Source organism: Pyrus communis, chromosome 9, assembly GCF_041283825.1.
Source record: "Pyrus communis isolate YQ-2024b chromosome 9, ASM4128382v1, whole genome shotgun sequence".
Lineage (NCBI taxonomy): Eukaryota > Viridiplantae > Streptophyta > Magnoliopsida > Rosales > Rosaceae > Pyrus > Pyrus communis.
In genome coordinates this window covers 21,905,069-22,049,247 of record NC_142573.1, presented here as the reverse complement: position 1 = coordinate 22,049,247, position 144,179 = coordinate 21,905,069, and the positions used below count along the sequence as shown (strand labels likewise).

The 144,179-nt window shown below is 36.9% G+C and overlaps 6 protein-coding genes, 1 long non-coding RNA gene and 2 pseudogenes across 27 annotated transcripts; 5 read left to right on the top strand and 4 right to left on the bottom strand.

Moving 5' to 3' along the window:
- The first annotated feature begins 24,364 nt into the window (after positions 1-24,364).
- On the top strand, positions 24,365-30,658 carry LOC137738656 (shikimate O-hydroxycinnamoyltransferase-like). Its single transcript, XM_068478132.2, has 2 exons — positions 24,365-24,805; positions 29,571-30,658. Exons 1-2 carry the CDS (start codon positions 24,377-24,379, stop codon positions 30,465-30,467), a joined length of 1,326 nt encoding a protein of 441 aa, XP_068334233.2. The 5' UTR covers positions 24,365-24,376; the 3' UTR covers positions 30,468-30,658.
- A 21,238-nt stretch (positions 30,659-51,896) lies between these two features.
- On the bottom strand, positions 51,897-53,840 carry LOC137739368 (uncharacterized). Its single transcript, XR_011069092.2, has 5 exons — positions 53,020-53,840; positions 52,643-52,687; positions 52,447-52,528; positions 52,287-52,355; positions 51,897-52,208 (listed from the first exon to the last, which is right to left on the bottom strand). It is a non-coding gene; the product is annotated as an uncharacterized LOC137739368 (long non-coding RNA).
- Positions 53,841-81,123: 27,283 nt separating this feature from the next.
- Positions 81,124-87,911, top strand: LOC137739539 (ubiquitin receptor RAD23b). Its single transcript, XM_068479143.2, has 12 exons — positions 81,124-81,327; positions 81,749-81,910; positions 84,628-84,666; positions 84,761-84,837; positions 84,926-84,964; positions 85,752-85,929; positions 86,000-86,134; positions 86,205-86,270; positions 86,871-86,918; positions 87,007-87,116; positions 87,406-87,493; positions 87,573-87,911. The coding sequence occupies exons 1-12, from the start codon at positions 81,262-81,264 to the stop codon at positions 87,687-87,689; spliced, it is 1,125 nt and encodes a 374-aa protein (XP_068335244.2). The 5' UTR covers positions 81,124-81,261; the 3' UTR covers positions 87,690-87,911.
- Positions 87,912-88,995: 1,084 nt separating this feature from the next.
- LOC148694408 (putative disease resistance protein RGA3) lies at positions 88,996-91,777 on the bottom strand (annotated as a pseudogene).
- A 913-nt stretch (positions 91,778-92,690) lies between these two features.
- Positions 92,691-97,137, bottom strand: LOC137739131 (uncharacterized). Of its 4 annotated transcripts, none has more exons than XM_068478627.2 (7): positions 96,845-97,137; positions 96,189-96,418; positions 95,633-95,872; positions 94,642-94,753; positions 94,374-94,548; positions 93,538-93,778; positions 92,691-93,187 (listed from the first exon to the last, which is right to left on the bottom strand). In XM_068478627.2, the coding sequence occupies exons 2-7, from the start codon at positions 96,370-96,372 to the stop codon at positions 92,898-92,900; spliced, it is 1,242 nt and encodes a 413-aa protein (XP_068334728.2). In that variant the 5' UTR covers positions 96,373-96,418; positions 96,845-97,137; the 3' UTR covers positions 92,691-92,897. The 4 variants fall into 4 exon arrangements, with proteins under 4 accessions (XP_068334728.2, XP_068334731.2, XP_068334729.2 ...); XM_068478630.2 differs by having other exon boundaries at positions 96,189-96,406; positions 96,845-97,033; XM_068478628.2 differs by having other exon boundaries at positions 96,797-97,012.
- Positions 97,138-103,909: 6,772 nt separating this feature from the next.
- LOC137740010 (uncharacterized) lies at positions 103,910-106,361 on the top strand. Of its 4 annotated transcripts, none has more exons than XR_015966149.1 (2): positions 103,910-104,175; positions 105,175-105,313. XR_015966149.1 is itself a non-coding variant. In XM_068479793.2 (2 exons), exon 2 carries the CDS (start codon positions 105,866-105,868, stop codon positions 106,148-106,150), a length of 285 nt encoding a protein of 94 aa, XP_068335894.1. In that variant the 5' UTR covers positions 103,962-104,175; positions 105,834-105,865; the 3' UTR covers positions 106,151-106,361. The 4 variants fall into 4 exon arrangements, 3 of the variants coding, with proteins under 3 accessions (XP_068335894.1, XP_088555508.1, XP_088555509.1); XM_068479793.2 differs by lacking the exon at positions 105,175-105,313 and adding an exon at positions 105,834-106,361 and having other exon boundaries at positions 103,962-104,175; XM_088699382.1 differs by lacking the exons at positions 103,910-104,175; positions 105,175-105,313 and adding exons at positions 104,215-104,701; positions 105,834-106,361.
- Positions 106,362-115,640: 9,279 nt separating this feature from the next.
- Positions 115,641-116,459, top strand: LOC137740678 (putative CCR4-associated factor 1 homolog 11 pseudogene; annotated as a pseudogene).
- Positions 116,460-124,610: 8,151 nt separating this feature from the next.
- Positions 124,611-137,879, top strand: LOC137740243 (nudix hydrolase 3). Of its 14 annotated transcripts, none has more exons than XR_015966140.1 (24): positions 124,614-124,960; positions 125,328-125,507; positions 125,921-125,998; positions 126,609-126,705; positions 127,015-127,148; positions 127,557-127,638; positions 128,412-128,498; positions 128,914-129,020; positions 129,497-129,668; positions 129,747-130,000; positions 130,551-130,632; positions 131,408-131,473; positions 131,738-131,815; positions 131,927-132,022; positions 132,392-132,498; positions 132,590-132,758; positions 132,993-133,058; positions 133,153-133,195; positions 133,340-133,423; positions 133,723-133,817; positions 133,931-134,021; positions 134,114-134,260; positions 134,625-134,691; positions 137,361-137,879. XR_015966140.1 is itself a non-coding variant. In XM_088699359.1 (22 exons), exons 1-21 carry the CDS (start codon positions 124,863-124,865, stop codon positions 134,685-134,687), a joined length of 2,367 nt encoding a protein of 788 aa, XP_088555485.1. In that variant the 5' UTR covers positions 124,611-124,862; the 3' UTR covers positions 134,688-134,691; positions 137,361-137,879. The 14 variants fall into 14 exon arrangements, 10 of the variants coding, with proteins under 10 accessions (XP_088555485.1, XP_088555484.1, XP_088555488.1 ...); XR_015966138.1 differs by lacking the exon at positions 137,361-137,879 and adding an exon at positions 134,857-135,342; XR_015966139.1 differs by lacking the exon at positions 133,153-133,195.
- Positions 137,880-140,505: 2,626 nt separating this feature from the next.
- On the bottom strand, positions 140,506-143,945 carry LOC137739761 (uncharacterized). Of its 2 annotated transcripts, XM_088700779.1 has the most exons (6): positions 143,460-143,926; positions 142,259-142,476; positions 142,035-142,163; positions 141,042-141,173; positions 140,822-140,936; positions 140,543-140,752 (listed from the first exon to the last, which is right to left on the bottom strand). In XM_088700779.1, the coding sequence occupies exons 1-5, from the start codon at positions 143,791-143,793 to the stop codon at positions 140,823-140,825; spliced, it is 927 nt and encodes a 308-aa protein (XP_088556905.1). In that variant the 5' UTR covers positions 143,794-143,926; the 3' UTR covers positions 140,543-140,752; position 140,822. The 2 variants fall into 2 exon arrangements, with proteins under 2 accessions (XP_068335566.2, XP_088556905.1); XM_068479465.2 differs by having other exon boundaries at positions 140,506-140,936; positions 143,460-143,945.
- Between the last annotated feature and the right edge of the window lie 234 nt (positions 143,946-144,179).

Sequence of the window (144,179 nt, the reverse complement as noted above, 5' to 3'; positions counted from 1 at the left end):
AGCAAGCAGCATACTTGCTGGTTTGGGCTAGAGGTGCAAGGGTAGGGCCTAGTATGCGGCTACAGGCCATGCTGGAGGTGGGCTCGGCTACAAGCTTAACTGAAAAACCTACCCAAGCCAGAAACCTGGTCAGTCTCACACGCACCAGGCCAAAAAGGCTGCTGCCTTGGTCCGGACGTCACACAACGTCGTCTTGGTGGATGCTCAACACGGCTGGGCTTCAGGCTACCCACGGCTCAGCTTAGGGTCGCGGCTCATGCCACAAAAAAAAAATCCCAATTTTTAACTTTTTTTTTCAACACTAGGGTTTGAAAACCCTAATTGCTTCTAATTTATTTCGATTCTTTGACTCACAAATTCCACATAGTAAAAATTGCATAATGCATGAAACGTGTGTGTGTGTGTATATATATTGACAAATATATGAAACATATACAATATATATATATATATATATATATATATAGGAAGGTAAATATAAATGTAGGGGGTTCATGCTTCATGGTCATTTCAAATATCTTCTTTTATTTTAAGTGTAACTGATTGGCAGAAAACGACAAAAACCTTTGATTTTGTAGAAGATCCTTCTCGGAAAGCCGGAATTGCATCTCCAATGAGTTGTATCACGTTCAACATAGAAAAATTAAATTGAATCAATAGCATCTAGATCAATTAAATAAAATAATAAATTAATCATAAAAAAATGATTAAAACATAATACTCCCCAGATTGAAGATCAAACTCTCTTTAGCGTAGCATCAAGAGCGTGCTGATAACATGTTGTAGGCATAATTTACTGAACAATTATGGAGGCCATAGAGACAGAGGGTGCAACACATAGATAGAGAAGAGAGAGATGTGTAATTGTGAGGTGTGTTCTATTCCACCTCTTTGTGCCTTTATTTATAGTAGTAAGGAAGGTTAATTCCTTACCCTTTTAGAATTACAATTCTAATAGGATATTAACTACTAAAGGGAATATTCAAAGATATCCCTAGATACACTAGGATTTACACAATCACATTCCTAATCTAATAGCATTGTAACAAAAAAAAAAATAGTTCTTGTACAATTAAATTAATTTATTTTTTACCAAAAAAATTAAATACAATTAAAAACTGCTAAATTAAAAAAAATTAAATTTATACAATTAAATTAGGAAGAAATAAGCCTTACCCGACGAAATTTTTCTTTGGGGTAAACGATTAATTTAAAAAAAATTAAAGTAATACAATTCAATTAAAGTATAGAATAAACTCTTAACCGTTTGAAATACCTATTATTTTGATGGGATACGCAATCTACTAAACTAATTTTAACGATCCAACCGTTAAATTTGTTTGAATATAGTATGAGATTGCATACACAAAAAATCACCAAAAACAAATATTTTGGGGATTAGGTAATGAGATGAAATCTTTCCACTATTAGAAACATATCATCACGATTTAACAGTCATTTTAGCTTGGATTTGGACATCTTTTTTTTTTTTTTAACAAATACACTCCTCAACCCTAAAGGAATACAATGAATGGACCTAATCATTAGTTTAAAATCAACACACTGTTGATTACCACAAAATCTTACGTTCTACTTAATAGAAGTATAAAATAAACCCTAATTGTTTGATGAATCTATTGTTTTGATGGGATACGCAGTCTACGAAACTAAATTCAACGATCCAACCGTTAAACTTGTTTAAATATAGTAAGAGATCGCATAGCAAAAATCACCATAAACAAACTTTTGGGGATTAGGTAACGCGACAAAATGATTCGACGGTTAGAAACGTATCATCACAATTTAATGGCTATTTTAGTTCCGATTTGGATGATTTTTTTTATTACAGATACACTCCTCAGCCGTAAAAGAATACCATGAATGGATCCGATCATTTGTTTAAAATCAACACACTAGTAATTACCACAAAATCTTACGTTCTACTTAATAGAAGTATAAAATAAATTGTAAGCGTTTGATGAATCTATTGTTTTGACGGAATCCGTAATCTAGGGAACTAATTTCAATGAGCCAACCATTAAGCTTGTTTAAATATAGTCCGAGATTGAATATGCCAAAAATCACAAAAAAAATACAAACTTTCGGGGTTTAGCTAGTGGAACAAAATCTTTCGACAGTTAGAAATTTATCATTACGATTTAACGGCTATATGAGCTTCGATTTGGTTGATTTTTTACAAGTATACTAATTGAAGATAAAACTATACATTGATATTACAAGATGATCAAACTTGATGATCTTTTAACCGTTTGAAAATAAATAAAAATATGAGGAAATTTTTTAATATTTGGTGTTTGCCCATGTTTGCCCTACGAAATGGTTCGTTGGGCAAACATATTACACTCCCACCAATTTTTTTTCGCCAAATTTGAACTGTGCGGCATTTTAATGCAACCTTTGCCCGACGAACCAACTTAGTTTGCCCGATGAAATGGTTCGTCAGGCAAAGGTATAACATTCCCACCAATTTTTTTGCCAAAAATTTGATTTGTGTGGCATTTCCATGTAAGCTTTACCCGACAAATTGTTCGTCAAGTAAAGTTTCTGACATTTTATAAGTACTGAGTTCCTTTCTTTTTTTCTCCTCGCTCTGCAACTCTCCTCTTTGTCTCAAAGGTACACAACTCTCATCTCTCTCTCTCTCTCAAGGTTCTGATATTTTATAAGTATCGAGTCCCTTTCTTTTTCCTCGTCGCACTGCAACTCCCCTCTCTCTATGACTCTATCTCAGTCAAGATACACAACTCTCATCTCTTATGTGAATAATAAGGGATCTGTTTTCTTTTCCCCATCCATTACTTTATATTCTTAATGTGGAAAAAGAGAAGTTGATTTTTGTTTGAGAGAACATTTTTACTGTTCTGCTTTATTTATGGGCTTTTGTTTATATTTGTAGCTAAAAGATTCTGAAGAAAAGGTTGCGACCTTGAGGAAAGAAAAAGAACAATTGACTAGGCAGAGAGATCCTACCCTCCAAGAGGCACACATATGGCGTTCTGAGCATGCGAAAGCTAGAGAGCGTGTTGTGATATTAGAAGCAGCTGTTGTGAGAGCAGAGGAGAAGGTCAGGGTTGCCGAGGCAGATGCTTAAGCTCGAATAAAGGAGGCTACAAAGAATCAGGCGCTCAATTATTATTCTTATTTTTTTTTTTTAAATTGATTAAATAAAAAAATTATTTTTTTTAAAAACAAAATTTAACATTTGCCAGACTAACCTTTTCGTTAGGCACAATATTTTTTAAAATTAAATAAAAAATAAAATTACAATTTTTTTTTTTAAAATTAAATGTTTGCCAGACGAACAGTTTCGTCAAGCAAAATATTAATTTCAATTGAGACCACGCTTTCTCAACAACACAATTTCGTTGTGCAAACATATTTTGCCCGACGAAAATTATAAGTTCGTTGCACGAATAGCTTTACACGACAATTTTCGCGTGATGAAATTCCATCGGGTAAAAGCTTAAGCAATGAAAATTTACTTTGGCCTATGAAATAATTTTGTCTGGAAATGATGTTTTTCTTGTAGTGTTTGTCCTCACCAATTTTCCAGCTCATCATTTTCTTGGTCATTATTTCTTAATATTTCCCTTCTCTACAAAAGAAATGTATTGGGAATATTCAATCACGTGAAATGACTAGAAAATTGTAAAATAAATGTAACTTCACCTGAAAAAGGTAAACAATTTTTCAGTAGTTATAAAGTTTTGACTGCCCTCTATAGTTACAAATTTTAAAAGGTGCTCAAGCAACAAACCTGACTATGGAAAGTGATTGCTCAATTGAGACTAGAGGAGCAGAGGGCCCTCATACGAGAAGAGCTGAGAGCCCAACTGTCAATATTCTACACTTCTAAAGCTCTTCTCAATGCGGAAACTAGATATCCGAAGATTGAGAAATTAATTTTGGCACTAGTTGTTGAGGCTTGAAAGCTTAGACCATATTTTCAAGCTCATACATTCATCATCATGACTCAGTGTCCTATACGATCAATCTTATATGGTCCAGATGCTTTTTAACAAGTAATGAAATGGGCATTGAAACTTGGCCAATATGGCTTAGTTTCTCGACCCCACATGATGATAAAGGCTCAAGCCTTAGTGGACTTCATAGCAGAATTCACACCTAGCCTAAGTGAAGCAACAAAGTGACCCAACTACGCCCCGGAGGCAACCGAGCATGCCCTAGCCACACCTGCTTCACTCGCTGGAGACTTCTAGAATTTGCATGTTGACGGCACATCCAACTACAAAGGCTCGAGAGCAAGCATGGTCCTTGTTACCCCAGAAAGTTTGATGCTCGAGCAAGCAATCACTCTAGGCTTCAAAGTATCCAATAACTAAGCAAAGTACGAAGCCCTACTAGCAGGCCTCCAAATGGCAAAAGACTTGGCGATAAAAAAACTTGCAATTCATTATGATTCCCAACTAATCACCAACTAGATTACTGGGGAGTACACGGCAAAACATCCAAAGATGATGCAATATCTAGAAAAGGTACGAAAGTAACTTAAGGCGTTTCAGACTTACACCCTCACTCAAGTTCCGCGGGCAAACAACGCCTACACGGACGCGCTAGCTGACCTAGGCTCCACCCTCAACCATCAACTCAAACATTTTATTCTGTTAGAATATCTAGATAAGCCAAGCATAGAAGCGGGGCCAGTAGCCAAGGTGTCATAGGTTAGTACAACTCCAAACTGGCAAGATTCCCTTATAAACTACATGGTCAATGGCACACTCCCATGGAAAGATTGGAGTCTAGAAAGCTCTAAACAAAGTCAGCACATTATTACATGTGGAACGGCAATCTCGTCCGAAGATCTTACACCGGACCACATCTCCGATGCCCAGCACCTCCCGATGACCTAAACGTTATAAGTTCAATCCACAAAGGCGTTTGTGGAAATCACTCTAGAAGCTGATCCTTAGCACAGAAGGCTCTTAACACAGGTTACTACTAACCTACTTTGCATCAAGACACTAAGAAGTTAGTACAAAAGTACGACTGCTGCTAACGTTACAAGCCGGTACCAACACTTCCTGCCAACGAACTACACTCGTAGACGAGTTTTTGGCCGTTCATGTAGTGGGCAATTGATTTGGTAGGCCAATGCCGCCCACTACTAGGGGACAGAGGCATGATGATCGTGGCAACTGACTACTTCACAAAGTGGATGAAAGCAGAGCTCATAACAACCATAACTCAAACGGACATAGAACGCTTTATATGGAGGAACACCATTTGCCGATTTGTCACCCTTCAATCCATCATCATAGATAATAGTTGCAATTTGTAGGCAAAGATCTGGTGAAGTTCTACCAAAAATATGGCATTAAGTAGCCTATGTCCACCCCAAGGCAATGAGCAGGCCGAAGCATCCAACAAGATGATTCTTGATCGCCTCAAGAAATCCCTCTCCTATAAGAAGGGAAAATGGCTAAACGAACTTCCCGAATGTCTATGGGCATATCACACAACTAAAAGATGAGCAACGATAAGACTCTTTTCTCTTTGGCATTTGGTTAAGAGCCAATCATTCCTCCCAATGTCATCATGCCAAGTATTAAAACTCTACTGCCAAGCATAGAGCATAACAAAAAGGAGATGGCCATAAACTTAGATCTGGTAGAGAAGAAACGCGAGAAGGTGTTCATCCGCATTGCAACCTATCAGCAACATCTCCTTTCTAGCTACAACAAAAAGACCAAGATCTGGCAGTTCAATCCTGGAGAACTAGTCTTAACAAAAAACTTCATCTCCAAAAAGATGGATCCCATCTGGGAAGGTCCGCACAAGATCAGTAGAGTAGGCAGTAATGGTAGTTACACCCTAGCCATCATAAACGACAAAGAGATTGAAAAGTAGTAGAAGACCTACAATTTGAGGAAGTACTATGCATGACCTCCCGCTACATCAAAGTCCGAAGACTCAAGTAACTCGATAGGCACCACCTCACAAACCAAGGACTATTTAGTTGTTATGCAATTCTTACCTTCAGCTAGGTTTTCATTTACAACTTGGCTCGGCTGCATGCTTACAACAACTTATCACTCATGTACTTCAAAAAAAGATCGCACCATTCTTAGGGACTTATCACAGGAATTGCACTTCATAGGGACCAACCATGCTCTTTAGTGTGAGAGGCTAAACCAATTCCCCGACATCCACATGGATTTGCTCTTCGATACGGGAGGATAAACTATACATTACAATTATCTAGACATGGATGAGTCAGGCTGCCTTGGTATAACTATGTGCACGATGGCTTACGTCAAGATTCCTAGAAATAGCCATAATGGTCTCGTGGCCCAATGCACCAGGAGGCCCAGCATGCCAGGTAGCCCAGCGCACCAGGCATTGCCATTCCCTTGGCCTAAAGGCCTCGCAGCCCAATCCAAAATGAGGGGGTTGGCGCCCCCGCATCTCCCTCTCTCTATCACATCTCTTTCACAGGCCTAAGTTCAGCAGCCCAAAGATCAACGCCTCAGTACCTCACAGTCTCGACCCAAGCAGATAAGTTCTTGACTCGAGCCAAACCTTAGCTCGCCTTTGCAGCCCACGCCGAGTCACTGCTGCACCAAGCCATCCATGGCAACAATGTCGTGGCCCCTCCAAGCCACTTTTTGGCGCAACTTCGACCCCCGTCGAGCCAAATTTCAAGCCTTGAGGCTCCAAAAATTTAAGAAGACAAGGAAAATTAAATTTTCTTACCTTGGTGCGGCGTGAAGACGAAGAAAGCAAGGAAAGACAATCCTGTACATAGGCAAGTGTAGAAGATTGGTAAGGGAGAGGGAACAAATATCCTCTAGCTCTCTCTTTTGTAGGTAGAATAAATTACTCTCTGAAGTTTATTTAATCATCTACTTAAGGTAGACTTAAATATACTTTGCGAGTAATTTATTTCCCTTTCCTAGAAGGATCTAATTTCCAATCAATGTGGGAATCTACCTCAAAATAGGAAACAATCTTATGTTTACTAAAGCAAAGGAAGATCTGTACACCTGTTGCCCTTTTCTGCGAGCTTCCCAACAAGTGTGGGGGCATTTGTGGAGCCAAAAATAATCAAGAAAATTATGGAGGTGATACGTGGACTTTTGGGTGAAAAGGACAAAATTATCCTTGAGGCACACCGGGATTCCTATACGCAAGCAACGGACAATAACAGCTCAATCAAGGAATAGTCGAAGGTGATCATTATGGTATTTATTCAAATCTCTCTCATCACTCCTCGTCAAATACTTATTCAAAATGTATCTCCCAATTTTCCTATTCAATTTAGGTCTAATTGCCAAGTTAATTGCAAGATATTATTTCACATAATATCTTGCAATTATACTCAGAATTTGATCATATATGGCCGACCCCTATTCTCCAAATAGGGTCGGCCCCTCTCCTATAGATAGCTTTATTCTCCCACTAAAAAGCTACGCCATTTGCTACCCACATCCTCCTAAACACATTCTTCTCATAATTCTAACTTTGGCATCGGAGATTTTTTGGCCAAAGCCCCATCCCCTCATTCATCGTGAGCACGTGAGGTTTTTGGCTTTAATCTTAGGTGTTTTTATTTTGCAGGTGCATTTTCATCAAAGGAGAAGACGACAGAAATTTGCATCCATAGATAATACCTTCAAAAGTTTAATCTAAGTGTTGTTGGGAAAAGTCGAGTGTGATTCTGATTTCGTTTGTTCTTTCATCTTTTGCCCCATTCTAGGCCAGATGATTTGTATAGTCCCAACTTGTCACCAAGAAAGGGTTTTATTCTCAATCCAAATTGCGTGTCCGTCCCTAGTGAATCTTAGATAAAAGGTTGTTGCATGCGGATCAGAAACACCTTTAGAATCCTTTCATCAAACCATATACATTAAATTTGTGCTTTTTTTATCAAGCTACACTTAGTTGGCTTGGCTAAGGAACTTCCGTGTATCATAGCTCTTTTAGAATAAAATTCCTATTCAGAATTACTTAGTTTGGATGGCTTATTCGGACCTACTTAGACAAATGGTATTACAGAACGTACTTGATTTAGTATGCTGGACCAGGATGGAAATAATCATCCTCAGGGTTAAAGTTTAAACCACCTCTCGGATGATTTTCGGATCACCCTTTCGATTATTTCCTCAAATGGCTTAGCCCAAGTTTGAATGGTATAACCCACAACTCTTAGGTTGCGTAATATTTCCGGAGGCCGAATGGTGACTTATGGGTTTGAGGGAAATGTCATGTCTCGTAGCCCACTTACCATAACCGCTCTTAATAAGGCTTGAGCCTCCTAAGCTACTAACTAAACATTACAAAGTTTGCTAAATGAGACTCCTCTAACACTATCACTTTGAATTTTTAGACTTGCAATTCAATGAAGTTTCAAAGCTGTGTTATTTTGAAATTTAGGGTATTCCGACCATAAACCATAGTGAATGATGTAAAAAAAAACAAACAAAGGCGCTCAAGGATTTGAAATGATCCTTCCTAACTTTGGGTCTTCTGTCCTATATATGCATGTTATCATTTAGACAATTAAATAATCAAAAGTCCTTATTTCTTGAAGTGCTACCTTGGTTTGAGCCAAGGTTGCTCACCTGTCGGATGGGCCCTTCGAGTTGTCTTCTTTTTAATTTTTTATGAGTCTTTTGAGAATCCCAAAGGATATCTAGAAGTAGATATTGCGTCATCTTAGGAGTTAGATTACTTGCGACCTATTTCAATCCCTAGATTGCAAGGACTCCAAGAATATAAGAAACCTGACTGATTCCATATCAAATCAGGTTTCCGTATCTTGATGAACAAGCATGGTCAATCTCAACCATGATGGTGGCATCACTGATCTATTTGTGCAACTCCGAGTGGGAGGCTATTTAGTCCATGACTGGACTATGAAGGACTCCGATAATTTCAGAGTAAACTGGAGTAATATGCCATTTGGACTTATTCATGTATGTGAATCTGGATCCACAACCACCATGTGGTGAAGGAGTTGTTTGGATTCATGAAATTTTCTTTTTACTTCATATGGTATGCCCCATGTCTTTTTCCATTACAAGCCGGTAGTTGTGGAAGTTAAGTGTCGAGTTGTCATGCAATGCTTGCGGGTGACTTTTGCTTGTTAGCTCGTCGGAGCGAACTTGCATTAGTTGGAACCTTTAGGTTAATTGTTAACTTGATCATGACTGTGTGTATGTTGAACTCATAAGTTGTTGCAACACATTGTACGTTGTCTGATATGAAAGAAATTGAGAAATTCTGGTGAGAATTTCAGCCTGTGTTATGAGTGATAAAACAATTCTAACATTTTCTACGTAGGTCAAAATTGCGTTCCACAAAATTTTGCAAAAAGTTGAAATCCGCATCTTTGTGATGGTGTATGGCATGAAATTCAATTTGTTCCAAATAGGTAAAGTTTAATCTGTCAAGTTGATAGTGCTACTATGAGGTACTAGTTGGTCTGGCTCGTTATTTAGCTGCTTTGCGTACCAAATTTGAGATTGTTCTGTCTTCTGAAAAATTTTTGAAAAATAAGAACATTGATAGTTCTACTTCTTAGATTTCTAGGCTATATGGCATGTTAGTGGAAAAAATCGGGAACGCTTCGAAATCTTTGTTTTCCTACAACTGTACAGTTCTAACAGGGATGCAGCTGTAATTGTCTTTGTTCAAAAAAATGGAAAGATTGCCTATGTATAAAATTCTGAAAACTTGATACAATCATATTCAACTTCTTAGCCTTCATCTTCAACTGGCCTTGTATTGAAATTCATCTGGGAAGTAGGCTTTCCATTAAAAATCATTCAAGTGCGTAAACTGGGTTTCAAGCATGATTACATTGCCCCAAAAGCTTTGTGAGCACTTGCCCTAGTCAAATTGTTCGAATGACTTGGGTTGGATTGCATAAAAAGTTGATTGTAGACTTCAGACGAGAGGTCTATAGTTGAACTTGCAGCAAGGTGTTGGTTCACATGAAGCTAAACTGCCTTCACTTCCTAGCTTGGAAGCTCTTTATGAATTAGGCTCATGTCTTTTGCTGTGAAAATTACGAAGAAGGATAACTTTAGGGAGACATTTATTTGAACCATATTTTATATATTATATGATGTAGTTGTTGATGGTTGGTGATGAGACGGTATTATACTATATATTTTACCATATTCTAAGTATTAATTTATTGGCTATTGTGTGTGAACTTTGATACTTTGTTATGTATTTTCAATGTAGGACATTCAATTTCCTCTGGAACAAAACGTGATCACACGAACAAATTTTAGAGTAATTCAAATTGGAGGATGTTCATGTGTCTCTCAAATTATTTGTATCAAAGTTTCATAATTTTCTGCCGAGCTGTTTATTTATGACGATGAAATAAAGAAGCAACGCGCAGTGCTGTCAAAGTGACATTTTAGGTTTATTTGGGCTTTTTGATGTCCAAGATGATGTGTTTTAGGTTCAAGACCTTCTCAAGTTATGTTTGAGACATTTCAAGCTTTAATTCAAGTCATTTTGGGCTTGTTTTGGAGCCTTAGAAGTCCAAAAACGTGGCTGATTTGTGTCTGGGCAGATTTCCCAAAGCTAGAAAGGAAATGTATTTTCTAGTTATCTCTATTATGTTTCCTAGTTTTTAGAAGACATTTTCTAGTAAGGATTTTAATTATGTAGTAGTATAAATAAGGCTTTTTAGCCATTAGGATTTTTAGGAAAAGTGGGGAGAAAGAGGAGAAGAAAGCATAATATTTTGGAGAACTTTGATAGGCTTTTACAATTTAATTTTCAAAAACCATTTTCTTTGAGATTATTTTATTTTGTCACTTTATTTAATTATTTCCTATTAAATTCTTTTTTATTATTTTAAAACACAATATCACTTTTTCCAAAACTTTGTTTTAAGTAATTAATTAAGATTTGGTTTGATATAAATTATTCATTCAATCCATGTGGAGAACGATATTGCTATCATCTATACTACAATTACCTTGTACTCTTGCAAGTATTTAAAGTGTTTTTATCCCCACTTTTACAGATGGTAAAAATCCCTATCAATTGGATTATTACTTTAGTATTAATTAACGTGTTTATTTATTAGGCTTAAATGTGAAAATGGTCCTTGTCACAACCTGGCCCGGCCCCCCACCACATCCCGGGCTCGACTCCACCGTAGCACGATATTGTTCGCTTTGGGCCCCGACCACACCCTCAAGGTTTTGTTTTTGGGAGCTCACACGAGAACTTCCCAATGGGTCACCTATCCTGGGATTGCTCTCGCACGTTACTCACTTAACTTTAGAGTTCATACGGAACCCGAAGCCAGTAAGCTCCCAAAAGGCCTCGTGCTAGGTAGAGATGAGAATATACATATAAGGCTTACAGGATCCACTTGATAGGAGCATATTTAGGCGACTTACTTAGCCTGTTTTCGTGCATTTATATTGTTAATTCATAGTTGTTTTAGTAGTTTAAGCCATTTTCGTGTGTTTTTAGGTTCATATGGCTAAGGAAGCAAAAATGTGCATTTTGGAGCATTTTGGAGCAAAATTGGACTTGGAATGGATAGCTTATGTTTGGAGCAAAAGGAATGGACGAAATTGAAGACCTAATTGAGTTAGGATTCCTAATCACAAGAGGATTCCTAATCACAAGAGGATTCCTAATCAAATGAGGAATCCTAGTCAAAGAAGGTTTCCTACTTGAAGTAGGAAAGTTAAGCCAAGGTTTCCTATTTTGGTTTAATCTTTCCTAATCCTTAAGGACTCCATATTTCAGCAATATCAAAGGCTCCTACCTATTCTAGGTCACAAAACAATGTCCCTTGCAACCTAAAGTCATTGCCGTGTGTCCCTTTTGTGTTTCCCTTCCTTGCCGTGCAAGGAAGGGCATTGTTTCCTGTTTTAAACCATTTAAACACATTCCTTTTTCATACCAAGCTCAGCCATAACTCACATACCCTTTTCTATTCCAAAATTCTTGCCTAATTTCAGAAATACAGAGCATTCCCTTTCTTACAAACCCTTGCCGCAAATCACTTCCCCTTTCTTTCAATTTCTGAGTTTGTGTTCCCTATTCTTGAAGGATTTAGAGTTAATTTCTTTCCTAAACTAAGTAATAAAGACTTAGGATTTTTTCTCCCTTATATAAACCCCTATGCCGCACCTTTAGAGAGGTTAATCCCTCTTCCATACAACCTGCCTTCATTCAAAAACACATCCATCCTTTGTCGCAGCTTCCCATCCAAATTTCCACCATTCCCCTACTTCCAAACCTTCATCCCAACCTCCATACACCCCCATCAACCCTTGCCACACCACCATACCTTCCTAAATCTATCCAAAACCCAGAAAATCATCCATAAAACCACCTTAGACATTGTGCCGTGACTTAGCAAGGAGAAGGAGAAGGAAGACGAAGCCTTGGACGTTTATGCATTCAAGTTGGAGTGTTGGAACGTTTTAGGTGTAATCTATCTTTTGTTTTCAATGTTTAATTCTAATTTCCTTTGTTTTGTTATGAACATGAGAGGCTAAACTCGTTTTAGCCTAGGGATGCTTTAAAGCCATGATTACGTTTATAATATGAGTTGATAAATTCCAGTTGTGATTTCATAAATTGTGAATGCAATTTACTTAACCGTTTGATGGATAACTTATTCTTGTATGTTGATTAGGGAGGCCTACTTAATTTGCATGCTTAAATTTGGTGCTAGAATATAAGGGTGTTTCACATAATCGTTACAAACTTATATTCACAAGTAGTTACGGTTGTTTTCACAATCATGTTAAGTAAATTCCTAGCATGAGTATCATGATGTCATAGTTACAAGTGCTTTGTCAATACTTATGATTTCCATTGAACGTAATGATCTTTGATTGTATCTCTATTATGATGTCATGTAGGGGACTTTTGAAGAATGCTTTGGGTTGTCATATGATGTCATCCAATCCAATAACTTAAGGGAAATCTGAGGGTTAATTAGTGATGTCATGGTTAATCTGGGGTATTGAGGTTCATGGTTTATCGGAAAAGCAACTGGAAATCAACTTATGTTTGAATGTATCATGTGTGGAGAAGTATCCCTTGGCTAGTCCATCATCCATTGGTTTTACTTAAATTTGTCCAAAAATCTGTTTTAAGTCTTAAGTTACTTGTTTTCTTTTAAATTCGTCCAAAAACAAATCCCCTTTTCTTACTTGTTCCAAATCTGTCCAAAAGTGTGTTTTAGAGTCTTTTGAGTAAAAACTAATTGTATTTTCGTCCAAATTGAGTCCTAAGGTCTAAATTGAGTCTTTTTGGTTGTTTTGAGTTGTTTTGAGTCTTTAAAATCTGTTTGAGTCATATAAGTTAGTTAAGAGTCTTTTGAGTTTATTTTAAGTGGTTTAAAAGCTTATTTTCGCATCTTTGAATCGATTTTCATTAGGTTAGCAATCCCTCCTAATCCCCGGCCTAGAACGATCCCTACTTATATCTATACTACAATTGTCAAAAAGAGGGTTTAATTTGAGTGCTATCTTTTATCACATCACCACTCCCCTGGGCGATGTGGGATATTACAGTCCTTGTGTTTTACTCTATCGACTAATTTAGTACTTGTGTTTTCAAGTTGGCCAAATTGGCCTCTGTGTTTACATCTATTAGTCAATTCAAGACAAACCGTTAAACGACCGTTAAAATTGATATGTGCAAGGCATGTGAGAGGAAAAAAATGTAATTTTATATAAACTTACTGAATAGATACAATGCAGATCTTTAGAAATTGATGCTTCGTTCAATTCACTTGAGTACTATGCAATTTAGGACATGTCAATTTCAACTGTCTTTTAACGAATTGTCTTGAATTGGCTAACGGATGTAAACATAGAGACCAATTTGGTCAAATTGAAGACACATGGACTATTGGTCGACAGAGTAAAACACAAAGACCATTTTGACATTTAAGCATATTCTTATAACACATCACACGATTTGCAAATGTAGTCCAAAAAGTTTGTCCACTTAGCTTTATTTTCTGAATCAATTACGCAATCGACTTAGGGATAAATGAATGAACGATTGCTTGATTGGATATATTGAGAGAGAGAGAGAGAGAGAGAGAGAGAGAGAGAGAGAGAGAGACTTGTTAGCATTGATATTGATGTTTTTATGTAGCACTTTCAAAAGATGAAGAGTTGTAAAGGAAACATGTAATTATGTTTAGCCTATGGGTAATGCTAGAGAGACTAAATTTGCAAACGAAATGATTTGTCACCAATAGGATTAAGCACGTTTATCAACGTTTAAATAATAAATCAATCATCAACTTTCATGTCCCTTAGTTTCTAAAACTTTGTCTACAAATTTAGTCTCCCTAGCATTATCCTTAGCCTATTAAACCCACCTCTAGAAGAGTGTGCTGACAAAATGACCTACCTAGCAGGGTTAGTCCTGAGTTTTTTTAGCCCCTGGACGACACGAAAAATATGCCCTAACATAACTTCACATAAAATAATTATTTATCTTAGTATTCGTATGTTGTACATCGAATATTAAAGAAAAGTAGACCTTTTTCACATTATGACTTTTTTGACAAATGATAGGATAATATACACTAAACTCATCAGAAATATGGTGAGGGAATTCGAAAACAAGTCCTTGAGTGACAAGCTAAACACTTTTAACTAACTGATCTACAAGCTACTTGCACATTATGAAACCTTTGAAAATAATTTTTCATATTTAAGATCTCTAATTTCTATATGTGAGCAACAAATGAAAACAACAAATTGCTACTACCAAAGGGCACATAGTAATTCAACTATGTTTTTGTTTTTCCAGTGCTCATGAAAAGTTGCGGTTCATTACAAATAATAAGGGAAAAATTATACAAAGAAATGTAAGATGATATTTTTTGATTATCAATAACAATACTTCGTTTAATAAAAAGATAATGACAACAATTTATTACTTATCCATGAAAAAATTATCAATAGATACAAAAAAAAAAAACCCAAATTTATATCTAGACAAACTTGAAAATGATTTTGCGAGTAAATTCAAACTGAAAACAAAAAACCACTACTGAAAATGCCACATTTAATAACCTAATTAATGTTTGTTTGTTATTTAAAGTAGACATGAAAAAATAAAAATAAAAGAAACTGCCCCTTTATGTTGAGAGGGGGAATTGAAGCTGTGTGGGCACAGATACATAAACCAAATAAAACCACCCTGCCATCTAAAACATATTGCTATTTAATACGAGCGTTTATATATGAAGAATAAAACAAAACCTTATACATATATGAACCAACTTAATTTTTTTTGGTGCCCCTCATTTTTTTAGGCCTTGAGCAGTCGCCCTGCTACCTAGCCACCATGGCAAGTTTTTTTGGGACATTTTTGCTCACTATCATAAACTATGGTTTTATTCATCATACACCTAATCAGTTGACACGTGTCATTTCACTTAATTTAAAATTTTTTTTTCAAAATTGAAAATGTAACATTTAATGTGAAAGTTAACTAGACATCGTTTTGCAAGGCGAGGAAAACGTGGTGTTGGGCAAGTTGAAGTGTATTTATTGAAGCCACAATGACAATCGTTTGCGCTGCGTTTTCATTTGTATTATAAAATAAACAAGACTAAAATGTTAGGAAACATAACGTATCATGTGATGTAATAAAAAAATGTATCTATTTTTTTTTTACTGAATAATAATTTAATTATGTTCAAAAAATCAAAGAATACTAATTTACTTGCTAAGACTATCTTCAAATGAGATGTTAAATTTTAAACTTAAAATTTAAACTTCACAGTCTATGTGGTATTTTGACATCTTTTAACGTTTTTCTCTCCACTCGATATGTCAATTTTTAAACATAAAATAAAAATCCATATATTATTTCCTTTGCATTGGTAATGAAGGAAAATGAACTAAAAAGTATAAAAATATTTAAATATTACATTGGTAATGAAAGGAATGAAAGGGGTGTGATATCCACACACCCTTTTTTACTTCTCCCACACCTTTTAAGTTTCCAGTCGTTAGATTAGATGAATTGAAGAAGATCAATGGACATAAATTAATAAGGGTGTGTGAGAAGGGGTGTGTGGATAGCACATCCCGAAATGAAAAGGCAATGCTTTAAACGAATAAGAAATTAATAAAGCATTTAATTAAAAATTATTTGAAGCTATTGTCAAATTTGACAGCAACAATCTTTGCTATTATTCCACGTCATGCCACATATGAATTGACATTTTTGTTGGAAATTAAAACACTAGTGTTGTCATTTTTTACTGTTATTGCTTATGTGAACTTCTGACATCTCATTTGGAGATGCTTTAATAGTTTTAGAGAAAAAGAGGGATTTAAATGAGATTTATGACTTGATTGGACGGAAAAAAAAAATCATCATTATTGTTATAAATAGGTAAAAGTGAGAGAGAAATAACCTATGCTAGAGATCAAAGTGGAACGGGTGCAATGTATCACACTGTTTATTTTCATAATTGTATCATACAAAGAATGCAGGTAAAGAGAGGGAAGGGAGATTTGTATTCACTTTCTACCTTTTTTATCTGTTTGTTGTTCTGAGGATATAAACATACCTCTATATATAGAGGTTTAGTAATCCGGGGTTACACCATGTAAAATTTCAGTGTAGGATTAGTAATCAGGAGTTACACCAACAAAGAAATAAAAAATATAAGTAACATTAAATTGAGGACTAGGAGAAGGCATGGTGGTAGCAGTTCTTCATTGCGGTTGTGAGGGATCACAAAGTAGGTGAGAGTCATGCTGATAACTTATTATAAATAGGCAAAAATGAGAGAGATAACCTTTGCTAGAGATCGAAGTGGAACAGGAACAATGTATCACATTGTTTAATTTCATAACTATATTTCACAAAGAATGCAGGCAAAGAAAGGGAAGGGAGATTGGTATTCACTTTCTGCCTTTTTGATCTTGTATGTTGTTTTGAGTATATAAACATACCTCTACATATAGAGAGTTTGATCGGACAACACTTTACATTCATGAAGAAAACTTTTCACCTCCCTAAGACTTTTTCACCTAAAACTTTTAGTTGTTGACACCAAAGTCCATTTTGGTTGACTCCTCATACATTCATAGGCAAAGGTTCTAAAGAACGTTGGGCGAGTAGTCGGGCGGTGGGTTAGGGCCTTTTATTTTCATTAATAAAATGCAAGATTGGGCCTTGTATTCCTTGTTTTTAATTTTGAATAAGATCCTAACCAAAAAACTCCAAGGCTGTCTAACCCATAATCCATTTATCCTATTAGAATATAAATTTCAAGACACTTGTATTTATGGGTCAAATGGCCATCCCAGTCACCGTCTCACCTTTAGGGGAAAAAAAAAAAAAAAAAAAAAAACGCCTAACTAAAGCTGCTCGCTGATAGGAGCATATTTATGCTACTTAATTGTGTTGTTTCCTTGCATTTAGTTAGTTAACTACTACTTATTATAGTCTTTTAGCTATTTTCGTATGTTTTTAGGTCCTAATGGCAAAAGGAGCAAGAAAGTGCATTTTGAAGCTATTTGGAGCAGTTTTGGGCTTGGAATGGATTGCACATGCATGAAGCAAGGTGGATGGACGAATTTGAAGATCAAAAGAGGCTAGGAATGTGATTAACATCTGGAAGAATTAAATTGAAGACTTGGAAGATAAGGAATCAGCTACAAAGAAGGAATATTATCCAAATTTTCTTATCTTATCCAAATCTTATCTAACCTTATCTTATCTTATCCTATCCTAATATTTTCCTACCTTAATTCCAACTTCAAAGAGGACTCATTTTCACATTAAATCACCTAAATATCATGTTCTAGAAGCCCTATTTTTGTGCCCTAAGTTTATGCTAGAAGTTCTAGAATCTGCCACAAGGACCATTCCTTGTCCTCCATGGAATCTGATTGAAAGTGTCCTTGTTCTTTGGTGATTTAGAGTCATAATTGCTCTCCTTTTCAGCCCAAATTTCGTGCCTTCCCTTCACCCTATAAATACATGATGCCACAACACTCATAAACCACCACCCTCTACCACAATTTCACACCACACCATCCACCACACCTCAAGAGCCTAAATTCACACAAATTCCCATTGTGCGCAGCAAGGAAGGAAGGAGGAGCCACCTGGAGTGTTTCTAGGTGTATTCTATCTTTGTTTTTAATGTTTAAGTTTAATTATCTTTGTTTTGCGAACATGAGGAGCTAAACTTGTTTTAGCTAGATGAGACTTTGAAACCATGATTATATGTTTTACATGAATTGATTACTTTCAGATGTGATTTCATAAATCGTGAAAATAATTTACTTAACTGTTTGATTAAGAACTTATTCTTATGTGTTGATTAAGAGGGTCCGCTTAGTTTGCATGCATGAATTTGATGCTAAAATATAAGGGAGTTTCACTTAATTGTTACGAACTTATATTTATAAGTAGTGGAGGTTGCTAGTCACAATCGTGTTAAGTAAATTCCTGGCAGGAGTATCATGCTATTCATAGTTACGAATGTCTTATCAATGCTTATGATTTTCACAAAGCTTAATGATCTTTGATTGTATCTTTATTATGTTGTTCATGTAAGGAACTATTGAAGAATAATTTGGTTGTTGATGCGTATTCCATCTAATTCAATGACTTAAGGAAAATCTGAGGGTTAATTAGTACTGTTCACGGTTACTCTGGGGTGTTGAGGTTCATGGTTTATTGGAAAAGCAACTGGAAATCAATTTGTATGCAAGTGTGTCATGTGTGGAGAAAGACCCTCTAGCTAGCTTATCACCCATAATTTTCCCTAATTTCGTCCAAAGTTGTTTAAGTCTTTAAATTTGTTTGTTTTTACTTTAATTTCGTCCAAATCAATCTCCCCTTTAAGTAAGTGTGTTAGATTAGTTAGAAACGTGTTAAAATCTGTCCAATTTAGTGTTTTGAGTCTTAATAGTCTAAAATTCATCCAAATCACCCTTTAGAGTCTTATTTGAGTCTATTTGATTGTTTTGTGCTGTTTTGAGTCTTTTTAGTTTGTTTTGAGTCATATAAGTCTAGTTAAGTATTTTTAAGTTTTGTTTTGTGTTTTTAAGTCAGTTTAGAGTAGATTAGTATCCCTTCTAATCCCCGGCCTAAAACGATCCCTACTTTCATATACTACAATCATAAGGTTTTAATTTGAGTGTTAGAATATTTCACATCACTCGTATCTAAAACCATTGCCGCCGTCAGCATATCTGCTATTGCAAATGCACTCTCTCTCTCTCTCTCTCTCTCTCTCTCTCTCTCTCTTTCTCTTTCTCTCTTTCTCTCTCTCTCTTACATCTCGTGTACTATCGTCACACTAAGACTCAGTTAGACAAGACGGCGAGACACAGAGCGCCTAGATTGCCCAACGTTCGACTACTTTTGGGTAGGAATTCGTATTTTTCTAGGCTGCCCAGACCGTCCAGCTTCCATCTCGCCCATTTAGCATCCGTCTTCCCGCCTAGGCATCTGCCTTACGCGGCCGCCTAGAGCATTTTTTAAAATACTGTTCATAGGTGTGAAATTCACACTATATTTCACAATTATTAAAATGTTATTTGAATGCTAGTACTACGGTCTAGTGATATTCCTCTTCATTAGTATGTGAGAGGTCTGGTCTTAGGTTCGATTTTCGCCAAAGGCGAAATTGAACCACATTATTGCTAATTCATTGTGTGTCAGAAAGGGCTATCATTTGACCTATGGCCTACCTGGTTGGAGATAATCTTGGGGGGGGGGGGGGGGGGGGTGTAGTCAAATGAGGATTTTAAAGGATTTTAAAAGACTTTAGAATCATGGTGTAGTCAACTAGGATTTTAAAAGATTTTAAAAGAATCCATTCAAATACAGGGGTAGTCAATTAAAGGATTTTAAACTACTTTAGAATTCTAATGTAGTCAATTGAGATTTTAAAGGATTTTTATAGAGTCCATGCATATCTATAGGTATTAAAAAATTCATAGATTTTGAAGGATTTCTTTCAATAAGAGATTTTGTAGGATTTGAAAAGGGATTATAAGCATAACAAAATCCTACCTCCACCCCTAGGATTTCTTTTCAACCCCCTCCCTCTCTCTCTCTCTCTCTCTCCCCATTCTGCAACTCGATCTTTCTTTCTCACTCTCCATTTTCTTTTAGACATAGAACCTACCAACCTGATTTCCTTTCGCGTTCATCTGTAACCATCCCAGTTGCAAACTTGAATTTTTTGAATTGTACAATATTTTTTGAATTTTTTATTTCCTTTATTTTGAATTGTGTAATAGTATTTCTTGTAATGTTTTGATGGGAACTGTTAATAGCTACTAGCAGTTTTTGTAATGATTATGCGTTCTATCTAAATGTGTTAATTTTTACCATGTTAATTGAACTCTTGGAAATTACTACTAAGAATCTTATTGCCAATTCAAGCTTTCTATTCTTTTTCGTGTAATCATGTTTGTGTAAAGGTGCAAGCATATTCCATTTATGTTGGTAACTATACTTAGACTAAATAACACATTATGAACTAATCAATTGTTGAGGAAAAATGGTTAATTTTGAGACATTTGATTTAAGAAGCACTACTTGTTTTGATTAGTTAAAATTATTTTTAGTAAAGAAATCACAATTCAAATGAGAAGGGAAAAGAAAAGACATATTTGATTGGTTTATATTTCCATATCAATATACATAAGCTTATGTTTTTTTCAGATTGTGCACTGAGAAAAGAATTTATGTTGTAGGAGTCAAAAAAGAAATCCTAAGAAATCCATACAAATCTATAGAAATCCATAATAATTTGTCAAAATCCATATGGAATTGTAAAATCTATTAAAATCATTTGAAATCTGTCACTTAAAAAAGTTCATTAAAATCCAATCCAAATTGACTACACCCCCTTATCCTACTACGTACAGAGCGGATCGATGTCGACAGGAAAGACTTAGGAAGAGCCAGGGCGGTACGCGTTGGACGTAAAGAGCTCTGATTGCATTCTTAATTTGGGTGGGTGGGGACCGGATAATTTGGTTGGCTGTTGAGCCATGCAGATTGATATCACGTGGTAGAGTTAATTTTGGATAAATATCTTCAACTTTCTGAACAAGGGATTTCTCTACTGTATTAGCCTTATCATCATGCTTCTCCAATAAAGATTCTACCGACCAAATATCATTTTATTGAATTCAACAGCCCTATCGTATTCACTGACCAAAAAAAGCCCTTCCCTTGGTTGCTACTTATATACGTCGACGATGACAGCATCAATTAATTTTGACCTACCGATTAAGACATCTCAAACTGTAGGGATTTCTCATTGAAAATAAGGTCAATAACTCGCAATTTTGGTTGTGTTGCAAACTTCTTCAGTTGCGACTTTAAAAACAGAAATAAAACAGTTAATAATAACTTTTTTCTTCTAATAACTTTTCTTTTGTCACTTTGTACTAAGGTATGATGACATTTCTCTTCATTTGGAAGTTAGAGGTCTTAGGTTCAAATCTTGTGTACAGTGAATTCGATACCAAATTAGATTGTTCATTGTGTGGCTTAGCAGAACTCCCCCTCCCCTTAGTGTAAAAATATATCGTTGTACTCAAAAAATGAAAAAAGAAAAAAAAAAAAAAAAAAAAAACTCTTCTTTTTGCTCTCTAGTTAATTTCTAAACCCTTCACAATAGTCTCAAATAATTACGTATTGCTTCAAAGGGGTAAACTGGCTAATTCCTGCTACTTTAAGGGGTATAAATTCAAAGGATAAATGAACAATAAGGGACTAATTGAAGGGGGTAGACGACATATTACTCTTAACTAAAAAATAACGACGCTTAACTATTCTTAGCCAGGAAAAGAAAACAACTATATATTCTTAGCGAAACAAAACGTAAATATGAAATCTATACCTTTTCCATTTCTTGTAAAGATTGTTCTAGCCAGCGAGGTTCTTCCTACCCTTGTGGTTAGCTGTACAAGCTTGAATCCTCCTTGGTTGTGCGCTTGAAGGCTGGTACCTCCTTTGAAAGATTGTTCTAGCTGCCTTAACTAAATTCAAATCTGCTAATAAAATAATTTCTAAAGATTTTCTAGTCACATGAACTAAATCAAAATCTTCTAACAAAATAAATGCTCGACCACTTGTTCTGTAGTGCTTATATGAAATCGCTAATGTTGGGATTTGGGAGACGCCAATAATTTTGGAACGAGTATTATTATTTCCACCCCAGTGTGTTATCCTTTTACTCACTTTTTAATAAAAATTTTAATTACAAGTTTGCTCATTTATTAAATGACCGATAAAAGCCTTAAAAGATAGCTATTCAAAAATGATTAATCCACCCTTAAAATCGTTCCAGTTCCACACACTATTTCCTATATTTTCTGAGAATTAATTCTCATAAGAAGACAAAGACGAACCCAAAAATCAGGCAGCCAAGGTTTGCTACTTCTATGCTTCTCCGGCCAGTCTCCGGTTCGAATTTAATGTTTTTGTTTTAGTTGGATGTTTCAACAATGCATATCTGCATGAATTGAATGAAATGTAATGGGCTCTTACTGTATATGTATAGACGCTGATATTTCTATACATAAGAGTTGAAGAGGAACTGAGGAAGGTAGTCTTCTGTGAAGGGTATTGAATTTGATCAGTAGCAAAAAATGGTGCGGGGTCTGTCACTAAGCGCTCTGACTATGTCTCGCAATGCTGGGGTATGCGGATCAATGCCTTCGTAGGAAAATAATTTTAGGGACAAGTTAAAGTTCATGGTAGAGCGAGAGTGCTGACAAGGATATTTTTTTTTCCCGAAGAGACAAGTTTATAATTTTATGAAGGCTTTTAGCCAAAATGGTCCATGAGATTTGCATAACTCCTTATTTTGGTCCCTGAGATTTCAAATCAATAGAAGTGGTCCCTAAGATTTGTCCACCATCCATCATTTTGGTCATTCCATTAAAAACTCTGTTAAGTGTCCCGGAGCTCATGGTCGGAAGTTTGAGTAATTTTCAAATCTTCGTAACTCAATCGTTTCTTAACCAAATTCAACCCATAATTTATCAAAATGAAGATAGGAAAGTATAGAATAAGATTATACCTATTTGGAAGCCCAATGTTTGACGGAGATGGTCAGAAAATGACCTCAAAGTTGACTGGTCCGAGGGAAAACTGGAAAACTCGCTGGAAACTAAGCAAACTTTTAACGTTCATAACTTCTTTAATACTCAACGAAATCAAGTGATTCAAAAACGAAAGACGAAGAGAATGGTACCTTTTTTAGTGGCTAAATCGCCGTGGTTTGGACGGAAAACCGCTCGAAAGTGGCTAACTCAAGACCAGGACAGACATTTTCCGCCAGTTTCCGTCCAAACCATGGCGAGTTAGCTGCTGAAAAAGATACCATTATCTTCTTCTCATCGAGAAGTATGATTTTCGTTTATTAATCACTTATTTCGTTTAGTATTGAAGAAGTTATGAACGTTTAAAGTTTGCCCAGTTTCTGGCAAGTTTTCTAGTTTTCCCTCGGACCAGTCAACTTTGAGGCTATTTTCCAACTATCTTCGGCAACCATTGGGCTTCCAAATAGGTATAATCTTATTCTACACTTTCCTATCTTCACTTTGGTATATTATGAGTCGAATTTGGTTAAGAAACGGTTGAGTTACGAAACTTTGAAAATTGCCCAAACTTCCGGCCAAGAGCTCGGGGACACTTAACGGAGTTTTTAACAGAAGGACCAAAATGATGGATGGTGGACAATCTCAGGACCACTTCTATTGATTTGAAATCTCAGATACCAAAATGAGGAGTTATGCAAATCTCGAGGACCATTTTGGCTAAAAAGCCTTTTATGAATTACAGTGTGTTCAGGAATAATAATGGGTGAGAAAATAGCAATTTAATTGAAGTAATGCTATTCAAACTAAGTTTTTGTACCACATTTTCATATCATCTTAGGTGGCAATTGATGTGGACAGCCATATTATTTGAATTAATCAAAATTTTAAATTTAGTTCATTATTTAATAAACTAACAATTAAGAAAAATTAGTTAATTAAATAATGATTGTAGTATACGAGGAGTCTTTCTCATTTCTTTCCTTGGATTTTTCAAATTTTTCAAATGATGTGTGAGAAATTAAGACAATGTGATTAGTCTAAACAATAAGTACGAGTCACGGAATTTTAACTACTCACGTGGTGGGCAACGATTGGTCTGTCTGTACAACGAGGTCACTGTCCAAAACCATACCGTGGGCTCCACCAACAGAAGTGGGTCCACCGAGCAGACCAACAGATCGCATGCAGTGTATGGGATGGAATGCTAAAAACTATAAAGTGAGCGCAACAACATAATAATCTCAGACCTTCGTAACTAAAACATGGTGGTGAATGTTAGCATGAGGGAGATGACGATCGTGAAGCCGGCAGAGGAGACGCCGAAGCAGGTTCTGTGGATGTCCAACTTGGACTTGGTGATTTTGAGCAAGCACACCCCCAGTGTCTACTTCTACCGGCGAAGCCAAACCGGCGGCCATCCCACCAGCCCCTTCTTCGACCCGGCACTGCTTAAGGGCGCCCTCTCCAAGGCCCTCGTACCGTTCTACCCCCTGGCGGGGCGCCTCCAGCAGAACGAAACAGGCCGTTCCGAAATCAACTGCAATGGGGAGGGCGTGCTGTTTGCTGTGGCGGAGACCGACTCCGTCCTCGAGAATTTCGGCGATTTTGCGCCAACTCCCGAGTTCCGGAAGCTCATCCCCGTCGTCGATTATTCTGCTGGGATTTCCACTTATCCCCTCTTTGTGGTACAGGTATGTGTATGTTGATTTAGATTCAGTTGAGCATTGATTATCTTTTCTAGCTGAATAATATTAGAGTAGTAGTGCCTTTGGCTGAGGATTTTTGTTAGTTATTACTTGTTAAGCTGATAAATCAAATTAATAGATTAGATAGATGAAAAACTAATAAAAGGAGCTTCAAAACTTGAATTTTAACCAAAAATCACCTTATAACTTTATTTAATGATAAGAACAAGGAAAAGAAATATAAAAAAAACACAAAAAAAAAAAATATAAATCAAAGCGCATATAAAACAAAATCCTTTTTTTTTTTTCTTTTTTTTTTTCTTTTTTTTTTTTTTTGTTTCACCGACCTTCTTCCCGGCTAGGTGGTGATGTGAGGCCACCTCTTGGTCTGGGTTCGAAGGTTTGGTGGGATGTGAATGGGATTTAACAAACAAACGAACAAAAAATGGGATTTATCGGATAAATTGAAGAAGATCAACGAAGATAAATTAACAAGGGATGTGTGAGAAGTAAAAAAAGGTGTGTGGATAGCACACCCCTTGATAGAAATCGATGAAGTTTATTGAAAACTAACCCCGCAAAATGGACAAAGATCTTTGTAGTTAATTGAAGAGAGAAACCCTAAAATTCTTAATTGATAGAAACTCCAAAATGGAATAATTAAAAATTGAAAAAAGAATATGAGAAAATTTTCGTTTTGTACTTGATTAGAGTTTCTTAATAGATAATAAACCATTTGAGAAACCCCTTAACTCCACATATCTCAAGTCCAACAATTCCAAATTAGAGGAAAAAGTGGAGTCCTCAAAGATGCACAAAGAAAGAAGCAAGATGATACTAATGGAGTTTGGTCAAACTTTATCTTCGTAAACCCTAAACCATTGATTTGAAGATGAAGCACTTTCTCTTTACACCTTATAGAAATTTCTACATTGATCATTCGACAATACTCGTTTCTAAAAATGGCGGAGAAGATGAACTTGTGAGACGAACACATGATTTGAATTGGATTTTAAGTGGAGAGTGTGGGGTATGTGTAAAAAGTGTGGGGTGTGAGGATAGTATTGAAAAATATGTAGGGTGTATTAAGATAAATTTTAGTCTAAAAACTAAATGTGGGGTGTATTAAGTATATGAGGTGTAGTCAACAAAACGTGGGGTGTGAATAAAACGACCCTTTATGAAACATGACCAAGAACTAGGCACTATATATGAAAGTGGATCAAGAACTAGGCACTACTTATGAAACTTGACCAAGAATGAGACACCATTTATGAAACTGTATCAACTACTATACACTATTTATGAAACAAAACCAAATAACTCGGCACTATTTATGAAATCGAACCAAGAACCAGACACTATTTATGAATCTGGACCAATAAATAGTACAATACCGTTTAGTTTCATAAATAGTGTAATACAGATCAGTTTCATAAATAGTATAGTATTGTTCAATTTCATAATTAGTGTAGTACCGTTCAGTTTCATAAACAGTGTAGTACTGTGCAATTTCATAAACAATGTCTACGATGGACGTGTGGATCCTTTGTGTCAGGTTTTTTTTTTTTTTTTTTTTTTTAATTTAATATTAAAATTATGTCATTTTCATTAAAATTTAAGTTCTTTTGTCATTTTCATTAAAATTTAAGTTCTTTTGTCATCTTTATTAAAATTTAAGGTTTTTTTTTTATTAAAATCTAAGTTTTTTTCTTTAAATAAAGTTATATCATGATTTTTGGTTAAAATAAACTTAGCCCAAACATTTTTAATGAAAGCTCCCTGGGTTGCTTTATTCGCCCCCACATATTGTTGAATATACTCCACATACTTAAAACATTTCACACTTACTTTTTGAACTAAAAATTTTCTTAATACACCCGAGTTACTAACCGAAACTACCCTAAAACCCCCACACAGTTCATACACCCCATACACCCCACACCAAAATCTACCTCATGTCTTCATCTTGTCCAAAAAATAAATTTAAACCCTTTGTCTTTAGCACACAAACAGTGCGCGTGGTTCTACTGCTTCAAGGTTTTTGTCAATTGAGGGGAATTAGGCTCTAATGTGGATTTGATTTTAAACTCAAAAATTGCTATTCGTAAATAAGAAATCATGAAAGAGCTAGTTGATTGTGCTATTGCTGTGTCCATGCAGATTCTCGGTTCTGCAATCATGCTTGAATGAAATTGCACCATAAACCGTCCTAAGAAAGAAAGGGCAAACATGCTTGAAAATTTTTAGCAAAAAATAAAAAATAAAAAAAATAAAAAAATAAAAAACAGACTACTACCACACTGTTGCAAAGAAGATTTGAATATTTCAGAGTACTTCATCTCTTATGTTGCATAATCCTTAAAAATTTTGATATAAAAAAAAAAAAAAAACATAATCACATGACATTGTGAGTGCGCTGGGTGGATATAAAATTATATATAATTTACAGGTGGTTAGGATCATGTTTAAATGATTTGGGCTGTATGAAGAAAATGATTGTTTTGCCTTACTTTTTAGGGTTTAAAAGTCATTTCAACAAGTGATTTAACAATAAATATTAAGTGGGTGTACCCAACAATTAGTGGAATGCTCAAAAAACCCTTAGATAAAGTTTGTTGGAATATTAATTTGTTACTCATTTCGTTGCAGGAAATGATATCTACACTTTTTTCATTCTTACATACCCTTTTTTTTAAAAAAAGACAAGTGTATACAATAGAAAAATAGTGTGTGGTTATTATTTTTTTTATTAATATCCTCTTATCGAAAGCTTCAGCATGGGCAATTCCTATAAGTCATTGCCTTTTTTTTAACGCAATGATATTTGAAGGAATTGAGTCAATTGACACTTACCATTACTATTGGAGTGGCTACGAGTTCGACTCGAGTGGAGTCGATGGAGTTGGCGAAGAATGCAATTGAGAGAGAGACCGAGTCTGAGAGAGATTGGAGTGGAAAGGATTTGAGCGAACGACACGATCGTATGGTAGAAGTCGGGTTGAGAACTTTCTGAGAGAGATTGGAGAGGGTTTGAGAGACATTGGTGACTGGGGTTACTGGGTAAGAGAGATTGGAGTGGCGGTGGTTGAGAGAGAGATAGTTTGAGAAAGTGATAATTGGAGTGATAGTCTGAGTAAGGGTGGGTTTCAAAAATTGAAAACCGAAAAAAAAAATTAGACTGAATACTGAACTGAAACAAAAAAAAAATTAAACTGAACAAAAGAAAACCCAACTGAACCGAATCAAACTTTATTGGTTCTGCTTCGGTTTTAAAGGTTTGAAAACCGAACCGAATTTCTTTACGCTTAAGACATCGAATCCCTACAATAGGAAGAAGAGCAAGGGATTTAATCATCCTTAACACCACCTTAACCTTCTCGCCTTCTCGGGTGTGTAGGTATAACAAACAAGGTGCTGATATTTTACTTTAATAAAATTAATGAATTAGACCGTGCAAACTTCGAAGCACCCCCTCTAATGACATGCGATTTAACGTTATAGAAGGTCAGCAAAGCCCTTTTTACATATTATCCCACTAACATATCATACATGTTTCAATTTGTTTTAAGGCATGGACACTATGCATTTAAGATAAACCACTAGAACTGATCGATAAGACATTTTGTGATTTGTACAACATATCTGAAGTGGTAAGGTGTCTTCATTTAGGGCTGTTATGTGTGCAAAGAGTACCTAAGGATAAACCAAGCACGTCTTTTGTGGTTCTGTTTGTGATTTCTCATTTTCTTATTATTAGTGTGTCAATGCAAGTCTCTTATCTAAATTCTACATTTAAAAAAAAAAAAAAAAAATCAGATTCAATAAAATAAAAAGCATCAAAACCAAACAAAACAAAAAAAAAAAAAAAAAAAAACAAAAAAAAAAAAACGAACTGAACCTAACCAAAATCAAAATTTCTTGGTTTGGTTTCGATTTTAGCAAAAAACCGAACCGAATGAAACCAAACTCACTCTAAGTCTAAGAGTTGAGGCTGGGGGGATTCAAATCCATTAGCTGTGGCCAAGTTTACCTGAACTCGGATAAGAACCAATCAAACCCAGCCAAGTGGCCCAACAAATTTAAAAACAAATTGGTTCTAGGTTCAATTCGGTTCGGAATGTAACCAAACCAATATCGAACCTCTTTAAACCAGTTCGGTTTTTTGTACCCGTACCGAAATGAGCAAAAAAAAAAACTGAACCGACAGGTTTTCTTCCGGTTCGGTTTCTGTCCTCGGGACTTTATGCCCACCCTAATTATACCAATATGCTTTCTAAGGACATGTTCTTGTTTGTTTCGTGGTATACAAAGGGCACTTGCTTTTTTTATTCAAGGGCAGTATCGCTTTCCTTTTCAGTTTGCAACTTTGTCTTGACACCAAAAAACACTATTCAACGACTACAAATTCATCATGGATACATTAATTGAATAAGCCATAGAAGAAAATTCATCTAAAAAGATAAGACCCTGACATTTTATACTATGACGAGCTAGAGCGTGAATGTTAGAGATTAAATAGCTCTCATGCCTTAATGCTCAATGTAATTGGTGCAGAAGGTCTGGAACTAACTTCTCTAACCTTAAAAAGTAGCTTTTCGATTGATAACCTCATAGCATTAATGTGTATAATTGTGGGAGATTAGTTTGAAGCAAATTCATCACTATAAAACTAACTTTTGCCACCAAGTTAGATTGCAATTTTCGGACGTTCTTTTGAGCATGAGTTAATCTTACAATATATTGCTCTCCATTTACTCTGTATATGCAGGTCACATACTTCAAATGTGGTGGAGTGTCGCTTGGGGTCGGCCTGGAACATCGAGTGGCAGATGGGTGTTCAGGTCTCCACTTTGTAAATACATGGTCTGATATCGCCCGCGGACTTGACCTTACAATCCCACCATTCATCGATAGGACGTTACTTTGTGCCCGAGACCCACCTCAGCCAACATTCGACCCCGTTGAATACCAGCCTGATCCGCCCTTAAAAATTCCTCCGCCCTGCACAAAAGATGGTGATGCCGAGAGTACAACAGTCTCCATTTTTAGGTTGACGCGGGAGCAGCTTAGCGTCTTGAAAGCCAAGTCTAAGGAAGAAGGGAACACAATCAACTACAGCACATATGAGATGTTGGCAGGCCATGTTTGGAGATGTGCATCCAAGGCACGTAATCTTCCCGATGATCAAGTGACCAAACTGCATATTGCGGTTGATGGACGGTCCAGACTGCAACCCCCACTCCCACTTGGTTTCTTTGGCAATGTGGTTTTCGCAGGCGCACCATTAGCTATAGTGGGCGATCTCAAATCAAAACCAACATGGTATGCTGCCAGTCGTATACATGATATTGTGGTGCGCATGAACAACGATTACCTTAGGTCAGCTCTTGACTATCTTGAGGTTCAGCCTGATCTGTCGGCCCTTGTTCGCGGTGCTCATACTTTTCAGTGCCCAAAACTTGGGATAACTAGTTGGGTGAGGCTGCCGATATATGAAGCAGATTTTGGCTGGGGTGGACCTATGTTCATGGGACCTGGTGGAATTGGATATGAAGGTTTGTCGTTTGTGTTACCAAGTCCAACAAGTGATGGGAGTTTATCAGTGGCCATTTCCCTGAAGTCCGACCATATGGAATCATTTGCCAAGTTGTTGTATGACATATGAGGAAATCAAATGCGCAAAGAGTTTGTTCATCAGCCTAAAAATAAAATGTGTGTCTTTGTTGGTAATTAATGTAGTTTTGTGGCAAACTTCTTGTTTGAGTTGTCTTGTTTTTCTCATGAAATAAAAGATGAGAAAACTAGAATCCCTTACTTTTTTAACGTAATATTATTAAACATTTGTGTTTTTTAAAATTTGATTAAGATGCTTTAACTAATGTTCACCTTGTTGTGACCTATTTTATCTGACAGGGGAAGGGGGCCGGCGGCATAGAGAGAGAATAAAGAGAGAGATGTGTTTGTAGGGTTATGTAGAGGAATGTGTGTGTTATTCTCCCTACACAGTGCCTTTATTTATAGTAATAAGAGAGAAGAAATCCTTCTCCTCCAAAGAATACAAGTCCATATAGGAAAGAATAACTAGAATAAAATCTAATCTAGGATTTACACAATCACACTTAAACTAGAAGTTTATAACACTCCCTCTTGAGTGTGTAAATATTCAAGTAGATTCGACATCATGTAGAGGTTGAGGAAGTCGACTCGTCGACACTGATTCTGGAAACATGTTATTCTCAATAAGGTAGGAACTTGCATAAGGAAGTTAGTCTCACAAAAAAAAAACCCTATGGCTATGGTAAAAACCCGAGTAGGGACAAAATCCATAGTCTAAGGAAGAATGCGTGAGAAATGCAAAGTCAAATGAAACGTCTACGGGATGTCATCAGGGATATGATCAACCCAAGGTGGGTGCCTCGTTAAAATCTAGTTAGGTAGCAAAATTCTTGTGGGAAAATGCTCCTAATCATAGGGAAAAAGAGTACATTAAGATCTAGAAAGTATACTTCAGGATACTCCCCCTTATTTTGACACAATTCCAAAGAGAACTAGCAATGTTACAACTCAAAAAGTTTACACTTACCGATTCCTTGAACAAGCTTCTGAAACGTCGCCTTCGGTAATGATTTGGTGAAGAGGTCGGCCAGATTGTCTTGTGAACAGATTTGCGTGACTTCAATCTTTTGATACTCTTGTTGTTGATGTGAGAAGAAGAACTTCGGCGCAATGTGCTTGGTGTTGTCTCCGTTGATGTAACCCTTCTTGAGTTGTTCGATGCATGCTGCGTTGTCTTCATAGATCGTCGTCAGGACATCAACGATGGGATAAAGATCGCAGGAGCTTCGAATATGGCCCACAACTGCTCTTAACCAAAAGCATTCCCGAGTTGCTTCGTGTAAGGCAGGAATTTCAACATGGTTAGACAAAATGACAACTAAGATCTGTTTAGTTAACCTCCAAGAGATTGCAATGCCTCCAATGGTAAATATATAACCCATTTAGGAACGCGCCTTGTGTGAATCAGATAAGTATCCTACGTCGGCATAACCAATAAGGCGAGAATTGACTCAAGATAAGGAAGGTGCGGCATCACTCGAGGATCCATAGGGATAGAACAAGCCCAAATTTGTATTACCCTTAAGGTAGCAGAAAATGTCTTTAACACCAGTCCAATGTCTGTGTGTGAAAGAGATGTCGGGTCTAGTGCATTGAGCTAAGTACAATAAAGCACCTATTGCACTTAGATAAGGAACTTCAGGCTCCAAAATCTCTTTGTCATCCTACTTGGGACTGATGGGATCTCGTTTTGCATCTAGCGATCGAACGACCATAAGAGTACTAAGATTCCATCTGAGTGGTGCTCTATCTCAAGACCGAGAAATATCGAGTCTTTCCTAGATCTTTCATCTCAAATTCCAACTTCAGGTGTGCAGCAGTTCTCGTGAGCTTTACAGAAGTTCCAATAAGGTTCATGTCATCGACATATACTGCAACTATCACAAAACCAAAATGTGACTTCTTAATGAACACACAAGGGCATAGTTCGTTGTTCACATATCCCTGACTAGTCAAATACTCACTCAAACGGTTATACCACATTCTTCCCGATTACATCAAACATTAGAGTGAACGCCTCAGTCGAATTGATAGCATGTTCCAGGGTTTGGAATTATTTGATCCAGTCAATGTAAATCCTTCGGGAACTTTCATATAAATTTTCGTATCAAGATCCCTATAGAGATGCGCAGTTACTACATCCATCAGCTGCATACTCAGTTTTTCAGAAACTACCAAATTGATAAGGTAGCAAAAAGTAATCACATCCATAATAGGTGAATAATTTTTGTCATAGTCAATCATGGGGTGTTGTGAGAAGCCTTGTGCAACAAGACGAGCTTTGTAACTCAAAATTTTGTTCTTCTCATTATGTTTCTGAACAAAAACCCACTTGTCGCCAACGGGCTTCATATGTAAAAGAGTAAGAGCTACAAGTCCAAACACCTTACATTTCGCAAGCAAATCGAGTTCGACTCGGATTGCTTGTTTCTAGTTTGATCAATCAGTTCGAATGAAATCTCACGATTCTTAGGAGGTGGATTCGTTTCTTCGAGGACACTTCCATAATCTAGAATTTCCTCATGAGTTAGATAGAATGACTAAGCGATAGTCGGATTCACGGTAGGCTCTTAAGGTGCTTGTGTCGTAGGTTTCCTCTTCCAAGGGTGTGAATCCTTTGAACCAAGAGGTTTGCCACGCTTATGTGTAGGGGCAGACGATTTGCTAGCTACTAATGTACGTGGATTGGCTAAAGTGGCATCCTGGGCTCCCATGAGGGAATTCCATGTACATTTGGTACATCCATCTTTGCAGGCACATTTGCAGCTGGAATACGTGATATTGTCACTTGCGCTAGATTGGTGAAAGCATCTGGCATGCTCTAAGCTATGCTCTAAAGATCTAATATACATTGTACTTCAGTTTCAGACTGAGCGGTGCAGGGATCTAAATGAGACAAAGTGGGAGTCGTCCATGACAATTCGCATCGTTCATCAACAACGTTGACTTTCTTATCTCTCCCTAACGACGGGAAGATTGTCTTATAGAAGTGACAATCTGCGAAACGAGTGGTAAACAGATCGCCTGTCAAAGGTTCTAAGTAATGAATAATCGAAGGAGAATCATATCCAAGATAGATTCCCATCATTTGCTGAGGCCCTATTTTTGTACGTAATGGCGACGAAATCGGCACATAGACCGCACAACCAAAAACACGATATGTCGGGTTTGTATTCGGTATGAACCTAAAAGGTGCTATATGGTTAGGTTGCAACAAACTTTGGCGGACCAACATGGTTGCATGCAATATTGTATGGCCTTAAGCAGTAATCAGGAGCTTGGTAAGTATGACCAACGATCGAGCAATCATTTGTAAGCACTTAATGAATGCCTCTGCCAGGCCATTCTCGGTATGAACATGGGGTACTGGATGTTTAACTTCAACCCCAACCGACATGCAATATTTATATGTGAATTCTCCAGCATTATCCAATCGAATAGATTTGATTGGATAATCAGGATGGTGAGCCCTGAGCTTGATAACATGTGCCAACAGTTTGGATAATGCATCGTACCTTGTGGACAACAAGCACACATGTAACCAACATATGGAGGCATCAACCAAAACCATAAAATATCTAAATGATCCGCATGGAGGGTGAATCGGTCCACAAATGTCCCCTTGAATCTTTTGTAGAAAAATATAAGGATTTGAATGAATATTGTCATAAGAAGGCTTAATAATAAGCTTTCCCATCAAGTAGGTTTGACATGCAATTCCTTGAATCGAACCTAAATTTCGGGTTAGTGGATGCTCATGTGATGATTTAAGGATACGGTGCATCGCTGTTCGTCCAGGAAGTCCCAAATGATCATGCCAAAGTGTAATTTCATGCGCAGTCCTAGAGGTCGGGTCAGTCACATAGTGGCTTTCTATAGGGCATATGGTTGTAGTATACAGACCGCTCGAAATACGCTCCATCTTCTCTAGAATAATCTTCTAGCCATATTAGTAGGAAGTTATGCATAGAAATTCAACTCCATTTTCTACATAGGTTTCAGCATGGTAATTATTATCTCTAATGTCCTTAAAACTCAACAACGTTCTTCTGGAACGTGTAGAATAAAGTGGCTCATCAATGGTCAAAATTGTACCATTGGACAACATTAAGTGGCTCATCAATGGTCAAAATTGTACCATTGGACAACATTATACGTGCCTTACATCCTTTAATCAAGTTGGATGGGCCTGAAAGGGTTGTTAGAGGTGCATTCTTAGGTATGAAGTTAGTGAAATAGATGTGTTCATGCAAAACAGTCTGCGTGGTTGCACTATCTGCCAGCCAATTAACTTTCCTACTAGTCATACCTAGAATGAAAATTAATTTGAATCAGTCACATGCATAAAAGTTCTAAAAGCAAATATCCATTCAAAATAATTTTAAGTATTCAAGGACGGTAATTAATTAAAAACTTAATGTCCAAAAACAAATCACCAACAAATAATCCAAACATAAAGGAAAATTGTTTAAAATTAAACCCAAAACAAGAGGAGGGTTCGGCCACAAGGTGGAATTCGGCACCAATGTCTAAATTTCAATTAGAAAAATAGTTTATTTCTAAGATTCTAATCTTCCATAGGGGTAACAACCTCTTGAAAGTCAAAAACCTTCAGCTTGGTACTCTCTGGTTCATCCACTTGCATAAAGTTGATTCAAACTTCTTATGACGAGAATGATTTTAGCTACAGCATTCTTGGGAGCTCGGCAAACACGGGACCAATGGTCTTTTGAACCATAGCAATATCACATATCCGCATCCATGGTTTTAGGTGATTTGCCCTTATTCTTGAAGTTTGGGGCCTTAGGAGTGAGGTTAGGGCGCTTCTAGGCTTTGTTTCCTCCTTTAGATGGGCATTGGCTCTGTTGACCTTGATGAGGTGGCTTCTGGCAGCCCCAATAGGTCAAGCTTGATGATTTTTCATCAACAGCTGATTCTACTTTTCAGCGATAAGTAAAACATAGATCAAATTCTAAAACTTAGTCAACTTTTGAGCTTTATATTGTTGTTGCAGGACAATATGAGTAGTATAGAAGGTCGAATAGGTCTTCTACAGAAGATCCTCTTTGGTCAAGGTATCGTTACAGAACTTGAGAAGTGATCGAATTCGACAAACTTCATAATCATATTCATTCACAGACTTAAAGTCTTGGAAGCGTAAATGTTGTCAGTCATGTCTTGCTTCAGGTAAGAAGATGTCCTTTTGGTGATCAAAACGATCAACCAAAGCGACACATAGTGCTCTTGGATCCTCCTTAACAAGGTACTTGATTTACAGGGCGTCATGAATATGTTTTTGGATGAAGATCATGGCAGTGGCATTCTTAGCTTCGCCAACCGGGTTCTCCATCTTATCTTCAATGGTGGGATGCAAATTCTTTACAGTGAGGTGGAGCTTCACATGTTTGACCCATTTGAGGCAGTTTTTTCCAGAGACCTCCAAAACAGTAAAGTCGAGTTTGTTCAAATTCGACATGTTCCTATCACAAAATAAATGGATAAGATGTGATTAGTGTAATGGATAAAAAATCAATCTATTCACATGGGAGTAGAACATTCAGGTTTTAATAGACATGTATTGGTTTAAATTCGCATGAACAACTTCAGGTTTTCATGGGTGATGTTTTTAAGGAAAACTTCAGGTTTTCAAACAAGGCATGTTTCAAGAAACTTCAGGTTTCGAAATAAGTATGAACTTCATGTTCATATGTTCCTACAAATAAACACAAATATATATACAAACATATGCAATAAGAAATTATGCAAATAGAACTTTAGGTCTATAATTATAATTGCATTAATTATTTGGACTTCGGGCCAAATTTGAATTGTGGGTTAAAAAATTATAAAACCCATAGGTACCTAAAACATAGGCATTTAGACTCGAGGTCCAAAATAATAGGTCAAAGCTCATGGGTGGGCTGAGTAAATTTAGAATCGTGAGGTCCAAGCCCAAAAACTGGGTTGGGGTTAGGCACGAGCTGATTAGCCCCTAAAATAAATGTTGGGCTACAGGCCCAAGGCAGAAAAAAGGCTGCAAAAAAGGCTGGCCCAAACCCTAGGCCCAAAGAGAATATTGATCAAGTGCGGTGGGGAGCATGGATACCCCAGGGAGGTTGGGATCCTGTGCGGCACACACACATACACTAGCAGAGGCTGAGATTCTATGTGATGTGGTGCATAGGAGAAATGGCAGGAGCCTAGAAAGGCTCAACTAGTTCTCGGGCCGGGTTATTACCAAAGCCCAAAAGGCTGGTGATGTGGATCAAGGCAATAGGCATAAGCAGGCCCAATAAAAGGGTGTTGTGCGAGATGGACCAAAGGAATCTGAGGCTCATTAGGGCTAGGGTTTGGATTTTCAGGCCACCCCAATGGCTCTGGGTGTGGGGATCCGCTAGTAATGGTCAATGGTCCCACTTCAAGCGGTGTTCCATGGTCGGTGCAAGCCATGGTTCATTGGATAACCAAGATTTGACGATGGAGGTTGAACCTCAATGTTGGGGGTAGTGAGAACCGAAGGGATTCGTGTAAATCCTACGAAAAACTCAAGAAACTCTTCAAAATTTTTGAAGATTGTTGGTGAAAATGATGAGTTTTATCCAAATCACACAACTGTCGGTTATGTTTTCATCGAAAAAAATCAACTGAGGGGACCTAGGCTTTAGGCCAAGGGTTCCATATTAGGACGATGGTGCCTAAAACATACCGCATAGTTCTGGCTTTGCAGGGCGTCATGAATATGTCTTCGGATGAAGATCATGGCAGTGGCTTTCTCAGCTTCGCCAACTAAGTTGTCCGTCTCATCTTCAATGGTGGGACGCAAATTCTTTGCAGTGAGGTGAAGCTTCACATCTTGGACCTACTTGAGGTAGTTTCTTCCAGAGACCTCCAAAGCGGTAAAGTCGAGTTTGTTCAAATCCAACATGTTCCTATCACAAAATAAATGGATAAAATGTGATTAGTGTAATAGATAAAAAAATCAATCCATTCACATTAGAGTAGAACATTTAGGTTCTAGTAGACATTATTGGTTTAAATTCGCATGAACAACTTCGGTTTTTCATGGGTAATGTTTTTAAGGAAAACTTCAGGTTTTAAAACAAGGCATGTTTCGAGAAACTTCAGGTTTCGAAATAAGTATGAACTTCAGGTTTTGAAATAAGTATAAACACAAATATATATATATACACACACACAGATATATGCAACAAGAAAATATGCAAATAGAACTTCGGGTCTATAATTATAATTGAATTAATTATTTGGACTTTGGGCCAAATTTGAAGTGTGGGTGAAAAAATTATAAAACCCATAGGTACTTAAAATATAGGCATTTAGAATCGGGGCCCAAAATAATAGGCCAAAGCCCACGAGTGGGCTGAGTAAATTTAGAATCGTGAAGTCCAGGCTTAAAAACTGGGCTGGGGTTAGGCACAGGCTGATCAGTCCCTAAAATAAATGTTGGGTTATAGACCCAAGGCAGAAGAAAGGCTGCGAAAAGGCCTGGCCCAAAGCATAGGCCAAGACAAGGTGCTGATTAGGTGTGGTAGAGAGCACGAATACCCCAACAAGGTTGGGATACTATGTGATGTGGTGCATGGGAGAAACACCAGGAGCCTAAAAAGGCTCAACTGGTTCTCGGGTTGAGTTATCACTAAAGCCCAAAAGGCTGGTGATGTGGATCAAGGCAATAGGCACAAGTAGGCCTAATAAAAGAGTGTTGTGCGAGATGGACCAAAGGAATCTGAGGCCCATTTGGGTTTGGGTTTGGGTTTGGATTTTCAGGCCACCCTAGTGGCGCTGGGTGTGGGTATCCGCTAGTGATAGTCAACGACGCCGCTTCAGGTAGTGTTCCATGGTCGGTGTAAGCCATAGTTCATTAGAGAACCAAGTTATGACGACGGAGGTTGAACCTCAACGTCAGGGGTGGTGAGAACCGAAGGGATTCGAGTGAATCCTATGAAAAACTCACGAAATTCTTCTAGAATTTCGAAGAACGTTGGTGAAAATGATGAGTTTTGTCCAAATCACACGACTACCAGTCGTGTTTTCATCGAAAAAATTGACCGAGGGGGAGAGGGGGGGACCCAGGCTTCAAGCCGAGGGTTCCAGATAAGGCGATGGTGCCTAAAATGCACTATTTGGTTATGGGCTTGCTTCCTTGAGATCTGTGGCTTGAGCTAGGCTCTCCAAGCCGACGTAGGCTGCTGGCCTGGTGCTGACGACTTACACAGCAGCTCAAGTCATGGGTTCGAAGAACCCTAAAACTTTATGACTTTTTTTTTCTTTTTTCAATTAATTCAAGGCGTATTTATTCAATTAAATTAATGCATGGACATATATTTGATGCAATTCATGGAAAATATCAAATTCACATAATTCAACAATTATTGTGACATCCCACATTGCCCAGGGGAGTGATCCTTATATGTATATTCTCATCCTTACCTAGCACAAGGCCTTTTGGGAGCTCACTGGCTTCGGGTTCCATGGGAACTCCGAAGTTAAGCGAGTAGCGCGCGAGAGCAATCCCATGATGGGTGACCCACTGGGAAGTTGTTCGTGAGTTCCCAAAAACAAAACCGTGAGGGTGTGGTTGGGGCCCAAAGCGGACAATATCGTGCTACGGTGGTGGAACGGGCCTGGGAAGTGATCCACCCTGGGCCAGGATGTGACAATTATGAATATAATGCATACACAATTTATGTAGAATCTAAAATTCGAAAAATGTAAAGTTGGGTTATGCATTATGGTGAATGTTCATGCTATCAAGGTTGCAAAAATATCGAGATAAAAACTGTTGTTTTGGAAGAACCTAATTGTGTGATGATATTGATGAACTGGTTTTATGCAGAAAGCTTCTACGTCAGAATCCTAAGTGTAGCGGTAAGAGCATGCTAATAACGTGTTGTAGCCTATTTTATCTGACAAAGGAAGGGGTTCGGCAACACTGAGAGAGAATAGAGAGAGATGTGTTTGTAGGGTTGTGTAGAGGAATGTGTGTTATTCCCCTTACGCAATGCCTTTATTTATAGTAATAAGAGATAGAAGAAATCCTTCTCCTCCAAGGAATACAAGTCCATATAGGAAAGAATAACTAGAATAAAATCTAATCTAGGATTTACACAATCACACTTAAACTAGAAGTTTATAACAACAAAGACTTTTTAAAAGTTAAACAATACAATTATCGTTCAAGAGTCCATGGTGAGTTTTCATATCATGAAAACGTCAGATAATGGTTCATTACTAATACAAGAAAGTACATCTTTCTCAATGTAAACCAACAAATTATCGCTCAACCATTTATCTTTTGTGTTGTTGCGAAGTGGGCTTTTGATGATTATATAGCAAAAAAAAAAAAAAAAAAACTCTCTATACTGAAGCAGCTGCAACAGGTAACATTAAAGCCAATATAATAAGCTTATACACATGATAATGTGTTTTATGTCTCCCTGTCTCTACCAATTTTTTTTTTTTTTTTTTTTTGCAAGATCACCATTTTCTTGCAATTGAGAAAACTCACTACTCACACGCACATCTTGAATATAAATTTGAAGTTGATCTTGAAGCTCCAAATATGTTTGGTAAAGAAGTCTTGAGGATAAAATTTGTTAAACAGAATATGCTTTTCTTGTCAAAAGCTTGGAATGAATCTTTGGGACTCAAGCATGCCATAAAAATAAGCAACTTAGTATTTACTTACCATAAATTAATATGCAATCAAAAACTTGGAATGAATCTTTGGGACTCTACTCACTAGAGTCACCCTGTAATATAAACACATACACTAAAAAACGTAAGAGCAATCAATAAGAGCATGTTTACGTACCTTAAATTAATATGCAAGTATTCCCCTTAATTGGCTTGCATTTATTGAAACACAAAAAACATGTGAATTATTCAGTCACATAAAATGACATGAAAATTAGAAAATTTCGATTAGTTTCTTGGACTTCACGTGAAATTAACCAGTGAACAATTTGTCAATATAGTTGACTAGTTGACCAATCTTCGAACCACCATTGGTCTTATCAACCAAGATTTCTATAAATACCTCCTTGTCAAACGCACGAAGGTGCCCATACATTGTTCATAGTTTCTTCCTTTGGTGATGATTACTAATTTAGAAGTGGAAAATCAGTATTGTATTTTGGAGAAGATGGGAACAAGTGGAGGAAAAGGAGCAGGGAAAAAGGAAAAGCGACAATTAAATTGAGTCAGTGTAATTTACATTAGTTAATAAGAACTTATTTTACAGTAAAAATGGGTGGCATGGGAGAAATCGGAGGACAAGGGGAAGCTTCTCTAAATATTTTTGTATATTTCTTCACCTGTTATTTTCTATAAATATTTTCAAGTTTTAATTAGTTCGTATGTGCAAATTTGCAGACATAACCATGTAGATACATACTTGTATTTTTGCCCCCATCTGCTCCGGAGGTTCTCACACAAGAACTCGTTTGCAAAGTTAACAACTGGCTTGATGTCATCCCTTCGGGAAGGTAAAGTCACAAATCTAGTCGTGATTCTTGTGAACCTGTTGTAAGCATGTAACTAGCAAATTGTCTCAAAATGTTATTGTTTTTATTGCTCTATACATGGCCTTTTGTGACGATCTTGATCGAATTGAATGTATTCATGTAAATAATCCTTTCAAGCATTAATGTAATATTAGATTAAGGGTGCGTTTGTTGCACCGGACTATCTCAGACTAGACTAGCTTCTAGGACTAAGCTGGACTAGCTTAGACTAGACTAAGTTGGACTGACTTAGTGAAGCGTTTGGTGCAATGTCGGACTAAGAAGCAGAATAACTATTAAATTTAGATACTATATTATTTAATCTCTATTTATTAATATTTTATTATTAATCTATCATTTTATTTGTTTCTATAAATACCTATCTAATGGCCAGTATTTTTTTTCCAAGCATACCACTCTAACCCATTCCTCTTTCCTCCGCTACTCTCTCCCTCCCCTCTCCCTCTTTTCATCTGGTTCACCATTTTCTAGAATTCTCTTCCACTCTCCGTATACATCTCTATATTTTCCTCCGTCCATCTCCCTCTCATCCCTTCTTTTCCACCGTCCACTCTCTCCCTAACCTCTCCCTTTTTTCCTTATGCAGAGGATTCATCAGAGCTCACAACCCAACCCCTCCTCTAATTTTCTCGGAAAATCTCGGGATTTTCTGGTGATTTTGTGTTTTTGTTTTGAATTTGTTTAGGAGATTCGTCTGCATGTGCCTTTGGGGGAATTTTAGATGTTGGATTTTGTTTTGAATTTATTTGGGAGATTCGTCTGCATGTGCTTTTGGGGGAATTTTAGATGTTGGATTTTGAGATTTAGGCAGTGGGTGAGGGGTGGGTTTCAGATCTAGACAAGGGTAAGGGAGTAGGAGTTGCAGACGACAAAGGTGTGCAAACGATGTTGGAGATGGGATTAGCAATCCCGTGGTTTTTGGAGGGTCTCACTAGGACGACTTAGCGAAGCTCTTAGTCAAAACGAGTCCGACTTAATCCCATTTAAGTTTAGCCCAGCTTGCACCACACACAGGATTAATAGTCTTAGCAAAGTAGTCCAATCCAGTGAACTTTAACGAGGGCAAACAAACACGCCCTAAAGGTACTAATTAATCAATCATTCTTTTTTCGTAAAACATTTGATAATAAACACAGGAACTTCTGCAATTCTAACACATCATGAAAGTATACTAATTGTAAGGATCTTCTTCTTCAGCCCTAGAAACAACTGTTGCAAAAGAGTTGTAAGCAACGCCTTAACCAGAAACACAATCTGTGAACCTGAACTCCGTTCCAAACCCTCTTGACTGCTGCAATGTCTGCGTAAATGCATGATACTTGCAGATATCATCATTGTTAACACTCGTACTAGCATTCTTCATCGATTCCTCAAAATTTGATCTCTGCTACTTCATCACTAGCATCCAAGGTTCTAAAAGACGTTAGGCACTAGTCGGACGGCGGGTTGAGGCCTAGTGCCTAGATGGATTTAAGTAAATTTATTACATATTGTACAAATAAGTGCTATTATACTTAAAAGACACATAATTATATTGAGATACATAAATTGCAAAATAAAATAACATATAAGTTATAAAGTATTAAACATATTGAAAACATGGGGAACAAACATATAATGAGTGTTCATCCAAGTATTCTCTTACATTTTATTGAAAAATTAAAATGCAAAATGAAAGTTATTGACTTTATATCTAAGTTAGAGTCATCACCTAGGCGGGTTTAGTCGGGTTAGGCGGGCCTAGGTGCATTTTCTTAATTTTTAAACGCCTAGGGACTAATCGGGTTGGTGGCCAGCTGCCTAGCACCTAGGCATGGATTTTTATTCTTGTTTCCCATCCTCTCTCTTTCAATATTCTCTCTAATCAAATATTTGCAAACATACTGGCATATTTATGTTATATCCGCACCACTAAATCCTTTGGTGTTCTCGGCAAGGGCTTTGATGTCCAAATCTTTAGAAATTGGAGACTTCTGTAAGGTTGTGAGTATCAACGAATATGATTTATTGATTTATTGGCAATCAATTAACTTACGGTCTAGTGATATTCCTCTTCATTTGTAAGTGGGAGGTCTTAGGTTCGATTCTCGCCAAAAGCGAATTTGAACCACATTATTGCTAACTCATTGTGAGGCTAAACCCACTCTCTCCTCCTTAGTATACATAATTTTGTTTGTTCAAAAAAGAAAAGGATTTGGAGTCCTTATTATGTGCAACTAATCAAGAGGCTTTTTTTGGTTAGACAAAAAATCAATCTCAATTAGGACTATTGTTATCCTATAATTTGACAAAATCCCTATTAATCAATAATAAGCTGGACTAGTAGGAGTCATTCGCTATATATAAGCAGTCCTTACTTTCACAACATACACATTCCATTTCGAGTAAACCCTATTATTGCTAGAATACTTCTGCTTGCTGAAAGTAGAAGACTTATTTATCATCCACAAAAGCCATGTCTTACGTATTCTAAATGTAAGACATATTTATTGTAATTTTGGTTTATCAAATCCGTTATCCTATTGTCTTATTGTTGTTCTTATGATTTCAGAAATTTCTTACATATGGGTATCAAAGCCACACAAGCAGCTTAGGGCTCGGATTAAACGTAATTGCTTACAAAATTTTGCTTATCATTGGTTGTCTTCTACTTTTTGAATATCCGGAACATGTGACTTGTGAGTTGTTTTGGGAGAACCAATTAAAAATGTGTTTTCAATTTAGAATTGTTAAATGGCGTATATCATTCACTGGTGAATGCTCAACAATCTTTATAATATAATGAAAAACAAATAAAAATCTAGGGCATTGTTTTTGTGCGGTATTTTACTAAAAAAGGGAATTGTTTCTTCTCCTTACTGAGATTTTTAAATGTCTTCGTTTCTGTGACAATCTCCTTGAAATTATATTTTTTATTTATTTTAATCGAAGGAATTGACAAAAATTTCTCTAGAGGTAAGGACTTTAACTTTCGTTGACCATCGTCTAGAGAAACGTATGACTTATTCTTTTAGCGTATTTGAGTAGTACTCGTTAGTACGAGCATATAGGCAAAAACCGTTTGCGAGTCCGGATTATATCAGTATAGTTATGGACGTTTGAAATTAGTAATTTAAAGTTTAGATATAAATTATTTAAAAATTTCCCACCAGGGGGGAAAGGTAACCAAGCAGAAGTGAGGAAAGGTGCCACAAGGGAGAAACCTTCCATCTGATGGGAGGCGGACGAACCAGAGAAGGAGGAGGTGAGTGGACCAACGGGAGGAAGAGAAGGGAAGAAAGGAGAGAGGAGTGAGAGGCACCGGATCATGAACCATTCCCTTTCAACCCATGCACAATCGAGTTTCGACACGATTCCAAATCCGGCGAATTTCTGCCATTTTTCTTGTTGATCACCACCATCCATCATGTGCAAATCACTCATGTGACCTCCCATCCACCATCTTAGCCCAAAAACAGAGAGTCTTAGTTTCAATTTTGTGAAGGCCGACGCACGGCTTCATGGGTGACTAGGTGGCGATCCACCCATTTCTGAAACACTTACCTTCAATCACCACCACCAAAACACTTCTCTAGAGGTCAGGAACAAAGCCCAAATAGTTTTAGGGGCAGTGGTATTGCAGATTGATCGAATCAGGAGCACCCAATTTCTAGGGTTCCGGTGAGTTCATGGCGATTTGAGGCTTTTCCTAGCAAAATTGGGCTTGGCCACAGGTATGAAAGTTGCTCCACTCACTGAGGTCTTTATTAAAGCTTTATATTCAGGGCCAATCACTCTTGTTTTTTATCCCTCCAGGTTCTAGTAGCAGAGTTTTTGTATCGACAAGGATTCATAGCAAGTCTTGGTATTGAAGATTACCTTCGACGGTATGATTTTCAACTCTACAGTACTTTACTTATGCTCTAATGTCACGTGTGAAATGGGGTCATTCCCGCTCACTGCAAACTCCCGTGTTTAGGCACTTTTAGGTTTAAATTTATTCACATATTCCACATCATCACACTTTATGGCCTTGTCACCTTCTAGGTGTCGGCCAACACATCTCAATTCGGAGTTCTAGTGGACAATCTGGGTCGGGATGTGTCAGTTTGGTATCAGAGCATAAGTTGGGCAGTATTTTGTTCATCACACACATGACGTAAGCATTCTTAATTCTTGAATCGGATTTTCGAATCTTGCCACCTCGTCGAATACAAAAAATGTGTTAGTTTTCCTAAGTTTGGGCAGTTTTGTCGGCTTGTCGACGTTTTAGAAGATCATTTTGGTGAATGCCTCTAAATTATAAGGGAAGAATTTCCCTGCCAATGAACGAGGTAGATTTGGGATAAGTTGATGGCCCTGAAGCAGGGCTACTGTATTGATAGTTGTGTATCTTGGAGGAGAATTTCCTATCAATTCCACTACTATCTAGTCATTTTTCCAATCTTTTCGAGTTAGGAAACCATTGATAGTCTTGATTCCTTGGAAGCACCCGTTAATGTTTCACTTACTAGAATCTTTACGAAGTTTTAGTTTTCGTCAAAATTTTCAGAAAAGTCCAAGTGACAATGTAGTACTATAGGGGTAGCACTCGACGAAAGAGCATCTTAGGATAATCACTTTTGGTCCCTGATAGCACAATTTTTTCCAAACACGCTAGTGATCATTCCGGATCTTCAGGGGGAATATCAACTTCCGTTTAGGTCCGTTCTAAAGTAGATTACTAGAAAATTCTATTTTTCGACTGTAGAACACTCCAACCAATACTAATTTTCCACGTTACTTTTGGTGCTATAACTGTCATTTTGATGAGCATTGACACGAGAGTAAGAATTGTTATGTCTACGGTCAGTAGAAATTTTCGAAGTAGTAAGTATTTTCCTTAGAATTGTGGAACCAATTCTTTACCAATAGACTGACTAACAGTTACTGCTGGAGCCTAAGAAACTAAATTTAGGAAAGTTAGGGGCACTTTGTATTTAGATAGTAAACTCACGGTTTGTTAACCATATTACCTATTTAGGTAATTAAAACTTCTTCGATTGGCCACCCTTGATCACTTCCACAGGTAGACAGTAGAATCGAAAGACGAGATGATATCTCTATTGGAGTGATTTAAGTGTCGAGAAAATTGAGAAGACTTTTTAGTTCATGTTGTAAAGTTGGTTAGTAGTATAATACGTTTTGAGGATGTTTACCTTTGGCATCCATTCTCAAATTTTTACTTAGGAATCCACCAAATGCGAGAAGTAGAGTACATTGTTGATCCACCTTATTAACATCACATTTATTCTCCCTATTTCTTATCGAACAACTCTTATATCAGTTTTCCTTATGACTTTTCGAACAAGTCCTACTTCATTGAAAGAACTTAGTTATTAAACAATTTACCTTGGAAATCTCAAACTTATCTGCGAAGGTGAAAGATTGAGCTTCAGGATCGTGCCTAGATTTTAGCAACTCCCTTGGATGACAATTAGAAATTGTTCTCCCCTATTTTGAGTTGATGGTCTAATCGACCAACCATTGTAAATCGAGTTTCGTTGTGTACTTTAACGAATTCATAATAGTCTTGTAGATGACTATCTCATCTACTCTAGTAACGAGATTAAATTCTTCAATCATCAAAAGTTAGCTTCACATCAAATTCCTCAAATATTACCTTTGTGTAAATTGGTACTTTACCTGGGAAATGTGATTTACGTAAATGATATTCTTTTCTTTTCTCCAAAAAGGGTAATGGTGGAAGAAAGTTGGAATTCTCACATAGTGTTGTGAAATTCGAGACAAACTTTGGTCTTGTCGACCTTATTGACAAATGGTTATTGATTTTTCGACTATAGTGTTTTTCTTCACTTGTCGATCGAGGAAAATTAGTTTGGTTTGGAATGTTAATTATGAATAAAGTTTCTAACAATGAACTATTGTCTCGCCTTACCTTTTCTTTACATTTTTCGATGATATTGATTATTTCAAAATCCATGATGACGTGTTCTCTAGATATTTCGACTGTACTGAGTCAGCATGATGAAGAATTGCTTATGCTTTCTGACGGTTAAAACCGTTCGAAATGAACCATCCTATTTTTTACTAGAATCAAGTGTTATTATTTTCATTTGAAACATCGGATGACACTTCTCGGTGAGAACATGTCTAGAACCTTTACCAACCTTAGATTTCTCAAATACATTTTCAGTTGAGATAAGCTAAGATTTCTGATAGTGATGATGGAAGAACTAAATCAACTTCTACGATTGCCCTATCATGTATTATCCCAATTGTACAAATGTATTACTATTTAATGCAGCAAAAGAATTATGTATACTTGAACATTTTCGGCCTGTCCTATCCTATGTCAGTTGGAGTTCACAGGTATTGTTTTGACGTTACTTGCAAGATATCAAGAAATCGATTGAATAGTTATAATCACTTCATGTATATAAATGGAGTTGGGAAATGTCATTGTATACTCTCGGTATGAGGTATTTTATACGGGTAGAGAATGTGAAAAATCAATAATTATGATGCTTGACCAATGTTACACTCATGTGGTGTTTCAGTAGCTTTATTCAAATTGGAAGCCAACTAAGATAGAAAAATGGGCTGTTGTTAACTTCTCCGCACACCATAATCTAAATGTCCTCGTCTGTGATATGATCAAATGTGGAGATAGGATAGGAATTAAAAATCGAGGCTCCATTTGATGTGTTGAAGAGAATCCTCATTCTAGGCTCACCCCGCCCTTGGTTAGAGTTAAGAGGACATTTGAGGATATACAGTCCTAACTTCGTGGACAACCATAGTTTTTACTTGGTTGCTTTAGGAGGATGATGGTATTATGAGAGAGCTACTTCTAAACTTCTATACAAGTTCAGGCAAACAGAAACCCGAATAGATTATCGTCTTGATGTATTTATATTTCACCGTGTTACATGGTTCACTTCCAAGCTTTGGGAAGTCTTTTTGAAGGTTATGAGTACTAGATTGTGTTCAACATCATATTTCACCCTCAGACTAACGATTTGTCTTAAATGAACTACTCAGACCTTTGTGGATGTGTTGCATTTTGTTGGTCCTACAATTAGCATGGTTGCAACATATCATTATCTTTATTTTAGTTTCTTGTAACTACGGTTACAATATTGGTTTAGTTATGGTACCATTGGAGCCAACATACAAAGATTTACGTACAATGCATGATTGATAGACGCTTACCTTTGTTAGAGTTATGTATGACTGCGGTTACATTTCTAGTTTTGAGCATGGTATCATTTAAGATATGGTGTAAATATTTTATGCGCAGTATGTGATTTACATAAGAGTATTGTGGACAGGTATTTGAATGATTGAGATTGCGATATAGAATATTTTATGATACGGACAATGTTGCCCGAGAGGGTAGTACGTGAGCACGGTCGAGGCGCTAACCAGATGATGTATGTGTATTTCTCAATGGAGGGCATGATGGTAATATTGCATCCTCGAGAATTGTAACTTGCTTATCAAGACAACAGTGAATTTTCGATATTGTGAGCTACAGACCGTAATACCAATAACTTATTCATTGGGTTGTTAAGCAAGTAATCAAGAGGGTCATTCTACATTAGTATCTGAATTTACTTATTTAATTAGTTATTTATGGTTTGGGTTCGACCCAAAGTTAATATACACTTATCTTCTGGAATACATTATAGTTAGAAAATGATTTAAAATTTCGAGGATGAAATTTTTTTAAGCTGGGTAGATTGTGACAACCCGACCCTAAAATTACATTTTTATTTATTTTAATCGAGAGAATTGACGAAAATGCCTCTAGAGGTAAGGACTTTAACTTCAGTTAACCATCGTCTAGAGAAATGTATGACTTATTCTTTTAGCGTATTTGAGTAGTACTCATTAGTACGAGCGCATAGGCGAATGCCGTTTGTGAGTCCAGATTATATCGGTATAGTTAAGGACATTTGAAATTAGTAATTTAAAGTTTAGATATAAATTATTTATAAATTTCCCACCATGGTGGAAGGGTAACCAAGCAGAAGTGAGGGAAAGTGTCGTGGGGGAGGAAGCTCCCATTTGATGGGAGGCGGACGAACCAGAGAAAGAGGAGGTGAGTGGACCAATAAGACGAAGAGAAGGGAAGAAGGGAGAGAGGAGTGAAAGGCACCAAATCATGAACCCTTCCCTTTCAACCCGTGCACAACCAAGTTTCGACCCGATTCCAAATCCAGTGAATTTCCGTCATTTTTCTTGTTGATCACCACCACCCATCACTTGCAAATCACTCATGTGACCTCCCATCCACCATCTCAGCCCAAAAACAGAGAGTCTTAGTTTCCATTTCGTGAAGGATGACACACGGCTTTGTGGGTGACTAGGCAGTGATCCACCCATTTCTGAAACATTTACCTTCAATCACCACCACCAAAACACTTTTCTAGACGTTAGGAACAAAGCCCAAACAGTTTTAGGGGCGGTGGTGTTGCAAATTGATCGAATCAAGAACACCCAAATTCTAGGGTTTCGGCGAGTTCATGGCGATTTGAGGCTTTTCCCGGCCAAATTGGGCTTAGCCACAGGTATGAAAGTTAATCTACTCACTAAGATCTTTATTTATGTGAAGTTTGAGAATTTTTAGAAATAGTTGATTTTCCGACGAGTTGGGGCGGCCCATCGCCATCCACGGTGGCGCATGGCCAGAAGACCGTCGATACTATTTTTAGGCTTAATTATATGTCTTGAATTCATTATGATATGTTACTTGGTAAAAATATCAATCGACGATTCGACCGTTGGATCGTCACCAAACTTTGATACATCATAATACGTAATATATGAAGATCAAAAGAACTTGCGGATCGGGAATCCAACGCATGGATCTTTCCGAATTAGATTTGTTAGTTCATAAAATAAAACGTTAACCGCCACTTGAATTTGCAATTGGTGGAGATCCAACCGTTGGATCGTAATGAAATTTTAGTTTGATGCTTTAAAAATATAATGTGGATCTTTGGAAGTTACGGATCGAAAATCTGTGATGCGGATCTTCAGGATTGGGTTACGTAAAGTTGTGGACCCTACCGTCGATCTTTGACTGATAGTTGACTTTTGGTCAATGGGTCTCAAATCATTGTAGAACGTCCTTGAGGGATGTGTTTTATGTAAGTTACGTATTTTATTGATAAGAATTTTGAGACATGATTTGATAATTGTTTTAGGCGACGATCGTTCGTGACGCCTAGGTATGCGTGCTAGGGAGTTGTAGTGTGGACTCCAGGTGAGTGGGTCTTTTCCTTTTATCGTATGTATATCATTGATAGTTCCACAAAACTTTTTTAAATTGATTTATGCATTTTGTGCCATGTCATATAGATATTTGTATATTCTAAAATGTTATGATATGGTTGAGTTTTAGATTGCATTATGGTATAACCATATGCATATTACCTATATATAATTGTTCTGAGTGCCTTGAAGTGCTAAGGTGAACGCGGGACGTACAAGTAAGTTCATGTGAGTTTATAGTATTATTTGAAATGATTGAGTTAGGCCGATACTATATTATTGTTTTGTGCAACTCCGACACTGTCGTACAGGTTGCCTATGAGTCGTACAGGTTGCATTAGGCAACTCCAACTCAAGTGTTATCAGGGATTGATTTATGAGTCGTACAGGTTGCGTTAGGCAACTCCGACTCGTGGGTTACCATAGATTGATGAGCACTTGATTTATATTATTGTTGCCGATATTTAGTGATTTTGAATATTCTTGGATTTACTATTGATTTACATTTGATTTCATACTTATATGTAGTATGATTTCCTGGAACCTATACAGGTATTACAGTGAGGGGTTATATCGTTTAAAAGGTCTTTATTAAAGCTTTATATTCAGGCTCACTCACTCTTGTTTTTTATCCCTCCAGGGTCTAGTAGCAGAGTTTTCGTATCGACGAGGATTCGTGGCAAGTCTTGGTATTGAAGATTACCTTCGACGGTATGATTTTCAATCCACTCTACTGTACTTTACTTGTGCTCTGACGTCACGTGTGAAATGGGGTCATTCCCGCTCACAGCGCACTCTCGTGTTTAGGCATTTTAGGTTTAAATTTATTCACATATTCCACATCACCACACTTTATGGATTCGTCACCTTCCAGGTGTTGGCCAACACATCTCAATTCGGAGTCCTAGTGGACAATCCGGGTCGGGATGTGTCAATTTCCGTTTACACTTCCGCAATTGTATACGTCTTGTAAAATTTTTATATTTTTTTTGGACGGCTTGTTTGCAAGACACATCATGTTTTTCTTTTTATAATATTTAATCATTGATTGAAGAAAGGTTCATCTGTTATCTTTATATATATGATTTCAAATTTGACTTGATAATATATTATTGCAAACCTAACCCAATTGAAATTTGCTGAGAATTGATACTACATATTCTATCAAACTCTATCTAATATTGGTTTATTTTGATTCAAACCAATAATTTTGTTATTTGTTAATATCTCTAGTAATGAATACTATCAACAATTTGGAACTGGTTTCAGAGTTTTGCAAATTGTCTACCAAAGTGGATTATTTGTTTTATTTTGTTTCATTGTTAATAAATCAGATTTTTTTCTAGTTGGATGTTGTTTTGCCCTAATGGGGAATTAATTGGTTCATATTATTAAAGGAAATTCTAAATTTGAAATCCATTCCATTGATTGTTTTATTGTAAATTATGAAAAGATAAATTTGCTGACTTTTATACTGCAAACCAATTTACTTGCGGTAATAAAAATTTATTGAATGCATGATTTTAAGTGACATTTGTTCAGTATTCTTAATAAAAGCAAGAAAACAAAACAATATATTCACAATGCCAATTTTGTTTTATCAAATATCAATAACGTTCTTATTGATTAAAGATAGAAGATTTTTGCTTGTGATAGTTACTTCATTTGTCCATCTGGCATCTTCTTTTATGCAAGCATATACTCTTCATATCTTTGTCATAGGATAAATATGTGATTTTAAGTACATAAAAGATAAAACCCATCACTATAGCGTGTAGATGAATATGTGTTAGAAGACACGTATGAATTGCTACCTTTAATTCCTTGATGCGATCACCAAGAGCAAGTAGCCCCGCCAGAAGTGTTCGTGAGATATAATCATTTGACTGAGCTTGCTTGAAGAAGGAATGTTTCAATAACTTCATGGCAGAAGGTTGTTTTGAAGGATCCTTTACCAAGCAACTAGCAATCATCTGCTTAAAAGACTGAAGAAAAAGAAAAAGCATTTTCTTATGAAATCTACAATCTCAAAGCAAAACTCAATTTAAATTTTTGAGATATACCTTTGAAAACTTCTTATCCCTTTCATAATCATGGCTAGGTGGCGTATTTTGCAAGGTCATCAGCAGTACCTAGAAAAATATGAGATTTGCATTAAATTTTATGAAATAATTATGGTCTAAAAGATGCTCACATAATGATACAGTATCATTTAATATGCACCTTCATTGGAGGATACTTTGAGAAAAGAGCATGACCATGGGCAAGCTCCAATGCAGTTATACCAAAAGACCAAATATCCGCCCTGCATGGAAATGACAACCAAACTTTAACTCCATGCTGCATAAGAATTTTGTTTTTCTTAAAAAGGAATAAAAGAGTATGACTAGCAATCAGTTTAAATAGATAACAAATTGACTTGAAATCATAATCATGTAATTGCTCCATAACCTCTGGTGTCATTCTACAAGACAAAGATACAAAAACTGTTGATTACAACACAAAGCAATAAGAAAATAAGAATAAGGAATCAAGCTTATGTTGTTCAGATGGTCAAAACTAAGTTTCTTTGTTAAATGTTTTGAAACAATATAAACTATAATAGGAGTTAATTGATGTATGTTCTTCTCCTACTGATTTACCACTGGTGCACCAAGGCTTTTCGATAGCCCCCCAAAATTATATGGCATGTCAAGAGTTTAAACAATTAAGAACTAGACAAACCCATAAAGTAGCAAAAACAAGTATAACAGCAAAGCGTTCCTACAAATGTATTTTTCATACGCTGCTTATCACCTGAATAAAAAAGGTAAGTAGAAACACTGAAGTCTCCAAGCTTGATGGCACCGTGTGAGCCAATGAGAATATTTCCAGCCTATAAGAAGTATTTACAAGTCAAAGAAGAGAAAATGAGCTAGGTTCCCAAGTTTATTATAGATGCACTAAAAAACCAATAATTACTGCGACTAGATGTCTAAGTTTATTATGGTATATAGAAAATATGCACCACAAAATGATAAAGTAGTTAAATAATTATGTGTAAGAGTTCAAACACTATCCTACTGAATATGGGGTTAGAAAGATCAAGAATGTACTTTCAACTATTGGAAAGGCTTTGTTTGACATGTTTGACATTACTCAAGTAACTAAGTTAATATTGGACAACTGTGTTCCAGTTTAAAATGATCATCAGAAGGTTTGGATGAAAAGTCTTAAAGAGTGGCAAGAAATATAAGTTGGAAAAAGCTTAGCAACTACCTTGAGATATAAGATTTCAATTGTGAATGCAGTACATAGACAACCAAATGACATTGTCATTAAAACTAGATACTATACCACAAAAAACATAACAAGTTGAAGACAATACAACTAAAAACAATTGCTTCATTTGTCCAGCTAGGAATATGTTGCAGCATAAAAATATTTGAACGATGTGGAACGTTAACATACTTTGACATCTCGATGAATATGACCATGATGATGAAGATACTTTAAACCCTTCAAAATCTCATGTAATACAGTGGCTATAACATCTTTCTCAAAACCATCCGGATATGCTGCCTTCAAAATGTGAAGACAAGAATCCCTAACCATGAACGACATGACAACCCACAAATTATGATTACTAACAAAGGAACAATGTGATTTAAGGACACTAGGATGGTTGATGAGAATCATTGTTTATGGTTCCTGAAAAATGTTATTCTGTTGAAAGAAAAAATACACAGAACAATGTTCCAAAACCGATATCATCATGGAAAAAAACACCATGTGATTGGGCAATCTAACCAAATACACATGGTAATTTGGCTAATTTCCAATGGAGTCATGGAAATATCAATAAAACCAAAACTAAATGTTTGTATCTTCCAAAACTACATATTATCGCATGAACTTCTCTACCTACCAATTGATAATTAGATAGGTTTAGTAACCGGCAAATAAATCAAATTCCAAAACCAAAAAATTTAAGCTGAAACTAGCTGGTAATCACAACAATTGAATCCATTCTCAATTGCATTTGCCTTATTAACATTTTTACCAATTAATTTAACCAATGACACATATTAATACGTAAAAACAAATAAAACAAAATTAGAAACACACGACAAAAATGAAAATTTGAAATACCAAATCGCAATTGTTGCGTTTGAGATCAAGGATTTTGATGGTAAAAATTTCCTTCAACGGCTTACAGAGAGCACGATGTATAGAAATGTTGACGCCTTGCTCTACCTCTTCATACAGGGTGTAGTGCTATGATCCTATATGATACATCTCCTTCTCCTTCTCCATCCTCAATCACACTAAAAAAATCTTCTTTTTGAGTTTGTTTGGATCAAACGAAATCTTAAATGCAGCAGCTCCAGCAGCTTATTATGTGGCATACAGAGAACGAGAAGAAGAAGAAAGGCTGAATACATATGAGGCATTATCGAGATAGAGAGAGATGCCTTTTTTAATGGCAGTCACATGAGATATGCAGAAATACTTGTTCTTCTTGTTGTAATCAAATGCTTTCTCGTGAGGAAAAAAAGATAAATTAAAAAATTAAAATTAAAGCAGAACTCAAGTCTTTCTTTCTTTTTTCTTAAAAAATTGATGATTTTTGGGGAAAAGAGAGAGAAAATGGAATATGTAAGAAGTCATAAAGGTACTGGATCGCTGTTAAAAACTATGAAGAGAGAGAGAAGGAAATGTTTGTATGCAGAAATCTCGCCAGGGCGCCACTATTTGTTAAGCACAGTCAATTTTCAATTTTGTTTTTCTTTTCCAACAAAAAAAATTAAAAAGACTTTTTTTTTACTTTTTGCTTTGGTGGCATGTAATCCCACATGTTTAAATTTTATTTGTTTCTTTTTGTCTTTTTTTTTTTCCAGTTTTATATAAGTTGACCTTGAAGTTCAAATCTTTTGCACTCAAACGGTGCATGGCCTCTCTGCTGCTTCTTTGAAAAGGAATTAAAAATAATATAAAATAAAAAACAAAATTGGAATGTGTAAACCCAAAAGGTTAAAGCCCAGTTGTCCCTGTTAATTCTCGCTCAAGAGTTCTTATTATTATTAGCCAAAATTTGTCACCTAATTTCAAAAATTATGGTTTTTATAAAAATATTCAAACATACCAAAAATTTCATTTGAATAGACACAAATTATCACATCCCGATCTCAATATACGTTGGAAATCAACACGTGATGGTATGATAGTAGCGGAATAACATATAACTAACCTTTCTGAACGAGCCTTACGCATGCAAAAGGCATATTTTTACATCACGACGCGTTACGCGTGGCATACCGAATTCTTTTTCCTTCCAAATTTGTGCATACATAAAAACATCTTTACTACAAATACACTCATACGTTTTCTACATACATCGGTTTTATATATCCAAAATTTTTTTTATTCAGGTAGTGATAAAATTATTTTTCATATTTTCATGAGGCAGACAAATTGTTAGAGAAAAGATAAATGTAATTTATATTGCATAAAGATTTCACACAGTAATTGCACATTACATTATAAGGCATAACTCTTGCTTAAAGATAAAAACACAACTGGAGAATTAATTTACATTGTCTTTCTACATTGCTTTGGCATTTAGCACATTTTATGACACCTGCTTTCATCTTTTTTTACTGTAGACACAAGTTAACCACAGTACAACAAACAAAAGCTCATAAAATGAAAACATAAAATAATAATTACAATTTAATAATTTTTAATCAAGCAACTACAGGTTTTTTGTGCATTCTTTTATGTAATTGTTCACATGTGATTAACTATTATGTAAGTCACTTCAATTAGAAGAACATACAATTAACTTGCGTGTAGTGTGTCGTGATAAACAAAAAGTCAATTGCCACATGCGTGAGCTCCTTCCTGCATTTGAAAAAAGAACTCTCTACGTACCGCGTATAGACAAAGGTAGGAAAAATTTTGGTTGGCTACTGGACTCCAATTTTATATCATTCCCTAACCAGGAGCATTTAGAGTCAAACGTAATCTAAATCAATCTAATCGCAGATAATCTTCACCATGAAAAATTGTCAAACCAAACTTATAACATACTACTTTTTGTCTATGTAAGGAATAGTAGGAGACACTCTCTAAATTCATATTTTCATGAACTCCAATGGGAGTGAACTCCCTGCAAAGATTGACAACAAAAACCAACAATATTGATGATTACTCACAATTATAATTGCTTCTGTTAATAGATCGAAACTAGACAAAAAGAAGATGAACGACATACCTTACCTTCATTTAAAATATTAACCTTTAATCATAACCAATAATATACAATCTCATAATCAATTCGCTTGTACACCAATTCTATGTTAACTTCGATCCTTTCCATTTAGTGCATGGAAGACAAAGACAATGAATATCATTAGACAATATTCAAGGAACCAAATGAAACAAAATAAATGAAATAACCCTGCACCATATTAGAGCAACACCAAAGCAAATAAAACTAAAGAGACTTTGCGTTGCTCCACATAAAATACTAAAAAAGTAACACCAAGCTAAATTGATAGAATATCAAACGAAAATATAATTACCCCTCAAATTTCATGAGGGACAACCAACATTAGAGGCGAAAAAGAAAAAAACTTACTGTACATTTCTCCACCAATTGAACATTCAAATCTTTTCCATATGAGTGTGGAAGAAGATGAAAAAGTTCTTGCTGGAACTGAGAATAAGATGGAAGAAATGAACAAACCAACAAATAATAGAAAGAAGAAACGCAAAGTTAGAAAAGCAATCAGAAAATGCAATGTAATACGATCATGGTTCTAAAAAAACGCTAGGCACGGGCTGTCGCCTAATGTCTAGATGCCTAAGCGAATTTGTATTCTTTAAATAAATTTATTATATAATATAGAAATAAGTGCATATTTACTTTTAAAAAAACCATCCTTATATATAAAATTTGAAAAATTAAAATGCAAAACATGCATAACTATGAACATTGTATAAACTTGGGGTTATTTTTAAGACGTAAATTTGAAGTTATTATTGGGCCTCAGTTTCTTTAAGAAAAATGAAGTTGGGTTGATATAGTTGTTAAAAGAAAATGTCAAAAACTTTTACTATTGACTTTTACTATATAAAACAAAACCTTACCAACCCAAGCTAAACAATAGCCGCACCCCTCAAATCTCATATGCACACTCTCTCTTCTATCTCCCTCTCGGCCTATCTGCAGCAGACCATCGCTTTCTCCCTTTTATCTCCTTCTGCATGAACTCTCTCTCTCCCTCCCTCCCTCACTTTCTCTCCCCTCGTTAGATTTTATTGACGAATCTGTGATGACGGGACGACCGTATCTGGAAAGCGACGGGGATAACAGTCTAGCACCACTGCCTAAGATCGCTTATGAGCACCTAGGCGGGCACCTAATAACTCCCCAATTTTGTCCATCGTTTAGCACCCAATCAGGATGACACCTCATCGCCGAGCGCCTAGGCGGCTGATAGGAGCATCTTTAGGCAACTTACTTAGCTTGTTTTCGTGCATTTATATTGTTAATTCCTAGTTGTTTTAGTAGTTTAAGCCATTTTCATGTGTTTTTAGGTTCATATGGCTAAGGAAGCAAAAAGATGCATTTTGGAGCATTTTGGAGCATTTTGGAGCAAAATTGGACTTGGAATGGATAGCTTATGTTTGGAGCAAAAGGAATGGACGAAATTGAAGACCTAAAGATCTTATGTTTGAGCAATATCAAGGACTCCTACCTATTCTAGGTCACAAAACAATGTCCCTTGCAACATTAAAACCCTTGCCGTGTGTCCCTTGGTGTTTCCCTTCCTTGCCATGCAAGGAAGGGCCTTGTTTCCTATTTTAAACCATTTAAACACATTCCTTCATCATTGCACCAATTTCAGCCACATGCACACAAAACACATTCTATGCCGTGGCAAATCCATCCCATTTTCAGCCATCCCACTTCATCATTGCAGCCACATTCTTCCATTCCCACTTCAATCATTCACCCTAGTTGGCAGCCACATGTTTCCCAACAAATAAATCAGCCATATGCACACCAAACACACCTTTGCCGTGCACTCCCATGCCATTTCCAGCATTCCCCTTTGCATTTCCAGCTTTCCACCAACCAACCTAGTTGTCATTCCACATGCATTCCCTCTTTAATCATTCCCTCCTAGCTGCCATTCACATGCATTCCCATCCTTTAATCCATTACAGCCACATGCACTCCCATTCTCTCCCAAAACCGTGCATCCCATCACCCATTCACCCTTTGCCGTGCATTACTCCCTTCATTCCAGCCAATCCACACACCTTTCCAACCTAATCCACATGCATTCATCATTTAGCAACTTTTCCTAGCTGTTTTTCACATGCATTCACTTCATTACAATCAGCCACATATTCTCCCATTCCCCCTATAAAAACCCATGCATTCATACACAAATCGACACCAAAAAACTTCCCTTAAAGCCGTGCAAAACAGCACCCATTTCCAGCACAATCCATCCAACCCGTGCATAATCCAAACACCATCACACTTCCCCTTGCCGTGTATCCCCTTCCATTTCTACCACTCCCTGATGCGAGATTTATACGCGCACAAATTAAACCCTCGTTTGACAATTGTAGTATAGTTATAAGTAGGGATCGTTCTTGGCCGGGGATTAGGAGGGATTGCTAATCTAATGAAAACTGACTCAAAGATGTAAAAATATACTTCAAAACACGTAAACAAAATCAAAAGACTCTTAACTAAACTTGTATGACTCAAAACAAACTTAAAAGACTCAAAACAACTCAAAACAATAAAAAAGACTCAATTTAGACTCTAGGACTTGACTTGGACGAAAATAGAATTGGTTTTGACTCAAAAACACTCAAACTCACAATTAGGACAGATTTGACACAACTAAATAAAGGGGATTAGGTTTTTGACGAATTTAAAAGAAAAACAAGTAACTAAAAGACTTAAGTAAACTTTGGACGAATTTGGGGATATGGATGGGTGATTAGCTAGCTAGAGGGTCCTTCTCCACACATGACACACTTGCATACAAATTGATTTCCAGTTGCTTTTCGATAAACCATGAACCTCAACACCCTAGATTAACCGTGACATCACTAATTAACCCTCAGATTTTCCTTAAGTTATTGGATTGGATGACATCATACGACAACCCAAAGCATTCTTCAAAAGTCCCCTACATGACATCATAATAGAGATACAATCAAAGATCATTACGTTCTATGAAAATCATAAGTATTGACAAAGCACTTGTAACTATGACATCATGATACTCATGCTAGGAATTTACTTAACATGATTGTGAAAACAACCTTAACTACTTGTGAATATAAGTTTGTAACGATTATGTGAAACTCCCTTATATTCTAGCCCCAAATTCATGCATGCAAACTAAGTGTGCACCCTTAATCAACAAACAAGAATAAGTTATCCATCAAACGGTTAAGTAAATTGCATTCACAATTTATGAAATCACAACTGGAATTAATCAATTCATATTGCAAATATAATCATGGTTTCAAAGTCTCCCCTAGCTAAAACAAGTTTAGCTCCTCATGTTTACAACAAAACAAAGAGAATATAAATTAAACATTGAAAACAAAGATTGAATACACCTAGAAACGCTCCAACAATCCAAGCTTGAATAGCCAAAACGTCCAAGGCTTCTCCTCTCTTCTTTCTCCTTCTTTGTTGCGGCACAATAGCATAAGGTCTAGGGATAATTGGTTTGGGGGATGGAAGTGTTTGTGGTGTGTTGTGTATGAAAAATGAGATGTTGAATTGAATGAATGCAAGGGTATTTATAGGAGTAGTGGAGGGAACATATGGCTATGTCATTTGTAGGTGAAGTAGGTGGATGTTGTAGGTGAAGTGGATGTTGTAGGTGAAGTAGGTGGATGTTGTAGGTGAAGTGGGTGGATGATATGTTAAGTGATAAGTGATAAGTGATATGATATGTGGTTATGATATGATAAGTGGTTAAGTGGTGATGATAAGTGATAAGTGATTAAGTGATATGATATGTGGTGATGATAAGTGATAAGTGCATGTGGGTTAACTAATGAAGGAAATGCATGTGCAATGACAATGTGTTAGAATGGATGTGTGTTATGCATGGCATGATTGGGATTAGGAAAGGTTTAAATGTCCTAAAACTAAAGAGAACAAGGTTCCAACACTTTGGCTCCAATTAGGTCTTCAATTTCGTCCAACACTTTGGCTTCAAGCATAAGCTATCCGTCCTTAGCCCAAAAGTGCTCCAAAAGTCTCCAAAATGCATCTTTTTGCTCCTTTAGCCCTTTCGACCTACAAACACACGAAAATAGCTTAAAGTACTAAAATAACTAAAGAAACATAACGTAAATGTACGAGAACAAGCCATTTAAGTCGCATAAATATGCTCCTATCAAATACCCCCACACTTATCTTTTGCTAGTCCTCGAGCAAAACAAAACAAAAGAAACCAAAAACAAAACAAAACGAACAAAACACAACCTACACCTTCCAACAATCGTCTAATGGATTTCCAATGCACATGACAAGTTAAAAATCATTAGTCCCATAGATTTTTGTCATCTTCACACTTAAGTACATTCTTACTCATAGTCACCACATATTATTTCACAAATAAGCATTTAAAACCATGTTTTGAATGTAGTAACATGCCTTAGAGAATTTGCTCAAATCCTTACAAGATATGCACTCGTTTTTCACACAGATTTTCTGACTACACACCCTAAACTAATTATATGTGAGAAGATTGATGTAAACATAAAAACGAACACTCACATATATGTATTTCAAAGGAAGCAATTTCTGGAGTTAATAAGCATGTTTAGATATGATCTCATGAATGGAATGCTACTACTTAGATGCGAGAACCAGTGACACCATAAGCTCATATCAATTCCAAACTCCACATTATTAAACACATAACGATCAAGATAGAAGTCAAAGGGGTGTAACGGGGCTAAAGGTGTTTGGCTAAAGAAGGTATATGGAAAACAAAGGTTCTCAAAGAAATAGCGAGCAAAGCATTTGAATTAACGTAGAAATCACTTTTGAATGAAAACTCAACTTTTGATCAAGGGGGAACAAGTTCTTTTTCCTTTCTTTCTTTTCTTTTCTGTTTTTCTTTTACATATATTTTTCACAATTTTTTTTTTTTTTTTTTATTTTTTTTATTTTTTATTTTTTTTCTCAAAACATACATAAACGCTTAAGAACAAAACATTCTCTCCCCCACACTCATTTTCTTTCATAATGTACTCAAAAGGAATTCATTTAAGTCATGCTCACTATCTTTTAAGAACAAGGGTACGGATGGTCCTAATCTAGGCTAGGTAAGGGTTGATGTGGTTAGCAAAGAAAATAGGTTAAACGAGGCTCAACGGGGTTAAGACTTACAATATATACGAAATATGGGAAGTAAGGCTATTTGGCTATGGTGGCAACTACACAACTTCATCTTGATATATGTTATGCAATCAATATCATGCTTTGAATGAAACGGATATAAGTTCTAGCATTTAGTTCTATCATGATACAATTGCATTCTAAGTAGCAACCAAGCAAGGAATAATGAGATCATGCAACAACTTTAGAAAACAAAGAATCACAGAAAATAACTCTCCAAAGAAAGTAATGGCTCGAGTCTCACAGGGTTGTAGCGTTTGTTTGAGTTCCTTCCTTCAAGCATGTTACAAAAACGAATTTTTCTTTTATGATTGCATGTGAAGTCATACATTATAACCATAACCAAACATATACCAAGAGTAAATCAAACTTTCATCCATGTTTATAATTCTCTTTAACAGTCATGCAATTACAAACCAAATCCTCATCATTGTGTTGGAAGGTACCCTAAGACACAAACACACAAAAACGACTCAAAACACTCTTTTTAGGTTTTTCAAAACATGTTTTTCAAATTTTTATGTGATTTTCGGATTTATAAAAACAAAACATACTAAAACACTCTAAAACATCTTAAAAACACCTTAAAACAGTAAGGAACAACCTTTAAAGTTATGGGCGATAAAATCCCACGAATTTGCATTAACAACATTAGTTACCCCCACACTTAAATCAAACATTGTCCTCAATGTTTTAAGCTTAAAATCATACAAAGCATAAGTAAACACACAAAAAGCATTTAAACATACTAAACATGGCAGAATGTAAATAACAAAGAGAAGAGTTTAGAGACGCAAATCTGGTTGTGGAATGTAAATTCCATCTTCTCCTTGTTGATTTCATTGAGGCTTGATGTTGTTGATTCCACAGGGGCTCCTCCCATCGTTGATTTTCCTTTGTGCTACTCTTGAACTGGGCAGCAGGATTCTTTTGGTCTCCCCCGAAGGTCTGAGCTTACTCCTTTGGTCTGTTTCTTTGTTCAATCTTTCCAATTCGTATTGAAAAGGGTTGGAGGATAACTCAGCCTATGTTTGTCTCCACATGCTTCAATGTATCATTTTCACTTGCCTTACTCGCTCCCCTTTGCAGAAGTGGTCCCTTCTCCGGAAGTGTATCAACCGTTGAAGATGACTACTCGAGAGCAACGCTAGGTAAGCAATCAGGAATAGATTCCAGGCAGTTGGCTCCAGATCGGAAGACTGACTCCAAGTGCCGGCTGATTGCTTCTTTTACTTTGCCATGCGAGTAAGAACAAGGACAAAGAAAAAGACAGGGAAAGAGCATGATATGAGATACTTTTGCTTTTGACCTTGATGATATGAGATACCTTTGCTTTTGAAGAAGCGGTGAATGAATCAGCACATGTATTTGTTGTGCTGCTTCCTCCTGGGTCATATGTACTCCAGGCATCTGGTATCATCTTTGGGGAAGAAGAAAGAATTGAGTATTTCGAAAGGCTTTGCTGGGAGTGCGCCCTCAGAGGTGAGGGAGAGTTGGGCATTTTCTTCAGGTTTGCCCTGCCATAAAAGACGAAGGTCGACATATATAGAGATAATATCAAGTGGTGGTACTTTTTACCTTTGTCGACAAACGTTTTGATCCCGCAAATCCGGCTTTTTGAAATAATGGCGCCTCTTCGATCTCTGAACACGCCTCTTCGATTTCTGAACGACGCCCCTTCGCTTTCTGAACGACGCCCCTTCGCTTTCTGAACGACACGTGGTAGTGCAGATGCGGCTCCTTTTGACAAAGCTGCACGCGTCTTCTGAAAAGCTGAGAAAGCGTCGCCGAACTTTGCGCTTGTCGGCTAAAGATGTGTAGTTGCGATGATGGCTTCCACGTGTTGTCTGAAAAGAAGAAATCTTTTGACAAAGTTGAACGCGCCTTCTGAAAAGCCGAGAAAGCGTCGCCTAAATTACGCCGGAAATTCTGGCTTTTTGAATTGGTGGACGCGTCGCCTTGGCTTTTTTATTGAGCTATCGATCACCACAACAAACACACTCTGAAGATTTCCCATTCTTGAAAATTGACTCCGGCCCTTTGAAATTTAACTCCATCCCTTCTCTTTGAACACTTTTGAAAAATGGCAAACTCATCGAACCTTAGCTTGGAATTGAGCCTTAGCAGTGATACGGGCGTGCCGCGTCAAGGTAACGTATGGCGCCCTTCTTTCTTATCTTCTAACGGTCCTCTTTCAGGTGAAGACTCTGTGATGCAGGACGCCACAACAGCTACAATAGTAGCTAGGAACCTCCTCACACCAAAAGATAGTAGGCTGCTGTCAGGACGGTCCGATGAGTTGGCCGTTCAAGAGTCCCTTGCACTTAGTGTTCAGTGTGCGAGTTCTGTGTCCAACATGGGCCAACGCCTGCTTGCCCGCTCCCGTCAGGTGGAATCATTGATGGCAGAGGTGGAAAGTCTCAAGCAGGAGATCAAACTGCTTAAGCATGAGAATAGAAGTTTGCACGTACTTGCCAACAACTATTCGACGGGCATGAAGAGGAAGCTTGATGAGCTGCAAGAATCTGAGGGTCGAATTCACAATGACCGTCAAAGGCTTGCGTCTTATCTCCAGAGGCACCTTTTTCATGGGTCATCCAGCGCTTGGCCAAGTATTGAGGCCTGGAATGCTCTAGCTCCGATGCCTCCCGCTCCGATGGCTTCCGCTCCGATGCCTCCCGCTTCTATGCCTCCCGCTTCTGCGCCTCGTAGTGGGGCTTCACGTAAACAACCTTTGTGAAGCTCCACCTTTCTCCATGTTTAGTATCTTTTTTTTTTTTTTTTTTTTTTTTTTTTTTTTTTTTTTTTTTTTTTTTTTTTACACATAAATAAAATCAAACGGCATGGAATTTATCTTTGAATGGGCGGTGATACTTGAAATGATCCGATAATAGTTTAAATTCCAGATTGGGTGCCTGAATCATTAACCACATGTTAGTATAAAAGAAAATTGAAATTCGGGGAGGCGGCTTACCTGTGTGCTCCAAAATGAACTCCAGAATAAACACCCCTTCGAAAGTTATGACTTGTCCTGTGTCATAAAATCCAACTTCCTTGGGAATTGTGGTTTCAAATATGTCCTCTTTGATGCCTTCTACATCTTTTCCAGCCACTACCTTCTCTTGAATCATTCTTCTTGGTGTACAAAGTCCTTTGAAGAATTCAACACCATCTAAAACTTGCTGTGTTGCACCAAGAATTTGAATAGCATTTTGCTCCTTTGGGAAGGCTTCCACGATGTCCTTTTTACTCTCTTCTTGGTTGGGAATCAAAAACCTGCTAGGAAAAGGGACATTGGGTGGAATAACATCAGAATAACATGGAATTGGGACGTCCTTACTGGTGGTGGGTGGTTTAGAGGGCTTAGGGGGCTGCGGCAAGGGTTGTTCTACCCTTGCCGTGTGCATGTCTTCTTTCTCCTCCTCAATTAACAGCTGTTCATCCACTTCTAGGCTATGTTTGGACATTTTTAGGTCAGCTCCAACCTCCATAGCACTTCCCAAAGTGATAGCATTATGGATTTCAAAATCTTCCTTCGAGTTTTCAATAGTTGAGTTGGAAAGTTCACTTTGCTCATGAATTTGTTTCATGAACTCCATAATCTGCCCAAATTGCTCGTCCAATTTACCCAACTTCTTGTCTTGATTTTGTTCGTCCTGCGTCAAAGAGGTTAGTAATTGAAAATTTTTATCATTATCCATGGACATACTTGAACTTGATTGGAATTGTTGTGGGGGAGGTTGTGGTGGCTGCATAGGTGTTGTATTGAACTCCTCATATGGTTGCCAATATGCTTCTTGTTGAGCCTCCTTGGCTTGATTTTGTGACCCCTGCGCCAAAGAATTTATTTCATTAAGAATTTGAATATAATCTATTGGCGAATTTGAATTTAATTGAGCATATTGCATATGAAGTTGTGGTGGCTGCATAGGTCTTGAATAGAACTCCTCATATGGTTGCCAATATGCTTCACGTTGAACTTGTTGATCTTCCCACCATATAGAGTTTGAATGATCCCTCCCATCTCTTTGTGGACATTGATTGGCTTGAAATCCTTGCCTATATGAAGCACCAAATGTAGGGACACTCTGCATTGTGGTCCTTTCGGCATATGGCAACAATTTAGAAGTAAGATTTGCCAATTGAGCTTGAATGCTAGCAAAATCCATATCTTACTTCTCTAGTACCTAAAATCAAAGAAAGAGAACTAAATCAAATATCAAAAGTAACAACAAACAAAGAAAACAACACTAAGTTAGAAACTAAAACGAAAACAACTAAACCAAAAAAAAAGAAAAGAACCAAGGGATTAGCAAAGTTGCTAATCCCCGGCAACGGCGCCAAAATTTGATGCGAGATTTATACGCGCACAAATTAAACCCTCGTTTGACAATTGTAGTATAGTTATAAGTAGGGATCGTTCTTGGCCGGGGATTAGGAGGGATTGCTAATCTAATGAAAACTGACTCAAAGATGTAAAAATATACTTCAAAACACGTAAACAAAATCAAAAGACTCTTAACTAAACTTGTATGACTCAAAACAAACTTAAAAGACTCAAAACAACTCAAAACAATAAAAAAGACTCAATTTAGACTCTAGGACTTGACTTGGACGAAAATAGAATTGGTTTTGACTCAAAAACACTCAAACTCACAATTAGGACAGATTTGACACAACTAAATAAAGGGGATTAGGTTTTTGACGAATTTAAAAGAAAAACAAGTAACTAAAAGACTTAAGTAAACTTTGGACGAATTTGGGGATATGGATGGGTGATTAGCTAGCTAGAGGGTCCTTCTCCACACATGACACACTTGCATACAAATTGATTTCCAGTTGCTTTTCGATAAACCATGAACCTCAACACCCTAGATTAACCGTGACATCACTAATTAACCCTCAGATTTTCCTTAAGTTATTGGATTGGATGACATCATACGACAACCCAAAGCATTCTTCAAAAGTCCCCTACATGACATCATAATAGAGATACAATCAAAGATCATTACGTTCTATGAAAATCATAAGTATTGACAAAGCACTTGTAACTATGACATCATGATACTCATGCTAGGAATTTACTTAACATGATTGTGAAAACAACCTTAACTACTTGTGAATATAAGTTTGTAACGATTATGTGAAACTCCCTTATATTCTAGCCCCAAATTCATGCATGCAAACTAAGTGTGCACCCTTAATCAACAAACAAGAATAAGTTATCCATCAAACGGTTAAGTAAATTGCATTCACAATTTATGAAATCACAACTGGAATTAATCAATTCATATTGCAAATATAATCATGGTTTCAAAGTCTCCCCTAGCTAAAACAAGTTTAGCTCCTCATGTTTACAACAAAACAAAGAGAATATAAATTAAACATTGAAAACAAAGATTGAATACACCTAGAAACGCTCCAACAATCCAAGCTTGAATAGCCAAAACGTCCAAGGCTTCTCCTCTCTTCTTTCTCCTTCTTTGTTGCGGCACAATAGCATAAGGTCTAGGGATAATTGGTTTGGGGGATGGAAGTGTTTGTGGTGTGTTGTGTATGAAAAATGAGATGTTGAATTGAATGAATGCAAGGGTATTTATAGGAGTAGTGGAGGGAACATATGGCTATGTCATTTGTAGGTGAAGTAGGTGGATGTTGTAGGTGAAGTGGATGTTGTAGGTGAAGTAGGTGGATGTTGTAGGTGAAGTGGGTGGATGATATGTTAAGTGATAAGTGATAAGTGATATGATATGTGGTTATGATATGATAAGTGGTTAAGTGGTGATGATAAGTGATAAGTGATTAAGTGATATGATATGTGGTGATGATAAGTGATAAGTGCATGTGGGTTAACTAATGAAGGAAATGCATGTGCAATGACAATGTGTTAGAATGGATGTGTGTTATGCATGGCATGATTGGGATTAGGAAAGGTTTAAATGTCCTAAAACTAAAGAGAACAAGGTTCCAACACTTTGGCTCCAATTAGGTCTTCAATTTCGTCCAACACTTTGGCTTCAAGCATAAGCTATCCGTCCTTAGCCCAAAAGTGCTCCAAAAGTCTCCAAAATGCATCTTTTTGCTCCTTTAGCCCTTTCGACCTACAAACACACGAAAATAGCTTAAAGTACTAAAATAACTAAAGAAACATAACGTAAATGTACGAGAACAAGCCATTTAAGTCGCATAAATATGCTCCTATCACTCCCCACTCCATTCCACATACAAATACCCTCCAAAACACTATCCTTAGACCTTGTGCCGCAACAAAGAGGAAGAGAAGAGGGCCTAAACGTTCATACAATTCAAGTTTGAGTTGTTGGAATGTTTAGGTGTTTCTTTGATTTCAATGTTTAATTTCAATTCTCTTTGTCTTGTACGTATGAGGAACTAAACCCCCCTTTAGCTAGGGGGTGATTCGAAACCATGTTTATGCTTGCAATATGAATTGATTACCTTTGGTTGGAATTTCATAAGTTGTGGATTCAATTTGTTTAAACTGTTTGATTGATAACTTATTTATGTATGTTTATTGAGAGTGCACGCTTAATTTTCATGCATGAATATGACGCTGGAATATAAGTGAGTTTCACCTAATAGTTATGAACTTATATTCACAAGTAGTGGAGGTTGCTTATAAACAATCGCGTTAAATGAATTCTTGGCACGAGTATCATGCTGTTCATAGTTACAAATGCCTTGTCGATGCTTATGATTTCGAAAGAACGTAATGATTCTAACTTGTATCTTTATTATGCTGTTCATATAGAGAACTTGTTAGGAATAATTTGATTGCGATGCATATTCATCCAATTCAATGATTCTAGGGAAATCTGAAGGTTAATTTAAGCGGATCTAATTAACCCGGGGTGTTGAGTTTCATAATTTATCGAAAGACCAACTGAAAATCAATCTTGTATGCAAGTGTAACATGTGTGGAGAAGAACCTTCTAGCTAGCATTCCATCCATATTTTCATCATATTCATATTTACATTCTGCCTTTAAATTACAATCTGTGCATTTTAGTTAATTTCGTCAAAAACTCAATCCCCCCCCCCCATATTTTGTTAAGTCTTAGTCATTTGATTTGTTTTAGTGTTTTAAGTGTTTAGTTTTGCATTCTTTGAGTTTAGTTTAGTGTTTTAAACTTTATTTTACGTTTTTGAGTCAGTTTCCAAGTGATTTTGCAATCCCTCCTAATCCCCGGTTAAGAACGATCCCTACTTATATCTATACTACAATTGTCAAAAAGAGGGTTTAATTTGTGTGCGTATAATTCTCATACCAAATTTTGGTGCCGTTGCCGGGGATTAGCAACATTGCTAATCCCTTGGATTGTTACTTTCTGTTTATTTTAGTTTTAGTTTCTGATTTGTGTTTTGTTTTCTTTTGTTGATTTTAGGTACTAGAGAAGCACGACATGGCACTTGATAATGCTTATCTTTTGTCACAGCTCATGGAAAGGTCCCAAAGAGTTGGTACATTTGATCATAATCAATCAAGGAATGACGTGTTTTCCAATACTTACAATTCAGATTGGAGTGATCATTCAAACTCTATGTGGTGGGAACCTCAAAATGTACAACAAGAAGGATATTGGCAGCCATATGAGGAGTTCTATTCAAGACCTATGCACCCACCACAACCTCATATTCAATATGCCCAACCAAACTCAAGTTCGTCAATAGATTATAATCAAAAGCTTAATGAATTAATTTTTTTTGTGTAGGGCTCACAAAATCAAGCCAATGAGGCTCAACAAGGAGAATATTGGCAGCCATATGAGGAGTTCTATTCAACGCTATGCAGCCACCACAACCTGCCCAAAGCAATGTAGGTAATTCAAGTGATAATGATAAGATTTTTCAATTACTTACTACTTTGACGCAGGAAATCCAAACTCAAAACAAAGAGAGGCAAAATCAAGACAACAGGTTGGACCACTTGGAAAAACAAATTGGGCAGATAGCGGAGTTCGTAGGACAATTTCTAGACCAAGGCAAACTCCCTAGTTCAACCATTGCAAATCCGAAGGGAGGAGTTGAAACTGCCAAGGAAATCATCTTGAGAAGTGGCAAGGAGGTTGGAACGGACCCTCAACCATCAAAATCAAATCACAAGGAAGATGAAAGATTGCAATTTGAGGAAGAGGAATACACCCAAGCCACGGAAAGGGTGGAAACACCTTTGCCGCAGGCACCTATTACCCCTACGCCATCCAATTCAGGTAAGGTTGTTCCAAATTTCATTATTTCTAACCCCGTTCCAACAAATATCCCTATTCCTTGCAGGTTCATGAATTCCAAGGAAGAAGAAAGTGAAAAAGACATCTTGGAAGCCCTTCCAAAGGTGCAAAGTATGGAATATCAAGAATTCGTTAAAGAGGATATACTTGAGACAACAATTCCCAAAGAAGTTGGATTTTATGACACGGGACAAGTCATAACTTTCGAAGGGGTGTTTATTCTTGAGTTCATGTCGGAGCACAAAGGTAAGCCGCCTCCCCGAATTTCAATTTTCTTTTATACTAATATGTTGTTAATGATTCAGGCATCCACTATAGAATTTAAACCATTAACGGATCATCTCAAGTATCACCTCTCATTCAAAGATATATTTCATGCCGTGCAATAAAAAAATAAAAAAAAAATAAAAACATGGCAAGATAGGCTGGAGCCTTCACAAAGTTTTTTTACGTGAAGCCCCACTACTTGGCAAAACTCCAGGAGCGGGAGACATCGAAGATGGATCATTCGAGGCCTCAACACTTGGTGGAACGCTAGATGAGCCAGGAAAAAGGTGCCTCTGGAAGAAAGCCGCAAGCCTTTGACGGTCACTTTGAATTCGACCATTGGATTCTTGCAGCTCATCAAGCTTCCTCTTCATGCCCATCGAATAGTTATTTGCAAGCACATGCAAACTTCTATTCTCGTGCTTAAGCTGTTTGATCTCTTGCTTAAGACTTTCCACCTCCGCCATCAAAGATTCAACTTGGCGGGATCGAGCAAGTAGGCGTTGGCCCATGTTGGACACAGAGCCCGCACACTGAACACTGAGAGCTAGGGACTCTTGAACGGCCAACTCATCGGACCGTCCTGAAAGCAGCCTACTATCTTTAGGAGTGAGGAGGTTCCTAGCTACTATCGTAGCTGTTGTTGCATCCGTCATCATGGAGTCTTCACTTGTAAGAGGGCCATTAGAAGATAAGAAAGAAGGGCGCCATACATTACCTTGACGCGGCGCACCCGTATCACTGCTGAGACTCAAATCTAAGCAGATGTTAGATGAGTTAGCCATTTTTCAAAGGTATTCAAAGAGAAGGGTTGGATGGAGTAAAATCTCAAAGGGCCGAAGACGATTTTCAAGAATGGGCAATCTTCAAAGTGTGCATGTTGGGGGTGATCGATACCTCTATAAAAAGCCAAGGCGACACGACCACCGAATCAAAAAGCCGGAATTTCCTGCGTAAAGTTCGGCGACGCTCTCTCGGCTTTTCAGAAAACGCGTTCAACTTTGTCAAAAGATCTCTGACAAAGTTGAAAACACGTGGAGGTCATCATCGCAACTACACACTTTTGCCGACAAGCGTAAAGTTCGGCGACGCTTTCTCTGCTTTTCAGAAAACGCGTGCAACTTTGTCAAAAGATCTCTGACAGAGCCGCATCCGCACTACTACTTTCCGCTCAGAAATCAAAGAGGCGTTTGTTCAGAAATCGAAGAGGCGTCTGCTCAGAAATCAAAGAGGCGTTTTCAAAGATCGAAGAGTCATCACTATTTGAATTTCAAAAAGCCGGATTTGCTGGATCAAAACTTTTATCGACAAGGGTAAAAGAACAGTACCACCACTTGCTATTGGGAAATCCCTATATATGTCGACCTTCATCTTTTATGGCAAGGCAGACCTGAAGAAAATGCCCAACTCTTCCTCACCTCTGAAGGCGCACTCCCAGCAAAGCCTCTCGAAATACTCAATTTTTCTTCTTCCCCAATGTGCTGATTCATTCGCTGCCTCTTCAAAAGCAAAAGTATCTCATATCATTAAAGGCGAAAGCAAAGGTATCTCATATCATGCTCTTTCCCTGTCTTTTCCTTTGTCCTTGTTATTACTCGCATGGCAAAGAGAAAGAGAGCAATCAGAGGCACTTGGAGTCAGTCTTCCGATCTGGAACCGACTACCTGGAATCTATTCTTGGTTGCTTACCTAGTATTGCTCTCGAGTAGTCATCTTCAACGGTTGATACACTACCAGAGAAGGGACCACATCTGCTTGGAGAACAGCTAAGACGAGTGACAATGAAACATCAATCTTTCCAATTCGTATTCAATACGAATTGGAAAGATTGAACAAAGAAACAGGTCAGCACCTCCACCTCGTACTTGTCTGCCATGTGTCTGAATCCTGAAACCGCTCATAGACCTTCGGGGGAGACCAAAAGAATCCTCCAGCCCAGTTCAAGAATAAGCCTGTGGAATCAGCAAGATCAAGCCTCAATACAATCACCAAAGAGAAGATGGAATTTACACTCCATAACCAGATTTGCGTCCCTAAACTCTTCTCTTTGTTAGTTACATTCTACCATGTTTAGTATGTTTAGTTGTTGTTTATGTGTTTACTTATGTTTTGTGTGAATCTATGCTTAAAACATTGAGGACAATGTTTAGTTTAAGTGTGGGGGGGGGGGGGGTAACATTCTGTTTTAAGATATTTTTGCATGAAATTCGTAGGGTATTACCACCTAACATGTCTAAACTTGTTTCCCACTGTTTTTAAGTGTATTTAAGCTATTTTAGAGTGTTTTAGAGTGTGTTGATTTAAAAATCCGAAAAAACCATAAAAATTTGAAAAATATTGTTTTGAAAAACCCAAAAAGAATTGTTTTTGTGTGTTTGTTTGTGTTGTAGGTCACCTTCCAACACAATGATGAGGATTTGGTTTGTAATTGCATGACTGTTAAAGAGAGTTATAAACATGGATGAAAGTTTGATTTACTCTTGGTATATGCTTGGTTATGGTTATAATGTATGACTTCACATGCAATCATCAAAGAAAAATTCGTTTTTGTAACATGCTTGAAGGAAGGAACTCATACAAACGCTACAACCTTGTGAGACTTGAGCCTAAACGTTATTTGGAGAGTTAAAATCTGTGCATTATTGTTTTCTAAAGTCGTTGCATGATCTCATTATTCTTTGCTTGGTTACTACTTAGAAGGCGTTTCATCATATAGTTCCAAATGCTAGAACTCATGCCCATTTCATTCAAAGCATGTTAATTGATTTACATAACACATATTCAAGAAGAAGTTGTGCAGTGACCACCACCTAAGCCAAATTGCCGTGTATCCTACTTCATTATATGTTTAAGTTAACCCCGTTGAGCCTTGTTTAGCCTTTATTCTTTGTTAACCCACATTATCCTCACCTAGCCTAGTTTAGGACAGTCCACACCCTTGTTCTTAAAAGATAGTGAGCATGACTTAAATGAATTACATTATGAAAGAAAATGAGTGTGGGGGAGAGAATGTTTTGTTCTTAAGTGTTTATGTATGTTTTGAGATTCAAAAGAAAAGAAAAAAAAAACAGAAAAGAAAAGAAAGAAAGAAAGGGTCCAAAACACCAAATCTGACCCTAAATTGTCTAAATTCTCCCTTTTTGTTCAAAAATTGAGTTTTCATTCAAAAGTGAATTCTAAGTTGACTCAAGTGCTTTGCTCACTATTTCTTTAAGAACCTTTGTTTTCCATATCCCTTCTTTGTTATCCAAACACCCCAAGCCCCAGTACAACCCGTAACTTCAATCTTGAGTGTTATGTGTTTCAATTTGTGGAGTTTGAACTTGGTATGAGCATATGGTGTCACTGGTTCTCGCATCTAAGTAGTAGCATTCCATTCATGAGATCATATCTAAACATGCTTATTAATTCCAGAAATTGCTTTCTTTTTGATACATATATGTGAGTGTTCGTTTTCATGTTTACATCAATCTTCTCACATATAACTAGATTAAGGTGTAGTCAGAAAATCGGAGTGAAGATTGAGTGCATATCTTGTAGGGAATTGAGCAAATTCTCTAAGGCATGTTACTACATTCAAAACATGGTTTTAAATGCTTAATTGTGAACTAGTATGTGGTGACTATGATTAAGAATGTACTTAAGTGTGAAGATGACTAAAATCTGTGGGAATGATGATTTTTAACATGTCATTTGCATTGGAAATCCCTAAGGCAACGTTGGAAGGTTTAAGATTGTCTTTGGTTTGTTTTGTTTCGTTTCGTTTTGTTTAGGTTATTTGTTTTGCTCGAGGACTAGCAAAAGCTAAGTGTGGGGGAATTTGATAGGAGCATATTTAGGCGACTTACTTAGCTTGTTTTCGTGCATTTATATTGTTAATTCCTAGTTGTTTTAGTAGTTTAAGCCATTTTCATGTGTTTTTAGGTTCATATGGCTAAGGAAGCAAAAAGATGCATTTTGGAGCATTTTGGAGCATTTTGGAGCAAAATTGGACTTGGAATGGATAGCTTATGTTTGGAGCAAAAGGAATGGACGAAATTGAAGACCTAAAGATCTTATGTTTGAGCAATATCAAGGACTCCTACCTATTCTAGGTCACAAAACAATGTCCCTTGCAACATTAAAACCCTTGCCGTGTGTCCCTTGGTGTTTCCCTTCCTTGCCATGTAAAGAAGGGCCTTGTTTCCTATTTTAAACCATTTAAACACATTCCTTCATCATTGCACCAATTTCAGCCACATGCACACAAAACACATTCTATGCCGTGGCAAATCCATCCCATTTTCAGCCATCCCACTTCATCATTGCAGCCACATTCTTCCATTCCCACTTCAATCATTCACCCTAGTTGGCAGCCACATGTTTCCCAACAAATAAATCAGCCATATGCACACCAAACACACCTTTGCCGTGCACTCCCATGCCATTTCCAGCATTCCCCTTTGCATTTCCAGCTTTCCACCAACCAACCTAGTTGTCATTCCACATGCATTCCCTCTTTAATCATTCCCTCCTAGCTGCCATTCACATGCACTCCCATCCTTTAATCCATTACAGCCACATGCACTCCCATTCTCTCCCAAAACCGTGCATCCCATCACCCATTCACCCTTTGCCGTGCATTACTCCCTTCATTCCAGCCAATCCACACACCTTTCCAACCTAATCCACATGCATTCATCATTTAGCAACTTTTCCTAGCTGTTTTTCACATGCATTCACTTCATTACAATCAGCCACATATTCTCCCATTCCCCCTATAAAAACCCATGCATTCATACACAAATCGACACCAAAAAACTTCCCTTAAAGCCGTGCAAAACAGCACCCATTTCCAGCACAATCCATCCAACCCGTGCATAATCCAAACACCATCACACTTCCCCTTGCCGTGTATCCCCTTCCATTTCTACCACTCCCCACTCCATTCCACATACAAATACCCTCCAAAACACTATCCTTAGACCTTGTGCCGCAACAAAGAGGAAGAGAAGAGGGCCTAAACGTTCATACAATTCAAGTTTGAGTTGTTGGAATGTTTAGGTGTTTCTTTGATTTCAATGTTTAATTTCAATTCTCTTTGTCTTGTACGTATGAGGAACTAAACCCCCCTTTAGCTAGGGGGTGATTCGAAACCATGTTTATACTTGCAATATGAATTGATTACCTTTGGTTGGAATTTCATAAGTTGTGGATTCAATTTGTTTAAACTGTTTGATTGATAACTTATTTATGTATGTTTATTGAGAGTGCACGCTTAATTTTCATGCATGAATATGACGCTGGAATATAAGTGAGTTTCACCTAATAGTTATGAACTTATATTCACAAGTAGTGGAGGTTGCTTATAAACAATCGCGTTAAATGAATTCTTGGCACGAGTATCATGCTGTTCATAGTTACAAATGCCTTGTCGATGCTTATGATTTCGAAAGAACGTAATGATTCTAACTTGTATCTTTATCATGCTGTTCATATAGAGAACTTGTTAGGAATAATTTGATTGCGATGCATATTCATCCAATTCAATGATTCTAGGGAAATCTGAAGGTTAATTTAAGCGGACCTAATTAACCCGGGGTGTTGAGTTTCATAATTTATCGAAAGACCAATTGAAAATCAATCTTGTATGCAAGTGTAACATGTGTGGAGAAGAACCTTCTAGCTAGCATTCCATCCATATTTTCATCATATTCATATTTACATTCTGCCTTTAAATTACAATCTGTGCATTTTAGTTAATTTCGTCAAAAACTCAATCCCCCCCCATATTTTGTTAAGTCTTAGTCATTTGATTTGTTTTAGTGTTTTAAGTGTTTAGTTTTGCATTCTTTGAGTTTAGTTTAGTGTTTTAAACTTTATTTTACGTTTTTGAGTCAGTTTCCAAGTGATTTTGCAATCCCTCCTAATCCCCGGTTAAGAACGATCCCTACTTATATCTATACTACAATTGTCAAAAAGAGGGTTTAATTTGTGTGCGTATAATTCTCATACCAGCGGCCGCCTAGGTCACTTTTTTGAACACTGAATAGGACTTAGAAAGCATCCAACCTCTTACTGCTTCGCAAATCCTTCCTTGGCTGTGGATATGAAGAGTGTTGAAGTGAGATTAATAATCCCAATTGCCATTCAGTAAAATCATATGAAGGGTGCTGGAGTAAAATTTCCTAAGTAAAATCATAGTTCTAAAGCACATCAAAGGTGCCACTCAGTATTACGGTCTGGTGGTATTCCTCTTCACTTGTAAGTGAGATGTCTTCGGTTTGAATCTCGTGGATAGCGAATTCGATACCAAATTAGGTTGCTGATTGTGTAGCTTAGTTGAGCTTTCCATCCCCGTGGTGTAAAATATATCGTGGTACTAAAAATAAAAAATAAAAAATAAAAAATAAAAATCACAATCACAATTTTTCCAAAACCTTTTCAAAATATATAAAGTATAACCTAAAAGTACTGGTTGTGCCCACACAAGTCTTTCTTCTGAATACTTGCTCAATTTGTCAATCTAATCACCATCATTATCATTACATAATCCTTCTCTGGATTGAGACCTACCACTCGCATTCATCGTTTTCGAATGATCACAAAGATCCAATTGCCACTTATTTTATTTTACTTAACCACCATACACCTCCGTAAATAAGTATACGAATAATTTATTCTATTCCGAATATATGAATCTCACCACATAGCTTTCAGAATAATAATTAGTCATCAAACAATCCAATATTGTGTAGGAATGACATGCTATGAGTATTATATCTATGTGTAGGACTGGTATCGACATCTATTTCATCATTGCATCTCCTTTTTGTATCGAGTAGAAACGAGTCACATCCAAATCCATACTCTTTAAATACACTATCATGTAAACCATTTGATTCAATCGTCACTTTTAGGATTGTGGATTGTCTTTGGACTTGCCTCACTTTGTATTAGTGTGTTTTATTTTAAGAGAAAATTATAGCAATGACCCTTCAACTTTTACACAATTAAAGCTATAGTCCCTCAACTAAAATCTATGACTATTGGTCTCTTAACTCATCAAATGTGCAGCTATGGTGACACACCCCGACCCAGAATGTCCACTAGGACCCTAAATCGAGCTGTGTTGGCCAACCACCTGGAAGGTGACGAAGCCATAAAGTGTGATAGTGTATAAAAAGTGAATAAATTTGAATCTAAAAGTGTCTAAATACCAGAGTGCGCTACGAGTGGGAGTGAACCCATTTCACACGCAATGTCAGAGCATAAGTAAGGTACAGTAGTGTGGGTAAGAATCATACCCTTAAAAGTAGCCACCAATACTAAGATTAGCTATATATCCTCGTCGATACGAACTCAGCAGTTAAAACCTGAAGGGGTACAAAACAGAAAGTGTGAGTAAGCAGTAAAACCAAGCTTCCCAAAACTATTACCTTTCTAACAGTAATAACCTCTCACTGTAATTCCCTTATCGTTTTCTATAGGATAGTACAACATATATACATATATCCAAACCATACTCAGAAATGACCAAAACCACAGTTTGCCATCAACTCCACCATACATTAATAAGTAGGCCAAGTGAACTTAATCAATACAAAATGATATATCAGTCAGAGTCATCTAAAATGACATGTACAACTTGTCCATATCTCATCAATCATGGCTAGCATATAAGTCGGAGTCACTTATAGTGACCTGTACGACTTATCCATATCTCATCAATCATGGCTAGCATATAAGTCGGAGTCACTTATAGTGACCTGTACAACTTATCCATATCTCATCAATCATGGCTAGCATATAAGTCGGAGTCACCTCTTGTGACCTGTACGACTTATCCATATCTCATCAATCATGGCTAGCATATAAGTCGGAGTCACCTCTTGTGACCTGTACGACTTAGTCGGAGTCACCTCTTGTGACCTGTACGACTTATCCATATCTCATCAATCATGGCTAGCATATAAGTCGGGGTCACCTATTGTGACATGTACGACTTATCCATATCTCATCAATCATGGCTAGACAATAACTCAATAAGTATACCTGCACACGAGTCGGAACCACCTAAAGTGGTCTGTACGACAGGACTGGGTGTAAATAAATACGCTTAAGTGCTACGATCACGTGAAGACTGTGCGAATAATCGCGGGTTACCTACGAGTCGGAACCACCTAAAGTGGTATGTAAGACAAGACTGTGCACCTACCTTGGATCCAAGGTGAGCGTAAGGTGCGAGAGGTGAACATCATGTGAAGGACTGTGCCCTGGCCAAGGGCGGGAGCACTAACACCGGGGTGCAGGTTTATGAGCTCTCAATGCATCTCAATATAACATGTGCAACTCATGACAACCAGTACGACAGTATCGAAGTTGCCTAACACATAACTGTAGTCATGCTATAACGCAATCGATTCAACTAATACCATAAACTCACCTGAACTTACCTGGGTGTTTTGCGTTCACCTTTGCACTTGAAAGCATTCCCAATAATTATATGCAAGTAATATACATATGGATATACCATGATGCAATCTAATACTCAACCATGTCATAGCATTTTCAAATATAAATAATACGGTGTGAAGTGTACAATCAATAACGCCCTACTCCCGAACTACTTATTTTCAGGGATAATTATCCATGACAACCCAATTAACACTAATTTAACTAACTAATTCACAAAACTAAAACTTACCTTTACCAATTTCCTTCGCATTACTCAATTTCCCAAATAAGGCTTTTGTCTCAAATATATTATGGATGTATCTAATGTCTCGTTAGACTGCCTATGTACCTTAAACAGGGATCAAGCCATTCGTAGTTCATATAGGTACTTTAAGCATTCACAATAATTATATGAAGGTAATATACCTAATCAATTTAAAAGTGTCGATAGAACTCTCAATAATATGTACGATAAAAAGGAAAAAATCCACTCACCTGGAGTCCACGCTATGATTCTCTAGCGCACGTATCGAGGCGTCCTGAATGATTGGTCCCTGTGACCAATTATCAAATCACATCTCAGAACTCTTATCCGTAGAATACGTAATTCACATAAAACACAACCTCAACGGCATTCTAAAATAGTTTGAGACCCATTGACCACAAGTCAACAGTCGATCAAAGATTGACGGTAGGGTCTACAACCCTGTATAACTTGACCCGGAAGATCCGCATATCAGATTTCCAATCCGCAACTCCCAACGATCCACAATATGTTTCTAGAATAACATCTTAAAATTTCATTACGATCCAACGGTCATATCTCCGCCAATTGCCTAAAACAAGTGGTCGTGAATATTTATTTTACTAACTTACAAATCCAATTCAGGAAGATACATAAGTCGGATTCCCAATCCATAAATTCCTATGATCTTTAAATATTACGTATTATAATGTATCCAATTTTGGTGACGATCCAACGGTCGAATCGTCGATTCACATTTTTATCAATTAACGTATCGTAACGAATTTAGGTTCTAACGATCAACCTACGTCATTCAAATGAAAAAACTGAATTCGAGACATTCGACATAGCCTAAAAATAGCATTGGTGGCTCACTGGCCACGCGCCGCCGCCGGTGGCGGTCGGCCGCCCCGACTCGCCGAAAAATCCAACTATTTCTAAAAATTCTCAAACTTCACAGAAATGAAGATCTCAGTGAGTGGAGCAACTTTCATACCTCCCACGAAGTCCAAAAGTGGACGGAAGATGGTCAATTTTGCCCACAAAGCGGGCGGGTGCCTAAAACTTTCCGGTGTCGATTCGTCTTCTACAGTGGTCCAACGGGGTCAAGGTTGGTTGGGTTTTGCTCCTGGGATGATGGGATACAAAGCCCAAGTGGTGGCATCGGCCATCACTTTGCCGATTTGCCGGAAAATCAAAAAGAGTGGTCGGAACACCGTTGATTTTCGTCGACTTTCGTGGCCTCAAACCGCCACATACCATGGTTAATCAAGGTGGTTCTTGGGTGGGTTTTGTAGAGGGGAATGAGAGCTTCAAGATGGTGGTGGTGGTGTCGAAAAACTCCACCGGAGTTGGCCGGAATCGACCTTGGAAAATTAGGTGGTCGCGAGTGGAAAAACCCACGGGAAAGCTGGGAGTTTTTCTTTTTGGTTTTTTTTTTTTTTTTCTTCTTTCTATTTCTTATTGGGTCTCACCCTCTCCCTCTAATTTAATTGGTTCCTTCCTATTTGTGCCTAAAATCAGATTGGCCACTTTCCCACAAGGTGGGAATTCAAATAATTTATAACTAAACTTTAAATAGTCATTTTCAAACGTCCATAATTATACCGTTATAATCCGGACTTGCAAATGGCTTTCGCCTATGCGTTCACATCTACGAGTACTACGAGAATATGTTAAAAGAATAAGTCATTCGTCTCTCTAGACGATGGTCAACATAAGTCAAAATCTTTGCCTCTATGACATTTTCGTAAATTCACGCTTTTAAAATAACATAAAAACGTAAAATTTGGAACGAGTTGTCACATATGGTCCTTTTCGTTAACTCTGTTAAAACTTCTGTCAAAATGAGTCAGGTGCCATGCACGTGAGGTCGAATCAAAGGGCAAATATAGAAAACTAAATGAAAAAATTGTAGCAATGGTCCCTCAACTTTAACCCAATTAGAGAAATGGTCCCTCAACTTTTATCCAATTGTAGCAATGGTCATTCCAACATGCGTCATTTTGACGGAATTCTAATGGAGTTGACGAAAATGACCATAGATGCACGTCCTGATGGGTTAAGGGACCAATGATCATGAATTTTTAATTGAATGATCATTGCTCCAATTGAGCTAAAGTTAAGATACAATTGCTACAATTTTCTTTTATTTTAATTAAATTAGTTGCTTGACCTAAAAAATAAAAAAATATCTGTAAAAAGTCACGTGCGCCACTCGTGCATTCCAGTATTTATTACGGAGGAGATGAAAAGCGGACACGGTACACTACTCGTTCCCTGCACGCGGTTGCCTTCTCTTTAAAGGCTTCGGCCTTCGCTTTTCTAGGGGTTTTTTTTCCTCACTCTCTCTCCCGAGCCAGTCGAGACGCTGTCGTTTCTGGACTTGCCAATCTGCTGAGATGAAGCTCACTGTAAAGACCCTTAAAGGCAGCCATTTCGAAATTAGGGTTCAGCCCACTGACGCCGTGAGCATCTTTCTTTTTGTCCTTTTTTACTTTTTATTTGAATTTTGAATTTTCTGCTTCTATTCAGTCTGTTTGGCTGGTAAGAAAATAAGGAAAGAAAATCATGAGAAAATTTGAGATTTTGTAACTTTTTTCGTATCTTATTGCTTGCACAATGTCAATCCAGTGGAATATGTTTTATTCCTTTCCGCTTTTGGGAACCACACTCCACACCAATGGAGTAAATGTTGTTAAGTTTGCTTATATATTTGTATATATCCAAATTTGAATTTTGTTTATATGCCCGTTTATTCGCATATCACGTGAGCATAATTGCAGACAAGAATGGCTATAACCTGTAGTGGAAGGTGGTGTATGTAGGAGAAGCTTGATATTGAAATTAAATATATGCATAATGTACTTATGTTAATGTGAATATAAGGTTATGGCTGTGAAGAAGAACATTGAGGATGTACAAGGAAAAGATAATTACCCATGTGGACAGCAGTTACTGATTCATAATGGGAAGGTCTTGAAAGACGAAACTACATTGGCTGACAATAAGGTCACTGAAGACGGTTTTCTTGTTGTCATGCTTAGCAAGGTATTTCTCTCTTAAATCATAGGCAATGTGCTAATTATATTCAAAGTAACTCTTATTCTGATACGGCAACCGATTTTTGTTGATTGATTTCTTCATCAATTGTAGGATTTTATTTAGTAAAGAAGTTTATTATTAGGGGTATTTGGCAAATTCCAGTCATAGAATCGGTAATAATATATATTTTACTAGGCTTGAGTCTGACAGATGTGTTTTGTCTGATCTTGATTACCATTACTTTCCATCCTTCGAAACTGTAAGTTGTTCAGAAACACAGAATTGGTAATGCCATACTATTCTACTAAAAGCTTGTATATACTATAATTTAGTGCGCGACTTTAGTACTGTGCCTCTTGGCATGCACTCATGCGCGTGTCAACTGGCTCTTTTTTATATTGAATATCTATATAGAAGGGAATAAATAATGACCTGTGAAAGCAAATCAAAAGAAAGGTTGGGTTAGCTCAACCGGCCACATGGAAAAATTACTTGGATTTCGCATGTTCATTTAATTTTTCAGTTTAAACAATTACCTTTTTGCTGTTTATCCTTCTTTAATTAAGTTGTCGTCTTTTAGATATGGAATTAACAAGGGGCATTGTTGATATTTTGTATGCTTAGGATATTAGAGTGATTAATTATGGTTAAACATTAATATCAAATGAGTAATTAGTAAATCTGGCAATACACGCATGTTTCCACACCTCTAATTCTGGAAGATGAAAAGCTTCATTAGTTTGGATTGTTTGTGATTTAATCAAATTAATTAGTCTAACAATGCTTAAGATATGTTTGTGATTATTCTGGCATCTAAAGTACCATGATGGCATTTGTGAGTAATATCTCAAGGTAATTGTCATGATATGGACTGCATGATTACAACGTTTATAACTAGTGGAGCTTCCATGCATGTGCCTAACAAAGATATATATATATATATTTTTTTTTTTTTTTGCTTTTCTTCTGACTAAGGTGCATGAATCAATCCAAGAGGGTTAAGCCCTTTTCTTAACTGAATAAAATGATGTAATCGACAAAAAAATATATAATCTTTTAACTTCTGCGGGTATGTCTGTGAGTGTGAGAGGAGAGAAGGGGTCCAAGAGAAGAAAAGTAGCAGGAAAATATTAAAAATGAAATTAGGTAAGGAAGAGAGGACCCTTTTAAACTAAGTCATAGTTGATATCAGTGATGCAAATCTTTTGGGTGGTTCGGATGTAGAGGAATGGAAGAACCTCTGAGGGGAGCAAGGGATGAGGAGATGGTTCTTCTGTGGGATGAATTTATTTTTGGCTTCCTTTATGGTATTTGCATTTTCAAAACTTAGGAATAGTTATTTTCGGGCTATATTGCATGCTGCAGTATTTTGTTGGTCTGCTGCCATGTATCTTTGTTTGTTAGTTGAGTTTGCTGTCTTTGTTGAATTGTTTAGCTAGCATCTTCTTACTAGACCATTGGACAACTTGTTCCCTACATTCATAGGGATTTGACATGAAAACGGAGTGCCTGCTGTCGACTACTTGATGCCCTCCCCTTCCTCCTTTGTCCGGGCTTAGGACTAGTAGCATAAGATAAACTTAAACACGCGGAGTTTTTTTTTTTTTATTTTTATTTTTTATTTTTTATTTTCTTTTTGAGCACAAAGATATATTTTACACTAAGGGGAGGGGGAGTTCGGCTAAGCCACACAATGGGCAACTTAATTTGGTCTCGAATTCGCCATCCACGAGATTCGGACCGAAGACCTCTCACTTACAAGTGAAGAGGAATACCACCATATCGTAGTACTGAGTGGCTACACAGGCGGAGTTAACACCATAATTAGTAGAACTATTATTAAAAGAGACTGTGTTTAGTATTAGAGGGGTAGAGTTATTATTAACACCATAATTAGTAGAATATGGGACAGGAAAAATACTAATAATTTACGTACATATGCTTTTTGAATATTTCAAAATTTGATTTAAAACATGTGAAAAAAAAACGTGTAGGGCATGTGAATACACCTATATGATTAAAAAAAAGTATGTAAAAATATGCATGTACTTTTATAATATATTTGATTTTTATGAAAACTGTATAATCAGAAATGTATGGAGATGGAACATTACATGTATATTATGTGCAAACTTTCTGACTACTGTTAAACTGTTGGAGGTTGCCTATATCTTTATCTTATGTTACAAACTTGGGAAACATTCGTTGAAGAAAGATGCCTATTTTCAGCTGTTATGATTGGTGAAAACAAGGTCAACTAAACACCAATGAAGAAAGGATGCCTAAGTATACTTACAGTTTATTCTATTACAGTGTATTAGTTATAATCCTAATTAAATTTTTGTGAATGTACTATATATTATTATTGGTGGTTTTTGAAACATAAGGTTGCATAAGGCTGCACAAGTAATGGAACTATCACATGTCTGTTCCAAAGATATAAGTTCTCATCTCCCTGTACTTTGCTAATCGGATTGGTTCACGTTATGACATGCTGGGTTTTGTCTTAACTATGACGAGTCTTCTGTGAATTGTTCTTGCGTAGTTGTGGAAGTTTAAATGCCAGCACATGTTTGCTTTTCAGATAATCATTCTATTATGAACATTAACCAAGATTGGCGGTGACTTTAGAAACATGTTTTATTGTGTGCTTTCTCTGCAATGTGCATATACTCTTGTTCCTACCATTCATTCTAAATTTTTCTTTCTGGCAATTTTCACAGAGTAAAACGTCAGGCTTAGCAGGGTCTTCTTCTGGTCAGGTATTATTCTTGATATTAGTTGCTAGGCATTTGTTAATTTATTTTTGGGTATATTATTCATGTATAGGCTAAATGCTGTATCTCTGTGTTACAGCTTGCCTCTACAAATCCTTCTACAACTCCACCAACCACAGATTCTACAACCAGAACTGAAGCTCCCATACAAGCACCGTGAGTTAACAACTACATCACGGGCAACCTTTTAAACCTGTGTTCATATTAAATTAGATTCATACTTTTACTTTTTGTGCTGCGGCAGACCCTTACAGAGTACCACATCTGCTCCTGACACTGCTAGGTATTGTTCTTCCTCCTGATGTTATATTTGACAGTACGTACAAACAACTTGTATGTGTAAATGGTTAAAATTTGAATTACCTTAGATTGTTGCATATGATGCTTGCATTAAGTTGCAGCTGTTACTAAGGATTGAAGTACATCAATTAAAGTGAACTTTATCAAGCATCTTTTGATGGAAATCCTTTGTTTGAGTTAAAAGGCTCATCTTTTGACACTCCTACTCATGTGGATAACTAGAGTCATCTCGTTGTCTTTCCTCTTGTAGCCTTCATTGTTTTGTTCTTATGATTTTCGCCTTGTGTTACTTGTATAGCTGCTGGAACCTTTTATTTAAGTTTATCTATGAGAAGAGAGTATGTGTAGTCCTTGTGTTACTTTTGAACAAGGCAGTGTGGAATGGTGGTGTGTCCTATTCACATATAATTAGAAATTAAGGTTGAATTTGGCGGCCAACTGTTAATACAACACATGAACCTTAAAGTCAAGTTCTTGAGCTGAGCTTAGTGTGTTACCATGCTGTCTGTTAATGTTTACCTATCTCTTGAACACGCGCACTTAGATAGATTTTGTTAAGAATTAGTATAGGCCACTATAAGTTAAATTGTGAATTAGGGCTTAGTGGAACTATCCTTGTTGGCACATTGGCTGCTTCAAGAAACTGCTTTCATTGTCCGCTTTTCATTTTTCAATTTGACTTAGAATAACAGAGTTGGGTTCCTCTTGCCATAGTTGATTACTTTTACTAGTATAACATAATGATCTTAAGTCCTCTGTTACAACTGCAGTGCGCATAGTGATACCTATGGTCAAGCTGCTTCAACTTTAGTTGCTGGCACTAATCTTGACCAGACTATTCAACAAATAATGGATATGGGAGGTGGCAACTGGGACAGAGAAACAGTTACACGTGCCCTACGAGCAGCTTATAACAATCCAGAGCGAGCAGTGGACTACTTGTACTCTGTATGTCTATTCTTAAACTTGTTGCTGTGATGTTGATCCATTGTGTAGCTGCTGACATACTGTTCTTCAGAGTATTCCAGAAACAACAGAAGTTGCAGTTCCTGTAGGAAATTTCCCTGCAAGTCAGGCAACTGAGACAGAGGCAGCCAATGCTGCTCCTGTCTCTGGAGCACCTAACTCTGCTCCTTTGAATATGTTTCCTCAGGTAAAACTCAGGCTTGTTGGATGTTTTTGTGCATTTATTGAGGCATTGTATCTGAACTGGAATCCTCCAGGAAACACTCTCTGGTGCTGGCGCTGGGGCACTTGGATCCCTCGACTTTCTTAGGAATAATCGGCAGGTAAACTTGTTGTCATGATATATCCAAGCTATGGTGTACATTTTGTATATTATAAACAATCACATAAACTTGATTGAACTTGTTGACAATTTTATTATTTGACCATGTTAACAATTGGCCTATATGTCTAATTTAGTCTTGCAGTATCAATTTTGTCAGTCTCTCCTTTCGGTTTATGTTTGGTATCATAAACATAAATAAAAACACAAGGTTGAGGTGGACATTTTTGAAACCTCTGGATTAAATTTGACGTGTATGGAGAACCAAAAATACCATTCTTAAGATTTGGAAATTTTTCTACGATACTGTGTATTTTGGTTCTTATGTAAACGTGCAGATAGGGTAGGTGGGGCATGTAGTGAGGGGATGGTAGATAATTGTAAATTGATCCTATCTCTTTCTTTATTTTCTTATTTATTCTTGTATTTTCAAAGAAGTGGAGGACATTAATCCTCTGTTGCAAGCAATGTTTGGCTAAGCTATGTCATCTTAATGGTTTATATATATTCCCAATGCATCAAGTTGTACTCAGTTTGTTTGCCTTATTCACTTGTCAGTGCTGAAAGGTTTGTTTTTACATTTTTCTTGTTTCCATCATAGTTCCAAGCACTGCGCTCAATGGTGCAAGCAAATCCACAAATTTTGCAGGTCTGCATTTGCTTTGCGTCTTTGACATTAAATATTGTGATGGTTTCTTATAAATGTGTTAAATAGTTTCATGCTGCTTTTGTTACAGCCCATGCTGCAAGAGCTTGGAAAGCAAAACCCCCAGCTTTTAAGATTAATTCAGGAGCACCATACTGAGTTCCTTCAGTTAATAAATGAACCTCTTGAGGGTTCTGAAGGGTGAGTGTTGAAAGATATGAATTTGGTACATTGTAGTCATAGACGGGGCCCGATAAAGTCTTTCTAGTTACATAATTGCTTGCTCATCAAGTACTTTTTCTCCACCCACTTATCTTCTGAGGCTCTGAGCCATCCCTTGGGCTCTCTTCAGGGCTTGTTCAAGCTAACCGTATCTTCACTGGTTTATGTTTCTAATAAGATATGATTGCCTTTTCAAACCCTGCATTGAATTTATAGAACTTGTCAAAATCATGATTTGTCTTTTTTATAAAATTGCTCCGTCTTCCAGTGACATATTTGATCAGCCTGACGGTCCTGACGAAGATATGCCTCATGCCATCAACGTAACCCCTGCCGAGCAGGAGGCTATTGAACGTGTATGTATTCTCTCTGTTCCTGACAACTGCTACATAATATTTTTGAATGTGCTGATTAGTTCAGCATTCTCTATTACAGCTTGAGGCAATGGGATTTGACAGAGCGTTGGTCATTGAGGCTTTTCTGGCGTGCGATCGCAACGAGGAATTGGCAGCCAATTACCTATTGGAGAATGCTGGAGATTACGAGGATTGAATGATTGCCCTAAACACCCGGTTAAACTTTAACCCATTGGATTCAAATTGAATTTTTAAGTGTAACATTCTTTGCTCACTCCAGTTTTCTTTGGATGTGTTTTTGGCAAATGATATCTCATGGCATCCGATTTTCGGTATCGTAGTCGATGGCAACTGAAATTTATTTGTAATTTTTCAGTTTTGTCTAAGGTCTCCTAATATGATTTCGTGTTGACACCAACTCACGTACCATCCGTCTCGCCTGTGTTTTATTTTTTTGGTTCTACTTCCAAGGGAACGCAATGGTGGGTTAGGTCTGGTGTGGCGATTTTGGTGGCGTTACTTGGTTGGGGCTATTTTCTTGTTATGAGTTGGTTAGTTTTGTGACGTCACTGAACTCAATGCGAAGTTGATTTTCGTAGGACATGTACCCTTGTGGCAGCTAGCGAGGTGGTAGCAATGGCGACGACCTTCTGCTTTAATACAAACGTATTGGTGGAACTACACTCAACGGTGCAATAAAAGTTGATTGATTTCAATAACATAGGCTATATCAACAAATTATGAAGGAATCTGTAGGTCACTTCAACCTATTGGATAAATACACTGTATTTGAAAGTATATTGATAATATTACACAAGTAGAAGCAAAGTTTTCTTGAGAAAATACTTAACCCACGACGACATGCTGCAATTGCATTCATCTCCAATACAATGCTGCTGCATCCTCCTCCTTGTAGTCCATCCTATATCAACGAATTAATGCAAAGGCACCATAAATTATCAATTTCCATGAATATTGATTATCTATTTCAACGTGTAATTATTTAATTTTTCTTTAATGGTGAGTGGCATAAAAAATGAACGGTTGAGATTGAAAATAAAACATTTAACAACTAAAATACCCGTAACACTGAGTGCTATGTAGCATTGAGGCCACACCCTTACCCTGTCTTGTGCAATGGGGAGAGAGAGAGAGAGAGAGAGAGAGAGAGAGAGAGAGAGAGAGAGAGACTGTATATTATGCATGGGAAGGAAGGATTGAAGAAATACCTTGTCAGTTTTCATACAAGATTATCGACTGAAGATTACCGGAGATGGATCACACTAGACATTGATTGATGAGAGATGGTGGTCGGAGATGATACCTAGCGATTCATAACAACATACAAGTGAAAACACAAGTTTTCCATACAATTATATTAGAAAAACCAATATCCGTTAGCGTCAGATAAACAAGAGCTTAATTACCATAAGAGAAGAGCTGGATACTCGACTAGTTCCCGAGCTAGAACCTCAGTTCATTAACACGTTCAGGAACGAAGATTATCCATTCCATAGAACGAAACTTGTCCTCCAAATTCTGTTTGGTGACTTGTGCAGGAAGTCAGGCCACCCTCTTAGCTTAGGGCATCCAATTAGGTCTAGCCAAGAAAGGCGGGGCATTATTTTAATTTGAGAATCCTCTTGTGTGCAACTCCTTCCCACTCTTCCCAATCCCACATGCAACAGAGGCTGAGTTGTTTCAGTTTCGGGAATGAAACAAATGACGACGATGATGGCGATGAAGCTTGCGTTTCTAGTTGGTCTATTCCCAAAAACTCAGCCCCCACCTTTTTCACACTGGACAACCATTGTATAGACAGCCATTCAAGAGATGGCAATTTCCTTAAAGGAGGCAAAAACTCGCATTCCGGGCAAAAGTAAAGACCAAGCCTCCTTGTGCAAGGACATCAACCAATCAGGAGACACGGCGACACCATTATAACCCTGGATGATTAAAGTACTTACATTTGGATTTGGTTGTAAGGCATTCAGTGTTCCTTCATCGTTGCTTCCCCTTGGTGATTCCAGAGGATCACATTCACAATTGAAACCTAGTTCCAAACGAGCGACGTGTTTCTTATTCACCAATAGTGCTTTCTTGGCATCATTCGCTGCCTTCTGAGACAAGTGTATAATGGAAAGACGCCCTTCAAGCTGGTACAAGTTTTTCGGATCTTCTAACTTGAATCCTTCATTGTCGCCATTACAAATGGCATGAAACTGGTCTAGTGTTCGCAAACTTACTAATCTCCCAATCCCTTTTGGCCTTAGAAGATGAGAGTTCTCCACATGAAGATGCTTTAGCTTCATTAGCTTTCCCATGTCCTTAGGCAACTTTCTGAGATTTTCGCAACCAACAAGTCGCAAGGTTTGCAAATGGTATATATCACACATGGTATCTAGTAATTCCACCAAACTCCAATTATGTGATAAATCAAGATACCTCAAATGTATCAATCCACCTATCTCCTTTGGAACTTCGGTTAAGCTACCACTCAAATTTAATGTGCTAAAGCATTTAAGCTGTAAAATTTGCTCTAATGCAATAGTAGAAACCTCTGAGTTAGAGCTTACAAGGGTGCGCAAATTTTTGCAGTGGTTAACATTAGCTGGAAATAGATACCAATCTGCAGATGTTAAGGTTAAATGACAAACCTTATCGTCCAGCAGCTCCATTCTTTCAGCTCCTTCAAATTCCAAAATGAAAGATTCATTCTTTGTCAGATAATGCAAAAAGTCATGCACAAGATCATGCATTTTGCATCTTACTATATTTCCATCACAATCTTCCTCAAAATCTTGAAAGAAAGACCGCATTACTAAGTTATCGAAATGCATCTGACCTATTGTCTTCTTTCCTTTGTTTTCTCCCACATTAAAATAATCTTGTGGCACCACAACTCAATCAACTTATCTTTATCGATCACATAATCTTTTGGGAAACAATGACAATATAAAAGACAAAGTTTGGTTGTTGAGGCCAAGTCATAATAACTCAGTAACAATGGTTGGAAAACTTGTTGCTCAACCTCTTCTAATTCCCATATCTTGCTTTAAAAACATCTTCCCATTCACTAATTGTTTTCTTATACCGCATAAGACTACCTAAAGTCTTTGCAGCAAGCGGGAAACCCTCACACTTCTTTACGATTTTCTTGCCAATATTTTTCAAACTTTCCAGTCTCGTTTCTCTCCTTGCCAAAGAATGCAATGTGAAAGAACAATGACCTACTGACTTCTTCGCTCAACTCCTTCAGATGGATGACATGAGTGGCTGACCCTATGATAGCAGCAACCTGTTCTTTTCGCGTGGTAACCACTGTTCTACTGCCTAATGCACCAAGCTGTAAAGAATGCATCAATGGCTCCCACTTCCTATAGTCTGCATCCCACACATCATTTAAGACAAGGAGGAACTTCTTGCCCTCAATAGATTTACATATACGTCGCACTAAAGCCTCTAACTCATTGGGAATTGGGGTAGTTGAATTCCCATCTATACCCTCCACGATGGCTTTCGCAACCCTGACCTGTTTGAAAGGCTCCGAGACACAAACCCATATTCTCTTCCCAAAATAAGCCTTTACCATTTCATCACTAAAAGCTAGTTGGGCAAAAGTTGTCTTTCCAATCCCTCCCATTCCTACAATAGGGATGACAAGGGGTCCCCTCCTTTCTTGACTATTCTCGCTCAGCAACATGCTCACTAAAATGTTCTTTTCGTTGTCTCGGCCAAACGTCCCAAATTTGTCGACAATGGAAGAACTTTTCAGTCGTTCAAGTTGTTCGAACGTCTCTCTTTGCCTATTGAAAGTTATAACTTTGTCTTTCATTACTAATCGATGTTAACCTCTCGTTCAAGTCTCTTATCTTTACAGCAATCTCACGGCGAGAAATAATCTGATATTTGACTTGGCCAAAACAAATGCAAAGAGAGGGAAGGGGGAAACATGCCTTCTTTTTCTTAGTAAGATCAATAGAGATTTCACCTTCTTTTTCTTCTTTCTCAAATTTTTGCTTTAGTATCTCAGTGCTCCACTCATCCAACACATCGTCCATCTCACACAATACTTCCTTCACATCATTCAGCCAACGTCTCACATTGGCCTCCTTCACTTGTCTCTCCTCTGCGTCTTGAAGCACATCTTGAATAGCTCCGAGATTGCAAGTGAGACTTGCAACTTCGTTATTGACATTCGTAAAAAGCCTCACCTCTTGTTCCACCTGCTGAAGAATGACAGAACAACTGTTCTACCAGAAAGGAAACGAATGCTTCAGCCATTGATTTTAGGGTTTAGGGTTTGTTGAGGTTTGAAATATATCTACAGTTGAAGAGGGAGAAAACAGTTGTATAGGCAATGCAAATGACACAATTAGGGAAGATGATATTTGTAGTGCTAGAGCTATTCCCCACAACCAGCTTTATATGATGAGAATGAAGAATACTTGTAATGCAGATAAAGAATACTACACATGCGGTTAGCCATTACCAAGGAAAGGATTTTCCAAAAGATGGGAAGAATTATTCTCTTCTTGTTTGTTAGCTTTATTCCTTCCTTGCAATGCAAAGAGTTTGTGACTCGGTTGGTTAAGAGCATTTACCCTGCATCTGAGGTCCTCAGTTCAAATACCCCCTATCTCGCATGTACAAAAATAAAAACTTGATTCCTTGCTTTTATTTTGCCTTTCAACTTCTTTTAACTTGTTCTCCTCTTCTTTCTCAATTTTCACTTTGAAACCAAAGAATCACTCACGTATACGAATCATCCTCAAGCACATCAACAACTTGAACATCACTAGAGAGGGATGTGCTCCCCGCTCTGCACTCAAGTACAAAACCCTTTCACCGCAGTTTTGATTAGTTTAGAAATATGATATTGCTTGTATAAAAAATGAAAAAAAAAAAAAAGAAAAAAAAAAAAAGAAGCAGTGACTCAATATCTGAAATCATCGTGACCGTTCATTCTTTTGAAAAAGTTTTGTTGTTTGTCCATTTCGTATGTTATTGTTTGATGACCAAATGATCCCTTCAAATAACTTGATGAGTCAATGCAATAATTGTGACACCATTTTGTAACTCATGCAGCAAGAAGCAATCAAATTTAGCGCTTTCTAACATCCTGCGAAAAGGAGGGCATTCGGGTTGTATTCGAACCACATAGATACAGGTGCAGAATATAAAACACACAGGATGGTTTCGGGATATCGAAAGAACACGATTTCAAGCTCAATAACATGTATTTTTTCCGACATGATTTGGTTATTCTAAAAGTCAAACACAAACCATTCTATTCACAGAGTTGATGGTACTTTTAAGTACAATAGAAGTAGCATACACACAATACATATACTTAATACGTCAATGAGCAAACCCTTTTTCTCTCGTTTGGTGGCGTCGGGGTTCAGAAATCCCTCTCGGGGAACAGAATAGGAGCCAAAAGAGACCAGATGTACAGACCTGCAGTTGCCCAACTAGTCACCATCCTCACCCACACAGATGGCCACCCAACATCCACCAACTTCCCGCTCTCCCCAACTGAGGCTGACCACCCTGTCAGAAGCATGGCCGAGTACATACTAGCAAGAGAGAAGATGATGTGGAAAAATGCATATGAATATGACACTGGCTTGGACTTCTCTTTTTCTTCGTGTTCATCAACCTTGTCTAATGGAAGCAGAGGCTTTCCAGCACCTTTGCCCAAAAATAAATAACAAAAGGTGCATCAGTTTTTTGCATAGGAAAACTGGATAGCCTCAGTGCAATCAAACATCAAATAAAATAGTTCAAGAAACAACCTCAACATAACCAACCATTGGAAAGGACAGTTTAACCACATTTTTCTCATATAGTATAGAAAAAAGAAACTGTTATTGGCACTTCAAAATCTCATAGTGCACCCCCAATCTTTCTATATTTAGAGAAAGAAAAATACACTTATGAGGAGTGTATAATGAAATTTTTGGAGTGCCAATAATAGCACCCTACAGAGATTTCACATATTGAAACAAACCAAGAGTTCTAAATGTTCCATAGAGAATTACCTGAGCGAGGAGAACTTGGTGGGGAGAGAAGAGTTGTGGAAGATCCAGCACGAACAGCAGAATAAACCACAGACAGAACAGTGGTTAGCAACCCAAAGGTAAGGGTCCCGGTAGAAACAGCTTTGGAGTGCTTGTGAAGACCATTGCACTCATAGTCCCTAGGTTCACTGGCAAGTGCACTGTAGCAGAGGTACGTGCAGTACATAGATATAACTGACGCGGGCAAAACGCTGCCACTTACCTGTATAACATTAAAATCATAATTAATCACAATACTATTCATAACAAAATTTACTCCACAGTACAAATATGCCAAGCAATATATACTCCTTAAGTTAGCTGGATCTAAGATGGAGAAATGTGTTGCTCTCATCAACATAACCTGGAGAGTGATATTCTTCTGGTTTTGATCCAATTATTATGTTATCTACAGAACATGCTTAAATAAGTGTCAATTTATCATATAATTTCGAGTTTTAAATGCTTTTTTTTTTGCGCAATCTTAAGGAAATAGAATAGGATGTTTCCTCCCGAAAAAAAATAAAATAAAACAACGGTGGATTTTATTGGCTCTGTGCTCTGAAATTCTGGTCAATCACTGAATCTATAACTAGTCTCTCTGCACATAAAGACAGTAACAATAATGCAACGATCTCACAACCTTATACAAGTTTTGTTAGTCATTTTTAATTTTTTTCAGTTGTACATTTGCATGCATGTATCATACAACTGTGGGGGCTGCTTTCTTCTTTTCCTGTTCTTTTCTTGATAACCAATTATCATTGGCTACAATAGTATGACAATAAAAGTAAAAATATGCATATTTACGAACTTACCGAAGGATGCAGTGCCACTATAAGAAACCCGAAGACACACATGAGAGTCATGACAATAAAGAAGGTGTTGAGCCCGCAGTCTTGTCCAGATGGTGTGAACCAATGGAAAAGAAGTCCAGAGAAGACGAATGTTGCCAGATAACAAACAAGAGAAACAACAAAAAGTGCAACATACCTATATATAGCAAGGAAGATACAAGTTAAAATCAGTTAAAGATGTAGAAATGTGAATTTGAATAATAGATACTAAAGAAAATAATACACGAACCAGAACTTCTCATCATATCCAACCCATTTGTCATTCCATCCATGAACAAAATCCAACAAAAGTACAACTTGTACAAGAAGAAAAAATCCTGAGCCAAACTTGGAAATTGTCTCTGCAAACATGATATTTCACCGTCAAATTTAGTCAAACAATTGAAAAGATTTTAATAGTAGGATTAACAGATTAATCCAAATGCTATTGATACTCCATAAAGATCACTCTGCACTCCTCCCTTACAAAAACATAGGAGACAAATTTACTTGAAGGAGTACAGTTCGCCTTCAGATATTATTTTAATCTCAAATAGTGGTCCAATCTTCTCTCAGTTTCCTTGCATAACAGATCATGGCCAAAAAGCTTTTCTTTCACCAGATTATTCTAACAAAATCATGACAATTCTACAGATGCCTTAAAAGCTTGAATGTGCTCTAACCAAGGTACATTTAATTAACCAAAAAATTAAGAGTAATCTTTGATAGAGAACCAAAAAACTAATCATTCCACAGAAATATATGGAACAATTGTGGAGTTATAACTTAATTATTACTCTCTAAGTTCAACCTACGTAAGCCCATAATTAAGTTCTTCAATGTTTAAAGCCATTAGATTTAGCAATCTAACTATTTTTCAAGAGTCAAATTAATACTGAAAACTTAAAACAATGACTACATTCTAACATCAGAATTAAAACTTTAATGTAGGACTAACTGCATTCAATTTAATTATTTAAGCAATGGGTTCAACAGACACTTCTTGTTGGTTCAAAATTTGTGATTGTTAATTGGGGCCAGACTTGGCGCAAAACCGAGAGCAGTGGTGTTCTAGGATTCATACAACCGACCCCGCTTAGGTGGGTAAGGCTTTGTTGTTGTTCATTAGGGCAAGAAACGTCAATTGCATTATATTTCCAGTGCTTGGGACTACTCAAAGAATAAAAAGTGGAAATTTCATTCACTATGAAAACAAAACCCTGATGGTTAGTAGTGTTTACCATAGAAGCTGACAATCTCATTTGGTACGAAAAACATGAAGATCACCAAAAGACACCAGCATATAACTTTCATCATCCATCCACCATGATGCAAACTATCACGGGGATCCTTCTGATTCTTCACACCAACCATCATCACTGATAAAATAGTGAAGAAGAGAAAATTCCCCAAGCTAACACGAAGCACTGCATCTGTTTCGAACCACTCCCTGTTATGTGTCTCATTAAACTGAGAAATCCCTGCATCAACAACCAATATGAGACTAGTGTCACATCCAACCACCATATATGATATACCACTAAACCCAAGAACCAAGTAATTACTAATTTCCTCAAATTCAAAGTTGAATTAAAATTAGCCGATGAAATATAATCATTCTCGTCACCTAGTTGTAGTCAAACTTCCACGGGAAGGTAAGATTCTTCACTCATTGGATGACACTCTATTATGATTTTCTTATAAAGCATTACAATACATTCAAAACAAGTGTACAGAATACAAGTAGATAACATAACACCACAGACTGATATTGGAATGATGGAAGAGATGGCTTACAGGGAATCTTTTCCAGGAGAGGAGCCGCAACCTTGCGGAGAATCCATGAGACGATCAAAGAAAGCGCAAAGAGCCCACAGTATGCAATCCTAGCAGACCGGCGGCTAATACTTGACACCACCGTCCTGCAAGCATCGCAAGCGCAAGCAGCGCAGCATGATGCCAGGCACGAAGCTGCCCACATCTTCTTCTTTCACACTTCACCGCCTATTCAATCTCTAATAATCAAACTAATCAACAAAATCAAAAACTTGTCACACGAAGGTATAAAATTCGATAAAGAAACAACACCCCAGATTAAAATTTTGAACTAAATTCGAAAATTTTAAATAAATATCAGGCCTCGAGCTAATCGTCATTACCATTATCATTAACTTATTAGATTGCAGCTCAATTCAAAAATTGAACAAAGAAAATGAAAGCATGTATGGTTTGAAACTGGAACCCTAACAAGAAAAGAAACAAAATGGGTGTTTTCCAATTAAATTTCGATCAAATTAAGAAAAAGAAACTGATGCAAAAAACCCTAACCATCAAACAAAACACATGATTTAATTGATCAAATACAGATAAGAAAAGCGATGATTCAATGGATCAAAAACCCTAACCAAAAAGCTCTGGCCGTAAAGAATTGCAATCGGGGAGTGAGGGCCTACCTTTGGGAAATTGAACGAGAGCAAAGGGTTAAGAAGGGGATGAATGATTAGAGCGAGCCTACTGAATAATACGGACATAAAAAAAGTAAAGGCTTTGCTTTTGGTTTCCGATTCGAATTATCTGCGGTTTTTATTAGACGGTACCCGTTTTATCTCCACATGTGATGCAACTCTCACTTCAACTATCATACTGCATTTATATTTATCCTAATTATACGTAAGGAAGATTTTAAGTCTGAATCTCGGAAGTAATGAGTTCACAATTATTTTATTTCTCCAACATCTTTGTGTGTGTGTGTGTGTGTAAAGAAGTATAACTTATCAATCTTTAATATTGATATCTTTAGCTCGTAAATATATGAGTAACTTGTATTTTTTGGCTCAGACATTTTGAACTATTTTTTATATATATTTGGTTCAATTCTCGTCAAAGACGAATTTGAACTATATTATTACTAGCCGATTGTGAGGTTAAGTCTACCACCCTCTCCCTTAATGTAGATACTATCGTTTATTCAAAAAGTTTGTTTGGTATGAAGGAATATTTTTGGAGACTTATGTTCACTTTCCTTCTCTGCGTTAACTTGGCTATCTTCTGTTTTAACTTTTTTTTAAGACGGAAATTGAAATTATGTTCCCCTATCTTCTTTTATTTTCTAAAGAAAATTATAAGTGTGAAGACTTAGTCTTCTTTTGGTCTCTAAATAAACTGCAAGTGTGATACTTAACTTACACAGGATCATTTAAAAAAAAAAAAAAAAAATGAAAGGACGTTTATGTTACAATTATCTTGCGTTGCTCCCGAATTTGCTTGATTGACGTAGAATTGGCTACACTTAATGACCTAATTTGTGGCACTCTGATGTTGTAAAGGCGTGTGTTGAAGAATACAAAAATCACATTAAAAAGTTAAAAAACAATTTAATGAATGGTCACAATGTTATAAATAGGCAAAAATGAGAGAGAAGACAGTTGCTAGAGATCGAAGTGGAACGGGAGCAATGTATCACACTGTTCATTTTCTTAACTGTATTAGACAATAAATGCAGGTGAAGAGATGAGAGGGAGATTGGTATTATCACTTTCTATACATTGCATGCTCTTTCTATAGAGCCATTTATGTACAAAAGTCTACAAAAGAAGTTAATGCATGTTGAAAGTCATGCCTTAAAACAGTAATAAAATTTGACAATACATCTATACTACTGTTTTTTGTCTTTCTTACATTTCATCTTTAGTCGAAATATGTAGGCATTCACACAGCCTTTACGACATACAAGATATAAATGCATTTTGTTATGTAACTCCACACCTGAATTTAAAAGTGTTTCAAAGTCCACTTTTTTTTTGGCTAATAAGTCACTTACAAACAAGCGATGGGAGTCCAAGACTTCAAGTTGGGATTTTCCACTAGTTAGCTTCACGGTTGGCCTGTTAAAAAGACGGGTTTTTAGTCTACACGATACAAATATGATGGAAAATGATTTGTTGTCAGGTCTAATTTATACCTAAAACAATCTCTAGATACCTCCTCATTTATTTGGATACCCAACTATGTCACGTAATGGTACAAGCTGAAGGCCAGATTAACAAACGTTGTTGAAGTATCAAAGTTGGGAGTCCACTTTAAAATTTATCCTAAACTTGAGTAGCTTTCGTCGTCTACAAGTATAAGAAAAGAACTTTTATAATCCAATTGGTTGATGACAAATTGACAGCATCCTCGCCACTGATAAAGGTATGAGAAGAAGGGCATGTCATTGCCGGCCATAACAACCATCTAATAAGTTGTAACAAGGATAGCCAATTTTTATTTTATTTTATTTTTTTAGTAAAATGATATATATATATATATATATATTTTATTTCAGGAAACGTTGCCGTTTGAATTTTAGGGTTTTTGTATAGAAGTTTGCAAGCCCTTTCTGATTAAGGTATATAATTCATGGTCCTCCTCTTAAATCTTTTGTTGAACAAAATTTAAAATTTTTTGGGTCGTGTTTAGTTTGTGGATCTATTTTTTGTAAAAAAAATTGGTGATAATTAATTTTAGGGTTGTGCGGTTACTCATAACCGCGGGTAGTTTGGGATTATGGGTATGGTTAACCGTTTATAAATGGTTATGGGTATGGGTATAACCGTTTAGGCAATTATTCAATGGGTAAACAGTTATGCGGGTATGAGTATAAACGGTTATGGATAAATAATCACAGTTACCCGCCCGCCATAACCGTTGCCCATACCTAGGTATATGATTTGGTTCTTTATTTTCAGGAAGCAATGGCCATCGTTTTTTGCCGCTTTTGTATGTACGGTTCCAGATGCTTGAGGTATAAAATCTTGAAATTGCTGACCTTAAATTGACAGTTGCATGCATATGTAGTTTATCATTGAATAATCAACCTCTCATCACTAAATTAACGTTTAAGTTTGTTTTTAATTTAGTTCACAAATGAATCAACCAAGTTTTCATGCCATATTGATGCGAAATAATAAAGCAACGTCGACCATATTTTCTTTGTTTGTTTTTTTTTTTTTCGTTCTTTTGAGATTTATTATTCATATATGTCATAGATGATGAAGAATAAAAGAAATTAAATGCCGCTTTGGATGATAAGTTGATGTTGATGACAAGTACTATTGATGATACCCACTGTTTCTCATCTGTTCTAATGCTACAGGTATGTAAATTATGTAACAAGTTTTCTATCAGTTTGTTAATATCCATAACCAATACAGGTTTTCAAACACTTGCACAGGTTTGTATTTCAGTGAAAAAAATCTAGGAAAAACAAAAGGAGGTTGAGCCCATCTACATAGTGAGTCAAAAGAAAAATTAAACTCAACAACTAGAGAATGAGAACGCGTATGATGAAAAATAGGAAATGAACACATATAACGTAATGTCGCAAGGTGAGATTTCAGTATGAATTTTTCATTGTCATACTGATTAATGCTTTTAAATCAATCGGTATAAATTCTATTTTTAGTTTCTTTTGCTTGATCAATTTACGTTACTTTTTTGAACCAAATGCAAGTTCCAATATTGCATTGATAACAAAATAAATTAATTGAAATTGAAGCTTTCTCTGATTGAGAAATCTCTTTTTGTTTAAATAGTGTTACAAGTTTTGTCTTTATTTTTTTTCCCAATAGGTGGGCTTAAAAAGGATCAAGTATGCATGTGAATAGTAGGATCAACATATCATAGGTAGAGATCGACTCTTTCTCTCATGTTAAACTTATACTGTGATGTTTTTTATTATTAAATTTTGGAAAAATAATTGCTTATCATAACCTTTTCACAATACTAAATAACAAGGAGAGATGAAAAATAGAGACGTATCTATTTGATTGTATGTTTACTTTGGAGATTTTGGATAACAGTCATGAATTATGGTGTTAGTGCATCTCTATTTTTTTTTTTTTCACGTTTCTGCATACTGTTTTATAGCTAAATGATTTTTATTTGGGTCTTCCAAATTTTTAAGTTTTATTAATTTTTGTTTCATTGATTTCAAGTATGGCCGTTGACTAGGCACAACTAATTATCTTTCACTCCTTGAGATATAGCCTATAACTGATAAATCTTTAATTATAATTGGTTTTTTTAGTTTACTTGGATCAGAACTGATAATCATATAAAAGGGTAGTAAAAATTAAAGTCTGCCTGTTCTGATGACAACTGATAAATATACAGGTCTGCATTGTATACTGGTTGATGAAAAGGTGAAGCAATCATTACTTAATGATCTTAAGTAATAAATACTTAGTATTGCTCATTGAAAATTTGTTAATTGTTTCAATGCATATGATCTAACGTTTCTGCTTTTTGTAATAAACACTATCTAGAATCTTTATTTTTTTTGGTCAAAAACACTATTTGGGATCTGTTTGTCATCTTTAGACATTGCTTGATTTTGTATTGTCAAATGATATATATTTTCATAATCACTGTGTCTATATATGGATTTTTCTTTATATAATATTTAGTGTTCTATTCTTTGTATTAGATCTTTTTATACTTAAACAACTTTTTTAAAAGTGTTAATTAAAATGGTTAATTGATAGTTAATGTTTGCCTATGCATATTCTTGCGTAGAACTATGCACATGCATATTCATGTTATACTATATGTAATGTTCACTGTTGTTCACTTATTCACATGATATTTAACAATTTTTTTTTTCTTGCATTTTTTCCCATGCTGAATTGTCAAGCCACAATCAATATAAACTTACATAAATTTTGTTTCTTCATTATTAATCTATTGATGCTAGGGATAATTTAAGCTTCTACATTCTTAACATTTTTCATATTTGACTTGCAGATTAGTGTCAATGTACACCTTTCCCCAACTGTTTGTTCTATCTTTTTCCCTCACTCTGTATAATTTTAGTCAAATTGAACTACTTTTTAAAACTTGAGATTTAACTGAAGTCCTAAGAACTTAGTTAAATGAAAGTTTACTTTGGTTTGATGACATTTACATGATTATTGGGCCCACCATTATTGGATGCGTTATCTTTTATATGTTTTTATCATAATATGTCATAAAATTTTCAATCCTGCAGCAACACGCAGGTCACACTTCCCGCAGTAACTCGCGGGTCACACTTTCTAGTTTTTACTAAAGGGTGGGAGAGTTTAGTTAAACCACACAATAAATAACCTAATTTGATATCAAATTTGTCATCCATGAGATTTAAACTTAAAACCTCTTACTTACAAATGAAAATTAATACCACCATAAGTTGTAAGAAGTGTAGAGTTTAAAATTATCAAAAAGTACCATACAAAATGGATAAGCGCATTCTAATAAAGACAAAAGTCCTATGCACGATGGCAAAATCTATTACTTGTGCTTCCAAATAATTTTATAAAAAAAATATTTTTTTTATATAAAGATATATTTACACTAAATAGATATTTTGTATTAAAATTATCAAAAAGTACATAGTAAGTAATACGACATAATTATTATATTAGAATTTGGCATCAAAAAGAAAAAATCTTCTGTTTTTCAATATTTTCAATACTATTATATAATAAAGGACAGGTAGCTTTAAGTGATTACAGTATGTGTTTTTACATAATAGGTTCTTTGCTTAGTTTCCCTGTTCGGTTTGTGCTTATAATGGAAAAAATGTCCATATAACTCAATATATCTTTCATTTATTCAAGGAAATGAGATAACAAAGAGTTTGTAGTTCCAATTGGTTAAAAATCTTTGCTCTATCATAACGGTCTAGGTTTGATTCTCCTTTTGGGTTTTTGCATATAATAAAGAAAAAGGGAGTACTAGCAACTTTTGAGTGGATCTTTTCACTTCTTCATATGAGTGTCATATTTTTATATACGATAAAATCTTCAATGCTATCCATATACTAGTTCTTATCTTTCATAGTTTTCTCAATTTTCGAATGAATTAAAGAAAACTAATAAACATAAATTATGAGAAAATATATAAGAGGTAAAAAAGACGTGTGATAGTACCACCCTAAGCAAAAGCGACAACAATGAAAGGAAGGAAAACGCACTAATGCCTGCGCGCTATGCGCCTGTCTAGACTAGGATATTAAGAGCAGTTCTACTGAGGAACAAATAGGCCAGCACCCAGCCAAATTATTGGCCCGGCACCTAGCCATTCCACTCCAGGCCAGCAAATAGGCTGGCACCCAGCCCAAGTTGATCTCCAGGCCAGCCCAAAATCAATAGAGCCATGGACCGGCCCGTATGACGTCACCAAGATGAAATTCTAATATTAAAAAATAGCCTAGTCCTCTTCTTTTCTTCTTCTTCTGTAAAACGCGATGAGTGTGGCGGTGTTGGGAAGAAGCTTCATTCTTTCAAACAAGTACTGCTTGACCAAGTAGCCCAGCACAGACACATACCCAAAAGGCAAAAGCATCCACTCCGCGAACGACTCGGCGAAGGATTTGAAGACGAAACAGTCTAATTTGGGGAAAGTAGAAAGTGGGTACTTGGGGAGAATAGTTAAGGAGGTAGAGGGAGTGAGGGGAAGGTTTTGGTGGGGTTTGAAGTGGTGGGTGGGGGAGAAGAGATGGCAGCGGTAGTGGTGGTACTGTTGTGGATCTAAAGAGAAAGAGAGTGAAACAGTTGCAGCCATGGAAAGCAGATGAGAAAGCAAAATAGTTGCTCAATGTTTACTTGCTCGTTAGAAATTAAAAATAAATTTTTTTTTATTATTTTATAATAAAAATAATAATATTTTAATAAAATTGATTAGGCTATTTTTTTTAGGGATGGAGATGCATTTGGTCTATTACTGTTCATTGAAGCCTATCATTATTCATTGAGTGGATTAAGGGCAGGTTTGGTATTGTTGTGCTTTGAAAAAAAGCTGATTCTGTTGTGCTGTGAGAATAAGCAGCTGTGAAATAAAGCAGCAGAGTGTTTGGTAAACTTTTTTGTAAAAGTGCTTTTGAAAAAAAAAACAGTATTATAGTGTTTGGTAAACTTTTATGTAAAATAGATGTGAAAAAAAGCCGATTTTTCAAAGCTGGGTTTTGCAGCTTCTTGTTTTTAGCTTTTTTTCATCCAAAACTGTGAAAAAAAACTGAAGCTGAATGTTTACCAAACACAAAAACAGCTCCCAGCTTTTTTTGAAACCAGCTTTTTTCAGAATCACCTCAGTACCAAACCAGGTCTAAGGGCTGGTTTGGCATTGCTGTGCTTTGAAAAAAAAGTTGCTTCTGCTGTGCTGTGAGAATAAGCAGCTGTGAAATAAAGCAGTAGAGTGTTTGGTAAACTTTTTTGTAAAAGTGCTTTTGAAAAAAAAAAAAAAAGCTGTATTATAGTGTTTGGTAAACTTTTATGTAAAACAGATGTGAAAAAAAGCCGGTTTTTCAAAGCTAGATTTTGCAGCTTCTTGTTTTTGGCTTTTTTTCACCCAAAACTGTGGAAAAAAAGCTAAAGCTGAATGTTTACAAAACACAAAAACTGCTCCCAACTTTTTTTGATACCAGCTTTTTTCAGAATTACCTCAATACCAAACCAGGCCTAAATGTGCTGAATGTTGACGTATTTTTTTATGGGTGGAAATGCTCTAAAAAACGGCCCTTGAGCGCGGATAAAAGGCGCTAGAACACCTTCTGTTTGTGTCGTTTGTTGTTTATTGTTTGATCTATTTGTGTGGTCAAAACACCGTGGACGGGACGGCCTCTCTCTCTCTCTCTCATCGCTTCTGATCCCTTGGCACAATAAAAGGGAGAAGTCGACGACGACGACGACGACGACGACGACTCAGGAGACCCAACAGAAACGGCAACAAAAATAAAAGAAAAAGAAAATTTGTGATCCAATCATCTGTAAGTCTGCCTCGTCTTTTCCTTCTCATTTCCTTCGGATCTGAGCTCCTGCTTACCTGGGTTTTCTTTGGTTTGCTTTTTAAATTGATGGTTGTTTTTCTTTCAATTAGAGTTTTTGTGGATGTGGGTTTTGTGAGAACGACGTGATTTGGGGTTGTGGGTTTGATTTAGAGATTCTTGATTGTAAATGTCAAGTGGTTTTTCCGTCTGAGGCGTTGTTGTAATTGCATCGTGAAAGCGAAAAAGGATCTGGATTTAGCTCCTTGGAGATAATAACATAATTAACATTAGGTGGGAGGTCAATTCTTGCGTTGGTGAATTAGATTAATGCCCTTCAGATCACTGGTAATGCTGCTGCCACTTCCATGTTTTTGGGGCATGATCTGCTGTTGGGAATGGGGATCTGCTGTTGGGAATGGGGCATGATCTGCTGTTGGTAATTCTTGAGTTGGTGAATTAGATTGATGTCAAGCCTATGTCATTTTCTAAATGCAATGCTCCTTCAAAGATTCCCTTTTGTAGATGTGTAAGTCAGTATGGTTTTGCAAGTGTTGTGTTTCCTTACACGTTCCAATAGGCTGAAACGCATGCAAAGACATTTCTACAGACGTTAGCTTTCTTTCTAATTCCTTTTCAAGGAGCATGGTTCTCGTGCATTTTTCCTGTTCAAGGAAAACCGGTATTTATTATTTGCTAATGCATGAGCTTATTATGTTATTGAGCCAGTAGGCTCTTTTGTTGTCTTCTAATTCACTGTCACCCATCTGATCTAGTATTAGTTTTAATGCTTCTTTCTGGAAATCTTTTGTTAACCTCAGTGACGTGGTTAGGCTGCTTTAGCCCAGTAGAAAGTTGATGGCTCTTGATTATTATGCATATTTCATTGTAAAGTCATCTGTTCATGTCTGCCTCTCATTATGTTGTTGTCTTTTGAGATATGAAGCGCATTCTAAACTTCAAGGTGGAATTGTTTGTTTTCTGTTATTAAATTGAGGTCAGCTGCTGTTAATCATGATGTATCTCTGGTGAATGAAAGCACACATTGTCTTTGTATTGCAAGTTCATTTTAATGCTATCAGAATTGCTTGCTTCGTAATGGTTCTTCTTCTGCACTGCCTTTGGGTTGTCAAAGATGAAGTGTCAAGTTCTGGAATATTGCAGTAACAACCAGGGTAGTATGAAATATTTTTATCATTAGGTTCTCAATGAACTCTCAGTAGTTGTACCTGTCCATCTTCAATAGAGGTAAAGTATTTACAGTATGGGAGAGTATCATGAACAGCATAATTCTCTCACACCCTCACTTGTTTGAGGGTATTAATTGCATTTGTTGGAAATGCTTCTCGTTGGCATATTTCTCATCTGAAAAATGGCTGGAGAATTTCACTTGCAAATTGTAAGATTATCTTCTTCATATCTTTTCATGGTATCCAGTCAGAATGCAACTGTTGTTGATTATAACCAAAGACAAATTTGTTAAACTCAGTCATACTTTTAGTATGGTCATGTATCTTCAACTATATCCTCTTGATCTCTTTGTTTAACTGTCCTTGATCTCTGCGTGTGACGTCTTTTGTGGCCATTGTCAATTCAGTGTATTGTTAGCAGTAGCAATTGATTTAGCTGTCATCTTGAACACACGTTTGTGCAAATTTCAGGTTGTCTGAAGAAGGTCAGTACATATTATACAATGGTTCATGACACCATTTTGTCTTCTCCTGTTCGGAAGTCAGCATCATTTAGAAAGCAATTCTCACAAAATGAGTTGGGTAGCTGGTCGACGCTCTTTCAGAGACACCGCTTCCTCTTAACAGCCCTAGCACTCCTGACATTCCTCTGCACCATTTACCTTTACTTTGCTGTCACATTAGGAGGCAGTCCATCATGTTCTGGGTTGAGCGGAACTCAAAAAGCGTTGTGTAGCTTGGAGCATGCAAAGACTTCAGTTGCCCATGGAAAATTGAAAATTCTTTAGCATGTAGATCGATAATCCTTTCGCCAAGTTATTTATTTATTTTTTTACTTGTTCCGTTCATTAGAGTATTGAAAATTGAAATCACAGTTAAGTGATTGTGGTTCATTTTATTCAGTTGGTGAACTAATATTGATTGGGTCAAATATACATAATATTTGTAGTATGGAAACACTGCGGTTTTACTATAATGATTATTTTGATTGAAAGAAAATTAGGCATATAGTGTTATCATTTTCGAACTTAATACCTCTTACATTTAAGTGAAGAGGAATACTACTAGACCGTACTACTGAGAGGTGATTATGTTGAAGGAGCCAGGATGGCTATTGATATATGCTGAAGGAGCCATCTTGGGGACCGGTGGTATCATGGAGGGACCGTGCGAAAGGGGGAGCTTACCTCTCAGCCACTTGACTTTGTCACCTCAAGGGTCTCTGCGGTCTGACACAACCGCCTAAGGGTAGCGCCGTCTGCCTCAATGTGCATCACCTGTGATGTCGCCCATGTGATTTGCTTTGCTCGAGCTTCCGTGTGGCAGAGGTTAAAGAGTCTGGATGCGACAGGGCAATTAACGCAAAAAAGGGGAGTGTGATTGAACCTGGCACAAAGTGCCTTTGATACCCACTTCGTCCTAAATAGGCATGCGAGATTGTATTAGGAACCACCAAAGGTGATGCACCCTTAGCTAGTAGATTGATTAGTTACTGAGTTCACTCTAGGTCGGAGCCCTAGAGTGGGTTCGAATACTCACTGCTCCAGGAAGATGCAAACTGGGTTCCCACAATTGCCCCCAACTATGCCCATGGAGTGCCTCAATAATGTAATTACTAAGACCATGTCACCTTTTATGGAGTGAGAAGAGTCGTCGGGGACTCCCATGCCCTCGGAGAGGGAGCTGTTTTTTATTCTGAGTGGCCCAATCTTTAATCGTCGGATTTCCTATTGTTAGCATAGCTTGTATTGCAGAGTGAAAGTTCTCATTCCGTGAAGCCATCTCAGTGTTTGGTCATATAGATCAACACTTTACATTTTTGGGAGGTGGTTTCTAGGTGATGATTAGGTGAACCAACTAGAGAAGATAGATTTAATGCGTGTTGTTGGGCATTACTTGAAATCCTGAAATCCCCAAAAAAAAAAAAATGTATCAACTAAAAACCCATCAACATTGATTCCTAAATCTAAAATCACATCAGAATTCAGAAACAATCTCATAAATTAATTTACAAGAAAAAAGAAAAGAAGAAAAAGAAGTGAATAAGGACTTATAGTTGCCGGAGGAAGGACGGAAGGCGGGTGGAGGGCGGAGCCGGGATGACGGCAGCGTAGACTAGAGGAAGGAACTGCCGAGTTGTACTGAGACTGGTGCAGCCGAGGGAAACCAACGACAGAACAAAATATAACCAAACGTTCATTGATTGCAGCCGAGAGAACCTTGAAACGCTCTGTGTGCTTTCAGCTCCTTGGAAAGAAATAGGATTTGTGGCGCATCGATTTGCCAAAGCTGATGCATATAAAGAATTTAGAGAATCCACGACCACCAAGGAAGTAGTAGCGGGGAAATACATCCTCCCACATGTAAACGATTTGTGGCTCATCGATATGCCGGAGCTAATGCATCTAGGAAATGAAAACTCCGAACCAGGGGGCCTGTTTTTCCAAACTTGGAAGTTCTAAACCTGAACAACTGTGGCAGATTAGAGAATCTAACTTCAGCTTTAATATCCTTTTGGAATCTAACCACTTTGACCATACTGGATTGTCGCGGACTGCAATACTTAATAACTTATTTTGTGGCTAAGAATTTGCAGCAACTCAAAAATTTGAAGTTAAGTCGTGTGAAATAATGGTAGAAATAGTGGCAAGCAACGGAGATGATTCAGAAACTGAGATTACTTTTAGTTGCTTGCAACATCTTGAACGTTCTGATCTTCCAACTCTGCAAGCCTTTTGCACAAGAAACTACATTGTCAAAGTATCGTCTTTAACTTTGATTGTCGAGGACTGCCATCCTATCAAGTCAAAGATTTCTTCTGATGGGTTACTCCGAAGTGGTCCAAGACCAGAAAGACCGCAAATAGAAGAGACATTGGGGAAAGAGCAAGAGGAAGATGATGATAAAAACGATGCATGATTAAGGTGGCAATCAACTTGTTTGATATAAGCCTGCAAGCTGTGGCCTCAATGGAAAGCTATTCCATAAACTTGTGTGATTTGGGCAGCACTAATCCATATTCCAGGTCATGTTATGCTTGTGTTGACTTGTTAGTGTTTTGTCGTAAAAGTGTGATTTGGTTAATTCGTATTGGGGGCCACTGCCTACTTGGTCACATGCTTGGTTCATCTGCATTTGAGGGACCATATGCATTCTAAAGATGGATTCCGTTGAGTGGTCTGGAATCCCTATCCCTATTTGCAACTGTTGAGTGGTCAAGAACCCTGGATTATTGTGCATAGAAGTTGCTCAAGTTTATGTTTATGTTTGTGTTTGTAACTTAGGGTTACAATGCTATTGCTTTGGTTTCAAGTTAGGAAATACGGCAAACCTTATAGAGGTTGTCTTTATGAAAATTAGTGAAGTCATATCTAATCTTGTTGGTTGATCAACATAGTTCAATGTTAATAGTGTGCATCTTTGATTCATGGAATCAATTATTTGTTATGAATGTGGAATTGTGGTTGGAAAACATTGTGACATATGAAAGGGAAAATGACAGTCCTGGTTATTATATTGTTCGTTAAGTAGTTTGGAATCTAGTGAGTCATGCTCGTAGATTCCATTGAGTGATTTTGGAACCCTAGTTTTTCTACTAGAAATATTATGTACCCTATGAAAATTGTCAGGGTTTAACAAAAGGATGAATTACGAATGGTTTGATCCTGTCTTAAGGTACGTAAGCAGGCTAACACAGAGGTTAGATGCAGTCATGATATAAAAGAAAAAGTTAATGCTCCGTTGACCGCTGTTTTGCTTTTGGTCATGTCTCGAAGGCAAGGCATGATAGATGAATAGGTAAATGGTAACGTCACGTGTCGATCTTGAACGTATCTCGAGGTCGGGGCGTGATGAGCACCGTTGCCGGTTTTACCTGATACAACTGAAATGTTCACCCTGTGCCAACTTCACAACCAACTCAAAACAATAATATGATGTGGCCGCATGAAGTTTTGAAGTGTTAGACGCTTTTTACAAATATATGCTCGATGAACCATTAAGCACATTTTGAAAAATCATTTATGGCGTTTTTTAAACTAGATGTGTTAACTTTGCAGGGAGATGAACTTTTGGTTTGTTGTGGCCAAAGTTGTTTGTTTTAGAGTGTATGTGTGTCACAGTACTAATGAATTTTGTGATAAACTAACTGTGACTCATGATGAATGTATATAAATACTTGTGACAACTCACGAAAGTTGATGAAAATAACATATGTATCACTTAATAAGCCTTGAAATTAGACACTGATTTTATAGAAAAACAGACAATATGTGATACCAAACGTACCCATAAGTTTTTATATTTAATTGTGGTATTTATTTAAGGTTGAAAATAATTAATAATTCAAAATAATTCATTTAAAAGTGCAAAAAATATGACGTCAGTTCGTAGGTAATCGAGAATGCAACATATTGGACATGAACTTCTCGTTCATATATGCACTAATTAAGTAGTGGCATGTATATGACACACGTATGTGAATAAGGAATGATATAAATGTTAGTGTGAGTCAACCATTTAATTTAGGAATATAATCTTATAATTTATTCCTTGTTTTCTGTTATGCGTGATATTGTACAACTATATATTTAGTTTTTAGAGAGAAGAATAAACATACAATTCAAACCCTAAACACTTTTATCTTGATATCAGAACAGGTTTCAGCTTGTCTCTTTCACTAAACCCTATTCCCATTCACTGCCGACTTAGTACTTCTCAGTTGGCTGCTTAACAGTCGTTTGGAACCAACCCCAGAAGTCTCGAAACAAGAGACCTCTGTTAAAATCCCAAACCTAGGTCTCGAAACAAGAGACCAGACATCTATTAAAATTCAAACCCAATAAAAGCCTAAACTTCAACCTGCTGCTGCTATGGCAGACGATAGACTTACATCACAAGCAAAGGTCGCTGAGGCCACACATGGGGTAGTGGCCCTGACTTCCAGCGTAGAAAGACTTGGGCCAGCCAAGTCTGGAGCCCACAATCAACTCGAGAAAGGCGATGATGTTGGTGCTGCCATAAAGGCTTTCACGGACTCAGTTGGTCCACCAGCGAAATGGAAACATGAATTGGAGCACGATTCTCAAGCCCACACAGTTGGACAGCATGCAAAACATGATGGTGGCAGCAGACTAGGCAAAGAACTACTTAGCCCACCAACGAAAAACCACCAGGAACTAGACCCGGACCTAAATAATCTGGGCTCGCAGCTTTCATTATTGAATTTGATTTCGTCCCAAGAACAATTTGATGATCCAAGTAAAATTGGCACTGCATTCACAACATCCACTAAACTAGATTCTGGTTGGATAATTGACTCCAGGGTTATGGATCATATGACATATGATGAGTCCCTGTTTCACCATTTAATTGTGCCACCCAAGGAGAATGTTATCACAGCAAACAGTGAAATTGCTCCAGTTATAAGAGCGGTTTTCATTGCACTTACTCCCTCTCTATCTCTACATAACACTCTTCTTGTTCCTTCATTATCAAATTATTTACTTTATGTTGGTCAAGTTACGGAACAATTAGATTGTGTTGTACTCATATTTCCCACTTTTTGCCTACTACAGGATATCCAGACACGGACGATCATTGGGTGTGATACTAATAGGAGAGGGTTATATTATGTGGATGATGTGGTACCGGGCCGAGTCAACCAAGTGAGCAGTGGTCACAACAACAAGGTTAAGAGAATCTGGTTATGGCATCGTCCACTTAGACATACATCTTTTGGTTATTTACGAAAATTACTTCCGTCTTTATTTAATGGCGTTTCAGACTCTGATTTTCAGTGTCAGGATTGCATTCTTGCAAAAAGTCATCGTACTTCTTACCACTTAAGTCTCAATAAAAGATCAATGCCCTTTGAGTTAATTCACTTCAATGTATGGGGTCCCTTACCAATAGCAACGCACCACAGTATTCGGTGGTTTGTTACCTTTGTAGATGATTGAACCATAATGACTTGGCTCTATACCATGAAACAGAAGAGTGACGTTAGGCAAATTTCCAATAGTTTTATCGGATGATTGGAAATCAATTTTCTCTTCCTATCAAAGTCCTGAGATCCGATAATGGTGGAGAATATTTTAATTCTAAACTATCACAATTTTTCACAGAGCACGACATACTTCACGAGACTACTTATCCTCAAACTTCTCAACAAAATGGTGTGGTAGAACGTAAGAACAGACATATTTTGGAAACTACACGGGCTCTTCTAATTGGGGCTCATGCTCCTTATGCCTATTGGGCGGATGCAATTACGTATTCTGTTTATCTTCTTAATCGAATGCCCTCTCGAGTTCACAACTTCTGAACTCTCATAGAAGTCTTGACAGATTATGTCACTCTACCAACCTCTCTTCAATTATCACCTCACATATTTGGATGTGTGGCTTATGTGCATCTTCACAAGAATTAACGGAGTAAATTGGATCCATGTGTTGTTCGTTGTGTATTTCTGGAATTTAATAGCCAACAAAAGGGATATCAATGTTACCATCCACCTACTAAGCATTTCTATGTCACCATGGATGTCACGTTTTCCGAAACCGAGATGTTTTTCATCTCTAATCAAACCCACAGTACTCTTCAGGGGGAGTTGAATAGTAAAGGCGAAGACTACAGTTGGTTTGATGTTCCACATGAATGAGACAGTTGGCATGGTCCTAGTAGTACAGGCGAGACCGAGATTGAAGACTTAGGTGTTATAAGCAACTCACCTGGTCCTGCCTTACCAGAGGGTCGCAACACAATAGGCCAAAGTCTAATGGATCTTGACCGTGAAACCCCTGACCGAGAGATAACTCATGCAGCGTTGAATAGTAAGCCTACACCATTTATGAATTCAGTAGAAGGTAATAGGTCCGCGAGTGATACTGATACTGTGCAAACAGAAAATAACCCTCATTTTCCTCCACTAGTACACGCTCATGTCCCCGTGGATATCCAAGAGGTACGTTCTCATACTCCAGATATTGTTGAAAATTCCTATATCTTACCTTCTAGGAAAAATCGTGGGAAACCACCTAACAGGTTTTCTCCGGAAGGAAAAGTGAGATATGCAATTGCACAGTATATGTCCACTCATCGACTATCACCCAAGTACCAAGCCGTGGTGAATCAAATGGCTGGGATTAAAATTTCAACAAAAGTGGAAGAGGCCTTGCGAGATCCCTATTGGGTAGAAGCCATGGGAGTAGAAATGGAAGCCTTACAAAGAAACAGAACATGGAATGTAGTGTCACTACCACAACGGAAGAGACCAGTGGGATGTAAATGGGTGTTCACCATAAAGCACAAGGCGGATGGATCCATTGACAGGTACAAGACAAGATTGGTAGCTAAAGGGTACACACAGACATTTGGAGTTGACTACCAAGAAACGTTTGCAAACATTTGCTCTGATCACAAAAATGAATACTATTCGAGTCCTTTTATCTTTAGCAGCTAACCTAGACTGGCATTTGAAACAGTTCGATGTGAATGCTTTCTTACATGGAGATCTGGAAGAAGAAGTATAAATGGATCTTCCACCAGGATATGAAACACCGAATGAAGCAGGGAAAGTATGTAAACTCCGAAAAGCTTTCTACGGACTTAAACAATCACCTAGCATGGTTTGGAAGGTTCACTAAAGCAATGAAAAAGTACGGTTATAGACAAGGAAATGCTGACCACACCCTATTCATCAAACACATTAGAGGTAAAGTTACTTTGTTAATTATCTATGTGGATGATATGGTAGTTACTGGTGATGACACAGAAGAGATAAAAAGGCTGCAGGGGTATCTTTCATCAGAATTTGAGACAAAAGATCTAGGAGGCTTGAAATACTTCTTGGGCATTGAAGTTGCTCGTTCTCGTGATGGTATTTACTTGTCTCAGCGAAAGTATGTTCTTGATCTTCTCTCTGAAGCTGGACTGTTGGCTTGTAAACCAGTTGAAACTCCCATTGTGCAGAATCATCACCTGGCGATATAGCAGGATCAAGTTCCAACCAATAAAGAAAGATATCAGAGATTGGTAGGACGGTTGATTTACCTATCACTTACATGTCCGGATATTGCGTATGCAGTTAGCGTTGTAAGTCAGTTCATGCATGTTCCTAGTAAGGATCACATGGCAGCAATAATGCGTATACTGAGTTATCTGAAAGGTGTACCGAATAGAGGACTGATCTTCAGGAAGCATGGACATATGGAGGTAAAGAGGTATACTGATGCTGATTGGGCGGGAAACATTACTGATCATCGCTCCACATCAGGTTACTTCACATTCGTAGCAGGAAATCTGGTAACTTGGAGAAGCAAGAAACAAAATGTAGTGGCTAGATCCACGGCCGAGGCAGAGTAAAAAGGGATGGCACATGGAATTTGTGAATTGTTATGGCTCAGGATTCTTCTCACTAAGATTGGGTTCAAGCCCCAGGGAGCTATGTTATTATACTACGACAATCAAGTTGCGAGAGAAATAGCCAATAATCCTGTTCAGCATGATCGTACAAAGCATGTGGAGGTAGATAGAAACTTCATCAAAGAGAAGTTAGATGTCAAATTGATTGATATTCCATATGTGAGGTCTGAAGAACAATTAACAGATGTGTTAGCTCATGCGGTTTTAGCAAGGGTGTTTCAAGACTCACTTGACAAGTTGGGCTTAGGAGATATCTATGCACTAACTTGAGGGGGAGTGTTAGTGTGAGTCAACCATTTGATTTAGGAATGTAATCCTATAATTTATTCCTTGTATAATTGAGATTCTTATTTCCTGTTATGTGGGATATTGTACAACTATATATTTACCTCCTCGAGAGAAGAATAAACATGCAATTCAAACCCTAAACACTTTTATCTATAAATACTAGTTTTGAGGTGTTTATATATAAACTCATCAGTATTTGTGATAAAATGGTGTATGCTCGTTATTCACAAAGTATTAATGCGTAGTTTATCTGAGAAATGGATGATTGTCCAAATCGAGCCATGTCCATAAAACATCATTTTGGTTCTTATATCATCATAGGGTTGACATAGGATCCTTCGTGGAAAAATATACTTATGTTTACTCATGGTTGAAATATTTTCTCAATAGAGTGATGAAAATATACTTGCATTTACCTTATATGGAATTGCAAGAACCCACTACTTGTGAAAACATAGGTGCTCCTCATGGAACAATTTTGGAGCTGATTTGCATTAACTAGAGAGATTTTATGTGAGTCTTCCCTGATCTATGCAAAAGAAGTCCCTAAATTGGAATGAACACAAATTTGTTCATGATTACTTGCATTTGTACAAAATGAGGAGTCTCAAGATGCAACCCTAGCGATAGTTGTGATATGTCACACTACTAGGTATAAGAGCTACAAGAGATTCATTGGGATTAACATTTTCATAGAATGCTATGATGCACATTTATACGAGTGTCACGAAGCTAGAATCGGTTTCACTCACACGAAACGATTCGCCCTAGCGCTGACTCATTTGGGAATTTTGGCACGATTACATTGCCCCCAAAGCTTTGGCGACCACTTGCCCTGGTCAGAGTGTTGATGGACTCAAACTGAACTACATGTAGAACCCTAACCATGAACAAATCACAAAGTTCCATTTTATTTCTCACGGTTGTATTTGAACAACAGGCTTGTTTGTGATTTAGCCATTCCTCATCATGTGCCCCATTTGAAATTGCCTTACTTTTTGAGAACTTATAGGTTTCATTTGAAGACAAACATGAATTGTATTTACGTCCACTATGATTCACAGCTCGTGAACAATAAGGAATCTGATTTTCCGCCGTTACTCTGTGACCGTCCGTCTTTCTTGATCATGATACTGGTGAAAGAGAAACCTAAGAGAGAGAGAGAGAGAGAGAGAGAGAGAGAGAGAGAAACAAAGTTACCGACTTTGATGTGGCAATTAAATTTATGTTTTTTGTCTTTTGTTTGGGGAACAATTGGAAATTAGGAAATTAAATCTTTCCTTATTGCATCTTGTCGTTTGTTCTCTTTTCAGCTGGGTTTCGTGTTTTCACCTGGAACTAATATTTGAAGTAAATTAACCTTTTCGTCGATGATCAGTTAGCGAGAAATATTATAAAACATATATTTCCTAGTTGTTCTTGGAAAGAAACTTAATTACTCTGTGTGTGTGTGTGTATAAGCCATGCATCGTCTCGGTGATCATAACATTAATTCAACGTCCATCCAAGAACAAACCAACGAACAAAAAGAAGACGATAACGACAGACAAAAAAAGTTCCAAAAAGATGAAGAGCGTAGCGATTCGACGGGTTTGGCAGCACAACGCAGCATTCGAGTTTCATCTGATTACGGCCTTGATTCGTCACTACACTTTCGTCTCTCTAGACACCGAATTTCCTGGGACAGTTTTCCAAATTCCTGCACAGACGCCTGCATCCAAATACCACCTCATGAGGGAAAATGTGAACGCCACCAAGATAATCCAATTAGGTCTAACGGTCTCCGACCGCCATGGAAACCTTCCGGACTTGGGCACTGACACCTGCTACATTTGGGAGTTCAACTTCAGGGACTTTGATATCGATCGCGACTGTCAAAACAAGGACTCGATCGAGTTACTTAAGAGGCAAGGAATCGATTTCTTGGAGAACAAGCAAAATGGTATTAGCGCTTCCTACTTCTCTTCTCTGTTGAGGAATTCCGGTCTGATCTCCAGGGAATCCAACTTGACATGGGTGACATTCCACAGTGCTTATGATTTCGGGTTCTTGATCAAGATTCTAAACGAGGTGTTGCCGCACGACATTACGAGTTTCATGTGGATGATGGATTTGTACTTTGGACAAAGAGTGTATGACATCAAATACATGATTAGGTTTTGCCAAGGGCTTCATGGAGGTCTCGAGAAAGTGGCGAATGCACTCAATGTCGATCGTGTGGCCGGAAAGAGTCACCAGGCTGGCTCCGATAGTCTGCTGACTTTGCAAACGTTTATGAAGCTCAAGGATGTGTATTTCAAAACTAGCTTATTGGAACAAAACTGCAACTCAAACTTTTATTGCTGTCAAGGAGTTTTGTATGGCTTGGAAGTTGAGGATCGTTGATCTAATTGCCGTGCCCTCATTGAGATTTTTAATTTTTTTTGGTTGTATGTTTTTTTTAAATTTTCAAATGTGTAATTACAATTTAGTCTATATAATTTATTTTTATTCTTCTATATGCTATCAAAGATTGATTTGTAACATTTTTTAATTAAGCATGCTTGGTGGGCTGGCTTGAATCTGGTTTCAGATATTCTGGATATGAATTAAAAATCTATATCCGATATGCGATACATTTTAATGCCACCAGATAATGCACATCATTCATATCCAGTTTAATTGTACTTATCCTATGATATGGAGGGCGGGGAGAGTAGATTTTTTCTTTCCTCTAGAGTGGATAAGGAGGGTGTGATTTTTGTACATTTTGTCGCTAATAACAGCTCTTTAAATTGGGTAGTTTGAAAGAGTTAATTAAACAAGAATTTAGGGACAAAAAAATGGTAGTGTGTAAATGGAGGAAAAAAAAAAGTTTACGCTTGGTTTTCTTTATCATCATTTGAAAATGGGGATGACTGTAAAGAGTATTATACATAAGTTATGTCATTGTCATCCTCATCCCTGTTAAGTATTTTTTCCTCATCCTTGCCTTTATATACGAAAATTTCAGATCGGGGATTCTCCGGTTGGGAACGGCTTCCTCACCCCGGCCCATTACAAAAAATTATAAAAAAATATTTTCTTGAATTGAAAATCTGGACTATATAGAAAAATTAAGGGAAAATTAATGAAAAAATACTTGAAAACTTTGAGTTTTAACGAAAATGACAAAATAAAGGGTAAAGTGAATAGGTCAATTCAGCAGCTTTTTGCTCAATCTCTCATGGAGTAAAATTCTTATCAGTACGAGTCAAGGGAATGGCTCCTTGTCCTTTTATTTCCATATAAAGGACACAACGAGCATAAATACCCTCTTTAATTTCTATTCTGATGGACTAAATGTCTTTCATAAGGACTCAAAGGAATATGCAACGATTTTTTCCAGGAAATCCCCAACGAAAAATACGCACTATGACCTCTTTTATATTTAATCGACCATAACCACTACCTACATTCCACGAAATTGTGCACCACAAATAGGAGCTAATAAAAAGACATGCGATCCCATAGAAAGACATCACGATACCTTGTGGAAAAAAAAATTACTTGCTAAGAAGGAAATAAATATATAAAATTTCTACCAGAATAACTGGACGTTCCAACCAATAAAAACCCTAATGAACCTAAAAAAAGAATAAAGGTCCAACAGAAATTACTTGTTTTTCGAGACCCCGCTATAAGTTCTACCCATATACGTTATGATTGCCAACTCATACTCTAACTAGGCCTAGTTGCATTTTATTGGAATTGGGAGAAAAAAAAAAATTTACTTTTTTTTGTTTCCATAGTAACTCTCATCAACCAGCACTATTATGATGTGAACCCCTAGGGATAATTTATCGAATTTTTTGGATCCAAACTAAAATAATAATATCACTTTCATATGATTTCCTAATACATATAGATATATTGACTTTGCATTTTAGAAATTCTCCCCGATCCCGATCTATTTGAAAATAGTTATAATTCATTTATCATGTTTACACATACTGTCACATCCCGGCTCGGGCCCCCACCACATCCCGAGCTCGACTCCACCGTAGCACGATATTGTCCGCGATTGTAAGATCCCACATCGCCCAAGGGTGAGGATCTTGTAAGCCTTATATGTATATTCCTATCTCTACCTAGTACGAGGCATTTTGGAAGCTCACTGGCTTCGGGTTTCGTAAGAACTCCGAAGTTAAGCGAGTTCGCGCGAGAGCCACTGGGAAGTTCTTGTGTGAGTTCCCAGAAACAAAACCGTGAGGGCCGTGGGGCCCAAAGCGGTTTTGTTTCTGGGAACTCACACGAGAACTTCCCAGTGGGTCACGCATCATGGGATTGCTCTCGCGCTAACTTGCTTAACTTTAGAGTTTCTACGAAACCCGAAGCCAATGAGCTCCTAAAAGGCCTCGTACTAGGTAGAGATGGGAATATACATATAAGGCTAACAGGAGCCTCACCACTGGGTGATGTGGGATCTTACAATTCATCCCCCTTAGGGGCCCGAAGTCCTCGTCGGCACACTTCTGGCCAGGATTAGCTCTGATACCAAATTATAACATATCAGCCCGGGCCCCCACCACATCCCGGGCTCGACTCCACCGTAGCACGATATTGTCCACTTTGGGCCCCGACCACGCCCTCACGATTTTGTTTCTGGGAACACACATGAGAACTTCCCAGTAGGTCACCCATCCTGGGATTGCTCTCGCTCGAACTTGCTTAACTTCGGAGTTCCTACGAAATCCGAAGCCACTGAGCTCCTAAAAGGCCTCGTACTTACAGGATCCTCACCCCTAGGTGATGTGGGATCTTACACATACATAAGAGCTTATGCCCGAAGGAAGCCGCATATTATACCATATTTTACTAAATAGATATCCGTGTTATGATCTAAATAAGTCTTGAAATATATATATATATATATATATATATATATATATATATATATATATATATATATAAGATTTGTCCTTGTTGTATCTAAAAAATTTTGTTTTTTTTTTAACATAAAGAGATAAAGAAGCCATTGCAATTGCCGGAAACACTAAGCCCATGAAAGGCACAAAAATGGAGGGGAGAATGTTGAGAGTTATCATAGAATGGGTACCTCGATTTAATATTTGTACCTGTTATTCATTGTTATATTTTTTTGTTTTATATTTGAACCTTATCCTTATATTGTTATAAAGATATCTTATAATTCATATATAATTGTTATATTATACTAAGTATACCTAAGTGAGTATATATATACTTAATAGGGATAGGGAGTCAATAAGCATATGTTTTAAGAAATATATATCAATTAATAAAATACAATAAATATATAAACAAACGGACCGATTCATCTTTCTACATGTTTCTACATGAAATATATATACACGATAATCCACCCTTGTACTATTCATATTAGTAGTTATTATCTTTTCTTGTCTTATAAATTTCATAATTTAATAAAATTTTAGAGTATTTCCTAAAAACTCTCAAAGAATTCATTATAATACGATCCAATAAAAAGGATTCTTAGTGGGGGATTATTTTCGAGAGATATAAAAATATGCAAGACCTTGTTAACTAATTCCACGGAAGAAAGCGAAAGAATTCACTCTTTTGTTTAATGGAGATTTCCTAGTTAGTATTAGTAACCAGGAATATCGATAAAAAAACAATCCGGATGGTTCTTTCTACAATTCAATCGTATGTTACCAAAGTGAAAATCCATTCTTCGGATTTTGACTTTGATTCCTATAAATTAAATAACTACTACTTGATCACCACACATAAAAAAAATTATTAAGTTTTATTAAATTAATACTCTTATTAAATATTAAATTAAGACTCTAAGGCTCTAATCTAATTTTCATTCAAAGGAAAGAAAGCATGAAGCTATAGCGTCATCGTTCGCTGGAATCGAAATATATGCGAAATCTGGGTCACAATCTGTATCGATTACACAAATCGTTGGAATTCCCAAAGTGATACATTGTCGAAGAGTCGTATATTCTTCCTGCTGATCAACGATTATTACAATATCGGGTAACCCCGTCATATATTTAATTCCGCCGACATATGCTTGCAAGTGAAATAATTGTCTCTTCAACACAGTTGCATCCCTTTTTGGAAGACAGTTGTGTCTTCCTGTCTTTTGTTCTGTTCTCAAGTCCCTGAACTTATGAAGTCTCGTTTCTGTAGTATACCAATTCGTTAACATACCACTGAGCCATTTTTTATTAACATAATGACACCAAGCCTTTATTGCAACCCGTGCTACTGAATCAGCTGCTTTATTTTTGGTACCAACAATTCCTACTTGCTGCATCAAAAACTAAATCTCAAGCTTCTGATAAAAATCGAGCAATTCTAGTAGGATTTATAATATGAATGCCTTTACGCTTTGCAGAGATATAAGGTGCCATTCTAGGATTCCATTTCCGAGTACCATGACCAAAATGAACTCCTGCTTCCATCATCTCTTCCAAATTGATGTTCCAATATCCTCTTGTCATTTCTCCCCACACTTCTTTTCTTCTCTTTTTTTTTTTTTTCTTAAAAAAAATGAGATGAAGTACCCTAAAAATAGAAATAAATAATTGTTCCCATGGAACCTTATATTCTAACGGAAATTGGTCGTTGATACAGATCCAAACCGTTCATTTCTTTCCATTCGTAAGTATCTTTATTACTATTACCAAATCAAATGACCGTAAAATGATGAATTCTCTCTTTCGAATCGTTAAATCCCATAAAGGATAAATTCACTCTTAGGAATCCTAAAAATGATTGTTCTGATGTATCATGTAAATTCTTTTAAATGCAAAAATAAAATAATTCTCAGTGGTGGAACAAAATATCTCTCATTTCTCCCTCGAATAAATTCTTCTTTTTGGTTTCCAAAGGAATGTTGTTATGTTGCCTTGAACGGTGCACTAATCCTTTGAATCTGGTACCAACAGGTATCATCCCCCCTAGAACAACGTTCTCTTTCAAACCTTTCAACCAATCGATACGACCCCGAAGAACGGCTTTTGCTAAAACTTGAGCAGTTTCTTGAAAACTAGCTTCGGATATGAAACTTTGAGTATTTAGAGATGCTTTCGTTATTCCTAATAATATGGCTCGGTAACAAATTGCTTCTTCCAAAGCACGCCCCGTTTGTTCAGCTCGCAGCAATTCGATTAGTTCTCCGGGTGAAAAAACATTAGACATTCCATCTTCTGAAACCAACACTTTTGATGTTATTTGACGTACAATATTTTCTATATGCTATTATGGATTTGCACCCCCTGAGATCTATAAGCCTTTTGGATCTTATTAACCAAAAAGATACGACTTTGCACTATAGTTAGCTCAGCACCAATCATAAATCCCCAAGAAATTCCAAGAATTCTTGTTATACACTCGTTCCAACGCTCAACTCTTTTTTCTAGCTTCAATTATCAAAAAGTGCTTCATTCAAGTCCACAAAACACCATCTCCACCTCACTTCGAACACAATAACCGAAAACATTCCCAAACCCGTTCCCTTCCCCGCTATTAATAGACCTACTACCCCGCAGGGGCCAAAATATGTGGTGAAAATGGCCTTTCCCATCTAAAGAACAATTCTAGAAATTGGTTCATAAAAATCAAAGAAATTGGTTCATCACTTTTTATCATAGTTGAATGAATAAGAGAAATTTTATTCAGACCCATTTATCCTCTTTCTACATTCAATTTATCATTTTTATCTTGAAATTTCGAATGTGTTCAACAATTCTCTTTCTACACCCAAAATAAAAAAGAACAAAAAAAAAAAAAAATATATATATATATATATATATATATATATATATATATATATATATATAAAGTTTAGCACTAGAAAATTCTACCCATCCTATCTCTCCATACCCCAACCACCCCCAATTTCTACTCTTCCCCGACCCCACCTCCACCTCCTCTACCACCCATAATTAAAACCCTAAAGATCTCAACCATCACTCACTCTAACTTGTCGTTCAAGAACTAGATAGTTAGACAAAAGGTACTCGAGAATTTCATCACTCACTTAACTTGTCGCAACTGAAGAATATTGAGGGACTTGAAACTAGTAGTGTATCCACAACAGTGTATACTTGGATTGTCATAATTCATTAAGTTCTTCCATGCAAAATGCAAGAACTGCTTCAGCGTAGACCCTTACTTACGTTGGTATCGATACCTAATACCTTGCGGGCAAATGCATAATCATTGGAACCAAACTATCAGTGAAAAACTCCACCTAAAGTGTTTGAACTCTCTTTTCCAATGCAAACTAAATCCAGCTATGAACGCAAACTATTTTTGGGTTTTATTGGGATTAGTTGATTAATCCTTTTTCTTATCATATCGTGCTCAATGATCGATGACTATAATTTTGTATATTGCGAATTAGTTGTAATGTTTATTCTGTTTTAGGATTACCACATAATGGCGAAGCCATGAATTGTCGGGGGAAGGGGTGAAATTTAAAAGGGTAAAAGGTTCCAATAAAATGGGGACACCCATTTGAGGTATAAGTCCAAGGTTTGCAAAAAAATTATGTAGACTACCCAGAATATTCGAAGAATGATTTGGACTAACCGAAATATTCAAACGAGGACTTGGGCTGCCCGAAAGATTTGAAGGAGGATTTAAGCATTGTTTCTTGTTGTAAAGTTCCATTACATAACTATATAATGAGCAAAGTTCTAAAGGATGCTAAGCGCTAGTTGGGCAGCAGACATGGCCTAACGCTTAGGCAAGGATTTTGGCGGCTAGACATTTAAATAAATTTATTATAATATTTTATGAATAAGTGTCTATTTATTATATAGTATATAGTATCTAAAAATATTGATTATAAAGCATAATGTATAAAAATATTTGATATATTTTCTTTATTATTTTGTTGAATTTGATGGTAAGAAATAAAAATTGGAATGATTATGAGTTTGTAGTACTTTAAAAAATATTTTTTAAAGCTTGTGTGAATTTATAGTAAATTTTAAGATATATAACAGTGTCGAACACGTGGGTTAAAAACCTTAGAAAAGTGAGCAAATTAACAATTAAAAATCAAAACAAATCTCAAAATAATTCACCACACTTAACTAGCAAGCTAGGTGGTGCACATGCATTGGACAATAGTTATAAAAAAATAAAACAAATTGGGTGATTTGACGGGGCACGTGGGGTAGGATGGGAGAGATAAAGTCTTTCTTCTTCCTCTCTCTTTTTCTTTGTTGGAACCGAACCAGAAGCACCATTTCAAAAGCTGCAGAATGCAGCTTCCATTCCTCCTTTCTTTGGCCTGACTATTTTGAAAAAAAAAAGAAAAAAAAAAGAGCATATACGCAACCTGCGCTACACAACAGCATGGACTCCTCACGGAATTGCAGGTTTTCCGATCGACCAGAGGGGCGACAACATAGCAAATCAATACTTCTGGCCTTGTTTTCCGGTGAGAGGAGGGGCGGCCGCCCCTCTCTGCCTCTTAGTAGCTTTGCCATTGTTGCCACATGATTTGAAGTTTTGAACTTAACAATTTTCAACTTCCAATCGTACTTCTACTACAGCGTTAGATTCGAATGGTTAGCTACTTCAGAGAATTCGGACTGTTAGAATGATTGCGTGCAAGATTGGAAGAAGCGTAGTGATGGTTGAGATCTTTAGGGTTTTCATTGTGGGTGGTAAGGAAGGTGGTGGCAGGGGAGGGTAGAAATTGAGGGTGGTGGGATTTGAAGAGATGGGAGGTTTCTTGTGCTGGAATTTTTTTTTTTTTTCTTTTTCAATTTGGGTGTAAAGAGGGAATTATTGGACATATTTGGAATTTTAAGAAAAATAATAATAAGTTAAGTGTATAAAGATGATAAATGAGTCTGAATAAAATTCTCCATTGAATAATCTCCAAAATGAATGAAACTTTATAGAATTGATCTTTAGGTTTGATTATGAAGACATACGCTCTAGGACTGTATCCAAATGATGTATTATTATTGGCCAAAAAAAAATTTGATGTATCTGGCAATTTCATTTTTGAATCATTACCTGAATAAAAATAAAGTCCCTAAATTATTTGTTTTAGAAAGAAAAAAAAGTATCAATTTCCTTCATAATGTAAGATTTGAAGTTGCTCTATCCAAATTAGATTTCTATATTTTTTTCTTAAAAATAAATCTTTAAATACATTAAACATAACAATTTCCTTTCCATTTTAAGAGTTGAATAACACACGAGTACTCCTAGAAGAACAACTTTGAATCTTTCAGTAGGGAAAGACATTGGTATTTTTTAATGAATTTATGTTGCCACTTAGTAATATACGGGTAATATACAACCTAGTGGTATTTCTTCTTAATTATAAATTACAAGTGAAATATCTTAAATTCGAAACATATGAATGCCGAGTTAATAATCAATTTATTCTTTGTTTTTATTTTATTAATAAAAAGCAGTTGGTAACTTCGTCATAGCAGTCCACTTTTCCGGAAGCCGCGAACACTCGCACAAGCATTTTAGTCTCCTCTAACTACCAGCGTTATAAATCGAACTAAAAACATACTTTGTAGAATAAGGGACTGGAATTTATCCCTTCCACTGGGGCACTTGTCTGGTTAACCAATTTATTCCATTAAACCTTAGTACGTGCACGACTTAATTAACTCAGGACCGTTGCTTCCGTTGCTGTCAACGCACGCATACTCGGCCTTGTTGCGGACAAAGAGAGTGTGGGTGGAGACAAATCAACTGAGAAATCAGAATCAAATAAACTCTCGTGGCTCGTGGGGTGGGGGTTAATCGGACTGACTGACAGTAGCAATGCCGGTGGCGGATGGTGATGCTCCTCCTACTACACAAGAAGAGTACTTTGACGTCCTTACCAAAACCGGTCAGAAGACCGGCATTTCCAAGCCCAGGCAAGCTCCTAACCCTAACCCAAACCCAAACCAAGCATAATCAAGCAAAGATATTTTATTTTATTTATAGTGTTCATTATTTTCTTGTAATTTCTGGGAAACAAACAGAATATATTGTATAAAGAAAAGGAAATGATATGGGTTAAGCAAACTAAGTCAATCAATTACTATTATCAAGTAAATTAAGCAAATCAGTTGATTAGTTTTGATAAATTCAAACACTATTTTTCCCTTTTTTAAATATGTATGTATGTAAATGTTCTGTTTCTGATTTTTAAGAATTTTGTGCTGATAACCCATTAGTTCTGAATCTTTAGATTCAACTGTGTATGTTGTGGTGTAATGAATGTTATTCATGCCCATGTAGGGGAGATGTTCATCGAGACGGGGATTACCATCGAGCTGTTCATGTGTGGATTTTTGCTGAGAGTACACAAGAACTGCTTATCCAACGGCGTGCTGACTGCAAAGATTCATGGGCCGGATTGTGGGATATCTCAAGTGCTGGACACATATCCGCTGGTGATTCGTCACTTATAACAGCTCGGTAGCTAGTTTCATTGCCCTTATTTGTAACAGATATATAGTTTGTACTTAGATCCATCGCACTTTATGAACTTTTGTTTGATAATATATTTGCATTTTAAAAGGCATGTACAGATGAGATGATAACCAATTTAGTTAAAATGTCATTTGAGCACCCCCCCCCCCCCCCCCCCCCCCCCCCCCAAGGTCTTCCCTTGTTTAATCAAGCGCCTTTAGGGGTTTATACAGAACTGCCGATTTCATAAAGTACCTATTTCTGAATTGAAATATTTTCTTCCTCATTTCAGCGAGTTACTGTGCCACCTCCACCTTTGTACGAGACAGTCATGGCTATTTGTTGATTTTTCTTTTTGTTGTGACAACTTAGTGCATTCTGAACTGTGGTCGCTAAAACATAATAATGTTATGTTTCAGGAGGGAGCTTCAAGAAGAGCTGGGTATAGTACTTCCAAAGGATGCATTTGAAATGCTATTCGTTTTTCTTCAAGAGTGGTTAGTAGGTCAATTCCTTTATTCTGTGTTGGATATTTCTTTATCTAACATATTTTATTATGAACTAGTTTTTCTTGAAAATATTGCTAGCCATCTTCATTGTTATCGTAATCAAGAGTTAGTTCTGGAAGGTGAGGTGTTATACTTGTGAAGTTGTTGGAGTTGTTGTGGAGGTCTTAAGCAGTCGAAGGTATCTCATATAGGATTCCAGTTTCATTCCATCCAGCATCAGTGAATATAGGCCAACTGTTTTGTACGGGACAAAACAAGTGCATTGCATCCATGCAGGATAAAAATGGGTATTTAAAGATGGATGATTGGTGTGACTAGAAAGCAGATTTAAAAATCAATCTGTTTACAACAAAATGTAAACCGAGTGGCTAGATCCATGAAGCAGGCGTAGGTGGTATGGCATAAACAACATAGACCACTAGATGCATATATAAGTTTATAACTAAAGAAAGACATGTTAAAGTAAAAGGTATTAATAAAAGAAGGCGAACAAAATTGACAGGTTGTAGAAGTGTCGCAAAAGTATATGGAAATCAGATTAATAGAAGACGTTGTATATTAATATGATCACTTACATTGTATTACATTTTGAATGCAGTGTGACAAATGATGGAAAATTCATTAACAATGAATTCAATGATGTATATTTGGTGACTACTGTGGATCCAATCCCTCTCGAAGCATTTACTCTTCAGGTGAGAAGGGGGATGCATATCAAGTTGCAATTGCAATCATTTGGGATTCTGCTTTTGCTTTCGTATTAAGTTACATTCATGTATTATCAATACATTGACTTCTCTGGGAAGATCTGTCAGTTATATTCTCTTTAAGGCAGGAAGTATGGCCATAAGAATTATTGACCATTCCTAGAAATAATTCAAAGACTAAGGTTGAAAAGTAGTAAACTATGAAGATGATTTTGGTATTGCTTGCAATGTACATATGTATTCACAGAAATTTTCATGTGTATCTGAAGAACATATTGCTTTTCTGTTTAATGACAGGAAACTGAAGTCTCTGCTGTTAAATATATTTCTTATGAGGACTATAGAAGCTTACTTGCTAAAGAAGACCCTAAGTACGTCCCTTGTGACGTAAATGGGCAATATGGTCAGCTCTTTGACATAATTGCACGGAGGTAAGCTGGCCAAGGAACAAATTTACTTGTGATTAGTGAGTCCTTGATACATGTAGGCTGGATTAGTTGCATCTCCAATAAATTTTCTTTCTTAAAACTTTTATTGTGTTTTTATACTTTCAAAATTTGAAAGTCAAGATCTAACTTTTTCTTTGACAAAAAGGAGAATTTATATTAATTTTTTTCTTTTTATTGTTCCTCGCCAGCTTCATAAATGAATGTTCTTGTGCCACCATGGCAACACAATTTTATTCTATGCTTTGGTTGGCAGGAAAAACCTTAATAGTAGATCAATATGTTTATAATTGTGAAGACAGAAAGACATACGCCATATATTCTTATCAGGTCAAATTTCTTGGATATTCACTACTTTCTTATGCCTGTTATTTCATATTAAATTTGATAAAGGTACAAGGAGAACACCATAGATCGAAATTTATCACTACAAAAGCAACTCAAACGTTATGCTCCTGTTTCCCTCAGTGCCGAGGTTAGCGCCCTTTAATCAGTTCTTACATCTGTTATAATTTTAGTAAATTATTTCTTTAGTTTAATCCTTTTTCTTCTCAACTTATTTTGATTTAGACTATTCAGTCATGGTACAACGATTGTAAGTTTTTGTCTGAAGTTGGAAAGGCAGAATGTTCATTAAGTTTTTGCTTCATCCTAAGTTGCCTTCTTTAGTTTTAGTGATCGGGATTAATTTGCTTCGGCCAAAATCTGCTTTGGGCGTTTTTGTTGCACCGTGTATGGGTAATGTGACATGTGAATTCTATAGGTATTATTTGGTGTGCATATGGTAGAAAAGGTATGCAAGGGCTTTCAAAGGCATTGAGCTCTTTATGAACCTTGTGGTTGTTGTGTTTGTTAGCCCATCCAATATTCTGGGGATACAATTTAATGCTTCCTTGGTGAGCATTTCATAGGCTGAGTACCATTCTTTCCATTTTCTGTAACTTGTACAACCAGTACATGCAAACTATGCAAACCAAGTTCAAAGTTGATTAAAAGTGCAATAAGCTTTCTTGTCTGAAAGGTGAACACTGAACAATATTATTACATATTTTTAAGCAGATGGTGCAATTTGTTTTGTCGTATTTCTATTTGAACTTCGTGTCTAGAATATAGGATATTAGACACTTTTGATGTTGAAGTTCCTCCTCCCTTTCCCATATTTTGTGGTTAGCTGGTGTCCTTCCTTTTTTCTTTTAGTTGGTTGGGTCCTTGAAGTTAAGTTCAGCATATTTTGTTTCATTGTTGCAGTTAACAGGTCTTACAGAGGCAGACAGGGAGGCTCTGGTGTTACTAATTATGGCTGCAGCAATTATAGATCAAATCTTTTACCTTCAGGTTGTATAGGCTCATACAGAAATACATGCATTGTTAGATAATTATGCAGCCATTCCGACCTATGTATTTGTGCTGTTAGGCTATTCTGAATCTCTGATGCATAATGATCGTTGATATGCATGAAAACCATGATCTGGTGATGCTGCTGCATGGTACATCTGACTATCAACAGTAGTGTGCATCTGCGTACTCATTTTGGAATATATTTTGCACAATAATTAGCTATTTTCATATGAAAGTAAAAATGCACTAAATGAGCCAGTTGGGAAGCTATACAAATTCTAATTTCCATGTGTTGCAGCTAGTTTGTCATGCACCTTTTTTCTTTTCCTTCTTTTTTTTTTCAATCGTTAATCAATTTTGCAGTGACCATCTCTGATTTTTTTCCATTCCATTTTTCTATTTTTACATTTAGGTTTGGTACAGTAACCCAGTTCTAAGGGAATGGTTGAAGGAGCATGCGGATGCATCACAGTTGGACAAGTTGAAATGGATGTACTATGTAATTGATAAGAGTCCATGGTATGTATTTTTTTAACTCAGTGCTCTTTCAGCTGTATGCACATGACATTTTTACGTGCATATATACCATGTTGTGTGTGTCTTTGCATGGGTATGCTCATGTAATTTTGGAAGATTCTACTTGAGTAAACGTCCACAAATGGGCCTTTAGCTGTGGTAAAATTGATTCAGTGGCAATATTCTGCATGGCATTTAAATTTTCTGGTTGTGTGAAAAATTGGGTTGCTTTACTTTCGTTTTGTTCTGAATGTGGCTTTCCTGTTAAAACTAAATGTGACATTTCCACTTTAGTGTGATGTGATTCATCTTGTCTGGACCCAAGTTGTGCACTGAGTGTTGGTTGCTTGCTAGTTTTGTTTGTTTTGTACGGATAATCATCTTGTTCATCCTCTTTTTAATTTGCTTTTCCCTTTCTGTAAAATCTCTGTTTCCCTTAAATCAATGAAAATACAAATATTTTCATTTTCTATCAACAGGTCATCCCTTGATGAAAATGAGGCATTTTTCACAACTGCAGATTCGGCTATAAAGTTGCTTCCTGAAGCAACAAGACCGTTTACTGGGTGGAAGGGACTTGAATACAAAGTTGCATTTCCTTTGCTGAAACCTCCTGGTGCAAACTTCTATCCGCCCGACATGGACAAAGTGGTATATAACAGGAGCTCATTGTATTTGAGGAAAGATTTTTTTGCATTTGTGAAGACAAAAGAGTTTCTTTTGGTTTAGGAATTTGAATTGTGGAAGAAAAGTCTAACAGAGGACCAAAAACAAGCTGCAACAAGCTTTTTCACAGTTATTAAAAGACAGAGCGAATCAAGCCTGGATTCTTCCTTGTATGGAAGTACGGATGGAAGCATAAAACATTCAGTGACATCCACTCACGATCTATATAGTGTTCCCTTCTCCCAAGAGTATAATGCTTTCCTCACACAAGCAGCTGACTTAGTGCATAAAGCTGGTGACTTGGCCAGTTCCCCTAGGTATGAGATTGAAGACTTTCTTTTCTTAAGCTGTTTCATTACTGATTCTGAGGGTAAGGATTGTTTATGCAATTTCTAAGCTAGTGTGGGTTTAAATACCAAGATTTCAAGCTTTACAATGTAACAATATAAATAAGTCACACGAGTCCAGCAAAACTTCCTTGGTATTTTATGTGATATATGGCTTTTTTATGTCCCTTGATGTCAGCTATCCCTTAATATTTTTGTATGTGTGGCTTCTTTTATTATTAGTATCCAACAGTATATCACAATGAAATACCAAGGGACATATGCCTTAAAGGGATCTGTCATTTGTATATGTCGTTGTACCTCGTAAAGCACAGTTCTTTCTTCTTTTTTTTTTTTTTATCAGTGAAACCTCATTATTTAAACTCATTAACTCATCATCCAAAAGTTCTTAACGTTAAATTAGAGTGAGAGTGTAGTAATTACTGATGTTAGAAAAAATTACAACTACAAAAGTTGACAGTGGTTGTGCTAAATATTATCTTTGTACAAATTTTAACTTAATCTTTTGTTCTCTATGAAGTTTGAAGAGATTTTTTCACAGCAAGGCCGATGCTTTCCTTTCAAATGACTACTATGACTCGGATATAGCTTGGATGGAGTTGGTTAGTAGAGTATTTAATATACCATTTACAATCATGACTCTGCTCGGTATTTCAGTTATATGGTGTTGGTTCTTAGTTATTCATTCCTATAAACAATTATTTTCATCAGCTAGTTTATTAATGTCGAAGTTGCTATCAATCAGCTTAATTCTTTAACATAATATGGTCTTATTATTGGTTTTAGCTTAAATAGGACCGTCATGTATTGATTTCAATGTAATTTAACAACAATTCTAGTTTTCTGAAGTTGCATTGCCTGGATGTAAGTGGTGTTACTTCATATGAAATGGAATTCCCTATTTTATTGCCTGTGACAATTATTTTTTTTCAGCAATGACCACAATTTTCTTTTTTAATATAATGTAAACGGCAATATATTATGCGAAACCAGCTGTCCACTGGAGGTACTAACAGAAAATGTTGGCTCTATCCACTAGAAATACATTTCCACCCCACACTTGCATTCAAATGTTCAACCATTCTTTCCCACTTAAATGACCCAAAAAATTGCCAACAGACTACAACTTTACAGAACTGTAGCTTTTTCCCACCACCAAAAGCACAATGTTTCTCACTAAATAGTGAAACACAAGACTGAAGTTACCAAACTCAACCATGTTTCTCGCAACAACCTGTACCATAGTCTCAAGCAGATGAGACAGTGAAAGAATGGAAGCTTTCTTGTTTTCCTCTTGTTATTTGCTTATTGTCTGTAAATTCTTCAGAGCATAAACTGTTGAACCAGCCTTTGTTTTTATCTACTCTTCTGTTGTAGGACTCTAAGCTGGATGTTACTATTGGGCCATATGAAACATATGAAGATGCTCTTTTTGGATACAAGGTGTTTTTTATATGGACCACCCTTGTGTTTTGAGCTTCTGCATTTATCACTTTGTATTTGGAAATGTGATCAAATGGTATAATGCAAATACAATTGTATTGATTTAAATTTCTTCTGTTTCTTAAAGTTTTTATAATTTTCATTTTCTTGCATATGGAGTCATGGACATTTGTTTTCTAAAAGAACCTATTTGGGAATTTAAGTGATTTAGCATGGTAGTAAATTTTCTGCCTTTAGATGTTATTGAACCACCTTTTATTTCAGGCTACTTTTGAAGCATTTATTGGAGTTCGAGATGACAAAGCAACTGCTCAAGTAAAACTTTTTGGTGACAATTTGCAGGTACTGTTGTACAAAAGTTTTCTACCAGAGATGCAATATCTTACCAAATAAATAAATGATCCTGACAACTTTGTTATTCCTTCTAATTATCCGTTACCTTATTTTTATAAGGTTTTGGAACAAAATCTGCCACTGGATAATGTCTACAAGTCTAGAGATGTGATATCTGCTCCTATTCGAGTCATCGATCTTATTTATAATGCAGGAGTAAGTTTTGGAACTCTGGAGAATCTTTCAAGATGTTCTATTTTATGGCAACATGCAATTTTTTCATCACAGGCACAATGACCGGGATTATAGTTTTCCCTGCTTCTAACCCTCTACTGTTGAAGAAAATAGTCAATGAAAAATAGTGTTTGGAGGGTAGAAAATGAAAATGTATACTTCTCATATTTAGGTTTGAGTTTGACATACCAATCACAAGTTAGTAGTGGATTGGGTTTACTAAAATAGTTTTCTTCTTAGTTATAAGGTCAGTCCATGGGCGTCAGAGTCTTCTTGACCTATGTTTAACAATATATTGCAAATTGATCTGGTTGATGAAGTGACATTGACAACTTCCAAGTTTTACCTTAGGATGTCAAGGGTCCTCAAACTGCTGCATTTAATCTACCAAATGACGAGCGTATAGTAAAAGATCGAGGAACATCAATGGTCATGCTTAAGAATATCTCAGAGGCTAAGTAAAACTCTCCTTCCCTCAGATTAACATCCATTATTGCTTTTCCAAATTTTGATCCGTTCATAATGTCAGAACTACCTATGCTAAATCAGGTTCAAGCACATTCTTCAGCCTATAGCTGACGTTTGTATTACAAAGGAACAACAGGAACTTGTAGATTTTGAATCTTTCTTCACTCACACAATTTGCCATGAGTGCTGCCATGGGATTGGACCTCATAGCATAACACTTCCAGATGGTAGAAAGTCAACAGTGAGATTGGTCAGTGACATCAGTATAAGTTATCTAATTTACTTGTTCACTATATATTAGTTTGACAACCTTTGTGAATTGCATCGCTGCTAATAGTAAACTAAACAATTCTTCAAAATAAGGTTCAAGATATCTAGCAGAACAGAAAGTTTAATAAACTTTGATCATCAATTTGATAGTAATTGTTGCTGGTCAATGAACATTGAAATTTGAGGTTGATTTCATAACTCTATCTTACTACAGATAGAACCTAAACATATTTGAGATTACTGCAACACTTTGTTGAAGTCCAGTTGATAACCAGAACAGGTATCTGGCTTTCAGCATCTTTGAAACTTGTTTCCTTGCAAAATCCTATTTGGTTGCCTAAATTTAGTTTGCTTAAAACATCTATATTTTACAGCCAGTCTTATTGAAGATTATATTCGAAGTTCTTGTGCTTCTTGGTATACCTCTAATGTCATTTTAAACAGTTTAAGAAAAAGCAATAAAAAAGAAGGAATTTTTTGAAGGTTAAGTGCATCAAGTGTGCACTGTTTTCTTATTGTCAAATCTGATTTTCCATGTGTCCCTTTCATCTCTTAACAAAGGAACTGCAAGAACTCCACTCAGCTCTGGAAGAAGCAAAAGCTGATATAGTTGGCCTTTGGTCATTGAAGTTCCTAATCGACAAGGTTAGTGGCTATTTATTTGGTTGAGATTGCTTTCCTTCACTTTATCTCATTAGTTACACTTTTTTTTTTGTTTACACATTTGCATCTTTCGTTTGTTTTAATTATGTTGTCATCGAGATGATGCTGGACCTCTTGTTGATCGATCGAGTATGTTTTACCCTTCTTTTAATAATTATTAATGAAATTTTGTTTCTTTTAGGCTGTGTTATTGACACTGGTATTCATATAGTAGTGGCATACAAGCAGTGTTCTAGTGCTTATACTAAATGAAGTTCCATGTCTTTTCTTGCTGGTTCCAGGACTTACTCCCAAAGAGTTTATTGAAGTCTATGTATGTTTCTTTTCTTGCTGGATGCTTCCGCTCAGTACGGTTTGGTCTTGAAGAAGCTCATGGGTAAGCTAGTAATAATCTTTCTCTAGTCCACTTTTTCGCTTGTCAGCGGGCATTGCTATAGTAGCCATCCAGCATGTTTGGCCTCCAAAGTATCTTATACTTTATAATTGCAGAAAAGGACAAGCTTTGCAATTTAACTGGTTGTATGTGGAAGGAGCCTTTATTTTGAATCCTGATGAAACATTTTCTGTTGACTTTACCAAGGTATTACTTCTCAATATCCAAATTTCCTCCTTTTGCCCCCAAGGTGACGCTTCAAGTCTATGTATATAACTACTCCTTTGTTTTGGTAAAAGGTTGAAGGTGCAGTTGAGACCCTGAGTCGGGCGATACTCACCATACAAGCAAAAGGTGACAAAGAGGCTGCAAATGTACTGCTTCAGAAACACAGCATACTGACAGACCCATTAAAAGTTGCTTTGCAAAAATTAGAGAAAATTCAGGTACAAAAATATATTTCGATAAAATTGATCAAATATGAAGAGTTCAGGCACTTGTATGCATATTATTAAGCTGATATTTGCAAATTGCGTGCATTAGACAGAAATCTCTAGAAGACATATTCCCAGTTTTCATTGATCAAGTTGACATTTCGTATTTATTAAGCTGCATTTTCGCTTTGATGAAAATTCAGGGATTTGCATTATGTAGTTTGTTTTTGGCTCCCTATTTTTCTTTTTACTATTAGGAAAATCCCATATAATGGAAAATCTAAATTGAAATCTGTAATCCAAAAAGATGCCCTAAGATTCTGTGCATCATACGGCAACGTGTCGTGTAGTTACTAACGTGTTCATATTTGCATAGGTCCCCGTGGATATAGTTCCCACATTTCCGGTAGTTGATAAAATATTGGAGCAAAGACAATAAATTGGTGAGTCTCATTACCATCTTTCAAGGATGCTAGTAAATGATAACATAATTCCTGAGCTAATGACAGATTGCAATTTTTCATGTCTTGATACCATCTTATATAATCCTCTACCTATTGAATATTTGGAGTATCCAATCGCCTAATTTTTGTACTGTGAGTTGGCAGATCATGAGACAGACATGGCTTCGATGACTTTTTATGCCACTTGCAGTAATCTGGTTCAGCGGTGCGATAATTCTCATTGCTCTGCTCTGTTTATGAACTTCTCTGAGTTTGGGGACACATGGATGAAGATACACGGACATTACCTACACACTAACACGAGGGTGAGTGCAGATTATGGATGGAAGATGGTTAAATAGATGACAAGTCGTATATTTCCCCAGATGGAAGATTGATTCGAGTCTCGTATGCATAAAGTCAAGTGACTCAAGCCATTTCCCTTGTCAGAAAATAAGCTACGAGTCTCGTCAAGGTACAGTGACTTATTGGGATATGCAGTGTTCGACTCTTGTTTGTGTTTGATTTTAATGAATTCAGACGATTGGATATGAAGGAAAATAATGAAAAAAGGAATGGGGAAAAATGAGAGGGTATTGGTCCTAGTTCATTTCCCTAAATGCGTCAAGTAAATGGGGTGGATTTTTGTTATTTCTGCTTTTTGTTTTTCCGTCGTAAATTGCAAATGAATACCTTGTAGTTGTAGATATAGAACTACGATATACATACATACATACATACATACATACATACATGTATCTATATATACGGGAGATTTTACGAACACCTGAAGATTATCTCAGGCGCCCCCCATCTTAATCTATTCGTGTAGATGAATAGTTAAAAATGCAGGCTAAATTTTAAGCTTTAGCCCTTTGCATTTGGAGATTGTCCAAGCTGGTAGGCACCACTCTTTGTAGCCAATAAAAGCAGTTTCAAGCTTCGTGTAGTCAATACAAGCATGCACTACCTCGTTGTAACAAATAAAGGCAGTCTCAGGCTCGAAGTAGTAGTCAACGTAGACCATTACAGGCTCGTATGCCATTTGCAAAATTAGTTATTTTGTGTTTGAGAGACAGTGGGTAGTGGTGTGTTTGAATTGGAGAGATTGGCTTACTTGTAGTCACGTGAGAAGTAAATTGTGAACATAAATCTCACTAAGATTCTGAAAGAGCTTGAGAAAGCTTACTCACAACCGAAGTCTGAATTTGAGATGATGAATCTTGGAAAAACTCGTTCATGTCTTGGCATGTGGTTTGAGGATTGTTAACCTGATGTGTTTGTAACAAGGCACCCACATCAGACTGGTCATACCCTTGACATGTGCATTTATTGCCACGTGTTCAACTAAAGCATTGACATTGCATTAACTCACATTTTTTCCTTAGACAACAAGTTTGTCCCACTAGGTTTACTGTTGAGATATATGCCTTGCACTCAATATTGAGAAGAAACCTTTCAGGATAATTCCAGAATGATTAGTTATGACTAATACAATAAACATGCAACACTACTAATTAAGACTATCCTATTTAATCTATGTACGTCCAAATAGTGGATCCATGGACAATGGATTAATGAAAAAAACAATCTAAAGAGACAATTGGGACCTTTTTTCTATAACCTTATGTCCTAAAAGGTTTCTAGACATAAGATTGTCATAGAGACATTGATAGTCCAGATAGACTAGTACATACTATGTCTACTTTATAGAAAGAATGTCTAGTCTCAAACCATTCGTATAGGGATACTAAGGCAAGTGTGTAGGTGCTCATTAATAAAATGAGATCACTAAACATAATCAAACGAGAGTACTTGCATAGAATTCTACATACATGTCAAGCAACTTTACAAGTTGGAATGATGCAAGTATTCTTTTGACCTGAGACATCATAGTTGTCTTCGGGATACATTACTGATCAATTGACAATGAAACATAACCACATCGCAGCTTGGATGTGTTCTATGCATTGTTAGGATTACAGACTTATTCTCATAGACATTTGAATATTCAACATGGAATAGCTAATCCTCAATATGAGAGGAAGAATACTCTAAGATATGATTCAAGAACTTTTGGCCAAAATATCAAGTGTAATAAAGGAAGATATTTCCAAATATCTCAATGGAATCATATAAATTAGGAAGATATTTCCAAATATCTCAGTAGACAGAAATCTCTAGAAGACATATTCCCAGTTTTCATTGATCAAGTTGACATTTCGTATTTATTAAGCTGCATTTTCGCTTTGATGAAAATTCAGGGATTTGCATTATGTAGTTTGTTTTTGGCTCCCTACTTTTCTTTTTACTATTAGGAAAATCCCGTATAATGGAAAATCTAAATTGAAATCTGTAATCCAAAAAGATGCCCTAAGATTCTGTGCATCATACGGCAACGTGTCGTGTAGTTACTAATGTGTTCGTATTTGCTTAGGTCCCCGTGGATATAGTTCCCACATTTCCGGTAGTTGATAAAATATTGGAGCAAAGACAATAAATTGGTGAGTCTCATTACCATCTTTCAAGGATGCTAGTAAATGATAACATAATTCCTGAGCTAATGACAGATTGCAATTTTTCATGTCTTGATACCATCTTATATAATCCTCTACCTATTGAATATTTCGAGTATCCAATCGCCTAATTTTTGTACTGTGAGCTTGCAGATCATGAGACAGACATGGCTTCGATGAGTTTTTATGCCACTTGCAGTAATCTGGTTCAGCGGTGCGATAATTCTCATTGCTCTGCTCTGTCTATGAACTTCTCTGAGTTTGGGGACACATGGATGAAGATACACGGACATTACCTACACACTAACACAAGGGTGAGTGCAGATTATGGATGTAAGATGGTTAAATAGATGACAAGTCGTATATTGCCCCAGATGGAAGATTGATTCCAGTCTCGTATGCATAAAGTCAAGTGACTCAAGCCATTTCCCTTGTCAGAAAATAAGCGTCCTAAGCTGGCATAAAACCGTGCAAGCATGACTGATCGTAGGATTATTCTTGCTTCTCAATATCATCCTACGAGTCTCGTCAAGGTACAGTGACTTATTGGGATATGCAGTGTTCGACTCTTGTTTGTGTTTGATTTTAATGAATTCAGACGATTGGATATGAAGGAAAATAATGAAAAAAGGAATGGGGAAAAATGAGAGGGTATTGGTCCTAGTTTATTTCCCTAAATGCGTCAAGTAAATGGGGTGGATTTTTGTTATTTCTGCCTTTTGTTTTTCCGTCGTAAATTGCAAATGAATACCTTGTAGTTGTAGATATAGAACTACGATATACATACATACATATATATATATATATATATGTATGTATCTATATATACGGGAGATTTTACGAACACCTGAAGATTATCTCAGGCGCCCCCCATCTTAATCTATTCGTGTAGATGAATAGTTAAAAATGCAGGCTAAATTTTAAGTTTTTAGCCCTTTGCATTTGGAGATTGTCCAAGCTGGTAGGCACACCTCTTTGTAGCCAATAAAAGCAGTTTCAAGCTTCGTGTAGTCAATACAAGCATGCACTACCCCGTTGTAGCAAATAAAGGCAGTCTCAGGCTCGAAGTAGTAGTCAACGTAGACAATTACGGGCTCGTATGCCATTTGCAAAATTAGTTATTTTGTGTTTGAGAGACAGCGGGTAGTGGTGCGTTTGAATTGGAGAGATTGGAGGCTTACTTGTAGTCACGTGAGAAGTAAATTGTGAACATAAATCTCACTAAGATTCTGAAAGAGCTTGAGAAAGCTTACTCACAACCGAAGTCTGAATTTGAGATGATGAATCTTGGGAAAACTCGTTCATGTCTTAGCATGTGGTTTTGGCATGTGGTTTGAGGATTTGTTAACCTGATGTGGTTGTAACAAGGCACCCACATCAAACTGGTCATACCCTTGACATGTGCATTTACTGCCACTTGTTCAACTAAAGCATTAACATTGCATTAACTCACATTTTTTCCTTAGACAACAAGTTTGTCCCACTAGGTTTACTGTTGAGATATGCCTTGCACTCAATATTGAGAAGAAACCTTTCAGGATAATTCCAGAATGATTAGTTATGACTAATACAATAAACATGCAACACTACTAATTAAGACTATCCTATTTAATCTATGTACGTCCAAATAGTGGATCCATGGACAATGGATTAATGAAAAAAGCAATCTAAAGAGACAATTGGGACCTTTTTTCTATAACCCTATGTCCTAAAAGGTTTCTAGACATAGGATTGTCATAGACATTGATAGTCCGGATAAACCAGTACATACTATGTCTACTTTCTAGAAAGAATGTCTAGTCTCAAACCATTCGTATAGGGATACTGAGGCAAGTGTGTAGGTGCTCATTAATAAAATGAGATCACTAAACATAATCAAACGAGAGTACTTGCATAGAATTCTACATACATGTCAAGCAACTTTACAAGTTGGAATGATGCAAGTATTCTTTTGACCTGAGACATCATAGTTGTCTTGGGGGTACGTTACTGATCAATTGACAATGAAATATAACCACATCGCAACTTGGATGTGTTCTATGCATTGTTCAGAAACATTTGAATATTCAACATGGAATAGCTAATCCTCAATATGAGAGGAAGAATACTCTAAGATATGATTCAAGAACTTTTGGCCAAAATATCGAGCGTAATAAAGGAAGATATTTCCATATGTCTCAATGGAATCATATAAATTAGGATGATCACATTATGGGGTTTGACATAAATGTAATCATACCCTAATAATGTGATTGAGAGTATTCACTTAGAGAAGGATGATGGAATGGCACATGGGCTGACATAAAAGTAACCATACATAATAGGTTCTCCAACCAATTCTACATTATCTTGGGTAGCCATGACACATCGTTAGATGTCACTCATGGCTTGCGAGTCTCTCTTGATAATTAATTATGTAGTTGTCAGTGTACAGAAGAATGAAGAGTAAGTTTTAATTCACCAAGTGATTGTATAAATACTAATCAAGTGTACTAACAGCAATCACATCACTGCCTCCACTGCCTTGCTAATTAGAACCTAAAACGGTTGTACATTGATACACTTGTGTAATGAGATGACTAAATGATGATGAAATTAATTAATTAGACTAATTAAGTGATATAATTAATCAAAAAAGTCTAAATTAACCATAGAAGCGATCAACTTCGTTGTTGAACTTAAAAGTAGTTCAAGTTCTTTTAGCCTATTGATTCATTACCCCAACAAAGGAGAAAAAACCCTACTTTCTCTTTACACACAAACAGCCGGCCAACTAAGGGAGAGGACTACTCTCTTGGGTTATTTCCATCATCCATCTCACTTGACTTTCTCAAGGTGGAGCTTAAGAAGATATCCATTTCTTTCAAGGTGGAGGAAGCTAAGAAGAGACACTCCAAGGAGCAAAGAAGTTGGTGGAACTCTTGGATAGGATTAAAGTCTAGATCCAAAGGTATGAGATCCAAATCCTTCTCTTTGCTTTAATACAACCATTTGTCATACCAAACTAAATCTGAGATTTGCATGACTATAACTCGTCAAACAGGAGAAATTTTAAGATCCAACACCCTAACCATGTGTACCGTAGGGTCAAGGCCGAAAACATCACACACCAATCCCATCCTCCCTAATTTTGAGGCCCACACTTACGCCACTCTGGTCCCACGCTCTCTTATTATACCTGGTCCCTCTCCAATTTCAAATCACCCTCCCTATGACTTAAACGAATTAGTATAAATCATCCTAGTGTTAGTATTGAAAAAGATTATAAATTTTTTGTTAAAATAACATTGTTATGCGATGACATGGAAATCTCTTCGTGCTTAAATTTTTCAGGATGAGCATCGAAGTTGGCACATTGCTAAGCCGTGTTTCTTTGTATAGAAAAGGCCCATTTTAAGCATGCACAAGACTGAGCGAAAAACAGAATGCGCCCGCCACTTGCACCCTAATTCGAATCTTCCTCGACCTAGTTTACAATATTACCTTGTCAAAATGAAGTAAAACAGACAAAAACACAATTCAATTTTATTTCTGCACCTAGTTCAATGATGGAAGAGAAGCAATCTCTGGTCCTTGGTTGTATTAGTAATCACTGATATCGTAGAGTATGTTTTCCTAGACAACTTTCAAATCTTTGAGCCATGCCGTATGGAGCGGACAGGGATCCGGCTTTCCTTCGGCAATTGCCTTTTCGGTTAGAGAATAAAACCAACCATTTCTCCATTTAAACTGCAAGCAAAAGGCAATCACCACAGTGAAAAAACAATTAAACTCGTTCGAGTCACATGCGTATATGATATATATATATATATATGGCTTGCATGCATCTCTCACCTCTTTAACTGCAGTAGGAAAGTGTGCAACCGCGCGTGAGTATGCACATAATCTGTCCTCCATGGCTTCTTCAAATACCAACCCCTTCTCTGCAGCAGCTGCAGAGGCAAGCTCCGCAATGAGACTAGACACCTGAAAGAATAAATATCGGTCAAGTTTTTATTGGTTCCTTTTCTTAACACATAACCAATGTGATGAGCCAACCCTTTCCTCCCTAACTCCAAAAATTTAGTATGGACTCTATACTGCACTAACCTAAAAGTGGTTTCGTGTCATGATACTTCTTTGTCAATGAAATGAGAGATGTCCATTCTTATGCAAGTATTTGGACAGTTACAGTTCAACCTAATAATCTGGTTACAGCCTTGGCCATGATAATTATTATGTGTTTGGCTTGATGTAAGCCAAGCAAAACCAGACCCACACCCCCAATAGAATTTACTTTTAGTAACCTTTCAGCATTCTGTAACAAACCAATGTTAATGGAACAAAACCTCGGTGTTATTTTTACTAGAAAGTCATGCTTCCCAGAAATAAATAAATAAATAAAAACTAGGAAGTCATGCATAATGATGAAGGAAAAATACATACAAAAGAAAGTAACCTTAGAATTGCTATTGTTGCAAATCAACGATAAGAAACCAGTTTATAACGAAGTAAAACACAAGGAATTGTTGCTCCATCATTAAGTTCAGACAACTTATGAGATTCCAATCATATGATATAATTTAGTCCCTCTTTTCATCGTCCATTGATTGTAGTTCAGTTCGCTAGCTATTATGCCATACGTGGTAGAATTACAATAGCCAAAAGGTAACAAATACTAGGTAAAGTAAATTTGTACATGGCATTTCCAAATCAGCAACCTAATCATGAAGTAGAAATTGTTTTGGACAAAGATCCTATTTCACCATCAATATGCCAAAGGCAGAATTGCATTTATTTTCTAGTCTTTTCAACTTTAAAAGAAAAGATAAAAGTAAAAAAGATTACCTCAAAGCGGTATTCTTTCTCTACACCACCTACAGTTGTTCCTGGATGACGAGCTCCGACAAGCATGAATGCTGAAATCCAGATCAACTTCTCTAACATCTGCTTCTGAAATGCTTCCTTGTTGAGAACCTGCTTTATATTTTCATTCATCAGTAAAAGACTAACGCAACAGAAAAACCAATTCCAAATTAGTGTAAAATGCTACGCAGATATTATTCTTTTACCTTGCAAGTGAGGCCTCCAGCATGTAATCTATCGGCTACTGCCGATGCCCACTTCCCATATGACACAGTCAGTCCTTCAGGATTGGTATCAGTCTTTCCATCAACAGGAGGTTCTCCAAGCTTGGAGACAGCAAAATATGCTAGGACTTGGTCAGCATCACCAAGACCTTTACTTTCAAACCATGGTTCCAGCATTCCATTCTGGAAAAAAACCAAATCTGCTGGATTGTCAAGACCATTGGGTCAAGCAAACCAAGAAGCAAAAATCCAAAACAAATTTTGCAAATTAGGTGAAGTAAAAAATCCAGTTAAAGCCATTCACAGAAGAATGCAATCTGACATGTCCCCCTTTCTCCGCCAATTTTGGCAAGCAACAAAACTTGAAAACAAGGAGAGGGGGAGCATGTTATATAGGTTTGATTGACATGTAATTTAACTGAAAGTGAATGTTTAGAAAATTGCATTACAAATAATGAAGTTTCGTATCAGCCTGAATTATAAACTGCCAAGCTAACAGTGGTGCTATAGCTGCACAAGGGAGTGCTGCAAACAAATGGCAGGAATATTTGGTCACAAACTCCTAACTTTTTCACATATCTTATAATCAGTAGTGAGTAAATTCAACAAATCTTCGAAAACACATGAACAATTTCATGAAAGAATAGAAGTCACAAGCTGAATTTTGGTCAATGAAAACTCCAACTTCATATTTACAAGAGACATAGCAGTCGAACAAAGAATTCAGTCATCTAATTTGGATCCAATAATTAACAGTATGAAGGTCCACTTTTGAGATTCATCACTCAGCATATTGAGTTTGTACTAAGAAACTCCATTAAGCACTCTATTACATGAACATGAACCAATAGTTCAAAAGTATTGGGTTTGAATGTAATCACAAGTGAAAAGCCCCATCCAATCAAATTCCCAACTTACTTCCACTTCCAGTAACCAAACAATTCATATACATATAATACAGCAACAACAACAAAGCCTTATCCCACTAAGTGAGGTCGGCTGTATGAATCCTAGAACGCCATTGCACTCAGTTTTGTGCCACATCTTCCATAATTCATATACATATAATATTAACAAAAAAGTTGATTGATAACTCCTGAATTTCATATAAAAAAAACCATCAACAAATCAATTGAAACTGCTCAGACAATAACTGGAAAAAAGAGTGAAGAGAAAGTAGTACCGCTCCATCTAGGCCTTGGAGTGGCTTCAAGAACAGCTTCAAGATCATCATTCCTAGTGCAAACCAAAATTGGACCTTGGAAATCAAGAGGCACGGGCTCTCCTCTTTTCACCAGCAAGTCACCGCCATTCCCCATCCCCTCCAAGGCCCTTCCGACCCTTCCACCGCCCACTATCACTGCAGGTACCACCTTGGTTTTGGCGGCGGAGGCCGTAGCCATGGCTGTGGAGGCCTTGGCTCTGATTCTTAAGCTGAGTGTTGAAGTCAGTGAAGTGGGTTTTCTAGTGAGGTGGCAAAGAGTGGAGCTAGAGAGTGCGACGGCGCTGCTGGCCATGGGTTACACAGAAGAGTAGTAGTCAGGGAGGACATGATGGTGGTTTGGATTTTTGAAGTGGGTTTGGTGTGGGAGTGAGGAAGTGAAAGAGATGAGCCACTCGTTTTCGGCGATTGCCAATCCTTCTATCCAAATGAAAATTACTAGAGTTCGTTTTACAACAGCCGTTGAATTATATTATCTTAGCCCAATCTCATCCGTTGGTTTAGTTTATTTATTTAACAGAGTTTATACATCTAATTAAGTCATTCTTCCCAATCAAATAAGATTTCATCTCTCATTAAGCGTTAGATCAAGCCACTTGGTACTACAACATGGTCTAATGGTATTCCTCTTCACTTGTAAGTGAGAGATCTTAAGTTCAATTCATTATTGTTAGCCCATCA

Coding starts and splice junctions, on each gene's coding strand:
- LOC137738656 (XM_068478132.2), top strand. CDS start 24,377: ATGGTGGTGAATGTTAGCATGAGGGAGATGACGATCGTGAAGCCGGCA. Junction 24,806..29,570: donor ATCCCCTCTTTGTGGTACAG/GTATGTGTATGT, acceptor CTGTATATGCAG/GTCACATACTTCAAATGTGG.
- LOC137739539 (XM_068479143.2), top strand. CDS start 81,262: ATGAAGCTCACTGTAAAGACCCTTAAAGGCAGCCATTTCGAAATTAGG. Junction 84,667..84,760: donor CAGGGTCTTCTTCTGGTCAG/GTATTATTCTTG, acceptor TCTGTGTTACAG/CTTGCCTCTACAAATCCTTC. Junction 84,838..84,925: donor GAAGCTCCCATACAAGCACC/GTGAGTTAACAA, acceptor GTGCTGCGGCAG/ACCCTTACAGAGTACCACAT.
- LOC137739131 (XM_068478627.2), bottom strand. CDS start 96,372: ATGTGGGCAGCTTCGTGCCTGGCATCATGCTGCGCTGCTTGCGCTTGC. Junction 93,779..94,373: donor TAGTGGCACTGCATCCTTCG/GTAAGTTCGTAA, acceptor AATGTTATACAG/GTAAGTGGCAGCGTTTTGCC. Junction 93,188..93,537: donor ACCAAGTTCTCCTCGCTCAG/GTAATTCTCTAT, acceptor TTTTGGGCAAAG/GTGCTGGAAAGCCTCTGCTT.
- LOC137740243 (XM_088699359.1), top strand. CDS start 124,863: ATGCCGGTGGCGGATGGTGATGCTCCTCCTACTACACAAGAAGAGTAC. Junction 127,149..127,556: donor TTTGACATAATTGCACGGAG/GTAAGCTGGCCA, acceptor AATTTGATAAAG/GTACAAGGAGAACACCATAG. Junction 132,499..132,589: donor AAGAATATCTCAGAGGCTAA/GTAAAACTCTCC, acceptor ATGCTAAATCAG/GTTCAAGCACATTCTTCAGC.
- LOC137739761 (XM_068479465.2), bottom strand. CDS start 143,793: ATGGCCAGCAGCGCCGTCGCACTCTCTAGCTCCACTCTTTGCCACCTC. Junction 142,164..142,258: donor CTGGAGGCCTCACTTGCAAG/GTAAAAGAATAA, acceptor AATATAAAGCAG/GTTCTCAACAAGGAAGCATT. Junction 140,937..141,041: donor TTCCTACTGCAGTTAAAGAG/GTGAGAGATGCA, acceptor TTTTGCTTGCAG/TTTAAATGGAGAAATGGTTG.